General features: G+C 41.7%; 6 protein-coding genes across 15 annotated transcripts in view; 3 read left to right on the top strand and 3 right to left on the bottom strand.

The window, feature by feature from the left end:
* The window catches only part of clic5b (chloride intracellular channel 5b), a 12618-nt gene extending 8522 nt beyond the window's left edge, over nucleotides 1-4096 (bottom strand). The window contains exon 1 of one of the 2 annotated variants that reach the window (XM_026193964.1): nucleotides 3258-4096. In XM_026193964.1, coding sequence (XP_026049749.1) covers nucleotides 3258-3830 — 573 coding nt within the window. In that variant the 5' untranslated portion in view covers nucleotides 3831-4096. Of the gene's footprint in view, nucleotides 1-137; nucleotides 1378-3257 lie in introns of those variants that run through there. The other variant, XM_026193965.1, reaches the window with a different exon arrangement.
* A 1462-nt stretch (nucleotides 4097-5558) lies between these two features.
* On the bottom strand, nucleotides 5559-13382 carry enpp5 (ectonucleotide pyrophosphatase/phosphodiesterase 5). Of its 2 annotated transcripts, none has more exons than XM_026193962.1 (4): nucleotides 13016-13382; nucleotides 10074-10976; nucleotides 9397-9573; nucleotides 5559-7854 (listed from the first exon to the last, which is right to left on the bottom strand). In XM_026193962.1, exons 2-4 carry the CDS (start codon nucleotides 10951-10953, stop codon nucleotides 7436-7438), a joined length of 1476 nt encoding a protein of 491 aa, XP_026049747.1. In that variant the 5' UTR covers nucleotides 10954-10976; nucleotides 13016-13382; the 3' UTR covers nucleotides 5559-7435. The 2 variants fall into 2 exon arrangements, with proteins under 2 accessions (XP_026049747.1, XP_026049748.1); XM_026193963.1 differs by lacking the exon at nucleotides 13016-13382 and adding an exon at nucleotides 12779-12984.
* A 5284-nt stretch (nucleotides 13383-18666) lies between these two features.
* Nucleotides 18667-28266, top strand: hmgn3 (high mobility group nucleosomal binding domain 3). 7 transcript variants are annotated; one of them, XM_026193969.1, is made up of 7 exons: nucleotides 18671-18726; nucleotides 20431-20478; nucleotides 20726-20755; nucleotides 22658-22708; nucleotides 23382-23480; nucleotides 23679-23778; nucleotides 27410-28266. In XM_026193969.1, the coding sequence occupies exons 1-7, from the start codon at nucleotides 18712-18714 to the stop codon at nucleotides 27415-27417; spliced, it is 351 nt and encodes a 116-aa protein (XP_026049754.1). In that variant the 5' UTR covers nucleotides 18671-18711; the 3' UTR covers nucleotides 27418-28266. The 7 variants fall into 7 exon arrangements, with proteins under 7 accessions (XP_026049757.1, XP_026049754.1, XP_026049755.1 ...); XM_026193970.1 differs by lacking the exon at nucleotides 18671-18726 and adding an exon at nucleotides 18733-18888 and having other exon boundaries at nucleotides 23385-23480; XM_026193974.1 differs by lacking the exons at nucleotides 18671-18726; nucleotides 23679-23778 and adding exons at nucleotides 18733-18888; nucleotides 24450-24456.
* Nucleotides 28267-32426: 4160 nt separating this feature from the next.
* On the top strand, nucleotides 32427-75944 carry phip (PHIP subunit of CUL4-Ring ligase complex). The gene is made up of 40 exons (XM_026194205.1): nucleotides 32427-32712; nucleotides 32826-32884; nucleotides 32970-32999; nucleotides 33151-33210; nucleotides 36227-36377; nucleotides 36614-36712; nucleotides 38325-38485; nucleotides 40942-41163; nucleotides 42011-42111; nucleotides 43006-43076; nucleotides 43411-43511; nucleotides 44328-44368; nucleotides 44837-44935; nucleotides 46092-46248; nucleotides 48802-48936; nucleotides 51126-51254; nucleotides 51356-51581; nucleotides 51972-52115; nucleotides 53607-53790; nucleotides 53890-53992; nucleotides 54133-54270; nucleotides 54428-54525; nucleotides 54670-54877; nucleotides 55025-55135; nucleotides 55396-55503; nucleotides 57217-57341; nucleotides 58426-58508; nucleotides 58617-58728; nucleotides 59840-59901; nucleotides 60006-60161; nucleotides 68920-69040; nucleotides 69116-69241; nucleotides 69476-69551; nucleotides 69747-69806; nucleotides 69909-70061; nucleotides 70502-70654; nucleotides 70762-70973; nucleotides 71064-71308; nucleotides 71645-71788; nucleotides 71881-75944. The coding sequence occupies exons 1-40, from the start codon at nucleotides 32673-32675 to the stop codon at nucleotides 72582-72584; spliced, it is 5508 nt and encodes a 1835-aa protein (XP_026049990.1). The 5' UTR covers nucleotides 32427-32672; the 3' UTR covers nucleotides 72585-75944.
* A 947-nt stretch (nucleotides 75945-76891) lies between these two features.
* On the top strand, nucleotides 76892-80858 carry LOC113007018 (uncharacterized). 2 transcript variants are annotated; one of them, XM_026143323.1, is made up of 7 exons: nucleotides 76892-77162; nucleotides 77424-77569; nucleotides 77775-77864; nucleotides 78068-78162; nucleotides 79881-80041; nucleotides 80126-80242; nucleotides 80319-80858. In XM_026143323.1, the coding sequence occupies exons 2-7, from the start codon at nucleotides 77445-77447 to the stop codon at nucleotides 80439-80441; spliced, it is 711 nt and encodes a 236-aa protein (XP_025999108.1). In that variant the 5' UTR covers nucleotides 76892-77162; nucleotides 77424-77444; the 3' UTR covers nucleotides 80442-80858. The 2 variants fall into 2 exon arrangements, with proteins under 2 accessions (XP_025999108.1, XP_025999107.1); XM_026143322.1 differs by having other exon boundaries at nucleotides 76893-77162; nucleotides 77428-77569.
* On the bottom strand, nucleotides 80671-82494 carry irak1bp1 (interleukin-1 receptor-associated kinase 1 binding protein 1). The gene is made up of 4 exons (XM_026143321.1): nucleotides 82127-82494; nucleotides 81430-81511; nucleotides 81216-81346; nucleotides 80671-81129 (listed from the first exon to the last, which is right to left on the bottom strand). Exons 1-4 carry the CDS (start codon nucleotides 82396-82398, stop codon nucleotides 80871-80873), a joined length of 744 nt encoding a protein of 247 aa, XP_025999106.1. The 5' UTR covers nucleotides 82399-82494; the 3' UTR covers nucleotides 80671-80870.
* Nucleotides 82495-137677: the final 55183 nt, after the last annotated feature.

Raw genomic sequence — 137677 nt, 5'->3', positions numbered from 1 at the left:
TAACTCTACCTCCGCTATTGGGTTACGCAACTGCTCCATAACACGCAGCGATGCTCATTTGAGAAATTCAGGCAATACTTGGTCCCTCAAATGTTATCAAAACCTTCACTGCAGCCATAGTTTTGTGTCTATCTTACCTTTACAAAAAGTTCAATATCAGGGTCTCTGTCTTCATCAGACATGATTCCTTTTTCTTTTACTTTTTTTAAACTATGTGTCCTTTTTTATCCTTGGAGCTCTACATCTTCTGGAAAGACAAAAAAAAAAGGAGGAGAAACTTTTATCTTCTCTGAGGTTATCCTCTCTCACACCTAAGGAAGTTCTGTTCCCTTCACCTTCACCACCGTTTGCAGCTGTAAAGGCAGTTTTCTGCTCCGTTTGTGTCTCCTGGGTGAGGCTGAAAGTCGGTCCAGGTGATAGTCACAGCCCTGTGCTCTGATTTAGACACAGATGGAGGGCAGCATTAGATGTCACTGACACAAAGTGGAAAACAGGTGTCAGTCTATAGCAGAGGGGGTGGAGCCCCGTGTCTCTCTTCCCACCACTGCAACCAAACCTGACATCAAAATCGCATCACAGGCAGCACTTACTCCCTTATCTCTCTGCCCCACAGCTGACACATTCTTATTTTTCAATATTTTCCACTATTAAATGTTTTATTGTATTATTTTTTGCCAAACTGATGAAACACTTCCTGAACACCCAAACCATCAATAATATATTCTCCCCATCTGACAACATTGCCAAAAATGGGACACTATTTGCGTCACTTTGAGTTTCTGAGGCTGTCAGTCCATCACTTACCGAGTAGTTGTGCAGCAGCATTTATATTTAATTCATGTTCACATGTGTTTGACTCTGGCAGGTTATATTTGATCACCACCAGCAGACTAGAGAAGATTCCTCTCTAAATTATTGATGCACGGCTGCGGTTTTAAGGCAAAAATTTGCATTTGTTTGCAGAAAGAGGCCACAAAAATAATTTTAAAAAAAGCAGGTACATTTGACACATGGAAACTGAGTAGTGTGTGTGTTTGTGTGTGTGTGTGGCTTATGAGAGATAGATCCGAGAAAGAAAGTTTGATGAAAACAGCAAAGAGGAGACAGATGGCTCAGCTGGAGAGAAACGTTTTAACTGTTTCTATTTATAGAGCAGCTCCCTCTCCTGGCTGGTGTACCAACTTGCAGCACAAACCAATTAAAAGGGAGCTGCAGAGGAAGAAGGTGCTCATTATCAGAGTTCAGGATGGAAAATCTTGAACAGTGTCTGAATGTGTTATTTTAGGTCTTAGTTAGTTTATTTGCAAAGTTACTGAGTGAACAGCACCAAAATGAGGGAGGACTATCCATAATAACGAGCTGAGGATACCAAAAATATGTCACAACTGGATTTATATTCATTTTAAAAAAGAATAATAATAATAAAGTCTAGATGAGAAGATTTTTTCAAATTTCCACCACCAAGACTCTTATCACCTGTAGCTTGTAATTCTTTCAACAAATGGACTTAAACATGGACAAAGGAGGTTAGTGCTGAATCACACTAACGGTTTCCCCTTTTTTCCAGCCTTACATTTAGTGTGCAGTCACAGAAACTGTACAGTTTTTAATCTAACTCGAGTAAAAGTATCGACCAGAATGTCTTCTTTTCTTGTCATGGATTTCTAAATCAGTAATTTAAATCAATAATAATGGGACCATTAGTGGTTTCTAAGATATGGCCTTGGCGTTTCGATCCCTTTGAAACAAAGGGAAGTTCAAATCAGTGACTCGCTGGGCTAATCATTCACCATAAACATCAAACGGCTACAGAGAATTGTCTCTTTCCGGAACTGAGGTGACAGGGAGTGTGTGAACAGCGTATACGCACGAGCCAGAACTGCTGAAGAGTCTTGGACAGTTGCAGTTATGTGAAAAGGTCTTATCGCACAAAAACAGTGACAGAGCCAGTAAAAGTGCATGTTAGCGATACTGTTGATAGCCTAGGGCAGCCCACTTTATCTGACTGTGGAGGTTTCATTTTAAATTTTCCCCTCAGAGACGTGACCTCATAACTCACCTTCCTACTTTTATGATGGAGCTCGTGTTAAGTTTATGGCCATTGTTGATGATTAAACTGTTGGGAAACGCACCCACGGAAAGACACATAAAGGATAGAGGGTGGGGTGTTTTTCTTGAAGGGGCTGAGGATGTTATCACGTCTGTCGTCTCCTACGGTCTTCGGGGGTGAACTATCCTGCATATTTATCATAATTGTGATATAATGTAGTTTTGTACACTGAGTGTGTTAAGTATGTAGACTGCGATGAGCTTTCAGATCCTGCCAATGTCGTTCCAGCTCACCGAGGAAGAAGGAGCAGCTCAGACAAAAACTGTGCACTCTGAACTAGATGCAATTTTTTTTGTAGGGTTCTTGAAATGTGTTTTTTTTTTAAAGACAAAACATTATTATTCTTGAAAAGCTGTCTGGTGTTTTCTATTCTCCTTGTCATAATCACCTTTTTGGTTTTATGGTGGAGTAAACAGGGAAACAGGAAACGTGTGGGCGAGGAAGATTATGACATGTAACACAGCTGGAATCAAACTCATTCACCGTCTCACCCAACAATGCTTCACGCTACAAGGAGACAAGGCAATTTTAAAATAAAATAAAAAAACAAAACAGCCTGTTGCCATTACCCATTTCATGACTTTCACTGACTTGATGCCAGCAGCCTAATCAGCAAAGTGACCCCTGCATTAACTGATAGTACACTCACCAGAGCAGGTATCACCAAAAAGCAACAAAACACACAGACGGATTTGCTCAAGCGTAGAGTTCACCCCTGGTTCCTGTGACCTTAACGCGAACAAGTTAATTATTACAGCAGAGTGATTAAAGTCACACACAAAGATTTGGATACAAAGAAATCACTGCTTATGCACTATTCTTTTAAACATGCATTGTTCTAAATATACACAGCTTAGTAACACTTATATTTAAATATAACTATTTAGACTTAACTAGTAACCACATGGACGTCTAATGAGGTGAATTATCATTTCTATAATTTAATATAATATAATATAATATGCACAGGAGCAAATGATGAGAGTCTCTTCAAAAGGATGCTCTACTTGGCCTCAGAGCCTTCTTTTGTGCAAGGAAGTGAAATTCCACGCGCCTGAAGGCTCATGCTGAACCCTGAGGCTGTGTATTGTTGATGCCTGGATCAACCCTGCAGAGCTCTTTTTATATAGTATAACATATGTCTCACCTTAATGTACAGGGCGATGTTAGGCTGGTTGGGATCAGCTGGCGCAGAGCTGCTTTCATCCAAAGAGACACTTTCCAGAGTTTTAAGCGTGTAGTCGACAGACTCCTGCGGCTCGGGGTCAGTTTTAGGGCGGCTGTAGGCCATCATCATCCCATCCTCGGCGTTATCCTCTTCCTGGATCTTCCTCTGAAACGGCGGGTCGTCGCAAGGATCTCCGGGTGAGGCGGATGAATCTGAGGAGGAGGATGAGCGCCTGGATCCGTTGTGCGCCTCACCGCTCACCTCCTGCACCTGTGCCTCCACTTCCACCGCAGGCTGGGGCTCCACTTTTTCCTTTCTCGCTTTAGCGTCCTCGTCGTCGCTGGATGAAGAAGAGGAGTCGCTGTGTTTGCCCCCTTCCCTGATCTCCATGTAATCCGGGGAGCTGCGGTCTTCCTCCTGAGACGGCCTGTGGACCAGCACCTCGCTGTACAGCTGCTCCCTCGCCTCACCCGAGTTCTCATATTTGGGCTCGACGCGATCGCGTCCTGCGGGCACATCTTCGTGATCTAGTGTTTCGTAGATGTTGTCCATGTCTGGCAGCAGACCTTGAAGTTGAAAGTGGAAGAGTAGTGCTGGAGTGGTCAGTGTTTTCACACCGTGTGCCTGCCTCTGACTCACTGACTGAGCGCACTGAGCAAATTCCAGTGATAACTTATAAAAGACCTTTGATCCTGCAAGTTAACGAGTGGATAGCGTAAAAGCTGAGCACTGTGCCCCTTCACGGATATTCCGGTTTTAAATGTGATGGCTTGCAAGGACAGAGAGCAGCACATAAACACCGAAAACCTTTCAGAACTTTAAATCAGAACACGATGACTTAATCTTCTGGGACCTTTGCAAGGTTGATAAGCTGTAGAGCCTTTGTGCATTTTCTAGACTTGCTTACGTAAAATCTGTGTAAATGCACCTTGCCAGGTTTCCTCCACCCTGCGGCTGACAGTAAGATAGAAAAGAGGGGGATAGTGGGTACTGTAATGATTATAAGATGACAGAGGTGCAAGCTTTGTTTGTGGCCAGTAACTTAGAAACACACATCCACTGGATGGGTACAGAAAAGAGGGCTTAAAATTTCAGACAGTCAAATGTATTTTAATGAGTTTTCCAGTTTTTCTGTATTTATTTCTTGCAGTTTCAGCTCAAACGGTGATGCTGACACGTGTCTTTCATTTACTGCACCAGCATTTCTTTGTCATGTGGAATGACTGAGACATACTGTCGTCTTTTTATTACATTCAGGGATTAAATGTGTAATTAAACCTCTTTATACTGACAGAAAGGGGAGTTCCACCGGTTACCCACTTAGGATTAAAGTGTGCTGTATGTGCCCCTTGATATAAAATGAGTTTGCCATCTATTAGATGTTATCTTCACCCATTGGAAAATACAGGAAGGAAGTTTTGTTAAGGCAAAGAGTCTGTGTTACTTACTGAGGTGAATCTGTGTTATTGATGAACAATAAAACCCAACTTTAAAAGGTTAAAAGATGGTATCACGATACTGCTGAGCTTCCTTTGGTGGATGTTCTTTGCAGGGTGAGAATATTTTTTTAATTCCAAATTATTAAAATTACAAAACCGTCCTCATCACTATTTTTTTCAAAGAAATGGAAAAGGTAGGCATGATTGCATGCACAGTTATACTCCAGTCTGAAAAAGGGGAATCTTATGGTTCAACTAAGTGACTGATTTTTTTTTTTTCCATTTATTTTCCAATCCATTCGCTTCCTCTTATCCTTTTCAGGGTTGCAGGGGGCGCTGGAGCCGATCCCAGCTGTCATAGGGTGAGAGGCGGGGTACACCCTGGACAGGTCGCCAGTCTGTCGCAGGGACAGACAACCATTCACGCTCACATTCACACCTATGGGCAATTTGGATTAATCAATTAACCTATCCCCACAAGCTGCATGTCTTTGGACAGTGGGAGGAAGCCAGAATACCCGGAAGGAACCCACGCAAACACGGGGAGAACATGCAAACTCCACACAGAAAGACCCCGGCCTGATGGTGGAATTGAACTCTTGCTGTGCGGCAACAGTGCTAACCACCGTGCTGCTCTTATTTATTTTTTTGTTCCTTAAATGCATCACACTTTACAATATTTAGCTGCATTTCTGAAGAATGACAGATTACTACAAAATTTTAATTTTTGTGGACTAAGAGAAAAAATGTAAAGATCTGGGCCTCGAACACAAGGGTTAAAAATAATAATAATAATAATAATAATAATAATAATAATAATAATAATAATCAACAAACACAGTTATTTTCACATTAGTCCCTTTATTTCCAGAAGACTCATTATTTGCTTCAATATGGCAAAGATAGTTAATTTGTAAATGATATTAAATATCCACGATTTTAATCCAAGGTAGTAACAAACTGAGATCAGCTTCATCTAATATTCTTTCTTTTCTTAAAAACTTCAAATAAATCGTTTTTGGAATATAGCATGGATACATTTCACTTCTCTGTCAACAAGTTAGGGGAAAATTATCAGACAACACTTTTCCGTCATAAAACAACACAATTCTCAGAAAATTAACAATTTCATATAAATGCTCTCAATTTATGAATTTAAATTTTGTAAAAAGTATATATCACAGTGATGTCTGTCATTTTCGGGCACGGGTAAAGTCAGTGCGTCGAAAAGCAAAAAGGAGAAAATTGAAATTGAACCAATTCTTTCTTAAAAGACGCTGGAAAAAAATGATAGTATTTAATCTGCAGATTATAATTCTAGTCTTCTACCTCTCTCTCCGATTATGCTACTTAAAAAGCTTTTAAGCAAGAGGCACCTATCTTTTTTCGTCATTTCAAACAGCAACTACAAACTAGAAGTGCAAATTATACATGACCTAGAAGCTTCCAGCTACTGCCCCTTCATTCAGTTTCATTTCAATCCTGTAGTGCAAATTATGGGAACAGCTCTCGCAAGTCATGCTCGAAATAGTCTTCTCAACCAAACAGAACCCTTAAAACTCCTAACACAAATACTGACCAATAGCAATTGCACTTCACATTTCACCAACAAATGACCATGGTAATGACAGCAGACATATGAATGGAAGGGCACTACACAATCATCTTACACTGGAAGAAAAAAAAAGCCCTCCTGACACACACAAAAAAAGGACAGACGCACAAACAACTGCACACGTTCGAGAGATGTTCTCGGTTAAGTTCAAAGGCAAATGGTAACTGACTACTGAAGTGATTAGCTCATGGAATGACCTACACGTATGAGCAGTAGCTTGGCACGAAGAGTGAGACTTTAGTGGTTCCAGTTAACATTCAGAAGTAACACTGACCACAGTCAAGTGCTTAAAACGAACAGTTTGGAATACTTTAGATTAATCACAGCATTTGTAGTTCAAAGTAACATCTTATTCAGTGCTCAGACCACAAGAAGAACAGGTGGTGACGGAAAAAAAAAATCTCACCAGATCCCTTTTTCACTTTATGACATACAAATCTGTTTTGCATAGATTTGAAAATGTCAAAGCAAACGGACTGAAGACGACTCTCACTGTCAGGATGAGAAAGGTGTCAGTAGGCTTTCCAAAAAGTTACTCGTTTGACCTTCTGTGCTCATGGCACAGCTTCCCAACAAGCTAATGAGTGTTACATTATAAATTCCAACAAGGTAAGATTGTCTGAAGGTACGCACCATTACAAGATTTTTACACCCCACCTTGGAAAAGAACAGCTTTAGTGGGATTTGAGCATACTGATACCTCGATATCATCCGTGTCACAGGCTTGGCCACCAAAAGCTCACCCTTTTACAATCACAGGCTCAAACTTCACGTATACTTTTGTATCTTTACTCATAAAGTGACAATGAAAATGTTAGACGCTATTAGGTAGAATTCACAATCAAAGCAAAGCCACTAAGAAACCAATTATTCTGAATAAACCCAAACCAGAAGCACGCCCGGGACGTTTCCCTTACACCAGACGTACCCCTACGCACGAGTGGGAGGGTACATTTCCTTGATCTTCAGTGAATAACAAGAACAGCACAACGGCATTTAGTGATGTAAGGGAGGCATTCAGGGGATGCTTCTGGATGTGGGAGTACCTTGGGAGGAGGAATACCTCCTCTTCTTTTACGTCTGCCTCTCTTTCCACTCTCAAGCTACAGGTGCAAATCCTCTTGCAGTAAAGGCTGCGACATCTCCCAGCTCCTGTGTTTTCTCGAGGGCCGCTGTTTGAGTGTCACTAGTATGACGTAGACCACTAGGAAGCCCAGCACCAAAACCACACCGAGGAACGAGCCCACGATGGGGGCGCAGGAGTACCCGGTGCCCGGAGGGGGAACGGGAGGGTGAGGCGGGACCGGCGTGGTCACAGTGGGCTCTATGGACAGGAGGTCCTGAACATTCGAGAGGGAGCCGTTGCTCGGCATAGGGCGGATGGACAGGATGTGGCACATGAGAGGGTAAAGGTCAACGGAGCGCATGGAGGATTTGACGTAATTCTCACGAAAGGCCGGCCCACGAGCCACGAACACAGGCTGCATGCTACGTAAGCTGTTGTTATAGCCATGGTTTCCCACTGGAGATGAAAAAAAAGACAAAAACATTTGCATAAGAAGGTGGAAATCTTTGATGTAAATTATTATTCTGTTGCTAATAGACCTTTTATACATCTATATCTGGTTTTCACATCCCATAAATCAAAGACCGCTCGTTTTGTTTCCAGATTTATGGGACCTGGCGCCGCAGCTCTACCTGATGATTTACTGCCAAAACGACTTGCCTCAGCAGACGGGATAAGGCTAAATCAATCACAGCGCAGCCCAAACAAAAACTGAAAATGAAATCACAAAACACAAAGACCTTACATGAAAGCTTAGACAGGCTAACAGCCGCTCCTCAAATTTATCAGTGCTATTACATCCAGAAGATCTGACGTGATTCTCTCAGCGCGCTGTGAGTAAAAATCAATACACTCTATCAGCGCTGCTGCGACGGCAGCTTCAGAGGGTTTAACGGCCATTCGAGCAGGTCCAGGGTCTGCCATAAATCTTACCTTAAAGATACCCCGCGGAGATTTCCGATCCCCAACGTTGCCTGGTCGACATTTCTTTCCTCTATATTTTTGTTTTGTAAACATGCACAACTACACACACGTGCGCGCGCATGCAAGAACATCAGCAATTCTACCAGTGCTGTAATCCCATTCCACTGATCGATGTCGCAAGGAATGAGCACAGAAGTGCAGCAATCAGCCGGCGGAATGCTGCTAGCAACTAAATATGGATGTATAAAATGTCTCCCGCTGCAGTATCTAATAAAGGCAAATGCCAAATAAATAGAGACAGACATATAATGGAATACCAAGAAACGCAGAGCACATTTTCTTTCAATTGATGTAAACAAAGAAGAATGACTGGGTTTGTGGAGCTGCAGTGTTATTTGTATTGCATTACTCCGCAGCGCTCTGTGATGCACTGAGAAACAGAAGGGGCCACTGCTGCACGGGAAGAGACATGTTTTAGTCATGAATGCATATCGCTCCCTCTCAAAAACTTTGTTATAGCAGGAAAGCATCATAATACACACATGTGTATCTAAGCAGTCTCACATCGCTTTGTCCCTGAAGACTGAAAGTCTGCTAGTTTTCTTTCCAACCGCAGGCTCCACCTGGTCATTTCACTCATTAACAAGCCTTCAAGCAGCGAGGAGGAATTAAGCAGTGACATTAGCTGGTGAAAAGACACTCTGCCTCCATGACACATGGGTCTGAACGCTCTAATCTGAGGAGGTGATGCTCAGTAGGTTTTGTATTAGGAAAAAATGATTGCACTTAGAGTTAATGCAATAAAAGCCTCCAAACCCATCCATACACACACACACACACACACACACACTTTTTAACTCAAACACACTCTTGCTGGTCCTAAGGGAAAGCATATCCAGCTTTCTTTGTTAATTACAGCTGCTCTAAACCAAGCGCTGGTTCAGTGACTGAAATAAACCTTCTGTGAAGCTATTATTAGAGCAGAAAAAAGGCTGCTGCTAAAACAAACTGACAAAACCTGTTTAATGTGCACAGTAACGACTCAGCAGAGCTTTGTGATGTGCGAAAACGTACGCATGAAGGGTCCGGTCCTGTTCTGCATGATGGTCCAGCCTTCTTTGGCCTCTATGACGATGGGCATGATCCTTGTGTTGTGCTGATAATGGTAGTGCTGGGGAATCTCCTCCTTCTTGTACACCACCATGTTCGGGTTTGCATCCACCAGCAGATTATACACCTCGTCGAGTTTCCCTGAAGGACACATAACGAGCGGTAGCAGAAAATCTTTATAGAGGCTGCAAATTCTGATTTATGAACGGCGGCTCATGAGGAACAAAAGTTCAATACTTTAGAGATTAACTGAAAAGCAGCAACTGTATATAAAAGATGGACATACCCTACAGTTACAGACAGGATGAATATAAGATGACTATAGTTTCTAGGTCAGAAAAATTGAGCAAGTGCAGAAATGGCGACTGTAGAAGTCTATGGGGGAAAATGGCTCAGTCACTGGTTTTGGATCAAATTTAATAAAAATTAAGTTTGTGATGTAAACCTTGGTCATCATGGAGGATTGTCTGTGGTATGAACTGTTAACTAAACTGATAATGTTTAGGTCAGTCCTGCACATCCACTTTCCCTTTTTTGGCCAGATAAAGTTCATTTACAGCTGCAGCTTCATATTTAATATACAAGCATGATGGTGGTGAAGAGGAAAGTGAATGAATTTCCAAAAACATTACGGTTTATACCTTCGTTGGGCAGGATTCCCACCACTGGACTCTTATCCACCCAGGTGTACAGGTCTCTGCTCACGTACTCATCCAGTTCTATGATCTTCTCAGGAGAAAGCTGAGCCATCCCATGGTCACTGGTCACTATGAGGTTCACTCTGTCATACAACCCTGCCTCCTTTAGCTTGTTTATAAGGAAGCCGAGCTTCTCATCAATCCACGCGATGACTACGTCCATTAAGGAACTCTGAGGTCCAAGGTTGTGCCCGCTCTCGTCAGGCTCCTCCCAGTACAGAACTCCAAAGTCCACCGCCTCAGCTTCTGGTGCAGAGAACCACTCAATAATCCGTTCCACTCTGGTTTCAAAGGAGACTGAGGCGTTGTAGGGGAGGTACTGAGTAGGGTACATGTTGTGGATTTTGACATCAGACCCGGGCCACATCGCTGCCCCGCTCCGTCCTCCAGCTTTCTGGATGGTCACCCAGATGGGCACAGCCTCCTCCCACCACCGTGAATCATAAACACTGTCCGTCTCCATGGAGAAGGACCGGTTCAGAACAGGGTCGTACATCTCATTAGCCACAATGCCATGCGTCTCGGCATAAAGCCCCGTCACTAAGCTGTAATGATTAGTGAAGGTTTTGGTGATGTAAGCATTCTCCACAAACTCCACTTTCACCCCTGTGTCCATGATGCTGCGGAAGTTAGGCGTTGGAACACGGTCAATGTAGTCCCAACGGAAGCCGTCAAAGGACACGAGCAGCAGCTTGGGCCGCTCCGTTACAAGGTAGTCCCTACTTCCACGGTGGCTTGGGCGATCGAGGGATGCCAGAGGCAGAAGCAGGGCCCAGAGGCAGAGCAGAGGACTGTGGCCTCTTCGCAACAAGTAGCAGAGCATAGTGTGCAGTCTGACGAAACAGCCTACGAAAAAACAACACATTAATGACTACAGCCAGCATTTAACCCCTCTAAGTCTATAACCTGTTATTAATCTATGATTATCTATGGTTTTTACTGAAATCATAGATAAATTATTTAATCCATACAAAGTTAGAAAATCGTATGATAATGCAGACCCAACTTCCAACATTATCTGATCAGCTGCACTTACTGTTTTATTCATCTAGTGCACTTCCTCATCAATATAAAAGTACTGTCTGCTAATCTAGTTTTGGAGGAACTACGTGTGGTTTCAACTAAAGCCTGACAGATTAGATTGGATACTAACCAATCACAGACATATCCATATTCCATTATAGGTTTTCTGATACAAGCCTACACAGACATTTGTTTTTTTACAAGAAGCTGTGAGCTAGTTTGTGAAAATGTTCAAAAACATTGAGGGCATCATTTTACCTTCCTTAATGACTGTATGCATTTTATTTTTTCCTCTCAACTTGTCTATTGGAGACAGTACAGGTGACCATTAAAAACAGTTTAAATGCCCAGTGTTCACACACAGAGGTGCTGCAGCGTCGCTTTTTGTTAACAATTAAGATTTTGCGTTGCTGCAGCTGAAAGAAGGCAAAGATGTAATTTCATATGCAAATGAAACATTAACAAGGGAAAGTTCAAATTGTTCCAGTAATGAAGGGTCACTGCTGTGATGTGAAAATTGTTTGCCTATGCATATTTCTTCTCTAAACAGCATCAAAAACATTAGCTACTGGAGGCTAGACCACCTGATTTATTAACTAATTTCAGCTTTCTAAGCAATAAGCCGCTATTTGCCAACCACGTAGCTGATCTGCTTTATTAGTTTCCTGTTCTGGTTGAATTGAGTCTCATTGTTTGTTTACAGTACAGCAGAGCTCCAGAGAGCTTGTCAGAAGAGTGTTGACTGTCAACAGCCAGTGGCAGCAAGTATTTAATTAGAATATTGTTGTAACGTGACGTAAATCAGCTTTTTATTGGATGATAAATTCAGCTTCACTGTTCCATTTACTTTTTGGTGACAACACAAAGACTGAGAGGTGGATGGGGAAGGTGAGAAGGAGAAAGCGTTGGATGAAGACAGCAGAGAGCAAAATAAAACAGGTTAGAGTGGACATGAAGGCAAGTCAAGAAAAGTTACAAAGCTGAGGTAACTTCTGCTTTGTCCACAATTTCACATTCTAAATAGAACATATTAATTGATATAAATATCAGCATTTAACAGGATTCATGTCAATGAACATGGGTTGAACGGTGACATTAATATTAACTGCAACGCACTCTATGCATGACATTATGATAATTACCCTAACCCTTAAGGGGCTGAGCCCCGTAAAGTTTACGAATGCAAAGGCAACATTTACTGATTACCCAGATTTATATATTAAAATATTAGTAGAGTAAAGTTAGGAAATCAATCACGCAAAAGAAACACACATTTGCACATGTGAGGGCTGTTCTACATAATAACAGATCTCTGGGTTTTGAACTTTTGGCCGAATCAAACAAACAGCTGAAAATGCCTCCTTGGAACTTGCATCACTAATTAATAATAATAAAACTAATGGCTTAATTAAACAAATTATAAAAAATATATGTATACATTACACTAAGCTGGTTATGAAAACAATGCAGAAATTAATTGAGAAAATTGATTTAAATAACAACGTAAATGATAAAATAATAATAAAAACGACATTTAGATATTTCAGTTCATGACAGCAAAGATGTCATTGGAAATGTGGCGAGCTGAGGATATCACAACGGCGACACATCAGAGAGACACTCACATCCAGACGAATTAAAGTGAACCTCCCGACAGTCCGCTACATTATAACAGATCCCGTGTTTTAGCCTTTGTGCTGCATTGCTAACAGCTAAAAAAAACGCGCAGTTCTGATTGCAACAATAACCACGCACAGCAACGAGTGCAATTTACACGAGTGCAGCGGATGGAGCGACAACGAGGCAGACTACATGCACAAACTGAGAAACACGCCAAACCCCGCTGCTGTCAACGGGCTTACCTTGTTATCAGATCCTGCACTGGCTCGATCCCTGCGCTGCACGACGAGATAAACAGCCCGACTAGCTGAGTTATGCCAGGAGGAAGTCCCGCCTATCAGCCTGCTGTGTGTTTTTGCCCCTCTGCTGCTTTTATGTGTTTAGAGGCTATAAACCAAAAGCGGATCATATGCAGACAAAAGGCAGTCTGACCGGTGTTTCCTGCAGACGCATGATTCGCCTCAAATTTCCCAGTGTGCACACAAACTGTGTGTCCCAATGACGTAATGCCGGACCGGTAAGAGTGATGGGTGGGAGGGTGATCCAGCTTTATAAATAGACATCTGGGTGTCAGAGGGGTTAAGTTTGTCTCGTTTTAAGAGCAAAAAAGAGAACGTTTAACTGTGTCACATAAATAATAAAACGCTGCGTTGGAAATAGTTATATTAAAATGTATTGCTGCTTTAAACCCCTCAGCAGTTTCCTTGAATAATATACTAATGCTGAAACGTGAAATAGGGCAGAGATGTTAAACATAAGGCCAGGGAGCCAGACCTGGCTGAACAAAGGATCCAATTCGACCCACTGGAGGGCTTTGCAAAATGTGAAACATGAACAGAGATGAAGCATCTGTGAGCAGCAGTGAGTTTTACTTTCATCTGAGAGTCTGAGATCTGAATCTTCATCGATCTTAGAGCCTCTCTACCTGACAGGCACCCTGGCATGCCATACTGCCATATAACACCTTTTTATTTTATTTTGTTTTATTTTTTATTTACTGCAAATTTTGTATGAATTAATGAAAGTGCTTCATGTTCAGCTTTCATTGCGTTTTCTGTTTTCTTTATGGCTTCATGTGTTACAGTTTAAGCGTAAGGAGTCTGTGTTGCTGTCCTTGGACTTACACTAGAGTCCGTGACACATATCAGATATGAGATCTTAGGTTCATGGTCATCATTTTAAAAAGCAGATAGCTTATTAATTGTGAATTTTTTCAGAATGTGCTTATTAAATTTCCTTGCAGAAGAAGAAAGTGGGAAAAAGAAATATGAAGAGTTTTATTTGCTATTATTACAGAGATTATTAGAAAAAGGTTTCAGTGGATGGAATTGGGCTTGTATGCGGTGCACATATTAAAATGACTTTCAATCCTCTGTAATTCAGTATTCATCTATAATAATCATGCAAAAGATTGTCCACAAGGTGTCAGTCACGTCCTGCCTACATGCGGGTGTATTTGGGCCTGGGTCTGGCTTTCTTCACATTCTCTACAACGAAATATGGCATCTCAATAATGTCACTGCGTGGTGAGAGCGAGACTATTTCTGACTTGCTGACGAGCACTTCCGTGTCTGCAGAGGCAGCCTCGGCTCTTTTACTGATGTGTACTGCTTCAGCGAGTCATTCGATTTCCCTTCTCATTTGGAGTAGTACAATGAATATGGAAACCCAAATTTTAATCAGACACAGACACGGTGTGTTTAATCTGTCAGAGGAGTGTGGGGGATAACGTTAACCCATATTGTATTAATTTGATAAACTGTGCTTTATTTGTATAAAAGGAACACACTGACCTTCTTAACTGACCAAGCATAATTTGATATTTAGCCCTGAGCACAGCCCAAAGAAACTGGAATTTAAGAAAAAGTGGAAGACTTCCTTTTTTTTCTTTTATCATCATGTGGGATGATTAAAAGCTTCATGGGTACATAAAGTTCAGCTTTTGTTGTCTAATGTTCCCAGGGGTGGTATAGTGGGGAAGTTGTTTACACGGCTGCTCACAGCAAGACAGCTCTTGGAAAAGCCGAGGCCTTTCTGTGGGGAGTTTGCATGTTTTCCCTGTGCAGGCGTGGATTCTCCTTCTTTTCTAGTTCTCATTCAAAGTGGGCTGAAGCAGGAGGAAACGCAGGGGACAAATTGCAGGAAAAGAAAGGACAATGGTTCCATATGAGGTTAAATATTTGTGCTGATTTATACTTTAACTTGTCATCCAGCTGTAGATCTTAGATATTTTATCAGCGAGCGCAGACAAAGATGTTACGGTCACAATGACAAACAGTCTTAATATCTAGACCCCTGGAGCCATCACAGGGCTAATGGAGAAACATACAATCTTTTCTGCCCACATTCACACCTATGGCCAGTTTGGACTATGTGAGGAAGCTACAGTACCTGGAGGGAGCCCACGCAGGCACAGGAAGAACACGCAAACTTCACACAGAAAGGCCCCAGCAGGGAACTAAGCCTTTCAAGCCATTCAAGCCTTCTTGCTATGAGAAAACAATGTTAACCACTGTTCCACCCCCATCAAACAAACTAAAGATCAGGCTGAACATGTCCTCTATTATGACTTAATATAGCTTAAAAGGAATGAGCTTGGTTCTGCTTGATTTAAATTTATCAGAGCAATACTAATATCACTTGTGTTTAATGTCTATACCAACTTTTGAGTGTTCATTATGTCACCCAGAGGCGCTGTACTTATGGCAAATGACCCTGTGCTGCCATAAACCATGACCTCGGTTAAACATTTTGCAATAAGTTTATGTTCCCAGTTTCAAGCTTAAAGTCTTATGAAATAAAACAATCATGTTGGTTTTGTACATTATCTCTCCATCATTACAAGAAGGGCTGACAAACTGGGGCTGTTAGGCTTTTATTGCATGTCGCTAACTTATAAACGTGAGCTGTCCTCAGTTTGTCAGTTAGATCAACGCCTCACTCACAATGTCTGTTTTCAAAAAAGGTGGGATGGCGATATCAAAATGCTCAGCTTCAGATTTACAAAGCAAGACTTTCAGACCAACGGGTGACGCCATGTTTTCAATTTCCATCTTTTAGATACAGACTATGAATAAACATTATATTTGTTAAACATGTGAGCATTATTTTATCAGACTATAGGCACTTAGCCTGATTCATTAATAAGTTGTTCATCTCTTTGAACAGCCTTATAGAGATGTTAGCATGCTCTAAAGGCCTAATCTTTCCTTTTAATACAGCCTATCTATCCATTTTGTTCCATTTACCCAATTCAGGGGCACAGGGGTCTGGAGCCTATCACAGCTGTCATAGTGTCAAAGGGAGGATACAACATGGACAGGTCTCTAGGCTGTCTTTGCGAGGAAGCTGGAGTACCTGGAGAAAACATCCATGATATGCATGATTTAGTGTATATAGGGCATTTTCAAAAGTTCGGTGTGGAACATAGATTCATTTTGACCAGCAGAGGTGAAAGAATTCACCAGGAAGTAAGGCGATAAGAAATCAGTGATTCAATGAATAAAAAAGAGAAACAAAGTAACCATGTTTGCCCCACTGACTGGATATTTAAGCAGAAGTGAAACTCATTAAACACGGTAAACTTTAAAACCTAAACTATTTTGTATTGGCTGAAGTCAACCAAACACAAAATTTGCAAAATCTCACTGGCCTGCTGTGAACACAACTCTCTCTCTTTACGTTAACTTACACAGATATGGTTCCATTCTATTAATTTAACCTTTTAGGCAATGTATTTGCTTTGCATCTTTTGTGTTCACATCAGTGGCAGATTATTGGAAACAGTTCAAATGGTGCCCGTACAAGCCTGTGCTTGTACGGGATGATTCAGACAGTTTTCACACTTGTGTCATCTTTCACCCCGTGGCCTTGTGGGTTCAGGTTTTTCCTTGATTTTTTTTAAAACTCTCTGTCTGTATATATAAGCTTGTAGATGCGCCCCATTGTGATTTTCTTTTCTTCCATTGAGCTGACTGTGTCAATCTATGTGGGAACACTGCAGCTCCCATCAAGCTGGTTCTGGGTTAGTTGGCTTCTACAGCGGTTGTGCGTTCATACCTGTGTGGAAATCAGGGGTTTTGTTTGTTGGCTTGTTTAGGGCAGGAAAGCGCTGCCTATTGTAAAACTGGTTTCTCTGTGCGTTTCTCTGTCTGTTGTTATGTTGAACAAGAATGTGCCTTTTGTTGATTTCTGTGCAGTTTTTTTTATGGCTATTGTGTGTCAAAACAGTGCAATATGTGCATTTGTATATTGTAGAATATGCTGAAAACAGTTGCTTTGTAAGTTCTGGATGTTTATTGTTAGTTCAAGTTAAGTTCAAAATTGACTATACCTACTCATGGGAGCACTAAACAGTTAAACACCTGTTTTAAAGCTTTAATAGAAAATTAAACTCCTTGTAGCGGTGTAATTTAGAACATCACGAGATTTAGCTCAGATTTGGAGTAGAAACAGAAAGTTAGCGAAAAGAAATGAATTGACACCTTCTATCCTGAGTATTTGGTTGACTTCTTTGACTGGATGGCTGAACGAAATGTTTTTTCTTCTTTATTTGAGCTGCTTGAAGGTAGCACCTTGGCCTCTTAGAAAATGTGAATGGCATTTTTTTCCAGTACTTGCTGATGTACTAAGAGGATGTGATGCATGCAATCAAAAAGACGTTCATTCCAGGCGATAGGTGTTTGTCATTCTGGTTTATTTTGTCCATAAGAAGAAAGCAGGCAAAAGAACAAAGTGTCATGGCTCCTAGAATAAATAAATATATTATAAGCCACCGCTAGTAAAAAAGTCTAATGACAATTAATAAATAATTTCTACAGAATTTTTAAAATGTTTTTCTCTCTGTTCAAATCATCTGCATGTAGTTGCACAAAATGTGTAGTTTTTATAAAGGCCATTCATCCATCAAGCAAAGGAGATTCTTCCTGTTAAAAAGGGGTTTTTCCTTCCCACTGTCACCAAGGCGCTTGGTCGTCTTATTATGGGGATTTATCTGTATTATTGTAGAGTCTTTATCTTACAATATAAAGCATTTTAAGGAAACTGTCATTGTGATTTGGTGCTATAGAAATGTATAAATATATAAATGAAATTGAAATTCTGAACACAGTTGTATTCTTGATGGTGCCTCCACTGTCAGTAACACTGTTATACCTAAGCACAGATATCTACCTTGGGTTCATTTTGTCCTTCGGGTCATGATGAGTGCGCAATTTGGCTTATCAGGAGGGCAGTTTTGGGTCATCTGAGTTCACTTGGGGCAACCAAGGCTGACCAGATGGAAAGCTGGGATTACAAGTGAATCCTTGCCTGACTACAGGGGTCCTAAAACTTCCCAAGAGGTAATTAAATTCAAAGGTGTGTTATGTTAAAAATTGTACTGTGCACATGAATGACAGATTTGGTTTCGTGATCTACAACTTGATTTAATTCTGACTTTATTTCTAGGATGCAAATACAAATGCAAAAAAAGCACTTGTGCACAATATTCGTAACCCTGTCTGACACGCTGAAATCTAACACAGTACACCCCCCCCCCCCCCCCCCCCCATTGCATCGTTTTACAGACCATCGCGTTCCTGAAGGGAATGTGACAACCTTTTTGCAGAAACGTTGTGTATGATTTCTCTAGTTCTCTGTAGCAGGGAAACCCCTACAAGACACAGTACCTTCCAGCTTTTCTGGATCTCGCCTGTGGCTGACATTGTGCCATTGTGCCCATTTTTTCTGGTCCTTTGTATTTTATTTACAACATTCTCTCGATCCCATCCTACATTACCCAGATTCACCGGGAGGGATCTGCGCACAAAGAGCGCGTAGCCAATCGTTGGGAGACTCTGGTAAATTTCGGCCAATGCCCGCGACCCTCTTATTTACATAGAGACGAGACGATCCAATCGGGAGTCAGCACAGGAGTGGATTTTGACTTCTCTGCCCAATGGCTGCGGACGGTGTAAGTTTTGGGGGAGTGCATATAATCAACATATTATCGAAGGTGCTTAGATATTGATCCCGTATTTCGAGGTAGTTCAAATTCACCTATCTTGGCCCTTTGGCTTTGACCTTTATTTTGCTCGGTGGAGAATTATTGACGCATAAAATGCCGAAGAGAAAGGTGAGTGTCGTCCCTGCGTGCAGCACACTTCACTGTAGTTTTTTCGAGCTCATGCAATCGAGGAAAAATGGGAATAATATTTTGTGGCGACGTCGAGGCAGGTGAGGTGATGCCAAAGTTTGAGGAAACGTCTTTTCGACTGCAGCCTTTCACGCGTAGGCGTTAAACACCCACTTATTAATAACGGATATTTTATATGCGACATTTTGGGGCTTTTTTCATTATAAATCCCCGTGTTCATCCCAATGGCCGTTCTTGTGGTCGTTTTCCCCCCCCTGCCACTTCCCTGTCCACAGTGCGCACCGGTGAATGTTAGAGCCGCTGGATGGATGGACGCGTAAATCCTGTTGGAGACGTGCGCTGTGATCATTCTTCTGGGCGCATTTCACTCATATAGAAGACTTGTAGATTCCTAATAATGCGTGATATATGTAATATTTAATAAACAAATAAAATAAAAGCCCTCCACCTCCCTGTCTAATTTTGGTTCTCCGGGTGGTGATGAATATGGCAGGCGCCACGCAGAATGAACGAGCCCTTAGCCCCATGAAGAGAAAGGAATAAAGGGGGGGAAGGATCAGGGACAATCGCCGCTGTGTGAAAAGAGGCCGTGGCTCTTATCTGAACAGGACTGCACGACAAGCTCCTGTGCATTGTATCAGCGCATACATGGAAATTGGCTTTTCTGTCACCTAAAAAAACGGCTATTGTCCTCGCAGATTCGCCTTTGAGGACAGAGAATGGGGGGCCTCTAGGGGCGGAGGTCGGCCACATGCAAATGATGCAAATAATGTGAATGTCAACCTGCGAGCTAAACCAATATTTTTTTTTCGGGTTTTTTTTTCATGGTGGGAGTGGGCGCACTTCTCTCGTGCGCCGTCCCTGCCTACCTGGAGCCGGGAAATACGGTGTCCATTAGGAGCAACAAATGACGCCCGTGTTGTTAGTTAATAAGCGCCCTCCCCCGAGTGAATCGATGTTTATGGTCCATTATTCTTTTTTTTTTCTTTTTTTTTTTGCACGTAAGCAAGATGCCTCCATTAAAAAAATGGAATTAACCAGAGAGATTGTGGCATCATCATATATCATCATCACATAATGTGATTTGCATCTGTGGAGAATTTTGGTCACGTGTGATGGAAATTGTGCTTTGATTATGTGAAACATTAAACAGTGGTTTTATTTTTTTTTTAAAGACCATTGATTTCTGGGGGAAATTATTTTAATCCTTTTCTTAAGAAGGATTAAATTTAATTGTGATTACATTCTTTTTGTGATTCGGCCAGAATGAGAAAAACCTTCCTCCATCATAAAATCCTCAAATATTATGATGTAAATAATATCTGAGGATTATTTTTTTGTAAGTAATCAAAAACATGCTAATTGTTTCAGCTATTGTTACAGATGTGTTATACCATGAGTAGTAAGTGATATTTCCATTAAGACATCCTGGAATCTGTTTTGGTTCACAGAGATAATTCACTTGTGCTTGAGAAAAATTAAATTTGAACTTTTTTTATATGTTCATTTTATTTCCTGTAGTCCCCAGAGGCTCCTGAGGGCAAGGAGGCCCCCAAAGTCACAAAACAGGTAGACGCTTTGTGAGTGTGTGTGCTGTGTGTGTGTGCGTGGCAGTGTTTCCGCGTGCTGTGTGGAGTGTGTATGAGTGAAAGAATACTCACATGAGGAGTTAATGATTAGGACACGTGTAACAGTCACCAAGTAGATCGTCTCGAGAGCAGTTGGCAAAGGTACAACTGATATCTCTTTCTCTCTCTCTCTGTCACTGTCTCTCCCTCGCTATCTCTCTCTTGTTGATAATTTGTTGCTCCGGTAGCCCACCAGAAGGTCAGAGAGATTGTCAGCGGTAAGTTTCACTCTCCCCTCTCTCTGTCTTCACCTCTGTCACTGTCCACTCTTTCCTCTCAGTGTCAACCCCTCATCCCGCCGGGCTAAAACATGTCACATTACCAAGGCTCTGAGTAAAGTCCTCTCGACCTTTATGGATTTCATCAAGGCAATCGCCAATTAAAAGAGCTCCATAAATGTGCTCCCAGAGGACTGGCTCCTGGCTTGGTATGCATGTCTACTCTCTGTTGTCTTTGCCCATTCTCAGTGTTGTATGTTGCACAACATGTTGATGTTCAGGGCTGCATGACTGCCACCAGTGGTGTTATAAATTCTGTAATCATGTGGATGAAAATAAGTATTTTCCTTGATGACGTTATGCCTAATTTGTATTAAGCTATTGATTGTGAATGGCATTTTAAAACAATGTTATCTGAAATATAGTGTTATTTTTATGTGGTCTAGCAGCCCTGCTGTGCAGTCATTGTGTTTGTGTGTGCGTACTTTGCATGTTAAATCCACCGGTGCTGGGTCTTTTTACCCCGTCTATTTGCATGTGCTATTGAAATCATGGGTATCAAACTGGCGAAGAACAGCCTGAATTCTCTTTAATTCTTTCATTTGAACAAAATCTCTTTTTGGCATATGTAGTCAGTCTCCTCTAATTACATGTGCAACACAATTTGTAGATAGCAGTTGATCGTTAAAGGCCACAATTTAATTCTTTCTGATTCAAGCAACCTGTCAACATCTAGACATACTTTTTGGCTTTGAAAAGTTTCTCAGCACCAAGAAAAAAGAGAAAAAAACCTGAGTTATTAATGCATTCTCTGCCTCTTTCACACTTTACGCAGTCATTTAATAGCTTTTGAGGGGCTGGTTCTTCTCTGTAAGTTTGACACCCTTGATTTAAACATTAGTTTGACATTTTGAGCCTATGTAATTCTTGCTAAGGGTTTCATGGGAAATCTTTATCACTTTCATCTCTCATTTCTGTATGCTAGATATGCTAGCAGTTAGCTTGGCTTAGCTTAGCATAAAGACTGGTAGCCAGTCTTTATGCTACCTAGGCTTGTCCAAAGGTACAAATTAACTACTTGCACCAAAAAAATGTATGGTGTAAGTTCTTTTTTTTTTTTTTTTTTTTTTAAAGGGCATGCGATACCATGTCTGTGTAGCCACAAGGTTGGTTTGTCTACACTACAAGCTGTGCGTGCCTCATTCAAGCTAACGCCAAGTAGACTGAGGTTTAGCTACAGTTAAAGTGCCTCTTATCCTTTTATTTTCAACTCTAAGTCACCCTAGCAAGCAATTTCTTAGCTGTAGGTTTACTTTTTAAATTGTATCTTTAGGCAATTTGTTACTAGCAGGATTGACCCTCTTCAGCACAGTTTGTCTTAATTCAAGCCTTTTTATTTTAGATCACATGTGCTGTGTCAGACATTTCTTGAGCAAAACAGAGATATTGTGAGAATAAATCACATGATTTCATTTCATCACAGCAGCGTTACTGTAGCTTGTGGCTTCAGGGTAACATGGTCCACACGCAGCAGCCTAAAAAAATGGCCAGAATCTTTGCTCCCATCTGATAAAATCATTGCACAGTGGTCTTAGGTCAGCCCACATCTGATATTTAAAACCCATGGGAATATGATGAAAGCCCATGGGTTATGAAATATGGTGCAAGTACTTAATCATTATCAATATTTGGGCTACAGGAAGATCAAGTGCAGACATTTCAGTCAGCAGGCTTTGGGTTAATCTCAGTGAATAACTCTGCACAGCAAAGTAGCTGAAACTGCTTTCAAAGAGTAAAGAGAAAAGATAACTCTAGATAATATAGATAAGAGCAACATGTCTTCATAAACTCTGAACCATGAATTAGTTCTGACAGGATTTATTTATTTATTGTAATTTTCAGAGACCTGCTCCACCCAAGCCTGAGGCCAAGCCCAAGAAAACTGTCGTCAAGGTGAAACAGATTACACACACACAAACACACACTAAATTATTTGTAATAATTTGCAAAAATCTGAGGAAATTGGCTGCCTTTTAGTATTAGTTTATATGACTGTCCAAAGCTGCTGGATTGGAAAAACAAAACACAAACTGAAAGCAGGCTTAACTGTGATGAGTATGTATGCAATAACTCAGGCTATTTTTACTTGAAAACAAAGAAATGGGGGGTAGCTCAAGACTTGTGTACATTACTGTACTGTTACTGAGTTTTTACAGAATCACATCACTCTAGCTTTAGCCTTATTTATATTAACTCCCAGTATATTCTGGAAGATTATATTGGTTACTTCACGGCCTTGCTCTGAGCTGACATCTTAGTACTTGCCTTGAGATCCTTGGGCAGATCCTTTGTGTCCTCCAGGGGCCTGGCTGTAGCCGGAAGGGGATAGAGCATTAACACCCCAAAGCTCTGGAAAGGTCATTTTCTGAACCACTTATTTCCTTTAAGATACAATATAAAATAGAGAAGTCCTTTCCTGGTTTTAGTCAAGTTTGATTTTTTTAACTGTAACCACTGTGTATTGACTCTTTGCTGCCCTTGTGAAGCTTTTGCAATGCTGATTTAGAAAATGTTACTATAATTATCATTATATGCACATTATGTTAATCTCACTTGTTCTGTGCAGAAGGTGGTAGATGATAAGGGGGCAAAGGCAAAGAAAGGTGGCGCTAAGGGGAAGAAGGAAGACGGTCCTGCCCAGAATGGAGACACCAAGGCCAATGAGGTATGAGGAGGGGAAAATAAAAACATGATGTAATTTTTAAATAAAATGTAGGAAAATTATATTCAGTTCTAAAAATAATAATCTTTATTTCCTTATCCTGTCAATTTGTGTACAAACGAACATTAATTACAACAAATACGCCACACGTCTGTTTTTGCTCACATGGATATACCCTCACACATAAACACACACACACAGATCTATGTGTCTCGTCCGTCTGTCAGTGTGTCTTCCATCAGAAGCACGGCTCCCTCCATGATGTCAGTGAGAGGACAGAGTGAGACAGTCAGAGTTAAGGGTATGGTTGAGTGTCTCTAACTGGTCTTTGGTATGTGTGCTTGGACACTAACGTGCTGCTAATAGTCACGTCTGCGTTAACAGGGAAAACATTTACTCGCTGTGCTTTGCAGTGCTGTGTTTATTAGAGTGTTTGGGAAACACAATGAAGAAGTAAGGATGTCCCACTTGCTCTCTGTGTGCAGTGAAGTGGGTCTGACTCAACTTTTTCCATTAGCAGGAAGGTTAGCTGCTGCTCACAGAGCTGCAATGTGAAATGTGCTCTGGTTCATGAACAGCTGACTCCACTATTGACCAGAGGGGTGTAGTGGGAGGTGAGATTAACGGGTTACCGAGCTATGTTTAGCTTTTAGGCAGAGTTTTCTGTGTCACTAGTGACTTTCTTTTTACTCGGCAACATTACCGTGTTTGCTTTTTCTAAACTCATAAGCTTTACGTTCAGATTTTCGGTACACTTCTAAGTACAAATATCTGCTTGACGAATATATTTTGTATGCAACCTGTTGAGCAATATCTTACTAACACCACCATGAAGCTCAGCTTCAGCAGCCCAAACTGGGCGTCACGGTGTCACTGGAGTTTGCATGCATTCAGCTGGTGATGCATAAAATGTATGAATGTTTTTATGCTTGGCTCTAACCTGCTGCTAATTCTTCTTTGTGCTGCAACTAGAACCCAGGTGAGAAAACCGATCAACTGCATTTCCAAAATGATTATAACTAATTAAAACTAATGTAGACGTTAAAAAACATTTTAGTTGACCAAAAAAATTCAAAAATTAAAACTAATGAAAACTAAATTTTGTAAAGTTGGAAAACTAACAAAAAAATATAGAGAAAATATTCTTAAATGTAGTATTTGTTTCTTTAGCAAAAATATTATTACAACTCACCTGATGAGGCTTTGATGAACATGTTTACTGGAAGTCCACAAGACTGTGAGTCAAAACATAAAATAATAATAATAGAAATTTAAGACACTCCAACTTAATTAACAAAAATTAAACTAAAACAAAGCATTAAAAACTCAACTGAAACAAAAAAAAAAAGAATGCACTCTGGAAACTTCAGCTAAATTACAAATCATAATGAAATAAAAATAAAAAGTAATATACAAAATACAAAACTATAACAAATCAGTACATTTGCAGGTTGTTTATTGACAGTTTTAGATGAATACAGTAAATTTGATTTTGATATAAAGTGATTTTCATATCTTCTTCATTAGGTTATGGCACAGACTGAACAGACTGTACCCTGACCTTTGTTTAAAAGTATTCATTTAAAAACATCAGAGCTGTGATGCGCAGTTGTTACGTTTCTAACCAACAACAGCACAGCGAGAGTGCCAGGTATGATTATGTTTCTGCTCTGTGCGCTTGTGATGATCACAGATTCCCAAAATTATCCTTTTTCTCAGCACCACTGTCGTCTTGTTTGGTACAGTGTTGCATTGCACTGTTTTATAATTGGTGCTCAGTCAACTGACTTGTCTGATGTGCCTGGGTTAACAACAAAAGTTCTTAACCACTATTGTGGTACCTGTTGCCTCTGAGGGTGTTAGGTTTGGTCAAACCAACTAACACAAAGAAAACCTGGCTGTGCTGAACTTAGCTCTCAGAGGAGATCGCAACAAAATTATTGCTAAGTCAGGAGAGAATGTAAAAAGTAAGTAAGATAAAATAATTGTGCCGCTGCAAAATTTTAGCTTGAAAAAAACGAGTGATGAGTTGAGCTAACAGCTTGAAGCTCCTCATTGGCAAATGAGGTCATATGTTACCTTGAAACTCATGAACACCGACCTGCCTGACTTTGTAAATTTCTTATTGAAGGTTGACTTCGGTCGAATCGCAGTACTGATAGTTCTGCTTTTATTTACTGGAGGTTTGAGAGGTCCATAAATAGAAATCAGCCACTGCTGGCAGTAAGTGAGTAAATGTGGTGTTTTGTTGGGGAAATGAATTGAGCCATTAAAGAAAGAGCCTGACATTTGGATAAATAGGTTGCTTTTACCTTATGAAAAAAAAAAATATCGCACTTTCTCTGTGTGTCTGTACAGTACAAATGAAGCCAGGCTTAGCTTAGCATAAGCCATTTTTACACATGAACAATGGGAAGAATCAGGCTGGGATATTTCTGACAGTTCTTCTTTCTGACATGTAAACCACAGCAGGAAACAGTCAGCTTCAGATGCATCTACCCTACCAGAAATACTCCATGTGGTTTAAGGTGATGTTCTGCCTGGATAGAGCAGTTTGTGAGTTTGTGTACTCATATGCACCTTTGTTGGGAGATGTCATGAAAAGTTCAAAGCTGCAAAGTGGATGTGTTTAAACCCCTTTAAAGTCTGAATGCCCATAGAAATATCTTGTTGGTGTGTTCAGGTGAATCTTGACAACTTTGGATGGAGCTAGGCAATAGAGAAAATATTTTACATTTTTATTATGTAATTTATTTTTAGTTATTGTTAAAGTAAAGCGTTACGCAATTATTTTATACTTAAAATGTCCGGTGAGGAAACTACTTAGGCACCTTGTTTAAATACTTCAAACTAGGAAGTGTGCCATCAGTGCCAACTTCTCATTGGATACAAAGGATGGAAAATGTAGAAACGCAGCTGTCTGCAAGCATCAATAAAATGTAGTTCAGTATTGTTTTTTCTCTATCGTCAGAAGTATCATAATTATAGATTTTCTTGAAATTTTGAGGAAATATCACCCACCCCTTATCTGTAGTTATTTATTTACTCATTTACACTCTGCTCAACTCTGCCGTTTGTTGTGTTTGTGGGGTTCCAAACATTTGTTGCCAACTTGGCAGTTGCAGAGTGCTAATAGCTGGGCAAACCGTGTTCCTGCCGTCTGTTCTTTACTTTTTAAATTTTCATTTATTGGTTGTCATAAATGTCTATGCTGATAGACTGGTAAAGACCTAAAAAAGACATGCGCTAGACTGAATGTAAAGAATCAAACAAGACTTCTAGGTAAGAGTTTAAAAATATGACATTTATATAGCTTTTATTTTACAGACTTAGCGCAGTCTCACACCCAAGATGTGACCTGATGTTTATCCTTTGTTACACTCAATGTTTACAGACAGTATGACAAAATGCAAGAAGACTAAAATAGAAACTAGTTATTGGCATCCCCAGCAGAAAACGAGGAAACAATACGACAAAAGTGAAATAAATCAGGTGCTAATTTAGCTCAGTGGTTGGGGTGGCTGCCAGGCCAAAGCGGCATCGAAATAGGTTTGCTTTTGACCCGAGCCGCTTTGGTGCATGTCCTACCTGCTTCAGTGAAAACTATCTAATAAAGATGTGAAAAAACACATTAGCTCAACTTTTAAAATATTTATAAGCCTAGAATTTCTACACAGACAAGCATCCCTATAACTCCCTGTAGTTGTTAGCAAAACCATCCAGATAACTCATTTGGAAAGCCTTTTACTCTACAGACAATAAACCAAAACATTAAGTGATCTTTATGCAAAATAAGTTTGGATCTACACTGTTTGAAGGGTTGGTTACCACAACTTACTGGTTGGGTTTTCCCCTCCGTGTACCTCATTGGCCCTCTTACGTCTCCTGGGGTAAATAATGGCTACACCTGCATGTGTGTTTTTCACCTCCAGGTAACTGAAGCAGCAGAAGAGGCGACCGAGGAGAAGGCGTAAAGGCACGGGCGCGTCCATCGACTCGCCCCCTCTGACTCCATGGCAGCAAAGCATCTTTTTTTACTGACGATTTTGTACCATGCTGAATTTTTTTTAGACTTGTGATAGTAGAGATGGACAACCAGCAGCCCCACCTCCCGTATCTTCACACTCCTTCCCCCACCTCCTGTTTTTGCTCCATTCTCCTCCTCCCCCCAGCATTCTGTATTGCTATACTGTATGCCTCTTAGAAGCAGAAAGGCAGAATGAAGTGGTTTTATCAGACAGCTGCAGATGTTCTTTGTTTTGCCCAAGAGGAGCTGTAAACAAGACTTTTTTTAAATCTATAAACCGGCTCTACCTTCATTCGTAGTTATGCTTCTCTATAATACATCACTTACTGGCACTTTGCCTGCAATCGGATGATGGTCACACCATGATGTAACCCCCTTACGGCTAAGGTGAGCATATCAACAGTTTGGTTGCAGAGCCACAAGAAACCAGTTCCACAGTCACCATGGAGAACATCTGCAGCTTTTTAAAAATCTTACTTTTTAGTCACCACCACTGTGTTTCACATAGCTCCTTTTGTATGTGTATACTGGAGTGAATGTGTTTGTGAGTCTCTGTGCTTGACTTTGTTTCCTCCCCCTTTCCTTTCTTTCTTTCTTTCTTTTTCTCTCTCCCCTGAACACCTTGTCCTGCAGCAGAGTGACATAGCAATAATGAGTGGTGCTTCTGTTCTAGACGGCTCTATTGGCTTTGGACCCTCTGGGCTTCTCTGAGTTTCATCCTGTTGGGAGAATATTTTGAAATAAAAGAAAAAGTTGATGTCTCGTGGGACTCTTTTTTTAGTGTCTCTTCACTCGTTGGTAAATAAAAACGTTGTGAAATAGGTTCTGCATTTGGACAGCAATGCCATGTTTTGTTCTTCCCCAGACACTAGTAGGCTGTATTTTAACTGTATGCCTGCACACAGGCTGCTTTCCCTCTCTGTGTTCAGGTTTTACAAGTACTTTTTAACCAACACAAAGCTGCCACTCTGTGTCTGTGTACACTTTTGTGTGCATGTGTGTGAGGTCGCCAGGGGCACGTGGCTGTGTTAAATACAACTGCTGCGTCAGGAAGTGAAAGGTCAGCATTTGCCAGAGTGGTGGGACCAGTGAAAGTGTTGGGTCTCTCCATTGCAGGACAACCTGTCACTCACACTTGTGGGCCTATAGCCTGTTCCTCCCTCTAGCATGTAGAGGTGAAATGATGGCTGTGCAGGTACTGCCACATACTGAGACAAAACTGTACTGAGATGAGCCTCGGTCAACAACATGATGCCTTTTTATCACCATTCAGCTGTTGGATGCTGTAAAACACAAATATTGCTATAATGTGTTTAAGTGGGAAACACCTTTTAACCCAGTGTTACCCCTATAGGTACTTTGGTGTGCTGCAGTGGGACCTCCAGGTTTTTCAAAAGGTTCATTTAACCCTGGAGAACCCATGGGGTCAGATCCGACCCCATTGGTTTACTAGGGAAACCATGGGGTCATATTTGACCCCACGGGTTTTCCAGGGTTAAAAATATACATAAAATTACTTAAGACACAGAAAGGAGTTTGATCAGCGCACTTGCCCACAAAGAATCAATGGGTGCAATGTATCAGAAAGTTCCAACTCTGTGCAAATATGTCCTTCTAGTGTCCTTTTTTGGTCACATTTAATTTACAAGTTCATTTAATACATTGTTAAACAACAATGTATCTATTTTCTTAACCACTTAACCAGTTTAGGGTTGCGCTGCCAACTCCCAAAAAATGATTTTTCACCTTCAGTAAACATGAAACAATCATTTTGAATAAAATGAAACTGAAATATATACAATAAAAGGTTTGATTTATTCAAATGCTTACCTAACCATACCACTTTATTTATAAAGTGCTTTAAAAAACAGCAGGGCTGACCAAAGTGCTCTAAAATAATCGCAAACATAAAAGACAAACACAGGACAGAGAACCCGAAACACTAAAGAGCTGTAGAAGCTGAATGTATACCAATCAAGTAAATCTCTTTTGAGCAGATTTGATTAATTTATCATTTTACATTATATAAAATTATGTGGATAATTTACATGTGATTAAATTAGTTAAAGCATTTTGACCAGAATTTTATTTTCAATGTATCCCAGCTGTCATGGGGCCAAAAGCAGGGCACATCAGCCCAGGAGCTCCTAGATGCAAGGTTATGGTGCAAACCACTCAACCACTCTTAGTGATCTAGTTTTATATTTTGTTATTACTTTTAAATTTTTTATTTACCTTTTTTTTACTCATGTTTCAGGTGGTTTTATTCGTTTCATTGTCAGCTGTAGCATCTTTATTTACTCAAATATGCAGGGAATTTGAAAGTGAGACAATTTCAGAAATTCAGAAAAAGTGTAGCAATGCAAACACAACCCTCTGTGAACGTAGCAGAGTCACAGTATTGTAAACATGACAAGTCTCAACAAAAGTAGTGAAAGATTTGACCACTATAATATTTATTTTCACATTTTTTTTTAAATTATTTTAAATTATTTTCATTGGGGTTAACTAAAATTTTTTATCACACCTACTTTTACTTAACCTTGATCATGACACTTAAAAAAGAGCCATTGTATTAACCCACAGAGCAGACCATTGAATCCAGACTAAAGATATGAGAAAGGTTACGTGGCTGCAAAAGTACTTAGCTGAAACTTCTATTTTCTAACTAGTGAAGACATCAGAGTCCTGATTGTCTGATGATTGTCTCTAGCAGGGAAAGAGTGTTGAAGCCAAGTAATTTTCCACACCTCACAGGATTTTTAAGCTATCTGGCAAAGTTTAGTAAAGGGTGTGGATTTGCAAGGGTGTGGATAAACAAGTATCTCTGTGTGGACTGTTGTCAAGATAACCTCAAACCATTTCAGATCTCTTTTTTAATGTGATTAGTATTTATCAGTGAGCTATTTATAGTAAAAGAAAACCTGTAACTGATTGCATCTTTTCATAACCTTTGACTCCTCTTAGGCCCGTAAAGTGACACATGGTGAGGTTGCCTCCTTGTGGTGGTGTCAGCCCACACAATAAACTTAGTCATAAGAGTTCAGGTCAACCGGTAAAATACAAGTTAATGATTAGGCTGAAAAACCCATAACTGATCATCTAAATATTTTAAGTATTATTTTAACTTTTTTTCTGTGCTTTAAAAAATATATAGAATTTGTTGGTCAAATTACACCCAATCAGTGAAGTCCACGGATGGACAGTTTAATCTGGCCTGATACGATGCGCACATTTGGAAGAGAAGATCGAAAACTCTGTCAGGGGAGGGTCAGAATACTAAAGTGGATTTTTGAAAAGCTCAAATATTGCTTGTTCCTCTCAGAGTAATCGTCCACCCACCTATCTGCCAGAACGCTTTTGACATGGAATAATGGTAGGTGGTGTAGCCACTGGTGATGAGAACACTCTCTGTTGAGTTCCTGTCCATCTGGCAGCCTATAAATGTTGTATTATTTGTGTTTAACGTTGACAAAATGAACCCATAATTGCCTAACGATGCAACATAAATGACAAAGTTGTGGAAAGTGTCGATACAGACCTAATTTGTGTGCGTTACACTTGATTTTATTTGAGTTACACCTTGTTAGTTTTACAAATAGAATGGCATTACTCTGTTTAAAATAGACAAAAAAATTAAGTTGACTCTTAGAAGCACGAAGCCTTATAGCATCTTCCCAGATGCACTGTTGATGTGTTAGATTTGAAATAGTTTATAAAGAAGAAATTAAAATGTAGAGGTGATATGTTTCTGTACTAGTGTTAATCATTTGTGCAGGTAGACTGAATTATATGCAACTGTAAGTGGGTGTGAATATTTCAATTTAGCTCAATTGTACCACATAGGCAACTTCACACATGTAAGCTATAGATATGAGTGAAAAGAGAAAAAAACCAGAAGATATGTGGCAAAATATTTCGAAAAAGAAAACTCCAAACTGTTGTAAAATGATCTGAAACACGTGTGGTGTGTATTTACCTTCACTTTCATTTGTGTCTTACTTGCAGCAGTAAACATTAAATGTGGGAAATAAGATTAGACCAGGAGGGGTTGTTTGTCATTGGTGACGTGGCTTTTAATAAAACTATAATGCACGTCCCTTGCACACATATTATTGTGAGTTTACTTTAAAAAGTAAAAATTAACACCAAAGAGTTGCTGTTCCTTTTTTTTTCATTCACAGCTGTCACCGAGGCATCCTGTCATGCATTTCCTTGATAACCCCCCTTGATGTGTGTGCCTTGTCTCAGTGTCTCAGTTGCCACTAAATTGCTGTAACTCACGGGGTTTCATTCATTAAGCTGCATTCCCCTTCTCCAACCCTTCCCCCATTTTATTGCCTGGTAGTATTTGGAAGAGAAATGGACGACTTCCCCACCAAACGGCTCCCTGAGAGAGTGGGTGTGTTAGCTAGGACATCTTATTACACAATAGCGACAAAGTTACGACAAGCGAGACCAGCAGCAAGAACACGGAGAGCTGATAAGAGAACAGGCTAGCTGTGGTGTTTGATAATAAAAAAATAATAATGATAAACTAAGCTGAAACGTTTGCTCGCCTGTAAATCCCTCTCAAACACGGGAGCCATGTTCTGAACCCGCCAGCTACGAATATACAGAAAATAAATATGGCAAGAATTAGGCTGTGGTAATCCGCAATAGACACTAAATGACAGAGGAATGGACTCTAATGAATAAAAATGTGATAAATGCCGTCTAGTTACAAAATAACAGCCATTCTGCAGCAATGTGTCCTCTCCTTTAGCAGGCTGCCATTTCTACCTCCCCTCGACGGCGGCGCACGTGAGCCACAGCGCCTGTATTCTTCCGCAGAGGGCTTGCGCTTTTTCCTTTGAGGGGGAGGGGGATTAAAACAAACATGCCTCCACGGCAAACCGGTCGTAAGTGAAATTCGCCCCAGCCGGCGCTCAGTACAGCCACAATTTAGCCATTCGGTCTTTGTTAAAGGAAGGCGGTGTTTGGCGGGGTGAAGCCTTCAGCGCGCACTAATTATCGCTCCGCGGAGGTATACTCCCGCAGCCGGGACTTCGTGCGAGCGAAGCTGAATGGAGGCAGCCTCTTCCTGGTGGATAAACAGTGACAGCTACAGGGCAGCCACCTAGACCCACCACACAGGCTCTGGCGCTGCCCTGGCAAACAACACCAAAATGGCTTCAGACAGTACACACATCGCGCAGTTGACTTCTGGTGAGTAAAGGAGATCGGAAACTATGTCACGGTCGTTGTAATATCCCCCCAATTTCCTCGGTGCCCTCTTCTAACGCAGCTCCCGTCCTCTTCTCCCCCTCCAACCATACCAGAACTGTACTTCCTAATAGCCCGATTTCTAGAAGCTGGACCGTGTCAAAAAGCAGCCGAGGTTGGTGTTTTCGCATTTTAGGAGAATTTATAATATGTCGGCAATTGTCACGAGGTGTAATTCTGTATTTTTATGCTATTTTCAGACCCTGATAAGGGAGGTGGAGGAGAAGGAGGTAAGCAGTCAGCAGCACGAGAGAGATGCTTCTCTCTGCACTGTACTTTGTGATGTTGCTTTGACTCTGATTTACCATTTACTGTTTTAAAACATCACCTGTAACGTCTATAAACTGGGTGATCACGGTCCACACTGTTTTTCCACCTCAGCTGCTGCCCAAAAGGCTGGACTGGACGGGGCAGGAACACCCCGGGACGTACGAAAATTTGGTAAGGGTGCTGTATAACTGAGGAAAAAGTTTTTAGAGAGCAAAATAAAAATTGAATTTCCCGCAATTTTTAAATCAGGTGGTGGAGCACAAACTGAAGAAGGACTTTGCAGGGCGAGTCGGCTGCAGGCTTTAGGGGGAGGGAAGCTGCTCTTTTTGGAGCACTTACAAGGGGCTCGGGTCCCAACCTTGTGTGCGCCACGGTGTGCGAGTTTGGTGTCCATGCATGTCCAAAAGGTTGCGAGAGTTGTTGGTGAAAAATGTGTGTGAAATGTTGATACGTCATGAGTGTTGTGGTGTAGGAGCGCCAGGATCCGGAGGAGGGACTCCCTGCGCCACGAGCCTCTAGGAGAGAGAGAGAGATGGAGGCGCTCTTGTCCTGCAAGAACCATAATTTGTGTGCATGGGTTGAAAACACACAGGGGGGCACAAGAGTTAGAAAACAGGACTTTTTTTTTATTCGTGGGGAATATAAAGAGTATAGTCAGTATAGCCGGAGACACGGCTCGCCCCTGTTCTTTGAGGTTGTTGTGGAGTGGTTATTTTTTATTTTTTGGGGAGAGGGTTGTTTTGGTGCGAGCTCGGACGGAAAAGCAGAGGAAGGATCAGTCGGTGTGAAGATGCGAGGTAACGTTCAGCTTGATGTATTATAATCGCGCTATTAATTGGAGCGCTTAATTGTCATGTAAACAAACGGGGCTTTCGCCTGAAAGCGGCGTTTTTACGCATGGGGGCGTGGAGTGAATTCACCATCCTCTTACATATTTGTTTCCGAGTCAGACCTGCTAAAAGCGCGCACTCCCCGTTATCTTTTTTTTCTTTTCCCTTTTTGTGTTATTTTAAAAGTTTTATTTTAATACTGATTTTAAAAAACAGCGACCTGGTTAATCTACGAGATAATGTTTGTGGGGGACGATTTCCGTCTTCACGTCCCAAAGCACACACGGAACTAGATGGCGTAAAGTGCAGCTTGATCGCCATGTAAATGTATAGGTTTAAGAAATTATTGACAGCGTCGTTCTGCCCGCTCGTATGAGTGTGTGTGTGTTTTTTTCTTCTCTCTTCCTGCTTGGCTCGCTGGGCTCTCCGTTCCTCCTCCTCCCGTCCCCAGTCTTTCAGCCTGCCTCCAGTCTATTGTGCATAATTTCCCGTATTAAAAAAATACTGCGGAGGGGTTTTAATTATTAGACCAAGCGGAAGCAGGGAGGTTAGAGGCAGGAGGGCAGGATATCGGCTGGATTTATTTATTTATTTATGATTATTTATTATTTTTTTGTGGGTGTTTGTAGTTAGATGTCTAGGGGGGGGGGGGGGGGGGGGGGGACGCTGTTAAAGAAGGGGGTTGGGCATCACTGAGGACTCAACAATGATATTGTAATAATTAACGATATTAATTGCGGCTAATTAACGAAGGCGGATTCATTAGATGTTCGATTGCTTTCGTGTCGCATTTCAAACTGATCAGGAAGACGAAGCGCAATGAAATACGGCCGTGTTTTTGAGTGGAAGTGGAAGCCTGCATCGTTATCAGCACAAATGTGTTTAGACTCATTTATTAACGGATTAATTGTCAGTAATAATACACTTTAATGAATGCAAATCTATGTCAGAGGCAGTGATGCTTGAGGTGAAAGATGTTTGTAGGACTATGAATGGAAAGCAGGATGTTTATAATAATAATAATAATAATAGCAATACTAATAATGATTACATAGAGGGTAACTTGTAGTGGTGTGGGGCCATGTGCTTTGTGATGGTGCAGCCGTGGCTGGGGGAGTGTTATCCATTACCCTTCAGAAGGAAGGAAAATGGAGCAAATTGTTATTGCACATCACTTAGTTTAGTGTGTGTGTGTCAGTTGTGGGTCTGCGTGTACCTAAGAGGGGCTGATATGTACTTAGAAACACTGATCACGTCTGTGAACCAGCAAGGATGTTGAAAGCAATTAAGGGGTCATTAATTGTGTGTGTGTGTGTCACAGAGACAGATAAAGGAATGGAAAAAGTGTGTGTGTGTGTGTGTGACTGAGTGGAATAATTGTTTAATTTCAGGCTTACGTGTCTGAAACGAAGCCGATGACTGCACGTCTGATTTGAGTGAATACATTTAAACCGATCTGGCTTGCTCCAAGTAAACACACTGCTGCATGCTGCATTATTTTATTCCCCTCCGTGTCTCGCTTACATCCCGGCTGTATCGTGCGTGCCATTCCACTCATTCAGGCGTGCATGTTTCTTTAGAAGTAGGCCACGCAGGAGGGTCCCCATGTGTCAGTGGAATCAGAGAGGCTGTGTGTTTATAACAGCGTAGGTTTCTGTGTGCTTCATCCTTATGTTGCATGCCACACCCCCTCCATCCCACCACACTGTTGTAGTGCGTATGCTGCTGGGAGCCGCACCATTTAGAAGCCTTCATCTTTTTCATTTTAGTGTATAAATACGTGTCCGGTTGTATTTTTATTTCTGCAGTTTATTAAAAAAAGGAGGATCTTATCTGTTAGTTTATCTGTTATCGGTTTAGTGTGATTTCCTCTGACACACTCAGAGAGCAGAGGGGCCTTTACTTGCATCCGCATTTGTGGAAGTGGCCTGGATTTTTCAGTGTTTCTGTTTGCTGGAAATACTTGAATTTGAAATTAAAGTTTCAATTTCCCTTTACTTTGCAGCCACCGTTTGCCTTCTGACATGTTTTCACCCCCTGATGTGTTCGATAGATTTGTAGATTTTTGTGTGTGAAAATTGGCGTAGTAATGTGGAACCCATTTGTACCTCCACTGAGACGTTTTCTTTTTCACACCACTGTCGTCGGGTTCGAGCAGCAGAAATCATCCAGCTGGTGGGGGTTTGATGTCTTGACACAGCAGCTTTTGGCAGGAAAGCTCTTTGAGCACATTTCTCTCAGCTTCCTTTTTATCTTTTTTTAAACTCTACCACCCTCCCCCCACTAGCAGTAGTTGTTTTTTGTGGTCATTTACCAGCCTGAAGACAGATTTAATCTGAGTGTATGCTTGCGTTCAGGTAAAGCTCTACAGGCACATCACGCCAGACCACCTGCTGCAGGTCTGCACCAGAGTTTGTCCGCTGCTGGAGAGGGAGGTCCCTGCCAGTGTGCCTGGACTCACCAGCCTTCTAGGAGCTGGCAGACAGAATCTTCTCCGCACCGCTAAGAGTGAGTTCACGTGCAGTGCATTTGCATACTTAAATATACACACGTGCAAAAACACCCACTCGCTCAATGCCTGTGTCTTCCTGCGTGTAAGTGCTGACTTACCAAGACATGGAGTGAATGTATACATTTGCGTGGTTATGCAAATATGACTGCATACATCCAGATCAACATGCACAACACACACTTAACTATAGCTGTGCATGTGCTTATGCATCTGTGCTGTGTGTAAATTCCAGGTTGCAAACATGTTGTGTGGAAAGGCTCAGCGCTGGCTGCGCTGCACTGTGGACGTCCACCGGAGCCACCTGTTATCTACGGGAGTCCGCCGAATATTGGTAAGGAAAACAGTCATTTTGGTAAAGTGGGCCAAAATGACTGGGCCAACTATTGATTTGCCTAAAGAAGTCTGTATGTTTGCACACAGACTTGTGGACTTGTTGTGCTCCACCTCGCGCTTAATAAACATGGCCATAGTTTCCAAAAATCAGGGGGATGCATCTACAAATAATCCAAAAGCTCCGGCTCCAGACGTGTATAAGAGCGCTGTTTGGACAGTTTTTTTAAACTCCTGGATCTGATGTCAGTGTCAGTGAGAGTGGATGTGCTCAGTACCACCATCTCAGTCCAGGATTATACTTGCTTGTGGAGATGCACATGGACAGCTGTGGACACCATGGATGAGTAGTCCTTCCTGTTCTATTTTTTTCCCCAAGTCCTCTTGGAATCCATCTGAAGCATTCATGCAAATTTTGGCACACTGGTTGCAAAAAACTGCAGGTCACATGGACACTTCTCTACAGAGCATCTCATGAAACGTGAAGGACGAAAGACCCTCTATAAACTAGCAGATGCAGCAACTATACCACCGGCATCAGATACAGCGCAGAGGAGCCTTACTCATCTACATTCAAACCTACTGTGTGTCAGGGACAGCCAATCAGAAGAGGGTTGTGCTGCGGAGGATAAATAAGATAAATGAGGATTATTTTGAATGGTGAATCATACAAAGCCAATCTTAATAAGTCCAAGAGTGAAAAGATGGAGGTCTTTTTTTAAAAATAATTCACTTTAAAATATTTCAGCATTCTTATGCTCTATTGTAAAAACTTGTGTCCTTCAGATTAGCAGAAGAACAGTGTGTAGAGAGCTTGATGGAAACGGTTATGCATCATGAAAGTAGCCGCATCCAAGTCTTACACCGCCAAGCGCAATGCAAAGTGTCGGATGCAGTTGTGTAAAGCACGGCGCCACTGCACTCTAGAGGAACAGAGTCGTGTTCTGTGGACGAGTCCAATGGACGAGTCTGGGTTTGGCGTTTGGGTTTACTTTGTGCCAAGTATAAAGTATAAAGTTTGGCGGAGGCAGGATTATTGTTTTTGAGGGGTTTGAGGGAGCCCCTTAGTTCCAGTGAAAGGAACTCTTAATGCTTCAGGATATCAAAACATTTTGGACAATTTTATGCTCGTAACTTTGGGGGAAAACTTTTGGGATGGCCTCTTTTTGTTCCAACGTGATTGCGCACCATTGTACAAAGCAAGGTCCATAAAGACATGGAAGATCGAGTGTGGTGTGGAAGAGAACTTGACTGGCCTGCACAGAGTCCTGACCTCAACCTAATAAAACACCTTTGGGATGAATCAGAGCAGAGAATCCGAGCCCGGCCTTCTCATCCAACATCAGCGCCTAACCTCACAAAGGTGCTTCTGGAAGAACGCTCAAAAATTCCCATAAACAAACTCCTAAACCTTGTGGAAAGAAGAGCTGAAGCTGTTATGGTACCAAACTGACAGGATATTAAACTCTTTGCATTAAGATTGGAGTGTGCATGGGAAAGCAGACGAGTGGAAACTTTTGTCAATTTAATGTATATTTAGTGACGTTTACATCTGTACATTCTGTACAGTCGTGTCTTTCCGTACTAACGTGCATGTTTTTCTTGACATCCAGTGGAGACGAGCTTCTGCCGTCGACTGAATGGCGCCTACCGTCTCCGTCAGCTGGTGCCCACGGCCGTGTACACACACATGAAGATGCACAAGAGGATCCTGGGACACTTGTCGTCCGTGTACTGCGTGACCTTCGACAGGACGGGGCGACGCATCTTCACCGTAAGTTTTCCCACGCGCGTTTTTGTTCGACGTTGCGTTGACACATTAGCTTGTGAACGAGAGCCTGTTTGAGTCGAATCTCTTGTGGCTGCTGCGCGATTGCGGCGGCTCTGTGTTTGTTTAGAGTCACGTCTCGCATTCTGTGTTAGATTGTTACAAGGTGCCGCTCGCTCACCAAGATGCACAAGCATCTGCGTTTCATGCTGTAACGGTTCTGCTAGGCGGTAATTACTGTTTACCTAACTGTGGTAGGACGCTTTTACTCAGTGACTCACAGCTATAACCTGTTGGGTTATACGTCGGGAAAAACTCAGACAGCTGTGCGATGATAATAATCACGGGTAATGAAGTGAAAGCATTTATCTCAAAAGAAGTAAGCTGACCTTTGCCCCCTGGGTGCCCGTTGTATACATTTGCCGCATGCCTTTTCCACCTAGTTTGAGAGAGGTACAGCTTCTGGTAACGTGTTAAATGGTGAAGGAACAATGAGACAATGTTGATTTAATGTCGCCGTCCTTCTGTTTGGAATCTTGAGTCAAACACTGCCTGCTGTTCTACACCATTTTCAGCTTTCACTTCTTAAATCTCTAAAAATGGCTGGCTGCTGAGAGGAGGAGGAGGAGGAGGAGGGGGTTAGATTGAGTGTCTCTGTGTCTTTTTTCCTGTTATCTCTCTTTCTCTCTCTTTCTCTCCCCCCGTCCTCATGCTATGCTGCCCCTCCTTTGTTCCTTTCTCTTCCTCCCTCCCCCCCACTCTTCATCTTGCTATTTCTCATCATAACTGGAGAAAATGTTTCCTCTGAGGCGCTGGCTAAGTGCCAGAATTAAAATTCATCCTTGCTCTCCCTCACTTTCTCTCCCTTTCCCCCCCCCCCTCTCTCTCTGCTACTTTTCCCCCTCCTTTTATCACGAGATAATTTTTATTTATATATGTTCTTATTTTTAGATCTCTTCAGTCCTTTTGCTCAGGCTCTTATGCTGTTTCAGGCATATTAATTGATTATTTTGTGCGCCCTAAAGATTCGCGGGGATCGTTGTGTTCGGTGAACAAGTGCACGCAAGTTTGGTCCAACAACAGCTTTGCTGTCAGTTATATCGATTTGCATAACATAATTTTAAAAACAGCCAATTCTTGTGGTCACTTGAAAAGACAAATCGAGAGCAGTTGGTTTGTGCTTGTTGTCCTTGTGACTGTGGTTAAAATCTTATCTGTAGTTGTGAGGAAACAGGGAGGATTGCACTTTGCTCTTAAATCTATGGTGGTGCAGACGGCGTGGCAGGTCTCCCAAAATGCTTTGTAGTTATAAAAGGTCAAGGCTTTCGGGGCAACCAACACGTCAGCTGATACTTAACATACAGCACTGTGTTAGTTATTTTATAAAGCGTTATGATTTTTCAAAAGGTTTCAGGTGCATGTTGGAGCACATAAAATGAAACACCGTCATTAACAGTGTTTGACCCTCAGCGTGTCAAAAATTCTTATTTTAAAGCGAAGAAGTTTAATTTTATGAAGCGTTACATCCTGAAATCGCTGGCTTTTTAAAACAAGTGGATTTGTGTTTGTGTGTCTTTCGCGTCTTCATCACGGTTACCTGTTACTTAAATAATTTTGAGCTCTTAACTAAAAAACAGATGGATCTGGCAACGTGTTGAATCACGAGCATTTTAACCGTCAGCGAGTTGGATCGCAGTCAGGCACTCGCCCCAAAGGCGGTTTCACGATTGAAGACTCGATCGTGCACTTTGATTGCAGACTTATGAGTGTTTAAGGAGAATCTGAGCTAACAATTCTTGTAAATGCTTCACTAACAAAGCTTTTTTTTTGGTAACTATTTATAAATATTAATAGAATTATTATTTGCTTCTACTTTGCTACAAAACCGTTACAAAGTAAGAGGAGATGAGTTGGTTCCTGCCTGATCTATTTTCTGTGCCTCCGTTCTAACAGTCGAGTTCTCATGTGTGTAAAACCAACTCTGTGTCATCACATCCAGTCTCAGTCTACTGAGTCAAATGTAATCAGCCTAAGATATTCTCAGACCACAGTAACAGTGTGCGTGTTCATTTGGCAGTGCTCACTGTTGTTTTGCATTGATAACATTAGCCAGGGAATGTGTTTACATGCCAGCTGCGGTCTTTTTCTCTTTACCTGTTAATAATAAGCTGATTACAGTGCATGCAAATGCACCGTCAGTGCCTTGAGATGTTCATTGTAGCTTTTTTGTCAAAAATCAAATTAATCATTGATCTATTTTTACATTTCAAGAGTCTCTTTCCCTCCTCTGTTTGTATTCCACATTTGCCAATTTGCTGAGAGTCCTGCTCTGCAGCGTGCTCAGATAGATTTTGGAAATCTTCTTCAACTTCACATTTTTAATTTGTCTTCCCAGAAGCAGATGCGCTGATCTCAAATGTGAATCTTCACTCACGTGCGGTGGTGTTTTCTTTCTGTCCCAGGGCTCAGATGACTGTCTCGTAAAGATCTGGGGAACAGATGACGGGCGTCTGCTGGCAACCCTGCGCGGCCACGCTGCCGAGATTTCCGACATGGCCGTCAGCTATGAGAACACCATGATTGCCGCCGGCTCCTGTGACAAGACCATTAGAGTGTGGTGCTTACAAACCTGCGCTCCTCTGGCTGTCCTGGAGGGACACGCAGCATCCATCACCTCACTGCAGGTATTGTTTTAAAGCTGTTTTTATTTCATATTCTTTACAGACTGGGAGAAGCCACCACAAACTGCAACTGCATTTTACTGTAGAAAGCTAGGTTTTTACTTAACAGGCAATATATATCTATATAAATGTTTTTGTGTTTACAGCACACAGTTTAACTTGTGTCAAGTTTTATCTGTGCAACTGCTTTCAGTTTACTGGATGCTTTGTTAGTCACCCTTATCTGCTCCTGGCTGGACGCTCTTTTGCCTTTATAACTGCTTTTAATCTTCATGGCAGAGATTCAACAATATGCTGGAAGCATCCCTCACAGATTTTGGTCCATATTGATGTGATACCATCACACAGCTGCTGCAGATTTGTTGCACATGCATTGTATTAAAAATCACATCCTAAAGGTGCTCTGCTGGATTGAGATCTGGTAACTGTGGAGGCTGACTTGAGGGCAGTGAACTCACCGAGATGTTAAAGAAACCACTTTGAGATGATTGGAGCTTTGTGTCATCGTCCTGCTGAAAGCAGCCATCAGAATATGTGTTGACTTCAAATTCTGACCCAGCATCTGGTTGTTACAGCAGAAATTGATGCTCATCAGACCCGGCAATATTCTTCCAGTTTTGGTGAACCCATGAGAATTGTAGCTTCAGTTTGCTGTTCGTAGCTGACAGGAGTGGCACTCATGTAGTCTTTCTGCTGCTGTAGCCTGTCAATGCGATTGGCTGATTCCATATTTGCTTTAAAAAGCAGACAAACAGGTATACTTAATGAAGTGCCCAGTGAGAGCGACTGTGTTTGTGTGTGTCTTTGTCCTCTGTTCATTCCGCTAACCTCTGATTGGTTGTGTTTGCAGTTTTCTCCTCTCTGTAGCGGCTCCAAGCGCTACCTGTCCTCCACTGGAGCTGATGGCACCATCTGCTTCTGGCAGTGGGATGCACGGACACTCAAGTTTGGGTGAGAAAAACACACGGTCTCACCTGCACAAACATTTCTCACACTTTGTGCATCAAGCATTTTGTCAGCACGTCATCGCAGCTCCTTTTCAGACACGGCATACATAACACAGTTGTCCTCATCAATCTGTAAGTGACAGCGTTCTGTCATTCAGATAAAGGTCACTTTTTGAGCTCATGCTCCTCACGGCCTCATTCAGTGAATTGCGCAGCCGCGATGTAGAAAGCCACGGTTTGGATGCGATATTTGGCACGAGATGACACGTAGTTTTCAGTGGAGTAAAAAGACTTATTTTTATTTTTAGAAGTTGATCTGAGCTTCCTGCATCTTCTTCCTTATTGTTACCTGCACTGGCTTGTTCCTGACGCTCATATTACCTCTCTGTGAACCTTGTCCCCATATTGTCTCTGCTACTCGATGCAGAGAGCCTGTGCTTCATTAATGGGTCTCTATATACTGGCTAGAAACCTGTGCACGCCCTTGGAAGTCAGTGCGGTGTAATCTTATTACGTAAATTCGACTGCTTGCAGTTTAGGCATGTGTTGCACTGAAATAATTACTCGGTCGCACACGGTCTTTTTGTTTTTTAAAAAGAGACATGAAGTTGATAAATTTTGACGAATGGAAAGGAGTGCATGTCTGAAAGAGGCTTATTTGTGTAAAAGTTTGATTGTATTGATCTTAAGTACACATGAATTTATAATTGTCTCTGTATTTAATGGCCAACTGGCCAGTTTTAGAAATGTTTAGGTGCAGTATGTAAAGCACGCCAAACTCAGCCAAGACGCCAAAATGTAAAACATTTTCTATTAAAAGCACAAGGTGGTGGTTCTTTGTGTTAAATTGTGTTATAAATGATTTTGTTCTCGTGTGTGTGTTTGTGTGTGCGTCCAGTCAGAGGCCCAGTAAATTCACAGAGCGCTCTCGACCCGGCGTCCAGATGATCTGCTCCTCCTTCAGCGCAGGTGAACGCAGCTCGCTGTGGTTTTTTTATGCATGCTTCCAGAACACTGACAGAGAAACAGAACAAGATGCTCACTCAGACTAACTGGAGAACAGCACACATTGTGCGTCACCACTTGTGTGGCTGCTGCTCCTTATCAGTAAATGTGGAATGACTGTGGTCTGTTTTTTGTGGGTATTTCTATTTTAAGGGTTAGAAATATTACTGGTTTGCAAAAGCACGCACATTTGCAAATAGTTAATGTATACCAATGTCCCCGAGGTAAACCAGTGAATGTGAAACAAATATTACCCTAATCTTTTTTCTTTCTTTCTATTAAAAATATATGCATCCAGGTGGTATGTTCCTCGCCACAGGAAGCACAGACCACATCATCAGGGTATACTACTTTGGCTCAGGCCAACCAGAAAAGATCTCTGAGCTTGAGTCCCATACGGTGAGTCAGCGTACTTATTTATTTATTATTTAGTTACTACAAAAACAGCTTTAATCCAAGCGCACTGTGTTGGCTTATTGAACAAGTTTACGATTTGAGCTAGTTCTCTGAGAATATTACTAAAAATGATCAAATCTGTAGCTGTAGATCTATAGCTATAGTTTTCTTACTGTTTGTGATATAGTTTTATTTTTTTCAGTGAAAGCTCCTCTTGATTTTTCAATTTGATTTATTTTAACAATAAAAGCAAAAAAAACATGCTGGCTTCTGAAGTTTTCAGCCATATATCAACCTCCTCAGGAACATCTGAAGCAGACCTATAATAGTCTTCCTTATTTTCTGTCCTGTATATACTCTTCTAACCACAGATGCTTCAAATAACAAATACGACATGTGCACAAACAGTGCTCATTTTCAGACAGTTTTTTCCACTCTTGCCTGTGTATGATCTCAGCAAGAGTGGATATAGTTATTCCAGACATACTGCTCTGATCATGAGCACCAGCTGCTGTTCAGACCTTCAGTTTGTGAAGAGAGCCAAAGAGGAGGAATTGAGAGGATAAATAAAAAATTGGAATATCTATTTGGAAATGTGAAAAATACAAAGCTGCTCTTATAGTAGTCAATTTTAAAGGTGGATTTGAAATGATTTGTCACAAATATTGTTCTTGTCAATGAAACGTGGAATTGTAATTGAAAATGTCTGAGATGAACGAGTTATTTGACATTTTTTAATTTGCTGAAAATACAGTTTAACCCTAACTAAATAAGAAATAGGCTTGCGCTGACGTTTCTCTCTCATATTTTCCCACTTAGGACAAAGTTGACAGCATCCAGTTTTCACATTGCAGTGACAGGTGAGTTTACGCAGATTGCATTTCTATACGTGTGTGCGTGAGGTACATAGTTATTGCAGTTAATTTTTCTGCACCACTGTTGCGTTGTGAACCTCGCGGTGCTGTGATATAACTTGATGATGTCAGCAGCTTTGCTTAATGTCTAACACACACTCTTTGTGTGTGTCTCTCTCTCACAAACACACATTCAGACACACACTTGTGCTTGTGCGCGACATATTAAACTAGACGGAGTGCAGAAAAACAAGCTCAGCTGTAATTCCCCTGGGTTGCTGTAATCTAAGCAGGGAGGAAGGTGTAGACGGTGTATGCAAAGAGCCAGGGTGGTAGAGGTGGAGATCCGGGGGTACATGTATTTACTGTTGATGTGTGGAGACGGAGGGAACCATTTTACTGCAGGAAGCTGATCTCAAAGTAAGTGTTATATTTTCATTCACATAAATGTGTGCGCGCGCGCTTGTGTTGCAGGTTTGTGAGCGGCAGCAGGGACGGTACAGCTCGGATCTGGCAGCTTCACCCTCAGGGCTGGAAGAGCATTCTGCTGGACATGCAGACCAAATTACCCGGGTATGTGTCTCTGCACTGCCGTCAAGGCCTGGCCTTCCCATTAGTGCTTTTGTGCTTGGAATAAAGACCTTGTGAGCTGGGATCATCCTGGAGGTGATGATGTCAGTTTACATTTTAAAATAATCAATCACCTGCATTGAACGCTACAGTGTGTGATGAATTCTTCTCATGAAAAATGCAGAGTTTTGAAGTGTTTTACACGTGCTTTTATGTATTTAAAGTACAATGACCTACTGCATAATATACAGAAGCTGCATTGTTAAGTTAAAGAAAAATCTCTTTCACACCTGTGGGATAAAGTGTGACATGGTGATTGATTACCTGACTGCTCCTAGACAGAGTATAGATTTATTCCCAGACGGTGCATGAGTAGAGTACACTGACAGACTGTTTATGTCTTTGTTGCCTGAACAAACGCAACAAACCTAATGCAGCAACGAGGTCAACTAAAACAAAACCTAAAAAAAGTCCTAAATGCCCACAACTTGGATAATACAAGAAGTTACTTGAAGTATTTAATAGAGTTAAATCTATAACCATTGCTCCTACAATCGGTCTGTAAAATAAAGAAAGTCTGGGTCAGGGAATTGCAGCAAAAAGTATTGGGATGTTTTGGATGTGTTGATTTTCACATCTTTCTTATGTAAACAGGAACAGCTGGGGTTGTGAATAATTATCTGAAGCTGCAGAAAGATAAGGTCTAACTGTCAGATTGGTCTGGCTCCTCATTAACGGTGTAAAAAGGGACTGAGGAAAATAGAATACATTCCTCAAAAGGAAAGGACAGTGGAGTTTTTTAAACTTAAAACTAATGTAGTTAGAAAAAGATGCGTTTCATTTTTTGTTGCGTCTACTTTTTTTGTTTTGTTTTTACAGTATTTTCATATTTGATACACAGTCATGGCCAAAACATTTGGCAGTAGCACAGAGTTTGTTTTTCATGCAGTATGCTGCTCAGTTTTTATTTAGATGATTTCTTCCATGTTTCTGTGATATGGTGAAGATGAACCTTTATTGGAAATGAATAAAAATTTGAATTTTGGAGTGATGCTGCTGCTAATACCTTTGGCAACGACTCTGTGTCTGATTTTTATGTGTAAACTAAACTAGAAAGACCTCAGTTAGTCCTGAACGGCATCACTGCTCTCCCCCTCAGGAAGTACAACCCTCCGCCGCTGGAAGACAAGGTGACCAAGCTGAAGGTTACCATGGTGGCATGGGATCGCCATGACAGCACAGTGATAACGGCGGCCAACAATCTGACGTTGAAAGTGTGGAACTCCATCACTGGAAATCTGGTCCATGTCCTGATGGTATGTGGTGACTTGACACTCGGACACAAACAAAGATGTGTATCATAATATCGTAGTTCAGTGTTGTGTGTTATTCTGTAACAGCTCAGATCACTGTTGACTGGACCACAACACACTGCCAGTTCACACTGTATACACATGCATGGCCCTCAGAGGTTAAACCCTCTTATTCACTTATCCACATGTTGATGTTATTACAAATTTTCACTTTTTCGGATGCTGTGAGTTAAAAAGCCCTGCAGACTTACAGCCTATTAGCACATGAGTAGGGATGGGTATCGTTTAGGTTTTATCCGATACCGGTGCCAAACCGGTACTTTTGAAACGGTGCCGGTGCTTAAACGGTGCTCAAAGAATGTAGAACACACACATTGTCCAAAAACCTCTCATGTTCAGCTGTTTTTTTGTAAAAAGATAACAATGTTAGCCTTTTCTGCAGCTATAGGGCATATATGGCATCACTCTTAGCTGGAAGCAGTGCTTAAACAATGGAAAAAACACAAACTTTGTCCAAAAACCTCTCATGTTTAGCTGTTTCCCACTTTTTCTTTGGTCATTTTAGCCTTTTTGGCCAGGGTGAAGGGAGTATCTGCCATCAAACAAGAAGACAGTCGCATGTAGCTATGATGATGTTTGCTAGTTCACCTTACATGCATTAATGTGGTTAGCCTACTCAACGTAAATTACACACGAACAACATTAAGCTCCTCACGCAGAGAAGAACGGCTGCTGCTGCATCATCATCCTCATCATTTCTGCTACACTGGCAGGGCTAGGGGCCAGGACTCTCCTCTTCTGGTTCTTGGGGGATGCTGCTAACTCCGGGTCCGATAATAGGCACCACACGCGCAGTAGATGTGCTCGGTGTGAGCTCTTGCAGCAAGCTATCAAATACGGTGCATTTCTCGGCTTTTAAAGAAACGCTATGCGTCGCCAGGTGTTTCATCAGATTCGAGGTGTTACCTCCTTTGCACAGTACCACCTTAAAGCACTTGTTGCAGGCTGCTGAGTTTGCATCTTTTGCTGTGAAGTACAGCCAGACTTTTGACCGCTTCGCCTTGGGCATTTTTAATCTGTAGCTCTGCTCTAAAAGAACGTACGTACCTGGGCCCGCTTGCAAAGGTAAAATGATTGGCTAGAATCCAAAGTGTATGACATCTCAGGAAAAAAAAGCACCGAAATGTGCGCTGCTTTTCGGTCTGGTTACTACCGTTTATGTCACCGGATACCGGTACCCATCCCTACACATGAGTGATATGGCTCAGCAGCTGCTGTGTAGGCTGTTTCCGGAATAAGTCATCCATGTTGTGTTGTGAATTTTTGATTTGCTGATGGAAAATGCTGTACGTTAGAACTAAATAATAAAATTACATACGATATAAATAAAAGCCAAATAAAAGAAAAAAGTAAAATAATTAATTAGTTAGTTAATAACTAATTTAATTCCAAGAGAAACTAAGTCTCACTACGGTCAAAAGCCAAAGAATAAAAATGGGTTTTAAGACGTGTTTTAAAAGTGGACAGTGAAGGGGCCTCTCTAACGTGCAAGGGCAAGTTATTCCATAATTTAGGAGCAATGATAGAAAAAGCCCCGCCCCCTCTGAGCTTCCTCTTGGATCTCGGTACTTTCAGGAGCAGCTGATCAGCTGACCTAAGAGACGGACAGGGTGTGTAGGGACTTAGAAACTCAGAGAGGTAAGGCGGGGCTAGATTGTGATTGTTTAAAAACAAACATAAGAATATTAAGATGAACTCTAAAGGACATAGTGAGAGCAGCGACTGACTGACCCACGTAAAGTGAGTTAGAGTAGTCCAGACGGGAAGGAATAAAAGCATGGATCACTGTTTCCAAATGCTGCCTAGAAAGAAAAGATTTCACTCTTGCCAGTCGCCTTAAATGATAACAGCTGGACAAAGGTCAGTAATAACAGATGTAAAATAAACTTCCAGGCATCCCAAATCAACAGAGGAGGACTCACAGGGACCACTAGCACCAAACACCAACACCTCTGTTTTCTTTTCATTAAAATTTAAAATGTTTAAAGCCAACCAAGCTTTAATGTCACCCAGACATGTGGTTTTATGGAGATGCCATCCTTCTGCTTTAAGTTATTGTCTTCCTGTCAGTTAACAAACTAAACATTGTACTCAAGTAACTCTTCTGTATTACGGTGTTGCTGTTAGGGTCATCTTAGGCTGCTGCTGTTTCACTACTTAGCTCTTGGCCTTGTTTTCATCATTTTTACTTTATCTTTTGATCAGAAATCTAGTTGCTAACACGCTGTCAGAGTCTCCTTGGTGACGCAGTGATAAAACTGGAACATTTGATAGCTGCCTGAAAACAGTGTATATAAAAAGCAAACAAAAAACAGATGAATATGAATTTTTTACTTGTTAACTTAAAAAGCATGTGGGTTTGCACACTGACAGTGAGAGGATTGCAAAATATGCTCAGCTGTGTGTGGGCTTAAGCATAAAAAGTCAGGTTTGGCTGTTGCTTCTCTTTTCTTATTTCTTAATCTAATCCTAGATGTTCGTGTTGTTGGTCGACAGGGTCACGAGGATGAAGTGTTTGTTCTGGAGCCACATCCCTTTGATCCGAGAATCCTTTTCTCAGCGGGGCATGATGGGAATTGTATTGTGTGGGATCTAGCCAGAGGAGTGAAGATCCGCTCCTATTTCAACATGGTGAGCGTCTCGTCCACAGAACGTCTCCTCGCCCGCGTGTCATCGCCTTTCACTCGCTTCTGTTTCATTCACAAGTGTCCAGATCTCGATCCTCTCCCTGCACTTTTTTTAACTGTATTTTCTCTGTTTATCTGCATAGATATGTGGTTTTATCAGGTATATTTCTGCTTCTCTTACACACATTCTTTTCCCATTCCCCTCCTCGTCTCACCCTTTATTTCACTTTCACCCGCTGTTGACCTTCTCCCAACTCTATACTTTCACTTTCTCGCTCTGCTTTCTTTACTGTTCTCACTTCCCTTCGTGCCTTCGTGGCTCTCTCATCAAAATGAATCACATATGCCACTCCACAAATTTATCCAGTGCTTTAATTATTGTAGTATTTCCTGCTTCCTGCTTCTATGGTAACCAAGGACGGCATTAACCACATTCCCAGAACATGTGACTCACATAGTGAGCTGGTCCTTTGGCCAAATCTTGGTGTTGGTCATAGACAGTGAATAGTGTTGCTTAACAACACAAAGTCTTTGTGCATGTGAAAAGGCCCAAGTTTCAGGCTGAAACCTGCTGTGAGACTTCTCCTGAAAAGCGTCCTCTTGTCAGGGTTTTTCCTAGCTTTGAATGGGTCTTTTGGTTGGAGGAACAACAATAGGGACGATAGATACATGGAAAGTAAAGTAGTAAGTCAAAAATGCCCAGCAGTAACATAAAAAACAATGCCTTGAAAAATAATTTTACTACAGCAGTGTAAGGAGGAAGCAGTTTTTTCATTGGGTCCGATCAAACTTTGAAAACATCCCTGTGGACAGAAAAAAACACAAAAGAGGGTTGAAGAGTAAAGGTGACTGTAGAGTAAGATTAGCACAAGCAGAAAGGACACACAGGCAGGGAACTGCATAATCCTTAATTATCTTACACCGGGCCTTAGTGCACCCCCTCACTTCATCCTCTGCCTGCAACAAGCCCTGTTAACTCCCTCCTCCCTCTGCTTTTAAGATGCCTTGCTCTTAATTGGCTGCCCCTCTTAAGCAGAAAATGTGAACAGCAGGTGGGTGTGGCTTACTGTCAGAGCCGAGTGCCTGAGATGACCCTATTAGAGAGATCAGCTCTCATTGACTTTACACAGTGATGTAAATAACGTAGCTTTTAAAGCTGTCTGAACCCTGAAGATCGGTCCAGCCTCTGGAGAGTATGTTCATTTTTAAACTCGCTGCCTGCATATCACTGCATCACTGCGGGCTGGGATGGAGGTGATCAGATCGGGCACTGCTGAGGTGTTGTTGAATCCCAGGTTGCTGTTATAGGGGCCTTCACACAGTAATAACATTGTGATAACATGGTCAGCGAATCATCTGGTAGTCGTTTGGGCGCTGTGGGGTAGGGAGAGCTCCCTCTACATAAAGCTTGTGAGTGGGTGGAAGCATGAAATGGTCTAAAATCTCCTGGTACACACCTGTGGTGACTTTGGACTCGATAAAACAAATTTCACTGACCACTACCAGCACCAACAGAGGACACAGCCCACTCATAGCCCACAGAAACAAGGTCCCCTCTAAACCGCACGGCTTCAAAGTTGCTGTTGAGGCCCATACCTGCTGCACAGACTCTCTGAACGATGTCACTAATGCATGACGGCAGAGGATGTTTACAGGATGCCCTGGTTTCACTTTTAAGCTTGAATTCTTTTGAATCGGTATTTCTATTGTAGCAAAATTATGGTGCTAATTTCCAACAACTCTGTCATCCAGCTGGGCAAAAACACATGCAAGGTGTATAAAACTGAGTAGTCTATGTGCTGTTTGAGTTTGGCACTTTTGCATGAATGAGAAGTGTGAGAAGCTATAAAGGCATATTTCCATCTTGTAGTTGAATGGAGCCTTTGTGAGAATGAAGGAAAACCCGCAGATCAAACCAAAAGCAGCAGCTGGCTGACGGTCAGAGCAGTCAGGGGTTTCTTGCTGATTTCCTGTTGAAGAAGTTTTGCTTTCTGCAGGTGTCCTGTCGGTTTGCATAAACAGGCTACTGTTGTGCTACAAACTGTTTGATGTTTGTTCTTTGTGTGCATATTTCTTTCTGGACAATTCTGCTGGCTTGCTGACAAGACATTAATAGTGGGTCGTGCCCATGCAGTTCAAATAGCTACAGTGCAGTTTTAAGATTTCCCCTCCACTCTGTCTCACCCTTGATAGATTGAGGGCCAAGGGCACGGAGCGCTGTTCGACTGCAAATGCAGTCCAGATGGGCAGCACTTTGCAGCCACCGATTCCCACGGTCACCTGCTCATCTTTGGCTTCGGCTCCAGCAGCAAGTACGACAAGGTAAACTGACCTGCAATATTTATGCACATACACGACAACTCATCGCATGTTATTAGTAATAACAACAGCGCCGCACCCTCTCAACCTCAAAACTGTTTCAGATAGCAGATCAGATGTTCTTCCATACCGACTACCGGCCACTGATCCGGGATGCCAATAACTACGTGCTGGACGAACAAACTCAGCAAGCTCCACACCTAATGCCCCCTCCCTTCCTGGTGGATGTGGATGGGAATCCACATCCACCAAGATACCAGCGGCTGGTGCCCGGAAGGGAGGACTGCAGGGATGAGCAGCTGATTCCTCAGATGGGGGTCACTTCCTCAGGTATTCAGGCTGAAATAAGACCTCTTTCTTTGGAGTTCTGCTTATGCGCTTTAGATATTTGCCTGGAGGTGATGCTGTCTTCTGTCTTATCAGAGACCATCTGTCTGTGCTGTCATAGCCTTACAATAATCTTATCTGTCTTTAAATGAGCTCAATGTGAGGCTTTTATTGAAACTACAGTAGCAATGGCAATTAAGATTAGAGTTCATAAGGCTGTTGGCTGGGATATAAACAGAAGCAATCAGCAGTTAATGAAATGTGTTAGTAAGGCACAGCAGAGATAGTTAAGTTATTAGGCAGCAGTTGTATTCGTCATGGCTGTAACAATGGTTGGATTTAAGCTCATTTTTTAAAATTCTCTCTCTCTCACTTTTGCGCTATTCCTGGCAGGCCTGAATCAAGTGGTGAGTGAACAGGCGGTGGATGGTCCCAGTCCTCTGGACACCATGATTCAGAGGCTGCAGCAGGAACAGGACCAAAGACTGGGAACCAATGACATCTCTGCTGCTGCCTCAAACACCAGGTCCAGCAGAGGTAGGAGTCATGACATTAAAGCGATGCTGACTGTTTATTCTGATTCATTCCCCACCCAAATTTCTTTTGTTCTCATTTTCCTGGATTCCAGTCATTATTCACATCTATCCATAGCAGCACTAATATGTTGGAGCATCATCTTACACTTGAAGCAGACGTGTTTGCTGTGATTGATTAATTCGTAGAATTAATAGCACATGTATTACAGCCACTATTTATGTTTTCTCAGACCTTTAGGTTGACAACGTGATTCGTGGATCGTGAAGAGAGTTTTTTTTATTACTATTCAATGAAATAATGCATAATTTGCAACAACTGCAATTATGTAAATAAGTGTCTCAGTGGAATTTTAAACAGGAAATGTAATAAACCCCCCCCCCCTGATTCAAAGAGTTAGTGAATGCAGGGAACCTGTTTTCACAGAGCACACTGAGAGTAGGTAATGTGTGTTTGTGGGATATGATTTTTTATTTGGTCAATTAATTCTCAGAGTGATGAGTACAGAAGATCAGAACTATTTGTGTCCTCAGCTCTGGTGCTCCGTGGTAGCACATGAAAATAGAGTGTGAGCCAACTGCATTATGAAAGAACACTTTTTTTCCCTTTATAGATTCCATCAGTCGGTGGCTTAATAACTGATATCTGCATGTAAAGATGAAGACATCTGTAGACAAAGCTTGTCCCAGCTTCCATTTGTGGTGTTGGTTTTATTGACCAGTGACATCAGACATCATGGGTACATGCTGGTAAACGGCCAGTGTGGAGACAAAAAAAATGTTCAGTCTCAAAACCATCAGCTGAAGACAATTAAGCTTTTTACTAGCTGCATTAAATTTATTTGCATTCTTAAGCAGTGACTGGTCGTCTCCGCCTGTATATCTACTGGCTGCACCTGAGCCCCTGTGTTATGTCCCCAGAGTCAGCAGATTAGCTGATGGGCTCCTAAAATACTTAATAATCGACTCTCTACTATTTGAAGTCACGTTTTAAAAAAGTATTTTTTAAACTCCTATTTCTTACCTATGCAAACCAATTGTGTTTGAGTCCTTGGTGATTAGTCGATTAATCACGGGAGATAAAATAAATGGAAAATTGTTCTTTTTTTAAAAAATAATTTCAATAAGAAAAACATGAACTTGAGCTTTAAACTTCTGGTTTTGGAAGAAAACTGCAGATAATTCTGTGGGTTTTATGTAATCAATGAGTTTCATTTATTTTTTAAAATTCAGAATCTCAGATTTAATTATTATTATTGATAATTCAAATAATTTCTAGTTACAGATTTTTCCAATTTATTTCTCATTACTTTCTCATTTTATATCAAAGTTTTCTACTGTGATGCACTGAAGTGTCCCATATGTCACACCTTAACAGAAGGTCTACTGGAAATAATTCTGAGATTTTGCTAGTGGGCTCATCATTTATTTAGTGCTGTGCAACAGTTCCCCAACAGTTTAAGTGAAACCCTATCTCTCCTCCCCCACCCCTCAGGATCTGTGGGATCTCCCACTGAGGTGCACTCCCCGCCCAACGTGGGTCTACGGCGCAGCGGGCAGATCGAGGGGGTCCGCCAGATGCACAGCAACGCCCCTCGCAGCCAAATGGCCACAGAGGGAGATCTGGTAGCCTGGAGCCGCAGGGTGCTGGTCCCTGAGCTCGAAGAAGCCTCTGTCAGGTAACTCCTGAAACAGATATGTACACAAACACGTTCTCACATTCTCTGGGGCACAGGATCTCCTAAATATGACGAACCTCGTGATCTGTGTGTGTGCAGGAGACAAGTGAACTGGCGTGAAGCTAAAGGAGAGGAAGAGATCAATATTTATCAGTCAGAAAGGAGAAGACGTACTCTCCACTCTCTCCCCAAGGAGAGCAGGGTGAGTTCATGAGCATAGCTGTTCGACTAGATTATGGCTGTTTTATTATGATTTTTTCTTTTAATTTTTTAATTTCTTAACCAGAAATGTCTCAAACGCAGGACTTTGGTTACACTCAGCTCCGTTCTTTGCTTTTCCAGGTTCATCCGACATCAGAGTGTGTGGTAGACGAAGCGAGGAGGAGCCAAGGTAACCATGGCTATCAAACCCGCGCTGCTATGGAGGAGACAAGTCGGCAGAGTGCTGAGGCTGCAGATGAGGATGATAGCACCTCAGAGGTACATATTCATACTGCATTGTTACGAATTTAGTGAATAGTTTTAAGTTTTGATGTTCTGAGGATTTTACATTTTATTATAATGATTTTTGTCTTTCTTTGTCTTTTTTTTGTCCATTTGCTTTTGTGTCCTAATTTAATTTTGTATGTGTTTTCAGGGAGAGGTGGAGGTACGGCAAATAAACGGGCACTCCTCAGAGGAGGAGAAGGATGAAGAGGAGAAGGAGCCCTGGCCAGATGAGCATAGTAGTTCGAGGTAAGAAACACCGAGCGCATCTCCAATTTATCACGTCACTCATCTCCCGACGATGCGTTCGCACACTAAATGCAAATCAGAACGCGGCACGAGCAGACGCCGCACATCTGTGTGTTTAATCTCGGCCCCGTGATGTATTTGCAGCGATTACTCCAGCGATTATTCGGACTGGACAGCCGATGCCGGGATCAACCTTGAACCGCCCAAGAAGAGCGTTAAAGTGAAGAAGAAAAGCAGCGGCTCAGAGGAGGACGGGGAGAAGAAGAGGGAGGGGAAGAAGGAAAGGAAGAAAGACAAAGCAGATAAAGATGGCGCATTACCAAAGAAGAAGAAGCCAAAGGAGAAGAGGAAGGTTTGTTATCAGTAATGAACTGCATTTTCCTTCTCCGAAGTTATTTGAAGCTGACGAATGAACTAACTTAATTCAGTCAGGTCTTTTGCTTCACGCCGGATTATAAGCAGTGTACGTGTCATATTTATTCTGCTGTGCGTCTTGCAGAGGACGCAGTTTCAGGAGCAAGGGCTAACTCTGGAGGAATGGCTTCCCTCTGCCTGGATCACAGACACGGTCCCCCGGAGATGTCCTTACATACCCCAGATGGGCGACGAGGTACACGCCGACCGCATCTTCACCACATGTCTGCTCACACCAAAACACAGGGTCATGTTTTACATGGCAACAAGGACTAAAGTCTGCATCACAAGTCGGAGACCTCATGTGGCATTAACGGTCATTACACCCATGAAAACAAAAGGGCACATCTTGAGCAGTTATGCCATGTCGTTGTAATTACATTGCAAACGCGCACCAAAGGAATTTACAAGTGCAGTTAAAGCCGTTAATTCTTTTGCATATGTGTGTGTGTGCAGGTGTACTACTTCAGACAGGGCCATGAAGCTTACGTGGAGATGGCCAAACAGAAAAAAATTTACAGCATCAATCCTAAGAAGCAGCCGTGGCACAAGATGGAGCTCCGGGTAAGAAACAGTTTGACAGTAAAATCCGAACCAAAGCAGCGTTTCTCTGAAAAGCGCTGCCTCTCTCCTAAATATGCAGTGAACCGCAGTTGTATCCTGGCTTCACTGACATTTTGAAGGTGTCATATTTTCAGTGACATTTCTCTTTTAAGAATGTAGACATCCAAAGGTAAAAAGGCGAGCCCATGAGAAATTTTTAAAAAAGACGCTGTGGGCTTGCTGAGCTTTGGTCCGTGTGGGACATGGTCGTGTATGGAGGGGTTCACCCTGCTACCCCCTCCCACTGGGATGTGGATATTTGTTGGTGCGCGTGGCTGGATGTTCTGGCGTGGTCGTTGACCCACTTCCTTGGTGGTCCGCGATCTGCCGGGTGGTTCTTTGGCGCATGGAGCCCTGATCTCGGCTCACGCTAGTATAACTGGCCTCTAGTGGAGTCGGCTGCCTGCTGCCTCTGGTCATCTGGGACTCGCGCCCCTTGGCTTTGGGCGCCCCATCTAGGCCCTCCCTTCTTGTCCTGCAGGGATGGGGATTACCCAGTTTTCCCGGATCCATCTCTGTCTGCCTGAGCTCTTGAGGGCCATCATTGCAGCTTTCCACCCTCATTTTCAAGTACATTTGGTGACAAAAACACACAAACACACTCACACTTGACACTCTCTCTCTTTCTCTCTCACACTCTCACACACACACCACTAGAAGAGTGTTGATTTGTTACCCGTGTCATACTGTATACCCCATTGAATGTAATAACTGGAATAACATGAATAGAAATGAAGAAATAAACAGTTAAACCCTGAACAAGAAGATCCTATAGAGACTTTATAGAGCTGATCTTGGAAAAGCAAAATGTGTTTGGCACGACAGTCGCTCAGCTCCTATTTGTGATTGCAAAAGCTGCCAGACGGGACACGATTAAAACAAAATAAGGCAAATAAAAAAAAAATTAAAATGACACTGTCCTCCTAGGAATACATAGCAGGACCCAGGGATTCACGCACATGTTAGTGTAATCATTAACTGCTGTTTTGTTGCAATGCAAAATTCGACAGGATTTTTGCTGCAAACCTTTCACCGGTGTGGCTTCTTTATCTCCGCCACACGTCTGGTTTCACACTCCTAGTTTAATCTTATTTTTTCTTTCCTAAAAACGTCTCTCTACCGAAAGACAAATGTCTACCGAGCATAAAAAAAAGGTTATGAAACTGCATATGGAGCTGTCTACGGAAGAATGAAAAAAAGCCACCAACTTCAGACACTTTAACACTTGAGAGCAACAGTTTATAGGATTGCATTTTATATTTGGTATACATTTCATTTTTTTTCTGTCCTTCTGCGTGAGGAAGCTGAAATAGCAATTCCTGTGCAGACAGCAGAACATAATGCATTGCGGGCACAGTGTGCTTCCTTGTGAATGTGCTGCTTGTAGTGTATGAAATGCAGCGTTTTCTTCTACGACGTCTTTTTATTTTCTCTTAGTATTTTGTACAGCCAGACTTCTATCTTTAAGTTTCACTTTTTCTCAGCTGGAAACAAACCTGCACCCTACACACAAACAAAAAAAAACACCAAACCCTTGACTTGGGGCTTTCCTGTAGGAAAGAACAAGAAATAACTGAAAGAGGAATCATTAATCGAGACTTTCAGGATGGTTTGCTTAATTTTTTTGTCTTGAGAACTCAAACATGCTCGTTATGTCTTTTTTGTGGCATTTAGGAGCAGGAGTTGATGAAGATAGTTGGCATCAAGTATGAGGTGGGTTTGCCCACGCTGTGCTGCCTGAAGTTGGCGTTTCTGGACCCAGACACTGGAAAATTAACCGGGGGATCTTTCTCTATGAAGTAAGTGTCTCTCTCTGCCTCCACATAAGAGTACAGGGTTTTTCCTGACTCATATCTGGCCTCTGACTGCAAGTCAGAATGCAACTCTGTTATCTTACTTAGTTACCCTAACAATAGGGTTTGGTACCTTTCACGTTTGAAACAATGCTGGTACCAGAGCCGGTGTTTGGGGAATTTGGGACTGTTTCCCAGTTATACCTTTTTCCAGTACAGCTTTTTGTAAAATAATACATAAAACATTTTTATCCAGCTACCTAATTATCTGAAGAAGATGTAGGGTCCCGACCATCATCCGTGGGTTCAGTGGCTCATATGTTGGCAACAGACCTCTGGTGTATTTGGCTTTCAAGATGTCAAACACTCCACAGCTTTTAGATGTATTCTTGAGTCTGACAAGGTGCTTCCCCAGATTAGATGTGTTGTCACGGCCAGCTTTGTGTCGCCTGCTTTGCGATTTGAAAAGCGTAGCCCCACCCAAGGCTGCTTTTTGCACACCGCTGCTGCCATTGGCCTGTGTGATTGTTGACACATAACTGAATTAACGGCACATGGTCTCACTCGCTCTTCATCTTCCTTTCGTCCAGATGTGTTCTAATACCCGAATTTGGCACCAGCTGATTGCATGCAAATCAGTACTCGGCAGTACTAATTTGGTTGATACTTTTAAGAAGTAGAAAAGTTCATTTCTGAGTTGAGAAACAAAAATGTGTGTGCTGTTTTATAAATACTGATAGTTTTTCTTTGGCTCTGGCTAAAATCATCTGTGGAATAACTGCTGTTGTAAAAGAGTTTAAACAGACTGCAATACATGCCAAACATTTATCAGCTTTTAAGATGAGCCGACGTCATTACTCTTTCTAAAACACTACGGGACTCTTGTCTTATATCATGTTATATGGTCTCTCTTCAACTTTGCAACATGGCAGTTATAAAACTCACATTTCAGCAAGGTTTCATATCTTTACACAAGACAAGAGGTTATTGATAAAAACACTGACTGCAGTAATATTTCCTGACAGCAGATAGCATATACTTTATGCATACAGAAGTGAACCGCTACTACAAATCTCTTGACTACTTGCAGGTACCACGACATGCCTGATGTAATCGACTTCTTGGTGTTGCGGCAGCAGTTTGACAACGCCAGAAAAAGGCAGTGGCGCATAGGTCAGTTTTACCTTTGCAGTGCGACTTCACTCAAATATAAATGATATCGTATATGACATTCATTTTCTTTTTTGCAGAGTTCTCTGTAGTAATGTGATGTCTCCATAGGTGACAGGTTTCGGTCAGTGATCGATGATGCCTGGTGGTTTGGAACCATTGAGAGCCAGGAGCCCTACCAGTCCCAGTATCCTGACAGCTTGTTCCAGTGCTACAATGTCTGGTATGACCACAGCTTGGATTTGCTCTATTCTCAGCAGGGTTGCACTTCTTTTTGGCATGACAGCAAATCCGTTGCATTCGCATTAGGTAGGACCGTCTTGCATCGGCAAGACTGCAAGACGGTCTATATAAGAACAAAAATGTGCACAGGCAGAGATGCATACAGAAACAAAGAAATTAGATCAAAGGGATGACGCAAACAAGACCAACATGAATCACATTCAGAAGAACTCGCTGGTGATGGTGAGGAAAAGGAAGTAAAGAGGAGCAAAGTGTCACATTGACTGTCATCAGATTCAAAGGTGATGATGACAGTCACTACATACTTGACATGTTTTTCCTCTGAATGCCAGAAATATCTCTGAGACGCTGAAACAGTAGGTTAGAAAGCCAAAGTATAGATGATGTAATCACCACCAGACAGTTTCTACTAGACTCCACTACAGTCATGTACAACAATGGCATACGATAACGTAGACGAGGCATACTTGATAGAGCTAGTGCCACCTCTTAGTGACACCATGAAACTTCCCCCAAAAATGGCACGCTATGAGTCAGAGAAATTTCAACCAGGATTTTTTTTTTTTGGTCTTCTTTGTTTTCTTTGATGTTGGCTGTTGCAAAAGTGTGAAACCCTCCAATCAGTTCCCACTTTGTCTACTGTCCAGTTGGTCTCCTGGTACAAAAAGATAATAGTGAATACTATTATTTAACGATTTCAGGTTCTTACATCCTGAAACACCAACAGAATATTTGTCATTAAAATATTCCCATTAACACTTAACAGGAATTTACTTGCTTGGACAAACTCGGACAGATAGCTGCTTGTGATTATGCTGCATCTCCCTCACTATTGCACGAAACACCTCGTGGCTTGGAAAAAATACCTTTTGCATTGCTGTGACTTTACAGTTTGAACCACTGATACATATATTGTATGTTTACTGAGCGCTTCATTATTTGAAACCTTGTTAAAGAATGAAGCGGTATGCTCAATACTACATGCCGACTTTGTAAAATACAAAAGAACTAACAAAATACTAAGATTACAATGTGATGATGATGATGATGATGATGATGATGATTATAATCCAACCCTGTTTCCCATCCAGCTGGGATAATGGAGACACAGAGAAGATGAGTCCTTGGGATATGGAACCCATCCCCGATGATGGTAGGAATCTGAAATGCGGTGCTCATCTGAAAAACAACAAAGAACTCATTCCTTCAGTTTTAACAGCTTACAGTTGTGACAGTTTTGTCCTTATGTCTTTGCAGCCACGTTTCCGGATGAGCTGGGCCAGAGTGTTCCGCTCATCGAGGAGGAGCAGAAGGAGCTGCTGTACGTTCCCCTGGACGGTGAATGGGGCTGCCGCACACGCGCCGAGGAGTGCGAACGCATCATCAAAGCCATCGACCTGCTCTGCACGCTCGGTATGATGTCACGAAGCGCCCGTTAACATTAGCCACGTAAGCGGTGATATGAAGTTCCGCCGTGAGGGCGCATTTCTTGTAAGGTAGCAGCTGGATGACTCTTCCCAGTGTGAGTCACCACTCTTAGCCCATGAGTCAGATGAACCAGCCAGGGGCCAGGATCATATGGTCGAAGGAGTAAGCTGCTAACACAGTGAACTAAATGTTAAGGTGCTTTCATGAATTCCCGTTAAGTGATGTAATGACACATTAGGAACAGACTGAAGGCCTGCTAGTGGAAGAAAGATGGTGTGATGGCTCCCTCTAGTGACAGTTTGGGGATTAGACACAGATTCACACACAAGCTCTCACTGCACAGCACGCTTGGCCTCAGATTTACTTAGCAGGGCAAATTGGTGTGATGCTGAAGCTGCAAGTATGTGGGAGTGGCAGGTTATATGGCTAATTTATGAACACACAGTCAGCCAGCTATATTGATTATAACATATCTATATAAGTCTGTATTCATGTCTTCCTTAACCCCTTAAGACCGACCATAGAACCAAGTGCGCCAGAGCTTATATTATATTTTTACATGCTGTGGAGACATTTTTGGGAGCATTTCAAGTTGATATACATCAATACAACCATTATAGCCCAGATTTTAATAATATGTCTGCATTAAGTGCATAGTAATTACATAAATTGCAAAAACGTGCAATAAACTACAAAAAAATTTAAAATTGTTTTTGTTTTTTTAACATATATTTCTAGTTAGAGAAATTTAAGAAGCTTATCCCTCAAAACTGTAAATACAAAAAAGTTGCACAAAATAGTTTCCCACCACAGGAAATTTATTTTAAGTGTCTTCATAGTTTTATTTTTGAAATACACCAATTTTTATATACTGCAGGAAAAAACGAAAATAAATCTTACAATGCAAATTTGCAAAAAAAACAGCATGTGCATCAAAATAAACTATTTCCAGCAGTGCAATATGAGTCCTAAGCATCCCAGAAACGACACAGAAAGTCATAAAGTCAAAGATAACTTTTAAAAACACCAGTATTGGCTCATAAGGCCCTGATGGTAAGCCCGCTCCGACCGGCTTTAAAGAGTTAATCGGTGTGCAAATTTAAACGAAACTTTGCACGAACATCGTTTCACAAACAACGATTATTAACATCTATATGTTTAAAAAAAATCTAAGTCTGTCCCAATTCTTTTGATTTTCATTCATATTACATTTATTGAAATGCAATGTTACATTCTCCATTTGTGTTTGTGTCACGTGTCACATTCAATATACGTATGTACGTATGTAAGACTTGGTACTTTTAAATAATGACCAATGCAATCTACCAAAAGCAGCGCAAATTTGCATGTCAACTGGTTTTGATATGAGGGCAATGGACTGTGTTAGAAACGAGCGGGCTCCGAGGGGTCTTGGAAGTCGAGGGAGTCGTTCTCAGAGTAAATCAAAGAGCTTGGGTTGTGTTCAGGATTCATCCAGAGCAGGGCTGCTTTATAAAGAATGATTCCACCATATAAACCTGTGCAGTCAAATCATTAACATGGGGATCAGCAGGGATCAGGTTCCAATCATGTTAATGAACTTGCTGCAGCTGCACCACATCTATAAATGGTCACGTTGCTCTTTTTTGCTGTAAGAATACACACATTACTACTCACTACTACACACATACTAACACTAAACATCGTTGTACTACTAGACATTTCAAAGTTTTCTATAACTGATCCTATTGTAGAGCGATAAAAAAAGTAAAATGCATAAAAATAACGTATCGTGTTGCAGAGCTCCATGTGCGCGCTGAGTAAAATGAGCAAAGATGCAGGTGCTCTCGTGCTCTCTGCAGTTTTCCTTATGAACCGATCTCTGTGTAGAAATGTACCTAAAAACTAGGGGTGCAACGATACACAAAATTCACGGTTCGGTTCGATACTTTGGTGTCACGGTTCGATATTTTTTCGATACAAAAAAATGTTCATGCCTTTTTAATTTGTCATTTATTAAAATTAGTTTTTAAATTTAATGTTGCTGAAACAAAAGTAATTAAAAAAATAAATATATCTCAGGGTTCTCAAAATTTCAAAATCCCTGGTAGCCCTTCGGGCAGGGACTCTTCAGTTTTTGGTAGCCCAAAATAAATGTAAGTAGCCCGAATAAAAAAGAGCAATTTTTTGATTGATGTTTTGTTTCCTGTTTTGTTTCCTTTACAATATTATACATTAAAGTATAATATTGTAAAGGAAACAAAACATTAATCAAAAAATTGTTGAAAAACAAATTTACAACATTGTATAAAAATTACAATCATCAACTCAAATACTTGGTTCTATTTGAACAGAAATTTCTATGAACTTGTAAGAACTGTGTAGGACATGAATCAGTCTGTGTCAGATCCTGAATTTGAAATTTCCACTGAAGTCACGGGTAAGAGACAAGTGGAACCAAGATCGAGGCCATTTGCTTTTTGAAGTTTGCAAAGACTGCTAAATTTTGCCAGTGGTAGTTCACTCTTTGCAACATAGTACGCTGTTCTAAACAGATTTTTCAGGTTTATTTTTAGTATGTTATTTGCAATTGGTGTTTGTTCTGGGAAAGATATTGCAGACTGAGCAATAATGCATTTCTTGCATTTCTCATGGGTTCTAATGGGGGCCTTTCTTAAAATGACTGGTCCCAGTAACAAAGACGCTTGTCGACTCAGAAATCGAGAGAAAACCAACAACACACCCGGCAGAACATTATGTTATTTACACGGGTGCACATAAGTGGTCGCATGTGCGCATTCGCTGTCAAAATAAAAGACGCGCACCAGATAAGAAGTTGCAACGCGCGTTTGCGTCCATATAAAAAGCACTGTTTTTGTCCGCTAGAGTGGGATTTTCACGGCACATTCTGCACCACATCTCTGTGCGTTCATCATTTGTTTGAAGCCAGCTCACCTCCTGCAACCACTTTTCCGAGAATACGCGCTTCTTTTGTGGTTCGGACTCCTTCTGACATTTCTTTGGAGGTAGAGGAACACCAAAGTAATTGCTTAAAGGAGCTTCTTCGACATCTTTAAGAGTTTTAAACAAATGTCTGTCCTCCTCCAGAAAATCTTATGTACGCAAACACGCGTTGCAACTTCATATCTTGTGCGCGTTTTTTTTTTTTTTTCACAGCGAATGCCCACCTGCGGACCACTTATGTGCAGCCCTGGTTATTTAGCTCGTCATATTGCAGCCACAGAAATTCTTTTGTCCATGAAACCATAAAGCTGCACTTTCTTTTTGCCTTATAGTCTGATTTGTCATAACTTCTTCACCCTGACCTGTCTTATTTGGCTCAGCAGAACTAAAATACACTGAACAAAAATATAAATGCAACACCTTTGTTACTGCTCCCATTCCCCATGGGATGGACGTAGAGACCTAAAATTCATTCCAGATACACAATATAACCATCCCTCCCAAACAGTGGTCACAAATCAGTCCAAATGTGTGGTAGTGGGCACATCTGCTATATTGAGATAATCCATCCCACCTCACAGGTGTGCCACATCAGGATGCTGATCTGACATCATGAGTAGTGCACAGGTGTACCTCAGACTGCCCACAACAAAAGGCCACCCTGGAATGTGCAGTTTTTTGCGCTATTGGGGGTCTGGGGACCCAGAACCGGTCAGTATCTGGTGTGACCACCATTTGCCTCATGCAGTGCAACACATCGTCGCATGGAGTCTATCAGATTGTCAATTGTGGCCTGTGGAATGTTGGTCCACTCCACTTCAATGGCTGTGCGAGGTTGTTGGATATTCGTGGGAACTGGTACACGCTGTCGTATACGCCGGTCAAGCACATCCCGAACATGCTCAATGGGTGACATGTCCGGTGAGTATGCTGGCCATGCAAGAACTGGGACATTCTCAGCTGCCATCTGCCCTGAACAATGTGAACCATGATTCATCCGTGAAGCGCACACCTCTCCAATGTGCCAGACGCCATCGAATGTGAGCATTTGCCCACACAAGTCTGTTACGGCGACGAGCTGGAGTCAGGTCAAGACCCCGATGAGGACGACGGGCATGCAGTTGAGCATCCCTGAGACGGTTTCTGACAGTTTGTGCAGAAATTGTTTGGTTGTGCAAACCAATTGTTCCAGCAGCTGTCTGGGTGGCTGGTCTCAGACGATCTTGGAGGTGAACCTGCTGGATGTGGAGGTCCTGGGCTGGTGTGGTTACACGAGGTCTGCGGTTGTGAGGCCGGTTGGATGTGCTGCCATATTCTCGGAAACGCCTGTGGAGACGGCTTATGGTTGAGAAATGAACATTCAATGCACGGGCGACAGATCTGGTTGACATTCCTGCTGTCAGCATGCCAATTGCACGCTCCCTCATTGCTTGTGGCATCTGTGGCATTTTGCTGTGAGACAAAACTGCACATTCCAGGGTGGCCTTTTGTTGTGGGCAGTCTGAGGTACACCTGTGCACTACTCATGATGTCAGATCAGCATCCTGATGTGGCACACCTGTGAGGTGGGATGGATTATTTCAATATAGCAGATGTGCCCACTACCACACATTTGGACTGATTTGTGACCACTGTTTGGGAGGGATGGTTATATTGTGTATCTGGAATGAATTTTAGGTCTCTACGTCCATCCCATGGGGAATGGGAGCAAAAACAAAAGTGTTGCGTTTATATTTTTGTTCAGTGTATATCCTGCTGCTTTTACACACACACACACACACACACACACACACACAACGGTCAGCGATTCTCTGCGCGATCAACCTCTCATATGTTTAAGCTTGCTGCGGGAGATTTCACTCGTCATGTTTGCGTAGTAAGCTAACGATTGATAAGACGATGTCAGAGGAATTGGTGCGCAAATTATCATCACTCACCAATCAGTACTGTCGCTCTCTATACACAGTTCGCGCGATTGCAAAGTGAAAGCAAAAAACAAGCGCAAATTCAAACGCGATTTCAATATGTCACATATTGACAGTGGCTCACCGATGCCAATGACCTAATTACCCAGCTACATTTCCGATAGAATGCAAAAGCATTGACATATATTTTTCCTTCCTACAATAGCCCGACAATAGCTCGCGAGCCCCGGGGCGTCGGGCTAGCGATTTTGCGAGCCCTGTGTTACAGGCATGGCCCTTTAAGGATGAAGCCTGATGGGAAATGTATTCGGGATGTGTGTAGCGGGACTGCCTGGTGTGTGTGAAGAGAGAGAGCGGAGAAGGGGAAAAAGTAACGGTTAGCTACAGAAGAGACGAAAAGAAAATAAATAAAAGGAATATAATAACTCCCTCGACAGCCAGAGTTGTGTCGGCGATGCTCGCTGTGAGTAAACTGTTTCAGCCCACTGTACGCGGTGTTCGTGCCTTAGAGAAGAAATAAAGTTCGGTAAAGCAGTTTCCTACGCCTCCTTCGATCTTTTTGCTAGCGGAGTTGACCTGTATAGTAAGCTGTTTCCGGCTACGAGTCAGTTACGGAACCTTCAAGTAACTGCCAGAGGTTTCCTTACTACGGTTCGGGGCCGCGGATCTGGCGCGGTAACACCTGTATCTGATTGAGGAATCACTCATCTTTGGAAAAGAGAGTTTATTACAGAGAAATTGCTCTTTCCAAAATAAAAGCTATACTATACGCTTCTTCTGGGCTATATTCTCGGCAGCATATTGTAGCGGGTCAGGGCTGTTCGGGGTTCTGTTTGTACAGTTATGTTTTGTTTATGTTGCCATAGTGACGGGTGACGCCTTCTCCCTGCGACGGTGTGTCCTTCCGGGGTCAGAGGGCGCTCTGTGTGTTGTTGTTGCTGTGCGGTTGCCGCGCTGAGCAGTTAGCTAGCGGCAGTGTTCTTCTGCAGATGTCAATAAACGGCTGTGCTCCCTGGCTAGCTCACGGGAAGCAAGACCAAACGATACCTCCGTCTCCTCCTTGTCTGAGCTCGCCACATTGGTGTCAGAAGTGGGATGATGGTGGCACCCCATGTTCTGACCCAAGTGACCGTGACCGGCCGGTGCGCCAAAAGAAGGCACCTGGACATTTGCATGACTTTGTGTGGGGTAATGGGGTCGTCGGGGACGACTGACCCCTTAGGTGGGGGCTATGTAGCGGGTCAGGGCTGTTCGGGGTTCTGTTTGTACAGTTATGTTTTGTTCATGTTGCCATAGTGACGGGTGACGCCCTCTCGCTGCGACGGTGTGTCCTTCCGGGGTCAGAGGGCGCCCTGTGTGGTGTTGTTGTTGTTGTTGCTGTGCTGTTGCCGCGCTGAGCAGTTAGCTAGCGGCAGTGTTCTTCTGCAGATGTCAATAAACGGCTGTGCTCCCTGGCTAGCTCATGGGAAGCAAGACCAAACGACACCTCCGTCTCCTCCTTGTCTGAGCTCGCCACATTGGTGTCAGAAGTGGGATGATGGTGGCACCCCATGTTCTGACCCGAGTAACTTTTCCCCCGCTGGTCGTGATCGGCCGGCGCGCCAAAAGAAGGCACCTGGACATTTGCAGGACTTTGTGTGGGGTAATGGGGTCGTCGGGGACGACTGACCCCTTAGGTGGGGGCTATGTAGCGGGTCAGGGCTGTTCGGGGTTCTGTTTGTACAGTTATGTTTTGTTTATGTTGCCATAGTGACGGGTGCCGCCTTCTCGCTGCGACGGCGTGTCCTTCCGGGGTCAGAGGGCGCTCTGTGTGTTGTTGTTGCTGTGCGGTTGCCGCGCTGAGCAGTTGGCTAGCGGCAGTGTTCTTCTGCAGATGTCAATAAACGGCTGTGCTCCCTGGCTAGCTCATGGGAAGCAAGACCAAACGACGTCTCCTCCTTGTCTGAGCTCGCCACAATATTAAACATATCAGGTCCCCATAAGGAGAATCATGTGCTAACGGCTGTCTAAATGACTCGGGTAAAGTTTGTAGCATGCATGCTTGTTGTTTTTGTCTGCTTCCACTTGTCTTTGCACCAGGATGATGTCGGCGTAAATGTGCAGTCATATTCGTTGTGTTCCCACTAGTGCTGTCAGCGTTAATCTCGTTGAAATGACGTTAACGCCACAACACGGCAAATCTCCGTTAACGAGCTACCCCTGCGTGGGGCTAGATGGCCAACACGTTAACGAGCTAACTGCGCTAACACACTAGTTCCCACCCATGTAATTGAGCATTGCGTGGCACATCCAACATACTGTTTTACTTTAGTCCATGACGCGCTTACCGTCAGGGTCATACATCACATGAAAACCAAAATAATTCCAAACGCCAGATCTGAATGAGGGTGGGGGAGGTTCAATTTGCCATGTTGCAAAGGAGAGTTTAACTTCTGTCTCGCTAGCTTGCCCTGCGCTCTTCCTTCTGATGATGCTGTCTGTGTTGAACGCTCAGTGGATCTGCGCTCGACAGTGCAGCCTAGGCGGAGTAGTCGAACGCAGATTCACTGAGCGCTCAACACAGACAGCATCGTCAGAAGGAAAGTTGATAAAATAAATTACAAATGTTGTATTGTTCGATACATATGCGTACCGAACCGAAAGCACTGTATCGAACGGTTCAATATCGATACGAGTATCGTTGCACCCCTACTAAAAACCTGAAACACTGCACATCACTCTAGTCACTGTAAAAACTAACTGTGCTGACTGTGATATGTCCAAGGTTTGTCTGTTGTATTTTGCCTTTGCTCCTAGCTACAATGCTCCACACTAAGTTATCCTAAGTTCTGCTCTGTTTCATCAAAAATACCAGTATCAGCATTCAGTGTTAGGATTCAGTGAAGAGCTTTGGCACTGCCCTCGGAGCTTTGAGCCGTCACACCCAAACCTATTATGTGTTTGTGCTGATAACCTCTTCCCCAGGCATTCCAAGTAAATCAGCACTCAGACTGCAAACTATCATAGACACATAAAAAATTAAAATTCCAACTCTGATTTTGTGTTCTGAGTGAAAACAATTTTTCAAATATATGAACAATAAAGTTAGAAGCAAAAAGAACCAAGTCCACACCTTTCAGTCACAAAACTGACACTCTGCCTATTTAGCAAATCCTTAAAGTTTCCTATTTTTAAGGTAAAGGAAGGGTTTTGTCCTAAATCTAGCCCATGGTTCACTATCAGGAATGTTTTCCAGTTATGCTAAAGCCCCATTCAGTGACAAAGTTAAACAGAGATATGAGGATGAGATGAAAGGGTGCAGGAAGCAAAGATGCCAAAAGAGAGAGATTTTGTTCCCTAACAGTGTTAAATGGAGCTATCACGTGGTATTTATATGTAATAAATGATAAAAGGTTCCGGGTATGATATGTGGGTCTGGAGCCAGCCATCTTCAAAGTGCATTTGAGGGACAGAAACATCCTCCATGATGGTCCGATAGGTGAAAGGAAATGAAGAGAAATAAGTAATCATAATGAAGAGCAGACTGTTTTTTGCAGAACAAGATTTTTATCAAATATTTTTCTCCATTGGAAACATCTAAATTAAGACAGGGATGTTCAGAATAGCTGCAGAAAGAAAAACAGGATAAAAGTGTTTGCATTGCTGTTGCAGGGCTTCTTTTGTTGGAAAGGAATCAAAATCAATTTCAGCAAATGGATTAAAGAAACACATGCACACCATCCTGCCATAGAAAATAAATCAGTTCGTGTTTTTCTGTTATGTTTAAACTGATTTAATTCCTCATAATACCAAATGTGGATCCCATTGGCTCATGTGCACCACTAATATAACTCATGTGTATTTCTCTTATCACGTACTTGCTTCAACAAACACAGATGTTGCAGCACCGTTTGCCTTCCCAGTGGACCTGCAGGCGTACCCCACGTACTGCACAGTAGTGGCCTACGTCACTGACCTCAGCACTATACGCCAAAGGCTGGTGAACCGCTTCTACAGGTGCGTCCTCTCGGGTTATCACATACAGAGCGCGTGTGAAAGAGACCGACCGTAACAGCTGCGTTTTCCTTTCAGGCGGCTCTCCTCTCTGATGTGGGAGGTTCGCTACATAGAACACAACGCCCAGACGTTCAACGAGCCGGGGTCATTCATCGTCACCACCGCCAAGTTTGTCTCTGACCTCATGCTGCAGTTCATTAAGTGAGCACATTTAATGTCGAGCGTTACTAAATCACAGTTACGTGATGTGAAAATAATCATCCGAAATGTCCTCCTTACTCATCAATGAATGTTTCATTCCCCACATGTAGCTTTCCCAACAGCTGCAACAGTCGACTTTTTGGGTTTAATAATTTGACATGAATAATTTTTAGATCATTGACCCTGTCCTATCACAGAGGAATAACTCCTGATTCCTCCTCATTTCTTCCACAGGGACCAAAGTCTGACAGACATCATGCCCCTCTATAAAACTATGAAGAAGGCGACCTTCTCTGACTCTGAAGACGAGGTGTGTGTGACTGTCCGTATGCATGCTTACACTGCATTCATTCACACGATGATCCGGGCACGTTAAGCGTAAAGCTTTGAAAATAGACACTAATCTCGCTTTTTTTCCTTCTTTTTTGAATTATTGAGCTAAAAAATATAATTAATTAAGCTGACAGAGAAACATGTTAGATTATTTTTCTTTTATCCTATTTAGGATGACGAGGAAGAGGACGAAGATACTAATACTCCTGGAACATCCACACGGAACCACAAGGTAACATATGTAACAGATTCACACGAGTGGATACAGTGTCAGTGTCGATGCAGGTTCGGTATCAGAAATGGCCGTTTACTGTTTTTTTACTAATTCCCACAGGCCCGTCGACCCATGCAGCGCCAGCTGCGAGCTCGACCTCATTCGTACGACCCTCACGCGTGGAAGGGACGCTGCAAAGAGCTGCTGGATCTCATCTTTCAATGTGAAGACTCTGAGCCCTTCAGAGAACCCGTAGACCTACAAGAGTACCCGGTAACTATGCAACAAACCTCTCGCTTTTTGTGTTATGTGCGGTGCAGACCTGCGAGCTCAGAATCAAACTCAACTCTCTGGAGCTGATCTGAATTTTTAGCTCCTTGTAAATTTCCATCACAATCACATTGATTTGTGTTTTCAGGGGGCACAAGTGGCTCCAGTTCAATTATGATGAGTGCTGTTTGAGGCAAAGGCCTCTTCATTCATGATGTGAACAGACTCACAGCTTCAGTGGCCTTGAGTTCTCTTCAAAAGAAGAAGGGTGCAGTTCTTTCACTTCTGGTTTTTTTTCCTTTTCAGCTCATTGACAGTAAAAACTTCAAACCTCTCTATTCTCTCACTTCTTTCCCATTTCTCTCTCTCTCTCCTTTCTGTCATCTTTTGAAAACAATTCAATGAAAGATGAAAAATCCCAACTGTCCCTCTGCTTCTTCAAGGACTACCTGCAAATAGTCGAATCACCGATGGACTTTGGCACTGTTCTCAACACGCTGACGGAAGGAAAGTACCAGTCTCCCATCGAGCTCTGCAAGGATGTCAGGCTCATTTTTAGTAATTCCAAAGCTTACACGCCCAGTAAGAAGTCTCGGGTGAGGGTCACAAACACACACATTTACAGCTCATTATGCCTATAATATAGATTTTATGGGTCCATAAAATTAAATCCTCAAATTATTATTTTTTTTAACTTCTTCAGATTTATAGTATGAGCCTAAGGCTTTCTGCCCTGTTTGAGGAGCATATCAGCCCCATCCTGGCTGACTACAAAGCCATCCACGGCCTGACTGATAAACTGACCAAACAAGGCACCGACAGACAGACACGACACACTACAGACAGACAGACACGGCACGTAATGAAGAGGAGGAGGAGGAGAAGCGAATCTCCTGCAAGCAGCACCGCGTCCAGGTAGATGAAATTTAACTTTCTCTGCAGCTTTAAATATATATATTTTTTAACCTGATGTCACACTCGGTTACTTTTTGATTTCATTTCTAGCCCAGAGAGGAAGAGACGCGTATCGTCCAGAGTGAACGCAAAGAAGGAGCCTTCGCCTGTCCCTTCACGACCCTCCTCTCTGAGGCAGAGCATCCCCGTCAAGCAGCAGCCGCCTCAGATGGTCAACGGCAAAGCAGAAATGCCAGCTCCAGGACGCACGCGTAGCGCTGCGCGCCATACTACACACTCACTACCCTCCTCATCCTCATCACATAACGTCACGAACAGCACGCCGAGCACAACAGGTATCATCACAGACGTGTTCAATAAATACGATAACGCTCCAGGAAGTCACTGCAGCAGGCAAAGGAGTAGTCGGCCACAGCATGTTGCTGTTACATTTTGGTTTTTATACACACACAACACAAGTTTGTGAGTCGCTGACAGTCACCTTTTGTTACCTTTGGACAAAGCTAGGCTAACTATACGCTGCCTGTTTTTCAGCCTTTATGCTAAGCTATGCTAACCAAAGTGATGTTGATTTTCTTATCTGATGCTGGACAAGAAAGCACACTACATCTCCTCGCCTGCTGCCTAGCCTGGCTGTTTATTTCCTTCTTCTATCTCCTTCTCATTAACAGAGTCGACTCGCTCGTTGCGGGCTCATAACTCTGTGCCAGCTTCGTCATCACCAGCTCCTGAGAAGGTGACACCTTCCCAACCCACAGAGAGTAGCAGCGGAAGCACTCGACGGAAACTCAGGACACCTGTTCGACACACACCAGGTAAGAGATCACGTCACAATCATGTGACCGTGTAAAGCAAAGGTTTACGATCAGGACGTAAACATTTACGTTTCTGTTCTTTTCCATCTCAGGCTCTCCTGGCAGCACTTCATCTCATAGCACAGTCCACCTGAATGGCCACGGTAGTCATGTGACCCTAGGTGTGGGAAGAAGGGGGAGGAAGTCGAGAACAGAGCCGCCAGTGAGTCCACCAGAGGTCTCAACCCCGGCCAGCCCTTCAAGACCGCGAGGTCGCCCACCTGGCAAGAAGAGAGGCAGGAAGAGCAAGCAGGAGGCGGAGGACACAAGACAGAGCGGCAGCCGCAGGAGCTTCACCCCTGACGACGAGGTCGACCCGTCTACAGGCGACGAAGGCGGCATGTCTTCTGCACAGGAAGTGTTGTCGGACTCTGGCATGGCGTCGACGCCGAGACGGCGTGGCCGGCCCCGAGTGGTGAGAATCGAGGAACCTGCTCCTCCTCCTGAGTCACCGGAGCCCTCGCCACTGAGGAGGAGCAGCAGAAGGGCCAACGAAGAGGGCACGCCTCCGCTCCAGACCCAACGACCCAGCCGGAAAGAACCTCCTAAGGAGGAGGAGGAGGCAGGCGACGAGGCAGGAGGGTCCATGCGCACACGTAACCAAGGTCGACGGTCAGCCTGGTACATGGAGGAGGACTCCGAGGAGGAGCAAAGGCAGCTGCTGTTTGAGGACTCATCAATAACCTTTGGCACCTCCTCAAAAGGGCGTGTCCGCAAACTGACAGAGAAAGCCAAAGCCAACCTGATTGGCTGGTAACGGAGGAGCCACGCAGGCTGGGACATGTTCGCTCGTGCGTTGGAGGACTGGGAGGGCGGAGTGGAGGAAGTCACGCTTAGCGGTGTATGCATTTGTGTGCGTATGTGTGCGTACATCCATGGAGTCGCTGGTTCAGCTGCTGCTATTTGAAGCTGAGGAGAGCAAAGAGTTACCAGCCCACTCCTTGTCGCTGCCCCTCCCCTTCCACCTTCCTCTCTTGCCCAGTAAGCACATCTGTACGACATCCGATGGCATGTTCGCGTGTTCCAGCTCCTCCTACATTATTGATCCATGTTGGATCCCGCAGGAGCGCGAATCACAGAGCCTCATGTCGACGGTGTTGTGACTCCTCTCTTGTGAACCACTCTGTCTCCTTCTGACCTTGTACACAGTTTGGTGTCAGATTGGGTAAAGTTGTTGGTAGTTGGAGACTTTTAGTACTTGAAAAAAAAATCACGAGGAGGCCAGATGTATCTTATCTAACTTTTACTATTTTTGAGGACTTTTCAAGCGTCTCCGCCGGACAGATGGAAGATGCCCACGGAGCTGAACGCGGTAATGGACGACGGGACCGCTGGCCTAACAACGTCCTTTTCCCGCTTCCCCCTCTCTCCCTCCCTTCCTCATTGTTCCCAGTCTTTTTTTATACAACCTGCTCTCTGCTTTTTCTAAGATTTGTACGTGATCACTGCTCTCTGTTTTGGAAGTCTTACACGTTGGCTGACCTATCTGTCTGCGCTAAAATACCAAATGGTGTACCTTTTCGGAGGTACTGTAGATCTGTAGGTTTTGTTTACTATTGATGTGTGTGGGTGTTTTTTCTTTTCCTTTCTTTTCTCTTTGCATGTTATTAGAAAGAGGAAGCAACTTTTTTTTCCTTTTCCTGATGCTGTTTTTACTGTGGCGAGGAGGAGAAAAAGGATGCATGGGTGAAAAGGGTCATTTATGTCTCTCTAGTTCATGTTTCAAAGCGTCCTCAACATTAGCAATACCTTGTGCCTTTATGTCTTTTGTATGGGTGCGTGCGTGCATGTAGGTGTATGCGTGCTTGGCTTCTGCCCTGCAAAGTACATGTGCCTGTTTGTGTACGAACTTAGTTGTGACTATGCGGGTAATTGAAGGAATGTGTGTATGTTTTTTCGTTTGTTTGTTTTTTTAATAACACAACTGAGCGTGTCATTTCAGCGTGCAAACAGTGGCATACAGTTTGATCGTTGTGAAAACCTCTCAAAGAAATGTATTTATAGCAGCTGAAAAGAAATTTACTGTTGTTGTAAGCATACCATTACTCATGTCGATATATTATCCTATAACCAACCTATTGTCAGTTTATACCTAAGGTACAGAGGGGTGGAGCTTCGGGTGACTAGCTTTGAGATGCACTTACCAGAGACCGGTTATCAATGCAGTCTTAGGGAGTAACCATGTGTATTTTAAAATCTTTAAACATATAAAGTTTTAAAGTGTCGATATGTTTCCACGGTGACTCCAAACTTGTACGCACACACATAGACACACGCAAATCTGTCTCGCATGTTCTAGCACTTTCTCACGCCTGCTGCAAACAGGAAGGAGACGGATCAAACTGGGATCGGACTGAATTTGAACTGAAAGCAAACCGGAGAAAGAGACAAGTCTTACCTTCATCTTTCTGATTGTGTGCCTTTGCTACTCTGGCATATTGAATCCTTGGTTTCTCCTCTTTGGGGCCTTTATTTTTTTAGTGTTTGTTATCGTTTCGGATCTCCCGGTCCCGCTCGTCACTGGGTTCAGAGAAACTGGACTTCGGGGAGCGGACTAGACCTGACAGGCTCGTGAGGAAAATAATGAAAAGACCGAAACATTAACATTTTGACAGGGGACAAACATATTATGTCACTCTTTGTACACACAGTTGAGAGTTTATAAAGATGGGTTTTGGTTTTTTTGTGGGGTTTTTCTGTTTTGTTTGGGGTTTTTTCCCCACAGCACGGAGTGAGTGAATGCCAGAATCCATGAGTTTCCACTCGTGTTGCAGGACTGACTGGACGGAACTGGATGGTAGCATCAATATACACCTGGTTCTTTTCATAGGTCTCGTCACATATTACTAAACGTATATCTCATCTGTTCATCTTTATTGTCAATGTCTTTTTGTTGTTGTTATGGATTTGTCAATGCCAAATTCTGTCTTTGGGCACTGAAGTTGTAGAACATGGCTTTTGAATGTGTTTTATTTTCTAAAGAGATTTTATTGTCTCCATGGTGAGTGTGTTGAGCTGTTTTACATATGACGCGTTGGCTGTTTTCTGTTTGTGTCCCTGCCATAAAGGACGATATACCAGTGGCCGCATATGTGAAGATGGGTTTTTTATCCTCTGCCACACCTGTTTCAGATGTTCTGGTGGTTCATAATTGCTTTGTTTATGCTGTGTTTGTGAAGAGTTTCATTCAAAAATTGCCTAAAAACACTGACACTATCCTCCACAAATGACATGAAAATGAATTTTATTCTTGGGGTTTCAAGGTTATATTTGCCTATGATAATATTTATGTTGTGGAGAAACTTTATTGTAATAATTCATGGCTTTAATAAAAAAAAAACCACTCTAAAAACTCTTCAGAAACACAAAGATTTAAAGATTTTTTTATCATGTGATGAAAGCAGAGATGGGCTTGCTTTGACCCAGGATTTTCAAATTTGAGGTATGACTTTATTTTTAAAGGGGACCTTTTACTCCGACGTCCATGTCCATGTATTCTGTTGTAATGGACTCCATTACAATAGTTCTGCCTAATTCACAGTTCAGAATTATCCTTTTTACCCTCTACTGGACCTTGGTGTAGTTCTAGTTGATCCAGTGTCTTAAACAAGCTCTCCCTCTGCTGTTATGCCAGCTTTCCTTTTATTGTGTGGCTCCCGCAAACAAACAATCTGTGGGCGGAGCTTCTGTGCTCAAATGACCGTATAAGGAGGTGTCGGCTTTCGCTGACATCATACAGAGCCAAGAAATGAAAAAAACGTTTGGAAACAAAGTGTTTAGACGAACCCTGAGCTTCTGGCTCAGATGGGCCACCATAACATATCCTGATGTCATTAATTGAATCGGCACCATTATAACAATATATAAATATATCAGAAAATAAGAAGTTTAATAGATCCCCTTTAATGTGTTTACATGAGCCAGCTGAAAAATAAACAGTCCTCCAGAACTACATGGGACTGTGAGATATCGGTTACACGGCCATATTAAATTAGGAACTACTGGTGTGCTACATAGCCATTTAATCCCCATGCAATAAGGTGATGGGTAAGGATACTGTATATTTTTTCCATCTATTTTTTTTTCTTCACTGAAATACAGTCAAAGTGGGAATGCAGTGGGTATCAGATGTGGTTATTTCTGCTGTGACACCCTATTCATCAGATCATCACACTACCTGTACTCATCACGGGTCAAAGTAGATGCGCTGATATAGCGTAGCTGGTCATATTACCTTAACCGTGGCAGATCAATGTGTGCAACCTAATCATTTTAAAGGGGCCTTAAAAAGAACTCACTGGTGTATAAGCAAGACTTTGGGTGTTAAGCCATTCAAACAGACATCACACACATCTGTATCCAGCTCTTTATACGGTGGAGGTATATATGCCGTTAGGTTTTCAGATTCTAATGTAAGGTGGTGGTGTTACTGGTTCAGAGCAGCACCTCTGCCTTGATGCTACATTTCAGAGCTCATGTAAACATTCACACTGGCCTGTGTTAATGTGTGGCAGAGCTGTGCTGTTTTGGCATCACAGTCTTTGGTTAATGGTCACTGTGTGTGTGTGTGTGTGTGTGTGTGTGTGTGTGTGTGTGTGTGTGTGTGTGTGTGTGTGTGTGAGAGAGAGAGAGAGAGAGAGAGAGAAGGGACTTCATGTTAGCCACCAGGAAGAATTTTGGGTATGTTTTCAGAAGAGGAGGAGAAGGGGTCTTTTTCATGTGAATTGATGAGGTCGTCTTTGTTAGTTTGGATACTTTTTTTTTTTTAAAATATAAATATATATATAAAGGAATTAATGCAAAAAAAATAAGCATAAGGCTAGAATGTATGTGTAGGGGAGTACTGCTGTCCTGTTAGTTCATACCAATATTTTAAGTGAATAAAAAGTTGTGTTTCCATATTCACTTTTAATGCTTGTTGCTTCTTTGTTGTATAAAGATAAAATAATAATAATGATAATGAAAAAACACTGACGCTCGAGCTGCAGGTGGGAAATGAGGTGCAGAAGAATGAACAACACTCCCACCTAGCGTTGGAAACGGTAAGTGCACAAAAATCACTTCCCACACCTCCGGCTCTTCCTGACGTGGCGAGCCGCTAAAGGTCCTTGGGTACTCCGTGGGCTGCGGCTATTGGTTAGAATACCTGTTTGGCAATTTTTCCAAAAATGTAAATACACAGGTGGCTGGAGGCGACATGGGCCGGAGTGTGGTTTATGTAAATAAAACAGAAGTGAAACCGCGCCGCTGTGTTCTGGTTTCCACGCGCAGCAGACTCACTCAAACGCAATGTTCGACACGCAATCAGAGGGAAGACTTTAGAGCTTAACAAGAGGTAAGTGTCACAATGAGAATTAGTAAAGAGCTTTCGCGGTTACCTGGTTTGACCTACCTGCGGGGTCACGTGTCCTTTAAAGTTTTACCTGCCACAACTTTATATAAATCTAACAGCCGCCATAAACATATGTTTGAGCTGATAGTTGCCTACGCTCAACAAACTTAAACCTCATATATATATGTTAACTAAAATAAATATAGAACTATCGCCTAGGTTAATTTTGGCGCTCACTTTCGTGCATGTACTTTTGGTTTCCGGGCAGGTGCCAGCTGTGCGGTCATGCCTGTGCTCAGGGCCTCTGCGGTGCTGCAGATCGCGCTGCTGCTCTCCGCCGTGCCCGCGCAGTACTTCATCTCCAGGTGGAGCGGCTCCTCGGCGGCGCAGCGCTACCATGCGACCACGCGGTGAGATCAGTGCGCCAAAAACCAGCTTTTATTTACCGCATCGAAGTTTGCAAAAAAGGGAAAAACGCCTTAAGTTGGCTGGATGTGAATGACCCAGGATAACCTTTTATGTGAACTATTAGATAAAGTGGGCCTTACCAGACTAAGGACTGTTGTGGCCGTTTTCTTTCTGTTTTACTAATAAAAAGAACATTTTTGGTTTCAGATTGCTTCGAATATGGAGAGAATGGAGAAAATCATACATGAATGTCACTGCATGGTCAGACTGGACAAGCCAGCAGATGTCCAAAGCCATGTGAGTGTTTGAGATGAATGGCATTCAAATGAGGACTGAATTTAACCTGAATCATCGCTCGCTCACTCGGGATCTGAGGCTACAGTTATTTGCATAATCTTGTTTCATATTCAAATCCCACACACCTCAAAAGTGATTTCTGGTGTTTTTATGAAAACACATGAGTTGTATTTAGAGACTGGTGATGTGTTTGTTTCCTGAAGGTCTCTGGTTGGATTGGGACAGGAAGATCAAGTGGGACAAGGGCCACCTCCCGTGGAGACCATGCTTTTTGACAATGACCTGGGATTCTTTGGAGGTTTGTGTCTATAGCTCTGCTATACTGAAGCATTTTTAACCAGCCACATGTGATACAGTCTGTCCATATCCTCATTCTCATAGGTTAATGTGAAATTTCACCTTCCCCATCGAGTGCAATTAATTACCAAAAACTAATGGATGTTTAATTCTAATTTTACATGTCCTCCTGAACTATTGCACTTTGAAAAGCACTACATTTATAGTAATGTGCAAAAGTCTTGAACCATCCCTGATATCTTTATATTTTGCAAGGAAAATAGGAAATAGATGCAGTGAAACACACATGGAAATACAGTATATGAGGACAAGAGTTTGTATGATCCTAAAAAGCTTGAAAATCAATATTTTATTCTTCAACACACAGCCTGAACTCTTTTAGCCAAGCTTTCTTGTTATTTCTTTAAGTAGTCTTCAGGAATAGTTCTCCAGGCTACTTGAAGGACATTCAAAGCTCTTCTTTGGATGTTGGCTGCCCTTTTGTTCTATTCTCTGTCAAGATGATCCCACAGTAATGTTGAGGTTCAGGCTCTGGGGAGGCCGATCCATGACTGATGGTGTTCCACGGTTTTTCTATCCCGGTGTGCTTTTACTGCATTGGCTGTGTGTTTGGGGTCATTCTGATGAATTAAAGCTGTTGCCAGTCACACATTTTCCAGATGCTACTCTATGGTGGATCAAAATATAATGATGATGATGGTACATTGCTCTGTTTGTAAGTCCATTAGTAAGACAAGATCCCCAACATCACTGTATGAAATGCAGCCCCAAACCATGGCATTCGATGGATCAGCTGAAGATGCAGCTCTCAGGCCCAGTGTCAGGTTTTTGCAGCATTTTCCTCCGTTTCTTGACTTTGGATTGCTGTAGGTATTTTTTTAAGGCCTGTCGTTTCTTTTGCCCTAAGAATCACTCCACACCATGTTGGGATATAACAGGTTTTTAGCTAAGCACTTTGGCAATCACCTTATTAGTATTTGTTTTTCTGACAACTTTTACTTCCAAAAATCCGTACTTTTTATTCCTTACATTTGGTTCAACAGTATCGTTTATAGCATTTATGCTCAGGATTTAAAGTCGGAGTGTGCTTGTATCCGTATGTTGTGTTTGCGGTACTTCAGCATCTAGACAGCTCTACAGATGGGAGGAAGCATGAATGCGAGTGATGTTTTTTTTTAAGTGGCAGGCAATTTCAAATTCAACGTTTCTATCAGCTCGACAAACATCAGCAAACACACAAAGTGTTTGTGTGCAGTTTGTCTCACGATGTGTTGCTATCTATGGGTCCAGCTTCTGTATTTGCAAGGAGAGAAAAAAAGAATGAAGTGTAGCAGAGAATTTGCATTTAAGACTATGATGCTTAGATTCATTCACTGAATTCCAACTTTATACCAACTGTCTAATGCAAAGATACTATAAACAGTGTAGGGAATGTATATCGGTCAGGATAGCTGTGAAACATCTGCTGACATCTTGATGAATTCACTTGTGTAAATCCACAAAGAGCAGCAGTTTAGCTGATCACAGCCTGTGCACTCAGAAAACCTACCGAGGTCATATTAGAAATTATCATGGGATTTTAGTTTTATTGCCTGGCAAGAGCAGAGCTTTCTAGAAAGACACAGAAGGAAATCTGATCGTGGTTTTTCATTAAAAACAGATCTTATTCATGCATGTCATGTCAGTTCTGTAATCTCTTCTCTGTCTTTGTCACATCAGCATCCAAGACGGCGCGCAGCCCTCGTCCCCCGTATGTGTTTCTGCGGGTCGGAGAGGTGGTGTTGGAGACAAAAGGCCACATGGTTGGAGTAGTGGTGAGCTGGGACCCAGAACTGCGAGCTCCTCCAGAATGGGTTGACAGAATGTACTCCGGCTCTGATGTCAGTAGCCTCCTTCACTTCCTCTGATCATTTATTGGTAATATATCATTTAAGTGTTAGTAACGGAAGCGTGTGTTCATATAGGACACAAGAGCAGAAAAGACACCTCATTACAAGGTGATCTTTGGAGGACCTGGACCCTCCTCTGTCATAGTTGCATACTTGCCCCAGACACAGCTGGAGCGCATCACAGGGATGAGGGTAAGTCCTGAAAATCACAGCGCATACAATCATATATATTAAAATAGGTCTTGGGCTTACTGTTGAATGTTTCCAGCCGGACATTCCCACCCTGGAGAACTACTTCACGCACTTTAATGGGAAACGCTTTGTTATGCAGCCCTGGCTCAGAGAGCTCTTCCCCGAAGACGAGGAGGATGATGAGGGCGAGGACTTTTGACTCTGGAGTATGAAAGCCTTAGCCAACAGACAGTTTCATCCTTTGGCTTCTGTGGTTTTCTTCAGCCTGGTTCTTCTTTTTGTTTGTCTACTGGAGTCCAACGAGTGGACACAAAATGCCGTCTTTAAGAGTCATCGACCCGCTCAAGTAAAAATAGGAGTTAAGAGTGACCATCGAACCCTTTCTTTAACGGAGCTGAAGATAAATGATCAAAGATGAAGAAATGTAATTACGCTTCTGAATTACTACATTTATTTCTCTGAAGTTTACAAATACAAAATAATTTAAAGTGTCTACCAAATATGTAAAAAAACAACGTTGACAGACTGAGATTCTTTAAATTGCTTTTAAAGTCAAAATAAAATTATTTTTTTATTTCAAGAAAGTGTTGGCTGAATTAAAACTACTTTTTTTTAAGCATTATATCTCTCATCTCATTTTCCTGCTCGTGTCTCTGAGGCTGAAGGAGACGGACACCTGCGAGGAAGCAGTGACTGCAGGTAAGCTGGGAAAGTGAGAAGGGGCTGCAGACCCCTGCCCCCCACCACCGTTGTCCTCGTTGTTCCTCCACTCTTTGGTTTCGTCCTCTCTAACCAGCAAAGGGGGTCCCAGACTTTGTCCCAGGAGCTGACTGACTTTGCTGGCCTTCAGCTGAGCATTCTCGACTGCAGACACACACGCACGCAGCCTGCAGCACACACGGGCTAGTTACGGTCACACCATTTAATGAAAATAATAAAGAGGTACGATTGTGTTGTTTTGTTTTTTTCATACCTCATTTGACTCAGGCATTCAGCACTGTGGTAGAACTCTGGTGTCCCCACAAAAACGCTCTTGTCTAGCTTTTCCAGCAGGATGCTACATATTCGCTCCATCTTCTCAAAGTCTGAGAAAGTCACTATGACCTATAAGATATATTACAGCACGGTCACATGCTGCTCAACACGTCTGTGCTGCACGTTCATCGGTGTTTGTCCAAATACTCGACCTCTGCATCCATCCGATACATGTCTGCGTCTCGGTGGAGAAACCTCCTTACTGAAGTGTCTTCTTCTCTGATGTCATGTTGTCTAAGCAGAATGGATTAAAAATAAACACATGGTCACAAAAATTACTGTGTACTTTGAAAAATTAGCTACTGTCCCTTAAAAGAAAGATAAACAAAACAAAACGGTATCAACTTAAAACACTGCTTTACTGGACACCAATTGCTTTGCAAGCATATTTAATGTGCCACTTCTGCAAATTTGAAGTAATTGTGCAGTTTACGTTTTTACAAGCACTGAAATCCAAGTTAGTTTGCCAAAATCACTGACTTCAAATATACAAGGATGGAGGGTAGCAGGGGTTTAGTCTGTGATGGCCACCCTCAGGTTCCGCCCCTGCATGCAGCTGTAACAGCAGTAGGACCAATAAATACACAAATAAGTACGGTTATTTCTCATCCTCTTAAGGGGTTATTTTAAAATTCGAAATGAAACTCTTCTAGTTGTATTCTCGTTTGTAAATATACCAGTAATAAACTTTTCATCGCTTCTTCCATTGCTGGTAATCCTAAATGAGTTGGCTGTATCTGCGGACGCACTTCTCTCGCTGCTGCCTCTTTAACCGGTAATAGCATAATGCTAACAGTAGCTAGCTAACTTTACAGTTTGCTCCTGCTTCGCTCCAACTTCTTTTCTCACCTGAGAGCCTGTAAAATGTATCCAAGTCGCCGTGAAACGCTGTGGGTTGCTTCGCTGACGGACTCCTTGCTGTTGCCCACGCTGACCCGCACCGATGCTCGGTCCGCCTGGCAGCGAACCTCCGCTGTCCCTGTCACCTGGACCTCCCGTAGACACTTACCGGGACTCTGCCGACTAACCGCTCTTACTTCCAGCCCCTGCTCTTTTTCGTTACCGGAGAGCTCCCGCCCGGCCGGTACTATCGCCGCGAAGACGCGACTCTGACTTTCCATGATGGAGGGTTAAGCACAAACGACAGCCGTTGTGCTTCCCGCAATAGCCGCAATGGTCTTTGGGATTTGTAGGCTACCTGTTCTAGTGCGGCGAGAGCTTAATCCAGCCCATTTGTACATGGAGAGAAGGTAGTTGTCAACGGATTAAAAAGAATGTAAGATGATGTCAAATGCACATGTCAGGGAAATAAAAGGCTTCCCTACCAGGGGCAGATGTAGTTATTAAGCCACCTAATTTAGTTATTAGGTGGCTTAAACTACACAGGTTAAAGGTAAGTATAGTTACCTGCATTGCATTCGATCATTTGCACTTTTATAATAATAATAATAATAATAATAATAATAATAATAATAATAATAATAATAATAATAATAATAAATTATTATTATTATTGTTTTTGTTGTTGTTAGCCCTTCAAAGAGCTGTTTGAGGCTGAAGAGTTGGATTTTGTTTTAAACTTAGTATTAGCTTCAGGTGTTTGGCATCTAGGTGGGATTGTTAAACCTATAAATAAAAGGCTTGAGAATGCATTGATGTCGACAATGGATAAAAATCAACAATCAAGCTCCGTATGTATAAGGCAGCAGTAATTTACAGTGGTAACGGAAATTTTTGGCCAAACTCAACACTACAATTACACCTACATTTCAGAATCAGAATCAGAATCAGAATGGGTTTATTGCCAGATGTTGAGGTTTACAACATTAGGAATTTGCTGCGGTGCTTCAGTGCAAACAATAAGAATTAAAGTGCTATGTAGAAAGAAAGATATGTGCATGAGATATACATATACATGAGATATATACATGGGAATAAGAATTAAGAGTGCTACGTAGAAAGATACACTCCATATGTAGATGGCCAGGCCATGGTAAGAAACACTATCTCCTTTAATAACAATAAAGTGCTAATTTATTTAAACCTGCAATGATATGCTTTCAGTTCTTGTTAACACACTTTTGTTTGTTCTTCTAATTAAGCTAGCGGATAAATCAGGCCTCTTGATATATCTGCAGGAAAAAAAAAAAACTGCAAACCATAAATAGCTCAGTTTTGCTTTGTGGCACAGTCTTATTTTTATTTTTAAATAAAAACATTTGAATTGCACTGCTCTAATATTATTGTGTTTACACCTTGGTTTAGCACTGCTAGCTGATAAGACAAAAAGTTAGCCAATTAGCTTGTTTGAAAAGAGCACTGCTATTAGTGAAACAAATGCTCTCCAATTCTGGATACAACATCTTAAGTAATTTAAGGCTTTTTAAAAAATATTAATTTAATCAATTTCAATGTCTTAATACTTAATTTTTTTTTTAACTTTAATTCTAAGCTACTAGCTGCCATTGGTCAAAGCACAAAAAAACTTTACAAAAACTGCAGCGGGTAGGCTGACAGTCATTTTCCTCACAAAATTCATGTTCTTATGTGTGTTTTAGCTATTTGTAACAGTTTTGAAAAGCAAAATTAAATAATTAGTCAATAAAATATTAACCAACTAAGGTAAATGTGCAAATGTTAAATAGATTGGGATAAAATAAAATAGCCTTTTATTGATCTTGTACATATATAACAAAACTGTGCATGCTCCACACCAGATGTGCCAGACAAGAGGAGTATATACAACAAGATGAATTTAAACAAATTAGAGGGCATGCGAAGTTTTCCTTTAGGTGTATCATAGCCTAATAAAGTACAGTTTATTACTTGACAGCCTATTTTACATGATATCTGCTATGCCGCTTCCACATTTTTGTTTTTTTAACTGAAGGTATCAGTAATGGAAATGTTCTGTTCTGTTTGGTCAGCAGGGGCCAGCAGAGTACCGATAATCAGACAGAAAAAAATGCATCAAATGGTCATGCTTTTTTAACGCACTATACACGGTTTTCCGATCTAAAAAAAAAAAAAAATTTTGTTTTAACCCTTGTGTGGTGTTCGTATTTTTGTTACTCAGCCAGTGTTCATGGGTCTGGTGGACCCGCTAGAGTTTTGGCTTTCCAAATTAACACTATCAAACAATTTTATGTTAAATTACTCAACAGATGTTTACTTCATCCCAATTACAAGACATATGAACAGCAAACATGGTTAATTTTTTCCCTTTACCTTTGTTAGATCACATTTATGAATTAATGTGCTTCTCGTTTTTCTTTTATATAAAATGTTATAAATAAATCAGTTATAATCAAGTGGAGTGAGTGGAAAGACACAGCACATTTACACGTGAAAAAATAATTAATTGTTTAATTTTTCTTTTGAAAAAAACTGAACACGGGTCTCACAGACCCGAACACCATACAAGGGTTAAAGAAATAGCATCCTAGTTTTTTTTTTTTTTTTTTTTTTTTGCTGATGTAAAACTATCATTTCAAACTGAATTGCTTCTATTAGATGAATGAAGAGGCCAATAAAAAGAGTAAAAAAAGTATTAATAATTGTTTTCTGGCAGTATTAAATAAGGAACTGGATATGTACAACACTTATTTTTCTCGTATTTATTTATATTTTTTCAAAGGAGTATTTCATGATATGTGAAAGGACTTTTTAATAAACCAAATAAAAGTATAAATATGAAAAGAAAATTAGTCATTAAAAAATTCACTGTTGATCTAGTTTATCTGTAATTAATTATGTGTCTTCGTTTTCCTCAGAATAGCATGCATTAGGTAAATAATAGGAATCACTCCTCTGCTAAAAGAGAACCTGTTGTACGTCAGTGTGTGGTATTTAAATCTGTCACTGAACTTCATAGGCCCGGTGCTAAGTATATATACTGCATGTGCATATCTTTTTGTATGTCCAGGACATTTGGGAGCAGTAGAGATTTGATCCAATACTGGATGCTGGTTTCTTTATACAACCATGTTTGTTTGGCTTCCCCGGAGTATTAAACTGTGAAATGAGCTTTATAATCACAACCTAAAAATACAAGGCCATATTTGTTGATATTGTCTCCAGTTTCACCGGTCCCCCAGTATGCTCTCTGAAACCCTACATCTTTTGCGAAGCTCCAGCCAAGAAAGATGCAACACCATATAATAGCCTATTTTCAGAGAAGAGGGAAAAGGAGAAGATTCTTACTGCTAAATCTCCATGGAAGTCTGGAGCATTTTCTTTCAGTGGCCTGCAGACTATCAGGCTGTTTTCGCCTAGCGCCCAGTTATCTGTTGCTCTAATCGCCTAAAAAATGCACGCTTTCCCGTCTCCCTTTCACCTCTCCGCCTCCCAGATGAGAAAGATGGCTCCCTCAAAGTGAATTTAAATGCTTAGAGCAGCAGAGCTGGGTGCTGTGATGTTGTGGGAAATGAAAATGGTGGTAAATTATTTGTTAAGTTGGCAATCACCATAAGGTTACCAACCACTTACATAAACAGCAGTCCGTTTTACTATTTAAAACATTAATTCTTCTTTCCCCACAATGTTTATACAACTACCATCAGTTTAAGACTTGATGATGCCTGCCATGAAGTTAAGTTGTAAAAGGTTTATGTAAATACAGAGCTGGGTAAACTCAATTGGGAAGGTTTTGTCCTCTACTGTGCCCTTTTTTGCTGGGTGAAAAAGGGGCTGGGGTCCTTGGATGGAGACTGTGGCCACTTTGGGTAAAGGATTTGACTGTAATAGTGTCTGAATCTGTTGATGTGTGCCTCCTTTTCTCTTGCTCTCTCTTAGATGAAGTAATAAAGTTAGCTGTGCTGGAGTCCCTCCATGTCTCTCCATAGACCACAATCAAGGCCCGTGCAGTTTTATTGCAGTTTTATTTTCATATTGTCCAAGAAATCTCCAGACTCCCTTCTGTGCCCGTTGCCATAAATCATATATTTTGACTGTATTTCTTCCACTCTGCGTTTTTTATTTATGGGTGAAGGCGATAAAACATCCAGCTTGCACTCTGTGTGTCCACAGCTGTCATCTGTCTAGAACTTTATTGTGAAAGTGGGGAGAAAAAAAAAGTAAAGTTTCACTTTTTATTTCCCTGCACAAATCTCTCTCCCTGTTAAAAACAGATGCTGATAGAATGAGAAAACACAATAAATGGAGATTTTTCAATGTTTACGTTTCCAGACTCTTCCGATGAACACTTTTATTGGTTATAAAAGCAGCAGTATTCAGCTCTGTTTAACAATAGGTTCAGGTGGTGATCATTGTTTTGTCAGCAGGAGGTACTCTGTACCCGCAGGCCCAACTGTTAAAATGAGATGGACTTGTTTCAATGTTTCACTGTCATTATAACTGGGATTGAAACATTTCTAAATCATCATCATCTCTACGTTGTTGTGCGACAGGAAGGGCAGAGAGAAAAACAAGCGGCAAAAAGGATGGTGAAGTCTTAGCTACACGTGCTTGTCCAAGAGTGTGAGTAAGTAAACATTTCCATGTGGAACATTTTCATTCTCAGAAAACAAAGTGGTCTCATGTAATATGATATTTTTAGTACGATGCTATAAGACTTACATACGACCACGAAGATCTAGAAGATGAATTTGTTTCTCTAGTACTCATCTAACAATGTAAAATGCAAACGAGTTGCTTTTATGGAACTATTTAGTACTGACAATATTCTATAAATCCTTCAGTCAAACCTGAAAAGCAGTAGGTGGTTCTTTACCTTTCCAAACATCTGCATAAGGCCTCAGTCACACAGGCCGAGAGATCAAGGAAGAAACTACTGGCAACTGTAGAAGTCAACTAAGAGGTTTTTAGTGCAGCACCGTTCAGCTCTTTGTGACTGGTTTTATGCTACTGACTGCCAGGAATCTCCAGCAGCTGCTCGCCAAGCGGATGTGGAGTACGCACTTTTCCCTAGCGACCAGTGGTTGCCAGGGGGTCACTGACTTGTCTCTAGGCTTGTGTGAATTGGACTTGAGCAGCTGATTTCACAGACATCCAGCAACTCCTGCAACCACTTGCCCACCAGTTGTGGAATATACATTTTCCCCCAGTGGTTGCCAGATGTTCACTGACCGATCTCTAGGCCTATGTGTTGCAGTATTTGCAGTATCTAATAATAAAAGCAAATATTAGATAATGTTAGATAGGCCTATTCTCAGCAGATATTTTTGACCCGGCAGAGGTGTTAGAAAACAAATTCATAGCCTTTACACTTGCAAAGCCTCGGCTAATATTATTTAAACACCTGGCCTTTTCCTGCTGGGATAAGTCAAGATCGTGGTATTTTAAGAGTTAATAGAATTAGGAACGTGATTAAAATTTTTTTTCCCGATTAGCTCTGGAGGGATGCCCATAGGTCCTGAGAGCTGAGCAAGGAGTCAGGTTCACTGCCGAGTTCTCTGCATGTCAGTATATTATCAGAGGTATTTTCTCATGCTGTCACTCAGCCCCACAGCGTCCATCTCTGTAAACAGCTCATAGTCAAATAAACAGTTCTGTTCACAAGCCTTCCCCACTCTCATCGCCGAGCGAGCCTTCAGTAGAGATTTGGAGACGCGATAGCAGGGAAAGCACACGTGTAATTTATTGTTTAATGCTGATAACGCAATCTGCATGCTTACCCACTGGGAAGACTGAGTTAGTTAAAATTCATATTTTGTAGTGACATCCAGTTTTTCTCTGACAAATCGACATATAAAACAATTAGCAGAGGTGGCATTGCTGTCGTTATTGTTTGCTAACGTAGACGGTTTTCCCACAATGGTTTAAACTGCTCATGTTTTAATGAGCAGTATTTCTCTTAACATTTACATTTCCTGCTTATTTCCATTTGTGGTCTGTCTTTTTTTGGCTCACTGATGAGAGGTTTCCATGTTAGGCCCATGTAGGCTTTCTCTCTCACACACACACACACACACACACACACACACACACACACACACACACACACACTGAACCTGTTGTAAAGACCTCATAAAGACTCAACATCTGTTTATTGCAATGCATACCAGGAGATTGTGCAGCACAAACACCCACCCTGATAAATACCCACTGACTTACACACACACACACACACACACACACACACACACACACACACACACACACACACACACACACACACACACACACACACACACACACACCGGTTGGCGATTTAATTACTGCATGCAGGCACAGGTACAGGTGCCGCACAGAGCAGGGGCCCTAATGATGATAATGATGTGCGTAAATGAGGATTTTAAGATACCTGATATACCAGTATGAAGCTACAATATGTGTCCATCAGCAGGTGAACAGCTGTGCGATTATTTAACATGTTGTGCTTCATTAGTTGGGTAATTAACAGCTGCTTTGTTAACATTGACCAAACCATAGCATTTGTGCCTGGATGTTATTACGGTGTTGTGGATCTAAATCTTACGGCAGGTTTTTAGCTCGCTGTCTTAGTTCATACATTGCTTGCATTTTATGTGAATTTATTTATTGTTACCATTTCTCCCTTTTTCTCTGCATTTTGTCTTCTGCTGCAGATCTGTGTGTTTTTAAGGCCTAGTTGGGTTTCAGGGCTCCATTAAAAGTTCAAAGGCAGCGTTTACTACTGTAACTGGAGCTAGTCTGCACTGAGGCTTTTCGCTAATGAGTACACAGCATACACACAAATGGACACATAGCAGCAACACATGTTCCCCTCATGCAGGCTGCAGCGATATTGGCTATTGTATAGTCCGTCATTATTAGAGTAATTATGTCTGTTAGGGTTCCAAAAGATCTATCTGACTTAACAGCCCTTTCAGCACTATGATCCCCTGTTCCTCCCCTCTCTTCCACACTATAGATCAGGCTCGTTTTTTTTGTTTTTTTTTTACAGATAAAAGTGGAAAGCCTGATCTCAGAATTCTTGCTAAATGATGCACTCAAATAACCAGAGCTCTGCTCCTCGGGAGCTTTTTTCTAATTATCAACTTTTTGTTTCTAAAGCTCAGTGAATGTGTCATTAATGTTTGCGTTCAAACAGGGTATTGACTCATACGCTTCTACTGAGAAAAATGAATCCAAAGAAAAAAGTTACGATCAGTGAAATCATCTTAGGTCATGTGCTCTGAGGAGATGGTTTTTAGCCTTTGTCCGCTCAAACTTTGCACCCTGTGACTTTTCTTGTTAGGTTCTTTTATACCTTTAAATTTTTGCTTCCTCGGTTACGACTTTGTTTTATGTTTTGATGGCACTCAGTTCTTGCGGTGATGTTTCTTTACATGATGCACTGTATGCTCGAGATCTGGCACGATATACAAACCTGCCCGATTTAATCATCAGGCTTGTGTAGTTTGGATTTAAAGGGAACACGCTCCCACAGTGCATAAACCAGTGAAATCGTTAATAGTTTTACTGCGCCACTTTCCGCAAACATTTTATAACAAATTAGAATTTAATAATGTTTGTTGAGCCTTTGGAGGTTTGCGGTTTTGACCTTCCTCTCTGCTGTGTCCTCGGATGTCTGACATTCCTGAGTAAACACTAAAACAAACAAGTCAAACAGCAAAGCCTGGGATCAGACGGACAGCACTGACATATTTCTTAAATGCCGATGTGTTTCTACGTGTGTTGGGACAAATCAGTTAGGGTTATTTAATTTCATGCTTCATTTTTAATTTTTATTGAGCTTGGGGTTAACTCTTACAAAAGAAAATAGGTTTCTTATTATTTTTAGTAGGTTTGGGAGTTTTTAGTAGATATGATTGTCATTTAAAAAAAAAAATTTGCTCTTGTAACTTCAGATTTTTAGTATTTTTGAATTGATCCTTGCAACAACAACAAAAAGCGGCATTAGTAATGTTAGATTTTTCAGAGGACAACGATTACAACATATTTGTCCAGTGACTTAACCAGAACCCTAACTATTGATTTACAGTTTGTAGAACATGCGTTTAAGATTGCGTTCACAGTAAGTTTGTGAATTCGATGGGTCTAGGCGAGTGTGTTTGGTAAAGGAGTCGAAGCCTGCAGACTAACGTGACAGAGTAATGGGGCGGTGGGGTTTGGAAACTCAAAACGACAAACGTTTATTATTACCCCGTTTGTAGCGGACTTGCCTTCAGGGGAGACTCTGCAGCAGTGACCCTTGGCCCCAGCTTCTCCGCTCCCGCAACGCCTCCCCCCCCCCTTCGTTCTCCCGTCTCGCATTTGCGGCCCAAAACGTTGAAAGAGAATAAAAGAATACAGCGGAACAATATCTGAGGTCATCGGCGCTGAGGCCGCCATTCCTGGAACAGTGGAGGTTTCTGAGGCAATATTCTTTTATTCTTTTATTATGGCAGAGAATGAGAGACGAGTGAAAAACATACTTCACAGCTTTTCTCATCCAAGAACAGATCCAGAGCGATAAAAGTGGACGCTCTTCCAGAGTTTTACAGCTTACCACTCTCTCCTTGACTTTCTTCTTTATCCCCCCCCCCCCCAACACACACACACTTTTTTCCTTTCCCTCTATCCTCTATCGTTCCTCCTGACTCTTGGGAACGACAGGAATCTGCTACCCGTTGGCACTGCGAATAATAAACACCCCTCCACACTGCCTTCCTGAACCTTGGGACAGGAAACCCCACGCATACGCACCTGCGTGGACTGCCATGACAACAAGCACCATCTGTCCCTGTACCAGTGTCAGAAAGAACCTGTTCTAAGGGGAGAAACACGCACACACACACACACACACACACACACACACACACACACACACACACACACACACACACACACACACACACACACACACACACACAGACGAAAAGTGGACCTGGGTCAGGGGTTAAAAAACCCCCTTTCCTGTCCAGACAGAAGTGGCCTCCTCTCAAGCCCACTCGGCTTCTTTCTTCCATGTTTTCTCCTTCTACCCTTTCGTTCATTCTTTCTTTCTCTGAATGTCTTGAGTCATTTTCTTTTCATTTTAAATGCGATTGATGATGTGTTTGTGACGGCTGCCTCGCCTTAGCTGCCTCAGCAGCTCATCCCACTGATTATTAAGCAACCGCTTTTTCTTACAGGTGCTCTTTACTGCAGACCAAAGACTGATTTAATAATAAGCAATGTAAGGTAATCTCTCAAGAGTTACCATGCTTTTTTTCCCACACTACTCTCAAGAGCTTTATTAAAAGGGCATGATCTTATGTTACGCAGATTCGAAAAGGCTCTGGCGAAAGCTTCTTATTAGCCGCTATTGAAACCAGCTCCTCAAAAATAATTTTGGGCTGTGTATTAAATCAGCATTTACATTAAAAAAACACAACTCTTTAAGTCTTTTTGAGGTCTTTTCACAGCAGACGGAGATGAATATATCTAGATACGGTTTCATGCATTTGAACTGCTTAAGGCATACGTAATTCACCCTCTGCTGTTTAAGCAGCTTCAGAAGTGGACACATCCCTCGGCAAACCGAGACTAACCGAGCACGCCTTAGTGTGTTTTTCAAGTATCCAGAATATATTTGTCTACTATTTTGCCTGTGTCTGCTTCGGAGCGAGCCTCTGTGGTGCAGGGCTGGTCTGGTAATAGCCTGTGTGCTGTGCTGAGATTAATGTGAAGACTTATTGATGTAATGATGGAGCCATGAAAGAGCACTCTGGGCCGTGGTTTGGGCCCAACACATGAGCCTAATGGACTCGGTGTGTATGTTTGTGTGTGTGCGTTTCATCTGTGTGTGTGTGTGTGTGTGTGTGTGTGTGGTTTGGACAGAAACAGATGAAATTAATTGGGAGGTTGAGCATTCATAAGAAGCAATCTGAGAAATAGTAAAGTCTATATTTCGGTGTGATTGCGCAGCTCATAGAGAGTACCTGATTTTAGGGTGCCTTAGATGTTTGTGTGTATTTCAAGCTGTTTGACCTTCCTGTTTCTCGTTGCACATACATGCTTCTGTGCGCCTCTGTGTCATTTCTGCATGTATGCGCTTTGCAGCGTGGTTCTCAGCAGAGTAGCCCCTGCTGACACTGTAGGTCAGCATGGTTGGAGGCAACGTAGAGGGAGGCTGAGTAAATACGACCAATATTAAAGAGGTACCTTCACAGAGTTGTGCTCTGTGGTGTGTGTATATGTGTGTGCATCTGTGCACATTTTCCGGTGAGGCGCAGCAGGTGCTGACAGGACCCCCTTCATCTCTCCACTCCCCCCGTAAACCCCGTCTCTTTTTTTTTGTGTATTATATGTGTTTGTATGCCAGCAGGCTCGATCTGCTCAGTGTGGGTCTGATGTGATGAAGTGATTGACAGGCGAACAGTCACAGGGGTGATTGTGAGCAGTTGTGGGAAGAGAAGGACCTTACAGCCTCACAGCTTTCCGCCCTGAGGGGAAGCGAGAGAGGCAGCGATACGGAGAGAGAAAGGGAAGAGACAGTCTAAACAGATTAATCCGGCACACAGAGATGGAGACTCCATGACTAAATGAGCATGAAACGGTTGCAAAACAAATGATGTGCTGCATGGTTGGCTCTCACAGGAACCTGTTGGATGGCTGAACAGAAACAGGCAAGATAAAAACTGAACTCACTACTGGTAAAAGGCAGTCTTGGTTCTTCCTAATCACCCTGCCCGTTTCCCTGATCTCATGGGTGGGAAACCCTGGGGACCACAGAGGTTTATGGGAAATGGCTCATGCTCAGCGAGTGATGTAATATATATAGGAGACAGACCAAATTCTCTCTGGCTGATACAGTGAAGGGAGGACAAATACAAGTTGCAGGATCTAAAAAACACTCCTTAATTAAACTGGACTGTCTTTCAGGTCCTTTTCCCCCTTAAGTGTCACTGTTAGGTCACGCTCAAAGAGCAACCGCCATATTTCAAAAACATGTCACAGAAGAGTAAAATAATTTGGCTTGATTCATTCGGCTGAGTAAGTTGGATTTCATGTCATCTGTTTTCTGTTTCTTCCACTTACCCCGGGCTCTGCAGCTTCTCCTTCATTCTCACTGTGAATGAAAATCAGCTAAAATAAATTATTCTGTAATTTAAATCTGTTTTGCATGACTGCCACACGACCTCTTTGTGTGCCGCAGACACTTCCAAGGTGGCAGAAGTAAACCAGGCGTGGGCTCACAGGCCTTGGAGGATGCATTCATGCAGGTAAGTGAGTAAAATAGGTTTTTCCCATTTTGCTGTGTTTATGTATGTGTATAGCAGAGACAACCACAGCGTCCCTGCCAGCACGGCACAGGCGAGAGCAGGCCTGCAGCCATCTGGGTTTAGTGGTGTCTTTAAATGCAGAGGTGTAAATCTACTGCCCATGTGCTGGAGGGGACGTCCGTTACTCTCTGGCCCACAGACCCACTCGCAGATCAATAAAGTTAACTCAAAACATTCACACTCTGCCATCTGAAATCAACCATTTAATGAGTTGCTGTTCCTGTAAAAGTGGAAGAGGCCCCTTCAGATTTATTAGAATAGAGAAAGAGTAGAATTCCAGAGAGGAGGAGGAAGAAAGACGAAGAAGAGGAAAGAGGAGGAAGAAAGCAGGCAGGACTTCAGGGTTTTTGTTTAGAGCCTTTTCTAAACATTTAAGAGCCACAGAGTGTATATCTATGGAGCATGCAAATAAACAACAAAAATGGCTTCCTAATCGACCTTTTATGAGGGTGCATAGCTAAGTAGAGGTGATTGGATGCTTTTTACAGGATCATGGAAAGTTTCCAGACTATAAAGCAATGTCAGTAATGTAATTTCACTTAAAACAGCAATCCAAATGTGGGTCTGCTTTCAGAAAGAAAAAATTGCCAGCAGCAAAATGGCTCTTCAGCACGTTTCAGCAAATGACCATAAACGTCTCGCAAACAAAACCAAATGCAGAGTAAAAGAGCGAAGCATGACTTCCCTCTGTTTCCGCAGGCCTCCAGAATAACTCATACTACTGATGATGTGTGAAAGAAGTTCTGGCAAACTGTTAATACATTTACAAAGACCTTGAGACATGGTCCTTCCTGCTCGTATCAGTTGAATAAGAGGGAAGAATGGAAGATACTCCTGATGAACTTTCTATTACGTTTGAGGGATTCATTTCAAGTTGGTGTTATTGAGCCGAACTTTATGGACGAGATAAGAGAGTTTGAAACATACCGAGGGAGCTTCAGCTTCTGCTGCTTGAGTTAATCCATAAACAATCTTTACAGAGTTTGAATTTTTGGCTACCTTTTACCAAAAGCTCTGCCCCCGGGTTTTCCAATACCCCCGCTATATCCGTACCCTGGACGTGCCCCATAAACGCATGCAAACACTGGTGTCCACCTGAAAATCATCTGTTGATTGGTTTATGCTGATGGAGTGCATATAAGCGTTCCATTTACTCTCTGCTTTCCCCAATCTCTCACCCTCGACTGCTAGCCAGCCATCCCCTCGGGGCCACACAGGAAGAAGAAGAAGGACAAATGAAATTGTCCTTTTTACGTCGGTGTCTTACTTTGGGGGCTTACATTACCACATCACGAGGTAAATCCCTTTAGCAGCTGGCAGACAGAGCCAAGTTTCATGAGATTGTGTTACCTGCACTCTGCTTTATGGTGGCTGCAAAGAAAATCCTACATGTTAACAAGTGCACATGGAAAGAATTAGACTGCCGACTCCATGCTGGGTGCCGGGTCTCATCAGGTGTGACAATATGGGGCTAAATCTGAAATGCTTGAGGACGCACGGAGCGACAAGTGCTGACAATTAAGACGCAGGTCAAGAAGCCGTGCTGTTTCGGGGCAGCGTGTGACGCACAGAGCCGTTTACCTGTATGTGAAGACAAGTCGAGTTTGCTGTGAAAGATTATTTGGAGAGTCTGCAACACACTCTGAGCAGGAAGGGTAGTTAAACATGTGTGAGGCACAAGCATGTTTGTATTGGTAATGGCTTGTTTGTGCGAGTGTGTGTGAGCCTGTATGTTTATGCTGCTAATGGGGGTTTAATTTGATAAGCGGTTGGCGGATTTGTGAGGGCTCAGCTGGGAAGGAGGGAATTGGGCTTTGTATATTTTGGGTAAACATGAAGAAATTCGCTCCAGGTTTCCTCTTTTTCCCTTACTGCCAGTGTATATTTCCTATTAGTCTGCTAAGACAAAGATGTTACTGTGTATCTAAAAGCTTTTTTTTCCCCTTTAAAAAAATGTTTCAAAATTTTGGGGGAATTCCCGAGTTCACTGTCTTTCTAAGAGAGCACAAAATGAAAAGATCAATGCGACTCCACTCTGTTAATGCTGTTAGCTTAGGATAACGACTGAAACCACAGGAAAACTGTTTCCCTGGCTTCATCTACTCTTCGGTCATGCATCCACAAAGATTTTGGAATTTTACTAATCAGCTGTGCATCTTGTTTTTCGCTTTTATAAACAAAAACATGTGTAAGTTTCTGTTAATTGGTTTGGTGCAACATTTTAACAATGGTTGGAGTGGTTTATTAGTAAGTCTTTAGGTTAATTAGTGATCCCAGATTGGCTGAAGGTGTGGATGTGACCATGAATCGTTTATAAGTCTCTTTCATGGCTCTTCCCCATCTCTTGCTCATTTTCAGCTGGGACGGTGCCTTTGTACAATTCATCCACCTACTTTGGGAAACTGAATGATGGGTTTAAAATAAAATGAAAGGGAAAAACACAGTTTATTTGTAGAAAGAAGCCAGTGTCATGGTAAAGCAGAGGATTTTTCTTTCCATCTAGATGTCTAAGTAGCAGCTAAAACAATCCATTCACATTCCTGGGAATCAAAGCAGCTAGTATCCCAGAGACATGACTAAGATGGCTTTTGGCATATTTTCTGTGATGTGCTGTCTTTCTGTTTGTACATAACACTAGTGAGAAGAGTTTCACCGTCAACTTGTCACATATTTCAATTGTTGAGGAACACTTGATGTCAGGCTAAAGAACCTTGGGTACTCTTTAGCACCATTTTTCAGTGATGCATGGTTAAGTTGCTCTTAAGCCTAGTATCAATCAAAAAAAGGCACAATGGTTCCTCCTCTCCTTTTGTTGCTTTGTTTTAACTGGGTGGTAGGATAGGTGGAACTTATTGAGTAAAATTTGTTACCTGCATTCACTTCTCCTGCTTCTGTGGACAGAGCTTCTTCTGACTCGCTGCATCCAGAACTTGTTCCTCCAGTGACCTGCTATAAGACATGTGTCCCCATTGGCCATAATTTAGGCTCTAAGCAACATTAGAAACACAACTTTCATAATATAGCAATGCGCTTTTTAGGAAGATTGTACTTCTCATCCAAGCTAGTAAGCGAAAGAAAATAATAGACTCTTTGTTTGTGTTTCGAGTTGCTGTACTGTCAAAAAGAAACACCAGGAATGACCGAAACAGTCTTTAAACTGTGAAGTATAGTTGCATATCACTGCTGTAAACAGGGTATATCACTGTTAACCCCCAAATATTTGCAAAGCTATTTCATACACCATAAGCAGTCTTATGTATCTCTAATTGATTACACGCTGCCAAAGTTTAATGGATTCATATTTAAATCTGGTAACAGGGAAATATCAAAATTACCGAGCAGTGTTTAGCAAATTTGTGGACTTACTATCACACACTATAGTATAATCTGCTTTTAAAATGACAACAAAGAGCAAAGCGTTCTCTTAAACCTTAACTGTTACCTTAATTGTGTTTAATTAAAAGCTAGAAAGGGTGCTCTGAAAAGGGTGTAGCCGTGTGTGCATGGGCTGCTGTTGGGTTTTAGTATGGTAGACATATGGAGTTGGGGGAGGCAGTGGAGGAGCTGTAATGTAGTCACAACAGTGGGTTCAGAGCCAAAGGAAGCAGGGGTCTCTCTTTCCTAAACAGGATGAGAGCATGAGACCACACGCATGGCACACTGTACACTGTATATGTATCTCCATATAGATCAAACAGCCCCGTTGCTTTGCTAATATCTTTGATTTTTGTAGCTACCCTATTATTTTTGTAGCTCCTAAAATTTACTTTAATTCCTTCTCTTTCACTCAGTTCCTCCCAGTACAAAGCTACTTCCCTGAAGCTCTATGAATGGCTTCACTGTTTTTTTTCTCTTATCTTTTTATTCCCCTTCCTCCTCCTCCTCCTCCTCCTGACCAGGATGGGCTTTATCTTCATAGATTGGTGTCTTTACTCACTCTCCTGCCCACATAGCAAAAACACCCAGAGAGTGCACATTTAGTACTTTTCTCCATCATGCCAATGTCCTTCTTCCACATAAGATAAAACACTCTCACTATCTCGCCGTTTCTCGCCGTTTCTCGCCTTCTCTCTCGTTCTCTCTTTGCTCCATTTGTTCCACTGTGTCCTCCAGCTCAGACTTGCCCAGTGGGGCCTTGCGTCTGCCATTTGGCAGAGGAAGAAGTCATGTTAAGGAGCAAGTGAAACAAAGGTCAAATGAATCATGTAAGCTCATGAAATGTTCCATGACAGTAAAGTTGCTGATGTGGTGTATTGGTCAAAGATATGCAGTTTAATCCCGCAGCTGCAGTATGTTGAGAGTTTATGTGGTAATGGCTTAATGAGGAGAACCTCGGTTGAAATGTCATTAACAGAGAAACAAGGAAACTGTTTTTTCCCCCTTTTGTTTGCATAATGATCCCACAGTCATGTCTAATGCAACAGTCCTGTTGTGTGATTTTTGCTTCATGGTTATCTTGGCACAGCAACAGTAGAGCGGCTCTGTCTTTCTGGTATGTGTGCCAGTGTGTGTTGAGGTGTTATTCCAGGTGCTTTGTCAAAGAGGGTGTGTGTAAATCAGCAGGAGACCGGGGAAAGGAGGGTTACCATCCTTCATCACCATGCATGGTGTGTGCATATGTGTAATAGTGAAAGAGAAGGTGAGATAGCGAGAGCCTGAGAGAGAGATAAAGAGAGAACGTCAGCTCAGGAAGTGAGGGCGGATTTTCCGAGATCCACAGACACAGAGAGATGCTTTGATAATATTATATGAAGAAACAGAAACAGGAGCTAGACCAGCTACCCTCACAATACCACGACCACAGTGAGCAAGAGGAAGTCTTTTGTGCGTTTATGTGCATGCATGCGTTTGTGCCTTTCAGCATCTCGTATTTACAAGAAACTACCTGGTACCAGACCCACCTGGCCTTTTTGACGGCCACGTCTGGCCCATGTACCTGAAACATAAGAACATTCAGCCATCCTTCTCCCAGGACAGGCTGGCTGTAGTATGACGATAATGAAATTGTGATTAAAACGTTTTGTTGAACCAATCAAAAAACTGAAAAAAGGATGTAATATGGGGCGTCATCCATTTGCACTGTGATCAGTTTCTTCAGCATTGGGCTGAACATGAGTTGAGACTTTAGCCCTGTGCACAGCAGCCACATCATAGTGGTCCGGTTCGAGCTGAGACTGAGGGCTGGACTCAAACACTGGCCACAGATTAAAAGTTCAACATGTTTATTGTGGAAACTGAAGGAAAACAGGTTGATGAAGCTGTTTTGGAGTGTTTGGGAATGCGGCACAGGGAGACTGCTTTCTCTCTGTCTCAGAGTCTTCTGAGACTGGAAGCACCTGCACATAGAAGGAGGTGAGTCCAATTACTAACACTGATCCAAACGACAAGGCAAAAACACACAGCAACAAGAGCCTAACCACACTACCACAGTTAATATAACAACCTCTTGATTTTCTCAGGGATTTTTTAAGGGTAGCAGACAGGAAATGATCAGTTGCACAGAGGTAAGATAATTGCTGACAGCTTTGAGTAGCATAAGTCAACTCAGGCCATAAGGATTCAGAAAACGTCAGTATTCGACATCCTGGGACTGAGAGCTTGTTGTTCTTGTCTGTATCTGCCTGAAGAATTCAGTATGTTACACTCTGTGCACAGTTAGATTTTTGAAACACATTCTCACACCTTACTTGTTAGATATCGACCCTTTGTTAGGACCCATCACACTCATATTTATATGTATATGCAGTCACTAACTTCAAAGAATATCATCCAAATATTAAAACAATCCTTACATTTAAAATAGTTTTTCTTGTCCAATTACTTTTGAGCCTCTGGAAATGGAGAACAAAAAAAAACAACAAAAAACCTTTTGCAGTAATTTGAATTAAAGTTAAAAGTCTGCACTTAAACATTGATTGTTTGATTTAAGATCCCTTGTGGTCGCTTATGGACCACACTGGATGTTTTCCTTTATGTCACAGTGCAGTGTGCTGTAGGTGTTTTGTTGCTGTCCAGTTCAACAGTCCCGTGCATTTCTCCTTTGACCCCTAACCTGCCGTTAAGCTAAGTGACACCATTTGCTACTTGTCCTTTAGCTTCTGGTGACCTTCAAGGACCTCAGTCACCACCACACATGGAGGCTATCTGATCTCTTATGCATGTTGAGCCTTGTACATCACAGCAACACAGGTACAGTAAAGCAAAGTTTTAAAACATCCTCTCTGTTAACTCCGACATCTGCAGAGCCCCCTTACAAAAGGTGCTATACGGTTTAGTCCAACAATTCAAACTGTGAGGTGCTATACATATGCTGTAGCTCGAGAGATCAGACGCAGCTCACCTCAGCAATGTACACTTTAAGTCTTTGAACCAAAACGCACAAAAACACACACACAGGCAGCAGGCAGTAGATTTGCAGAGGATATAGAGTGCTGTATCTCGGTGTGACTCCAGGAAACCTGGCACTCACTTCCACCTTCAGATGAAAGGAGTTCAGGGAGCTAGAGTTCCACTCCCCACAGTGTGTTAGTGTGTGTGTCTTTGAGTGAGCGTGTGGGAGTATAGCACCGCTTTGGAGCCCCTATCTCCTGTCTTTGCGGTTCCAGTATAAGCACATTACAAATTCACACATGCCCCTACCAACACCCCCATACTTCAAACCTCTATCGCTCCACATCTGATACAATCACAACATGGCTACAAAGAGGCTGCCAGACAGGGGGTACCGGTGTCTGTGTGTGGACGTTTTTGTGCGATTCTCCAGCTCTATTCATCAGGCAGGATGCAGATTTTTGGCACTTACTGTAAAATGGTGAGAATTTCCCTTAACCTCAAAGCCTCTTTGCACATACGCACATCGGTGGCCTTCCTTCATCTTTCTGTTTTAGGTTATTTTAAACACTGAAACCCTAAACCCTCAAACAGGTGAATGGGGCTTTTGATTAATGCTGTCTTCTTCTTCTCTGGGCCTCAGCACGTGTGGCTTTAAAGAAAGGATACTAAATGAGAAACATTCAAACAGAGGTCGTGTAGAAAAAATAATTAAACCCTGAGACACTAAATGTTTAGTTGGAAGCTGTGCGTCATTTCACCGTCAATTCATGCTTTAAAGAGCCTACGTGTCTGCCTTTAAAATGATTTCCTTTACTATTTTTGACTAAAAATCTCCTGTTATATAGATGTTCATTCCTCTGTAGTCGCTAAAAGGAAGACTTCACAGCAAGACCTCAGAAGACTCCTTAGTGGCTGAAACTGGTTATTTTTATAGATGTGACCAACTTAAGACCATTATTAAATTGGAGGGATGAAAGCCTGCATGGTTGTAACTTGAAAATGTATCCTTTGCTTTCAAAGGCCTAAAAGAAAAGTTACCACAAGAAGGTTTTGAAGAAAATAGAAAAAGAGTCACTAAATCAGTTTGCATTTGAATAGTGTAAAGTTGTCCATCATGTCCAGTCTGTTTGTGAGACTTACTCAGATTGATTGCAACCTGTTGGCGATCTGTTTGCCTCCATAAATTGGACAGCAAGTACTTGTAAACCATCGCCTGTCTGTCTGACAGTGATTGAAGTCATTCAGAGTTGGACTGTGGTTGTTTAGAGACACATTGCCTCCCACCAGGAAACCTGTGCAATTTCCTAGTGACTGAACTAGTCTCCAACAGCTGGGATAGGCTCCAGCACCCCCTGCGACCCTGAAAAGGATAAGCGGAAGTGAATGGATGGATGGATGGATGAACTAGTCTCCTAGTGGGCATTGCCTGCTCAACCTGTACTTGCAATTGGTTGCCAAATGCAAAAAACAAAATTTAGTACAATCAACAGGTAACCACCATTTGTTTTCCTCTAATTTTCCAAACGGTTTTTACTCATCTAGTGTGACTGAGCCTTTACTGAAGTAGGGAAAAAAGATGTTCTTGTTGATCCCACTTTGAGTCAGGCGCATCAGGGGCGCTAGTATAAATAGTAGCGGTCATCTGAACATCCCCGAATCCGCGTACCTGTTGTCGTCTCCTTTCGATCACCTGACTTCCCCCGGTGTTGCAGGTAGGAGCTGCGTGCGCGTCGCTGCTGTCTCAGCCTGACTTGGTGGTGCGTGTGTTGAGTGGTGTTTCTCATGTTACAGATATCGCCTTTTTGAAGCCTCCATTGTGGCTGGTAGGTGTTTATTTGGCGCATGTGTATACTATGTTGCTCGGTGGTAAACTAATGCTATTCATAGGTTGTAGCTGCCGGAGCCTCCTACGAGCCACCTCGTTAGTAAATTGAGTGCCGCCGTTGATCGGTGTGTAATTTTGATTTGTAACAATCCCTGCTTGATGTTGTTTTTCTTTTAGTAAATATGTATGGTATGACACCTTGCAGGAAGTGTGGGCATCTTTTCCTGACAGAGGTGCTGCTGCTTTGCCTTTCTCCTTTAGTTTGAGTTTGCAAGGTTTCTTTTTCCCTTCTGCTGCCAGCCTCGAGTGGACGTCTGTGTGGACAGTGGCTACATACATGACAGCCACGGGAGCCGGCTGGCGTACATGTGACTGACTTAATTATTAGATTGGAGTAGTGGGGCGGGGGACAATTTGGAATAACACAGTGACTCGGCTATTCCAGATTTAAGGTTTAATTTAGTTTGTATGCCTGGCTCTCTGTTGTTTTGATTCGTAATTTGGTTTCTGTCACACCACTGGTAGGAGGCCCTTTTTCTAGCTGCAGATCACCAGTGTGTTTCTGCAGTTGGGCTGACCCCAGTGTGTGCATATTAGTTTTTTATGAACACGTTATAACTTTCTTTGTTTCTTTTACTCAGATGCAGAGGGCCTGACGTGGAGGAGACTGAGGTGCTTTGGTGGTGGGATCCTTTGAGTATGACACACCTGTGTTTTTCAGTTGTATTAGTGTGTGTATGATAGTGTGCTGCACTTGTGTATTGGTGAGTTTTCCTTTTTTTAATTGTTCTGTGTGTGGCATCCAGAGATGGGCAGTAATGCATTACTTGTAACACATTACTGTAATCTGATTACTTTTTTTCAAGTAACGAGTAAAGTAAGGGATTATTATTGCAAAAACGGTAATTAGATTACCGTTACTTTCCCGTAGGAACGCTGCGTTGCTGCGTTACTAAAACCGTGATTTTTTTTTTTTGCGAGAATGTCTCACGACAGTGACGTAAGCGAGTGCGACGTTCGTGACAACAGCTGTGGGCAGATCAACAGTGGATCATATATCGAGTGCGGGAGAGAGTTTGAGCATGCAGCGTTTAAAGCGTGGAAGTACTGACCTTACTTTGAGTTTGATTCCATAAAAAGTGACAAAAACATTAGCATCCGTTGTGCGTGGGAAGAAAACCTCTTTTTACAGCAAAAAAACCCCCTGAACAAGCACCGAGTGAGCTATGACGTAATGGGAAACTCACAGAGAAACTCGCGGATTCTTCTACTGACCGCTGCGGCACACCTGCACCAGGGTAAACCTCCGCCTGCCCCACTCCTGCTTTACAGGTGAAAATAGAGCAACAGGACCGCTGAGTCTTTGACTTTATTTATTTTCTGCTGTGTTTTACTTGAATCTATTTGAAAGACTGAGTGTAAACACAAAAAATATTTTATTTTATGTGCTGGAATGTGCAGAAAATAGGTTTAAATGTTAAACTAATTTCTTCAAGTCAGAGAATGTTGCATATAATGTAATCTTTGCTTGATGCATAAAGTTAAAATATTAAAACTGATAAAACAAGTTTAAAAAAGGGACTTTTCCATTTGATTACATTTTGTATGATGGATTATGCAGAAAGTAGAATTGGGCTGAAAGATCTATCGTTTTATCACCTACTCAGGTTGTAAATCGTGTTTTTAAAAAGTAACTAAGTAATTAATTTTTTTTAGAAAATAAGTAATCAGTAAAGTAACGGGATTACTTTTTTGGGGAAGTAATTAGTTACTGATTACTTTTTTCAAGTAACTTGACCAACGCTGGTGGCATCCCTGCCCCCCCACACTGGTAAGCCTCCGCTCTGAATTTTTAGAATACTTGTATATTGATATCGCTGCTTGTGCTTTTACATTGAAAATATATTATCAACTATTTAAAACAATCTGTTTTTAATCATTGAACCGCGTCTCGAGTATAACGGATCTGAGTGTCTTCCTGGTAATTGGCATTATTTCGATCCAGTATTCTCTGGGTGAAATTCCCAGGGTGGTGTTGTGTGTTAAATTATGAAGAGTATTTATTCCATCCCCAGACTTTGTTTTTCAGTCTGTGTTTTAAAAGTTGATTACAGCTATTTAACTAAGCATACAGCTTTTGAGTTTGCTTTACCTTAAATATAAATAACCCATCGCCTTTGGATGCCAGTCATACTATTGGACATAAACTGTGCACATACCCAGGGAGGCCCGACCGACACAGTTCATATTAACACAAAAACATGTGTGTGTGTGTGTGTGTGTGTGTGTGTGTTAGTTACACACCCATCTTTTCACACCCACCTACAGGTCCACAAACTCACCCACTCTCACCTATAAGCTGTGTCTGTGATTGTGTGAGATTGACACACAGTAAAGTTTTACAGGTGTGCTGAAGCGAATAATTTGCCTGTTAGCTGTGACTAATGAAATCTCCACTGCTGTGCCCTCAACTGCTGCAGGGGCAGAGGCTACTTTCCTGTTTGGATAGGCAGTGCTTTAAAGCAGAGCAGAGGGGTGTGTGTGTGTGTGTGTGTGTGTGTGTGTGTGTGTGTGTGTGTGTGTGTGTGTGTGTGTGTGTGTGTGTGTGTGACAGAAGTATGTGTGCGTGAACTCAGCCAAACACAGGATGAAAGGAGGGAAAATGGACAAAATTCAATTTACTGAGGTGCAGGTGGACATTCTCACTCTGGGGTTTCTATACGGAAAATTACAGTGAAGGAACTTAGTGGCTATGTTCAGAACAGAGAAGGTAACGAGCACAGTTCTCGATGCATGCTCAATCATTCAGGTAAGTAAATTCCCAAAGGTTGATTCTGTTCATCTGGACGTAGCATTTTGTGGGAGAAACGTTTCATCACTCATCCAAGTGACTTCTTCAGTCTCAGCTGACTGCAGGTTTCCCCAATCTTATAAACAGTACATTTGCATAATGACTGAAACCAGCCCACTGAAGGAACAATGGGCTGGGAGGTCAGTTCTTTGATCATTAATATGCAAATATGAAACATCTCCCCCACTGAAAATGCTACATCCAGATGAACAGAACCAACTTTTGGGCATGATCCTGCACTGCTTCAATAATGGGGAGGCCAATCCATGACTGGTGGTGTTCCAGTGTGTAGTTTCCTGCATTGGCTGTTGTTTAGTATCGTTGTCATGCATCAAACGCTTTGCAGATGGTATTGCAAATGCAGCCCCAAACCATGATATAGACTCCATCATGATTTACAAATGGCTGTAGACACTCACTGTTGTGTTTATATGTACTGATGACGATTTCAACCAAAAATGTCACATTTGGATTCATCACTCCATAAAGACCTGTTCCAGTTCTTGTGTAATTTGGCATATCCCAGGCTTTTCTCCCTCTTCCTTAAGAATAACTTGTTGACAGCCACCCTTCCACAGAGACGTTTCTTATGAAACTTCAGTTTACAGTAGACGGGTCAACTCTGGTCAGGTATAAGGACTGCACGCAAAATGACAGTGTCCAAGAAAAACCTGGAGGGCTATTACTCAAGACCAAAGAAAATCTTTCCCCTTGATGTAAAAATTACGAGTTCATTGTTGCAACCGACAGCTTTTAAATTCAAATTATTAGTTCATTATTAGTCAAATTAATTGGTTTTGAAATCTAATTGTTTTAGAAACCACCAGCAAAGAACAACAGTGCTGATTGCTGGTGGATTCTTCGCATGTTTCCACTGTTTCATCATTACACTCATGTCACTTAAACAGAGTGAGTGGTCAACAAGTGTGCATTTACTCATCTGCCCCCTCGCCTCCCCCCTCCCTCCCAGGAGAGCTGATGAGGGCCTGCATACGGCTCACCCCTGACCCTCACACCACATCAGGGCCTGGAATGCCCGTACACACACACACACACACACACACACACACACACACAGCTCTTTTTCTTGGCCTTCAGCTAACTGCTGACAGAGCTCGTTGCTGCAGTTATGTGATCTGATAATGGAAGCTGATTGATGATTGGCTGAAGAAGGAGTAGTCAGCAGAATGTCAGTGGAACCTGTGACCTCTGACCTGCGACCCAGGACAGTACCGTTGTGTGCCACAGCACGACTATGTTGTATTGCATCGGCTTACCTTAGTTTGAGGCAATAAATAATTCTAACCACTGTATTTAGGTGTAACTTGGGTGCTTTTGTTGACCGATTCAGGTCCTGAAAGAGCCTTCTGATATAAACCCTGTGCAGTGTAGCTAATGTGACAAAAACATATCACATAAAGAAGATTGTTTTCTCGGTCGGTATGTGTGAGATGATGCTGCAGCGTGGGGGGCCACGCAGCTCTCTAGGTGGTGTGCGGTGTTAAAGGCCACTGTGCAAGTGAATGTAATGAGCTGGCAATATGTTGCCTCCGAGGTGCTTTATTTCACGCGTGTGTGTCCTTCACCATCTGATGTTACTTCTGCTTTAGTCATCACCGCTGTCACCTCTGTGTCGCTCTGTTGCGTGCCGAACAGACTTCTAGTGAAGCCCTGGCACCTTAAAAAAAGATTGTCTCAGTGCGTATATTTTCATATATTGCTGCCAACACATTATAACGCGTTATGATCTTCTTCTGGTGAGCTTTGCATTCTCACGAATAAAACCTTTACCCTCTTTCTTCTTGGATGGCGTGCTTGGCGGCTGAACTAGCTGCTGAGGCCTGCTGACATCCACTAATCTGTTGAAAACCTTCTGTTGCCACGAACCTGCGTTTGCAGTAGTTCTCTCAACAGTTTTCCTTCTAAAACTGAAAGTAAACACAGCTCTTTTCTGTTTAATAAATATTGCAAGAGAATAGTGTGTGTGACCTACAGATGAAGGAATGGAGAGCGCGGCCGAAGAACAAAGGAGGAAACCAAAGAGAGGCTGCAGTGATGATGATGGGGCTTTACGATGTAAAAGTTCTGATGGGAATTTCAGCTGCCGGACTTAAGGAACAAAGCAGATGTATGTGTGTGCGCCTGTCTGTGGTGTGTGTATGTATGAGAAAGAGTGAGACTTGGAGAGAGAGAACATTTATGTCCCTTTTTTGCCATTCTCTCTCTGAGGAACAGTAATTGTGATCCATGCTCTGTTAAAATCTGCAGCCCGCTGGGACTTGCATTAAGTCATCACACACACACACACACACCAATGAAGACATCACACACGTACAAGTCCTGTCACTTTACCTGCCCTTGCACCCTTTCTGTTCTCCTCCTCCACATCTGGATCGCTTCTTGTCTGGTCTCTCCAGGGAAAAGCCGGGTAGCGCCGAGAACGGCCTCAGGAGGGAGCTCTTTCTTATGTTAAACAGATGGGACGTGAAGCAGCTGCACATGCTTGACCTTATTTATGTGTAACATGTAGCCTAGAGTGAGAGGACCGAGGATGTTATGAGATTCGTAAAAACAAATCTTTGATGTATCCTGTGGCGCACTGATACAGGTTTCTTCAGACGTGATTATTTGTCTGATACTTTTTAGGTTAAACAAACTATTCAAAACCTGTTGGAGAACGAATCCATCACTGAGAATATTGGACTAGAACTGCCAAGGCACTGTACATACGCCTACTCTGTCCTTTAAGAATCGCTACACTGGACCAGGGTCATTTCTGTTCTTTTATAATGTCCGTATTTACCTTTGTGATGCTGTTAAAAGCTGTGCAGAGTATCTTGGGTGCACATGTCTGCATTCGAGTCCCAAAAATGTCCCGCTACGTTTATAAAGATTTCTCCCATTTTAGCCTAATTTTGTACTTAAGTAAAGTGGTGTGGCGATCCGTGGACTTAATGACTGCTAAATGTGGTTTTTATGTTGAAGTTTTTAAAAGCACAGTAAAAAGCCAAGCTATTTAAGAGCAATCTCGATTCTGTCTGTTAATTAAATTCAACAGCGACTCGACTTCCTTTGAAGAAAGGCCGTTAAAATGTTTGGGATATTTTTCTCTGCATTTGCTCTCAAAAATAACCAAACCCCGAGACCACAGTCAACATAAAGTTTCAGCCTTGAGAAACATGAAAACTTTTTGAAGGGACGTAGAAGGAAACAATCACGATCAATCCGAAGCCCAACGGGGTAAAAGCGCGCACACACATGCACTCATTACTTGGCAGGGTTCTGAGGCCTGTGCCAGGAGTTGCATTTCATGTTTTATGTTCATGTATACAGGGTAACCATGAGGAGAGAAAATAAACCAAATGCTATTTTGATTGTCAGCACATTTCATCATGTCCCAGCAAGTGAGGAAACGATTAACAGACTCAACATATTATGGATTTTAAGAGGGCAGGAGAATGACTTAATAGTTATTGTTTCATGTGGTTCAGCCAATGTGATGATTTCCACTTTGTAGTTGTGTCAACTTCGAATCTGTTTATTTTGTGGACTTTGTTTCCCAAGAATTGCACAAAATGTCTGCATGCATTCCTCGGCATGCATCAGCACCTTGAACACAGTTGAATACATTCTTCTGTGTCAGTAATGGGAAAGGAGTCGGCCAGCATTTTGACAAATATACTTATTCCTGTTTTTTCTTAACGTTGGACAAGAAGATTGATATCCCGCTAAACTCTGTGCAATAAATACGTCGTGCCGGAGTTCAGATATGGTCAGCGTTAAGATTAAACCGCCTACAGTTCTAACTGAAGTAAAAATCAGCCTTCCATCAGGGTTGCAGAGTTTGATTTTGGCTTTCTGTTCTGTAGACGATGGGCGGTGGGGCCGAACATGGCGACTGAGACAAGAAGACTGTGACGCTGGGTACAGTGCCCAACAATCTGCCTGTTGTTTGTCAAGAAATAGTTTCAGCATGCAACTCCACCTAAAACCACAAATGGAAGTGTTTCCATTTCTCTTTCTGTATCTGTTAAACAAGCTGATATAACGTGCTAATTAGAGAGCGTTTGAAAAGCTTTGATTCCATATTGGATTTTTATGCTATTTCTGCCTGGTTTAAGCTTTTATGCTAAACTAGGACTCCCACTCTGTGCTAAATGAGTCTTCTCATGTGATTTTTGGTTTTAAAAAAAAAAAAAGTAAAGCAAGTCCATTTTTAATGTTGAACTGCTTGTAGATTGCAGTTAATAACTCGTTTTGTAAGTAAGGGCAGGAAAAGGCTTAGGTAAGTGGCCCAGAAACATCAGAAACCCTCGTATGTTTTAAATTTGACCAATATGGGATCATCTTCTTAAAAAAACCTGCAGACCACCATCATCATAGCTGCTAGGGATGCACCATCCCGCTTGTGCCCTTGGGATTTAGCTGGAGCTCTCTTGGAGTGTCAAAACTTCCTGATTTGATAGAAAAATGTGTGTTTTTTTTATATTGGTATACACCACAGTTTTAGTTTTATGCTAAATGTTGTCCCTTACCAAATTACAAAAGAACTTTACTTTGACAGTCCTCTGTGCAAGTGTAGATGGGTAATATCTACACTTGCACGGTCGTTTTTGTTTTCTGTTGCTGAACCCATGTGGCAAACTAAAGTGCATGTTCTGTCTAAAAAATGACCCAGAGTGAGTCTATGACCAAATAACTCACAAAAATCATCTGTTTATCTAATATTTCTAAGAACAAAAGTGGAACATTTAGATGCAGCTGCTTCAGCAATAACCTGTTTTAAGCTTTAGGTGGGCTGTACTGTATTTCCTTTGAAACTTGAGAATATTTTTCAGATGTGCGTCTTGGAGAAAGTGAAAAATGCTTTGAGAATAAAGCCTTGAGGAAATGCTGTCATATTTGTGGTGATTTCGTTTGATATGATTATTATTATTAACAATAATAATAATAGTAACGCTAACAATGGTTGTAGGTTTCTAGGGACAAGTACAGTCTTGGCTAAACTTTCATGGTGTTGGTTTTTTTTCCCAACCCAACCGTCTGTTCTGGAGGTGCTTTTAATACTTAAAGACAGGTCTGTATAGGCCTGTGAGGGACTTGTGGTTTGTGTGTGTGTGTGTGTGTGAGAGGAAACGAGAGAAAGTGTGTGGCATTTTTGATCACCTTCATAATAACAAAACCAGCACCAGCTTAGGCGGGAGGAAAATTGAATTTTCACCTTCAGTTTTATGGCGTTCAGTGTGCCATGATTCCAGTCAAAGTGCTATGAAGATGCCTGTGTATCTTCATAGCACTTTGACTAAAATGCAGACGCACACAATGACACACAGCCAGCACATGTAGCTGTTTGTATTTTATAGTCATGCGAGAACACTTAAGCCTTGCCTGGTTTAAAAGTTCAAATCTCTTAACAGACTCTAATGGAAAAAATGTGACAGACTTCTGTACGTAATAGTGCGTACTGATGTAGATACAACAAACAACATATAAAATATCAACATTTTCGTATTCTTTCTTAACTTAAAAAAATATTTAATGCTTAAAAAACTTAACATATCCAACTTAACGGGTAGGCAACATCATTTATGCATCACTGTTCAAAACGACTACAAAAGCAACCAGTGAACAAACATTTTTAGCTTTGGCTCCATTTTAGAAAACCTAACCCATGACAAAGAGACTCAATTACTGGTGTTTTCAGACCAGACCAGGTGAATTGTATAAAGTATCATAAGTGGTTAAATAAAAAAAAAATAAAAATAAAAAATAAAAAAAGCCTTTGTGGAATATTTGATAAATGGTAAATATTTGATAAATTTGATAAATGGTAAATGGCCTGTATTTGTATAGCGCTTTACTAGTCCCTAAGGACCTCAAAGCGCTTTACATATCCAGTCATCCACCCATTCACACACACACTGGTGATGGCAGCTACATTGTAGCCACAGCCACCCTGGGGCGCACTGACAGAGGCGAGGCTGCCGGAAACTAGCGCCACCGGGCCCTCTGACCACCACCAGTAGGCAACGGGTGAAGTGTCTTGCCCAAGGACACAACGACCGAGACTGTCCAAGCCGGGGCTCGAACCGGCAACCTTCCGATTACAAGGCGAACTCCCAACTCTTGAGCCACGATCGATTTGATAGGTAACCGTGACTGGAAGATTAAATCTATCAGCTGGATATGACACGCTAAAGAACTGCAAAGTGTTCAAAACTACTAAATTGCACTGTTGAAGAAATATAACAATAAATAAAATCAAAAAGTAAACAAATTTTAAAAAAGGTATAAAACTGGTAAATTTGGAAATACACAAAGTTTTCCTTCCAAAATTATACTTTTACTTCAGAAAGGAGTAAAAGTATCAAAGTGCTGATGTAGAGAACCAGACTGTAACATTTAACATTAGATTTGATTTGCAGATTTTACTTATCTGGCCTACAAGATAAGTAAAGATACGTTTAAATATGAAGGCATTCACATTTCTCATTTAAAATCAGTCAGCCTTTTTCTGTGGTCTCTGACTCTGTGCTGTGTGTCTTGACTAACCAGTCCTCGTCAGCTGCTGTCTTTGTACCAGCAAACAGGACGTAATTAGCGGACTTTGCTGGCTTTGGTAGAAAAAAAAAAGACAAAGTGACATTAATTTCTTAAACACAGATTTTATTTTTATCAGTTCCATGAACACCAGCCGTACCCTACCCAGGCTGTGACGTGGCCTTCAAAGGTATTTAATGATAACACTCAGTTATCTAGCTACTTAACAGTCCTGCCTGTTGAAAATATGCTTCTGCTGTCTTTCAACTGACTGACACTCTTGACCTTCGCATCACTGGGGTTTGAAAACACTTTTACTCCCACAGGTGCATTTCCAATCTGCCTGGTACATATTTCTGTACCAGAGGAAGCAGCTTTACTCACTTGCCTTTTCCTGTCTGCAGATATAAAACTGTGGAAATTCTTCTGTAATTCATCCTTCAGGCTTCCCCCGTCAACCTGCAACCTTGTTTACTGCAAAGCTGCAGCACCACGATGAATGTGGGGTCCAGGATGATACTGATGACATGAAATGATGATGATAATGCTGATAGCTGTTGGTGAACTGTGACTGTTGATAGCTTGTTTAGGGTTAGGCTATGATATCAGCGCAGACAGAGTGAAGCATTTTAAGAATTCTGATGATAAAACCAGTCACGCGTTCACCCACACACACATTTGTAGGCACCTCAAATTTGCTGAAGACACACAGACAAATGGCAACACCCCACCTACCTCCCACAGTCTCATGTGGTCCTGGCCTTTTGGAGCTAATTTCTTGGATTTTCAGAGCAAGGGATGTGCATATCGGTATTTTACATTTCTTCCTTTGTCTTTTTTTCTTTTCTTTATGTTCTTGCAATACTGCTTTGGACATAAAAAGTGCAAGATAACAAAAAGGAATGAAGCCAGTGATAGAGATTTAGTGCAGTGCTGTCAGTTTTTTATCTGCTTTTGAACTGAAATGACACAGATAGACAAAGGTAGAGGACAGACGAACAGGAAGGTTATATACTAGCATGGAAAAGTTTATGTGATTCATAACACTTGTCCATTTTTGCTCCTGCAATTCTTTTGACTGAAACTGTAACAAAATCCTTTCAATTTATAATTTATGTCAACAGAAGTAGCTTATTAAAGAGTTTGACCCCGCATCAGAAGTTCTGCACTCTAAAACGCTTGGATGCAACTTCAACCTATGACTATTTTCCTGGCCTTAACCCCACAATCTGTTTGCAATGGGGCAGTGAAAATTGAGCCACTAAAACAGTTGGAAATAGACTTATTGAATGCTGTCAATGACAGTGGTTACTTAAGCTATGGCTCAGCACCCGAAATAAGTCACAGGCCCTCTTTGCTGGTAGGTCTCCATGTGACGATTGCAGCCAAGGTCTCATTTAATTCCTGAGCAGAAACCTTGAAATGAAGTATTTATATCATCTGAATGTCATTAAATGCAGCCAGTAAGTAGTAGTGGTAGGATATTTAAGTATGACTGAAAGGAATGTCACATCATGAGAGGCTTTATAACCCTGGACATGCAGAAGAGACGAGTGAGCTTAATGTAATGTTAATGATGTCTTTAGCTTTTTTTCTTCTCTTTAAAAGGGCTGTAAGGAGATTATCAATATTCAGGAGTACCAAATAAATATAGTGATGTTATGTGATTGATCAGAGATGCAATAGATTATTTATGTATCTTTTTTGGTCTCAGGCTTAAAAACATAAGGCCTATAAAAGCAGAGCTGACAGTTACTGCAGTAGCATCAGAGATAACCAGATTTCTCGCAGCATGTAAAGCACGCTGACCTACTGAGTGTTAACTGGACAAAGTTGTATTTTCTTTGCCAGACAACCTGCTGGTTTACAGGTTGGTTTGATCGACTGAACCAAAGCTGTGATGACTGCAACTTTCTGGGACTGTCAGGGGTTCAGAACACTGCGTGAACATAAGAGCATCAACATTACTGGCTGAAAACAGCTGATTTTGAGATTAGCAGATGGGTGGCTCTCACTGGTTTTTCATGCAATGATCCTCCAACAGAAAAACAACAACAAAAAAAGCCTTCTTATTATTCTGGTTCAAAGTTTCTCATCCCATTCCCACAAACATAAAAATACACAAAAGGTGTTCTTTGCTGATAGGGCCTTGACTCACCATCTGTGGTAGAGCTGAATACATAACGTCCCTTTATTAATGAACTACAAAGTAGCTGCACACTTGTCAGCCAGGAGGTTCACTTTTTGTTTGGCTGAGTTTTAGTTTTTATATGTTGATCAGTGTGAGTTTTCCTTTCACTGTCTGTTTACATTTGTCACTAAAAACTACTCGATGAACTTTAATAAAAGATGACAGTTTGGCTTAAAGACTGCCCTTCACAACATTAATCCTGCAGGTTGAAAAATGACGCCTACCCAGTACGATCCTTTACAAGTGTGATGAGGTGGGAGTGACAGATCTGTCTCCCTTCTGCTCTGATCCAGTGCTTCATGGCAAAGGACTTCTCGTGTGTCTCTGTGAGATACCAAAATGGCAGCATTTGATGTCCCGGGAATAAAATGTCCCGTTTGTTTATCACAGCTCTGAAAAACTGAGGTACTCTAGTGAGTAGCTCTAGTGTAGTGTAATTGGTTCATTTTCAAGAGTTGTGAAGAAGATTTGGCTCCTTTGTGATTCTTAGTTGTTTTGGGTTTTTTGTATATTTGTTACACTTATTTGTTACACTGTTTCAGATCACCAATCTAAAGAAACGGCTGAGGAACAAAGTAACCAACTGTTAGCGTGGAAAGGGTTACAAAGTCATTTCTAAGGCTTTGGGACTCCAGTGAACCACAGTGAGAGCCATTATTCACAAATGGAAAATACTTGGAACAGTGGTGAACCTTTACATGAGTGTCTGGCCTACCAAGATTACTCCTAGAGCGCATTAATGACTCACCCAGGAGGTCTCAAAAGAACCCCGAACAAGTTCTAAAGAATTGCAGGCCTCGCGTGCCTCAATATGAAAGAGACTGGGCAAAATGGGAGAATTCAAAAGGTGGAAGTAAATGCTGAACACAGAAAGACCAACAAAGGTTGTCTAACATTTGTAAAAAAACATGTTGACGGTCTCCAAGACTTTTGGGAAACTATTCTGTGGACTAAAGAGACAAAACTTCACCTTGTTGGAAGCTTTGAGTCTCATTACATGTCGCATAAAACTAAGAGAGCATTTCATTGAAAGAACATCACGCTAAAAGTCAAATATGACTTGTGATGGTTCAGGATCTGGATGACTTGCTGTAATTCGTGGAACCAGGAATTCTGCTCTCTAGAAAATCACAAGGTGATGGCTTGAAGCTTGAGCACACATAGTGTATGCAGCAGTACAATGATCCAAAACACACCATCAAGTCCAACTCTGAATGCTCACAAAAAGGTTTTGGAGCGACCTAATCAAAGTCCACACTTAAATCCAACTGTGATGCTTTGGTATGAATTTAAACAAGCTGGTCATTCTGGAAAACTGTCCAGTGTGGCTGAATTAAAACAATTCTGCAAAGAAGAGTGGGCCAAAATTCCTGCACAGCAATATGAGAGACTCGTTGCCACGTGGGCCCAGATTTTAAACCCTGTGGGGAGTTAAGAGGGTCGTTGACCCACTATTGATCATTTGCCTCATCACATGAGCCAAGGTGTGAGAAATGGTGTGGGTCATCACCAGTGTTGGGCAAGTTACTTTGAAAAAGTAATTAATTATAGCTACTACTTCAAAAAAGTTACTGAGTTAGTAACTGTGTTACTAGATTCTAAAAGTAATTAATTACTTGAAACTATTGCGTTACTTTAAAAAAAAAAAGAAGAAAAAAAACAATTGTTTAACCCTCTGGGGTCCAGGGTATAATTGGCCATTTTTCACTAGTTTTGATGTTTCCTCCACATTTCACCTTTAAAACGATTTACTTTGCCTTGTTTGGTATCATCCTTTTCAGCACAACCTCACGTGTCTGAATTTACAGTCAGGTTTTCATTTTGACAGACTGTATTAACATAATTGATCTAAAATCAGACAGAAAACATAAAACATTTCAAACAATCAGCTGTTCTTCAATAAAATGCTGCACAAATTATTTGTGCTACTCCAAATATTTCTGTCCACTATAAAGAAGAACATCACAGCCTGATACCTGCAGGTCTGACAGCAGCAGGTGTATCACTCCTGTTTCTACCTGGAGACAGCAGTCGCCTCATTGTTCTGACACACAACACAAAACTATCCACAACACTACACACTAACTACACAAGACAACACATTAACTACACGCCGTTAGTAACGTTACTTGTAACGCTGTTATTCCCATCACTGGTCATCATCAGTAGAGTTTAAGGGTGAAACTATTGTGAGATCTTGCCTCACCCTGTCATGTGACTGACAGCGGACATAGATGGCTTCTTTCACTCCTCTTTCAAACCGTCTGTCTTCTCTCTGTGAACATTGGCATCCTCGAAAGAGCGACCTTTATCCTTTAGATGCAGATGAACAGCTGATTCTTGTCCCATCGAGGACCTGCTGTCATCCATTATGTATCTCTTATTGGTCTTAGCTGATTTTCGTTCCAAGCTCCCTAGATATCAATGACTTGAATGACTGAGGACCTAAATAGAAAATATTAAAAAAACTAAGAAATCAGGAAGGGAGCCAAATACTTCCTCACTGTGCAGTAGTACTATTTTAAGTAGAAACGTTCTTTGAGATAAATTACATACATAATCAGTGAAAACCAAGAAAAATAGTGATTCTTTCGTGGGATGGAAAAACAGCACAGACTTTGTGTTTTTTATGATTCCACAAAAATGTTCAAAAATACTTGGCCATCATAAAAACCAAAAAACATTTACAGTAAAAATGGAGTTGACATTACTTTCATCAACCAGTGTAATCCACTCAATACTTCAGTCTTGTTTTCCATAAACATCTGAGGTACAGTGATCTTCGTCCAGGCCTGCAAGAGGTTTACCAACTTCTGGCCTCAACACTAAAAGAATATGAATCGGAGAGTTTCTGTTTCTAGATTTTTGCCATACAGAGAAAATTAGAAGGCACCGAGCATATTGTATTTGGTAAAATCGTAAAATATGTGGTGCTCCTTATTTTGCTGAGTTTAGACAAAAAATCTTAGGAAAAAGTTCACAACATCACATTTTCCCGTGTATGTGAAGAAACTGTGATAAAAAGTAATAGCATTTAAAAAGTTTAAAAAGTTGTAAAGTACAGGACACAAACAAGCAGTAAATAACATTTATATGCTTACGATCACGGCTTAATGATTACATCAAAAAGAACCAGTTATTAAAGGACACTCTCTGTGTCTTTGCCCCAAAGTGAACACACCCACCGTTTCGCTTCAGCTTTCAAGTAGTTGGAGTTCATGTAAAGTATCTGTTCCCTGTAGATGTAATTAACACATAGACACATTTAATCGCGCACTCACAGGGCCACGCCATGTACAAGGCATGTCTCCTCCTGGTGCTGCTGAGAATAACCAGATTATTTTATCTGCAGATACTGGCTCATGGAGCGACCTCCCCACTTCTCTGTCTCCATCTGTCTGTCTCACTCTTCCTATCTTTCTCCGTTCCCCTCTCGCTTCCAATAAAAAATATTACAAGACGTCATAAAGTTAGTGAAACCTGTGCACACGTGTTGAGAGTGTGTTGTTGTACAGGCGTGCCTTTATTCCTATTAATGGACAAATGGTATGTAAAAGTGATCTTGCGCTGTCATTGTCCGAGGTCTCTCTAATGCTGCCTGTCAAACTTTTTACGGGCGATCTTTTTGGATGACGTGAAGCTCACAGGGTAAAGGCTGAGGGGTCTTTGCTTGGATGGGCTGTATTTGATGAAAAGCAAGAAACTGTAGGTAGAAACTGCAGTAATGTAGTGTGACACAAAACCTGAGATGGAGCACAGACGGTCGCACCAGTGATAGTGTGAAACAATGCTAATGGCTGTGTAGTGCAGGCAGTGGTGCTTCTGAGAGTTGTAGACGCAAAGAATCGAGCACAATTCTGAAAATGTGACGCCGATGCATCAGAAATATGACTCAAAACTGCTAAAGTCTAAGCACAGCTCCACTGATACCGCAGATCAAATCAACGCCTGTAAGATAACTCTCAGTATTGTTTTGGTGGAAGGAGGAGAGTGTTGAGAAGACAGAACATGGTTTTTGGTGCCATGTTTCTTTTTACAAGACTTCTGTGGAGTTTTAACAAAGCGGTTAAATCTTTTCAGTTTGGGTTTAGAGTTTCTGGAAATGTGTTTAAACATGTGGGGAGAAAATGTAAAAAGAAAAATGCATTTCAGCGTTATTGACTGCATATGAAAGATACACTTAGCCTTGGGATACTTTATATGTGTTTTTTCTAATGACCAGCAGGGGGAAACGCGTCTGACTGAAAAAGAAGTCAGACTGTATCTAGTCTTTAAGTGATGCCGTGATGAATCCTGCTTCTGGGCCCAAACTACTCTGCGTTTAATAAAGGCTTTTGTGTATTTAACATGTTTTAATTCTTTGTATCTTGTTCTATTTAATCTCAACAAGCCCCTAAAAACAGTCAGTGATCAGTGTCGGCCTCTCTCGGTTTTTATTACCGCTAATCCTTTTAAAGCTCAGTTTTTAAACCCTTACGATGTAACTAAAGCCCAGCCCATGCAGCAGTGTATGAATGACTAACCTTGTATTGTAGATGGATTATCTCAGTTGTTCTCCTGACTGAAGTTTGGTCCGTTTACAGCATCCTGCCATGCGATTGCATTTGTCTCTAACCATCGGGAACCCTCACGTTAACTTTTATCGAGTGGAAAAAGTTAGCGTTCATCCTCCAGCTTAACTGTGTTTATGTTATGCTAACATAGTTGTGTAGCTAGCGATCACGCAGCACATCATTATATACCAGCTAGCCCAACTTCAGTAACCCTGTCTTCATTTATATTGGAAGTGATAGCAGAGCTGTACGTGTTAATTTGTTTCAGAATCTCTCATTCAGAACATGGTAATTTATATTTAGATGGAAACTAGCGAGCTAACCCGCTAACTTCTAACTTTAAATTTAATAAATCCTGTTTTCATGGATGCCTGGATGTTAAACTTAATTGTTACACCTGGTAGAGCAACGCTGATCATTTTATTACAGATTCAAGAATTTAGACAGTTTTTAACTCTCAGTGATGCCGCGGTGATCGCGTGACTTAGGGACCTGCAGCGGAGTTTGGGCCCAGGCACGGCTAATGACGTCAGACTTAAAGGCTGGATAGAAGTCTGGCACAAAGCAACCCCTCATCACAGTTGTACGGTGGCCCCTAGAGACAAAGCACGTACAAACTCCAAAACACTTACAAAATCCAAAACACGTGCAAAATCCAAAACACATGCAAGCTCCAAAACACTTACAAAATAAAAAACACATGCAAAAGACAAAACACGTACAAAATACAAAAAACACGCAAAATCCAAAACACGTACAAAATACAAAACACGTGCAAACTCCAAAACACTTACAAAATCCAAAACACGTGCAAACTCCAAAGCACTTACAAAATCCAAAACACGTGCAAACTCCAAAACACGTACAAAATACAAAACACATGCAAACTCCAAAGCACTTACAAAATAAAAAACACATGCAAAAGACAAAACACATGCAAAATCCAAAACACGTGCAAACTCCAAAGCACTTACAAAATCCAAAACACGTGCAAACTCCAAAACACGTACAAAATACAAAACACATGCAAACTCCAAAACACGTACAAAATACAAAACACATACAAAATACAAAACACGTACAAAATACAAAACACGTACAAAATACAAAACACGTGCAAAATACAAAACACGTACAAAATACAAAACGCATGCAAAATCCAAAACACATGCAAACTCCAAAACACGTGCAAACTCCAAAACACATGCAAAATACAAAACACGTACAAAATCCAAAACACGTGCAAAATACAAAACACGTGCAAAATACAAAACACGTGCAAAATCCAAAACACGTGCAAAATACAAAACACGTGCAAAATACAAAACACGTGCAAACCCCAAAACACGCGCAAACTCCAAAACACATGCAAAATCCAAAACACAACGGAAGTGCTCCAGGACGCTAGGGGCAGTGTTGAGCTTTTGTTACCTAGTAACTACATAAGCCAGGAAGTACCAATGACCGGATTTGGGGTCTGCAGCCTTAAAGGCCGCATTTTAAGGCCGATTATGTCACAGCGACACGACAAAGACTGTCCCAATTCAAAGGCTGCTCGAAATGCGGCCCTCAAATGCGTCCTTAATTTCCCTGAATTTTAAGGATGGGTCTGTGTAGCCTTCATGGCCCAACATATCCCAGACTTCATAGCGCGGCGGTGGTTTGGATAATTTTGCCGAAAAAAAACGGCGGAAGCGGAGCGGACGAAGAGTAAACTTCCAGAAGTAAGTACTGAATATTATGTCACTTATTTATGCGCAAATGTTTTTATAATGAAGAACATTAAAACATTACTGTTGGCAACATGTCGGGAAAGTTATGTGACATTAGTGACGTTTGTACTAACTTGGTTTTAATGCCTTCACTTCAAAATATTCGCCGTTCAATAGCTGACTTTAATCTTACAGAGAATGTGATGATTTTATGCGTAATTAAAGTCAGTCATGTCAGTCAGCTGACGGTTCACTCCTTAAGCTGAAAGAAAGATGCTTTAATCACCGGAGTCACACATGTGTCCACTGTACCATCTGGGAACTCTTCTTGTTTACACTCGTAATGACACAAACACTAAATCCTCCTTCTCTGGTGCTGTTTTGTAGCAGTGTGTACACCTGAGACTGTCACCTGTCTGTCTGTCCTGCACTCTCTCTGTTTCTTTCTCTCTGATTGTGTAATAAAAGTATGAACATGTATTTATAAGTTAAACTTATGTTTGAATCCTGCAGCTTATCACACATTTGATTTCTATGTGTGACACCTGCAAGTGTCCAGAGTGAGGACAGACTGAGGGACCCACTGCATTACATCATCTGTGAGGCTTTGCACCCCTGATGAGCCACCAGGACAATCTCAGCAGTATGTGAGGAAGAGGAGGAGGAAGAGCCAGCAGCAGCTGACAGATGGAGAGAATAGACAGACTGTTCCCTGTTTGTGAAGGACTGCTAGAAAAGTTTAAAATAACTAATTGTCTGTCCTGAATCAGTCTTATTAGGTAATGTTCAAATAATTTTATCATTCCAGTGTTTCCAGTGTGGGAGAAAGTACTCAGGGCCTTCAAGTTACACACTATGAAAGGCAGCAACAAGTTTAATGTTCAGAAACCTAAAGTATGTATCAGCAGCAGAATGGAACTAAAAATAAATGTTTGTTTCAGTTCTATGAAGCTTTGAGTATTTTGGATCAGTAGCACTGCTGTGTTTGTTGCATCATATTGCTGTAATTGTTTATATGCTTTATATATTCTGAGGTAAGTTGATCTATAGTGTTACATCATATTCTATAAGGATGTTATGTGTTTGTATACTTTCTGCCCAGTTTGACCCATTTAGCAGAAGTCAGCCTGTTTAAGGCTCTGATATATATTCTGTATGACTTAAAGCAGTTATGACATGGTCTGATTTTCTCACCCAATAAAGGAATATTTAATACATCAGTCTACTCTTCATTTTATCAGAAACATATATATACTATTATATATTGTACATATATTTATTAGTTTCAGATGTAGCCATTCTTGTATTTTGCTTGTTTACATTATTGTATTTTGCACAACTCTGTTGCTTGTGAAGCTCGCACACAAGAATTTCACTCACATGTGCTGTACCAATGTACCTGCACATGTGATGTGACAATAAAAGTGATTTGATTTGAAACAGCTCACAGCTTGTACATTTTCTTTTTACACATGTATGTAAGCATTTGAGCCAAATTTAGTAATGCCAACATACTGAAGGAACAACATTTGTCTCTTATATATGATACACCTATATATGCACTGTCAATATACATTTTGAACCAGCTGCAGATGTCAGAGTAACAACTGACTGACCCCCACATAAAGTGCGTTACAGTAGTCCACAGGGGAAGAAATAAAAGCATGGATCACGGTTTCAAAGTGCTGCCTAGAAAGAAACGATTTCACTCTTGCCAGTCGCCTTAAATGATAAAAATGGACTGGTCCAACTTAAAACCAAGGGCAGTAACAATAGGTTTAAAATAAACCTCCAGGGGTTCCAAATGAAAAGAAGAGGACTCACAGGGGCCACTGGGTCCAAACACCAACAAATCTGTTTTCTTTTCATTCAAATTTAAAAAGTTTAGAGCCAACCAAGCTTTAATGTCATCTAGGCATGTCAAGAGAGGTTTTATTCAGATGCCATCCTTCGGCTTCAGTGGCAAATAAATTTGGCAGTCATTCCTATATACTTGTCTTTGAGTGAAGATTTAAGGTGGTAAGACATGTAAATAACTGCAACTTGAATCTGTACTGAAGCTCAGTATTTGACAAAGAGTTCATGTTCACTGCTGTAATACCTAATAATGACTAATATAATAACCATAATATTGGCCATATTATATTTACATTACCAAAGTGATATGACTTTAGTCTCATGAACAACATTAGCTAATTGTTATTTACTAGCTAATCTTAAATGACTGTTCAGTACAGAAATGAAGCCCAAAAATCATGTTTTACTGTCCTGTGGTCTCAGCCTCAGATACTTATCAAATCACACAAAGCTCTTGTAGAAACAAACAAACAAATGAAAAAAAATATGTTCTCCTTCATTTCTGTCAAAAAAAGTTGTATGACACGTTTCCAGCTGTTAGTATCATAGTTGCTAGGCAACCTGGGAAGCGCAACGGAGACTAGAGCCCATGTGTTTGCAACAAACTTGCCGTTTATTTTACAAATCGAGCTCAACACTGCCCCTAGCGTCCTGGAGCACTTCCGTTGTGATTTGGAGTTTGCATGTGTTTTGAATTTTGTACGTGTTTTGGATTTTGCACGTGTTTTGGATTTTGTACGTGTTTTGGAGTTTGCACGTGTTTTGGATTTTGCACGTGTTTTGGAGTTTGCACGTGTTTTGAATTTTGTACGTGTTTTGGATTTTGCACGTGTTTTGGATTTTGTACGTGTTTTGGATTTTGCATGTGTTTTGGATTTTGTACGTGTTTTGAATTTTGTACGTGTTTTGGAGTTTGCACGTGTTTTGGAGTTTGCGCGTGTTTTGGATTTTGCACGTGTTTTGGATTTTGCACGTGTTTTGGATTTTGTACGTGTTTTGGATTTTGTATGTGTTTTGGAGCTTGTACATGTCTTGGATTTTGTACGTGTTTTGGATTTTGCATGTGTTTTGGAGTTTGCATGTGTTTTGGATTTTGTATGTGTTGAGGAGTTTGTGCATGCTCTTTGGAATTTGTAAGTGTTTTGGAGTTTATACATGCTTTGTCTCTAGGGGCCACCGTACAGTTGATCTATGAGGCCAGTAAACACTTTCCTGATGAGCTGATCAAAATGCTCAAGTCAAGGTTTCTTAGACGGGACTTCACTAACCAACACTCAGTATCACGGCGGCCACATCCATCTTTCATACATTGAATAGCATGCTAACATGCTCAAAGTCAAGGTTGATTGTCATCAGAAATTATGTTTACCATCTTAATTTTTCATACTAACATTTCCCAACACAAAACACAAGCAACAGCTGAGGGTGAATGAGATATTATTTTCATGCCTCTGATATGGTGACCTCTCTTTCTCACCCCAGCTAACATCTATCATAGTCTGATGTTGTCTCTCCGACAGTTTTCTGTGTGCATAATCTTTTCCCCTCTCTGAAGAGACGAGACCTTTTTGTATATAGCGAAGATAAGGGTGAGGACAGGGGAAACGCATACATCCCTACCGAGGCTTACTCAAATACACATAGACATGCACTGGAAGATGGGAGGTGCTAGTTTCACATTAATGAAGATGCCCGCTGTCATATTTATGATGGCTGGAGTCACCAAGCCCCATCATTCTGCTGCTATGAGACAAGTAGTGAAAGAAATGCTGACGGTGAGATTAGGGAGCAGAAGAGGGATGACGGGAGGATGAGGAGAAGATGAAGGCAAAGAGAGACCTCTGTGATAAAGAAGTTATTAATGGTTTCTCCTTTTTCTCTTTCTGTTTTTCTCTTTCCTCTCCCTCTCACACACAAACGCACACCCAGCCAACTGGCCTTTCCTCTGTGTGTTTTCTTAAGACACTGATACTCCCCACTTCAAAGGATAGAAATGAACTTTTGCCATGTAAATACAGGCAGCTTGTATTCCCACACATGCACACACAGACGCGCGCGCACAGACACACAAAGTCACGCTTGGTTTTGTTTCTCTGCCGCATCCTGCCCTTCTGTCTCAGCCTCAGTGGAGCAGAGGAACTGATTCTAACATAACCCCATCATACTTATCATATCCACGCACACACAGACGCACACTGCAAAGAAGTCCCAACACACACGAGCACGCACACTAACTTACATAAAGACACTTTTTCTGTCGTAGCCATAGCCAAGGCCAAGAAAACAGCTTAAGAAATCACTCCGGCTCCTTTGGATTCTGGTGGAGACGGCTCGACAGGAACATCCAGCACACAACCGCCGCTGCCTGGAAGGAAGGAAAAAAGCTACTGCATATGGATGATAGCGAAAGTGCTCCACAGGATCTGTTTAGTGGCCTCATACATATAACATCACAGCTGAAAACTTGAATTGATATCAGAATTTGCGGCCTTGGTCCAGCGCTTTGTGCCTGTTTGATCTTTCAGTAAAACTGCAACGCCTGCTCCAGTATTTTGAAATATTTCAATAAACACATTTTGCAGAGAAAATCTGTTGCCAGGCAGTTTTTATAACATTATAGTGCAATCAGTGGCACTTATTGTTGAATCATTTTTTCTACCTATACTTGTGGGTAGTGTGAGGTGGGCACGTGTTGCACAAACTGCTTTAGTGACTCTATAAAAGCACTAAATGTTTACGTGTGTACGCGTAGGTTAAATATGCGACTGCAGCAGGGGTGTCTGTTTGTCACGCGACACTTACGCATGTAGTAAGTGACAAATGATGCTCTCGATGGCTATCGGGCCAGATCCTGAGCACAGAGACTGTGACAGAGACACATGACAGAGACCCTGTTTGTCTTTTCTCACCCACTACAGCACTTAAGAGTCCCGATAAGAGTGTGCAAGCCTACCGTTTAGCAACACGAGATATAGCAAGCACTTATTTAACACTTGGACTGACTGAGGTGGGTGAGATGGGCTTTTTGGGCCGTGACAGTGGCCAGCACATTACCGCAAGCTATTTGTGTCTGTATCTGGAAATAAGTTGAGATGCACTGTTAGACCCACTCCTGACAAGAAATACCCAAAGCAGGGAAAATAAACACCCTGAGAGCGCAAACCTCCACCGGCTCACTCTCTGGGGAGTATTTACTTTAAAGTCAGACGTTTGTATGTAGTTGAAAAAAGCACATAATTCAGGTCTTTGTCATTTGCTCTGTTGAAATCCATTTGAATACACTTGACATAATTTTGAATACAGTTATTTTATATTATCTTTTTTGATTCATTTCATTAAAAGTTGACTTTGTTTTCCAAATAGATTATTCTTCTTCAGTAACATTTATTTAAATTATTATGTTAGAAGCTGTTACTGTAATCTATATAAGTCATAATAATATTACTTTTCCTATATGCCTCTATGTTGTCAATACACACAATGGGAGTAAGAAACATATTTTAAAATAGCTCTATATGGCATTTTTATCACTTTGACCTCCAGATAACTTCAGAGGTCAAACGTGACATGATATTTTAAATGTTTATACGGTTATACGGTTATTTTTTTAATCAGTTTTTGACCAATAAATCATTAAGGTGACCTTGAAGTCCTTGATGGTTGTTTTTCCAGATTGTTAACATGAGCCCACTCTACACCCCTACAAAGTTTTATCAGAATTCATTCATTCAAAAAAAAAAAAATTAAGCTATTGTGTTGATTGTGTATTATTTAGTGGTGGAAGAAGATTTAGATCCTCAAATTAATTACAAGATATACTAAACAACTAAAAATCTTTATTTTACCTAAATGCTGATGATTGTAATTTTTGATTGTTCAGTTTTTAGTAGGTTTCTGTAACATTTACAGTTTACATTTACAAGTGGCAACTTTACAAAGCCTGGTCTGGCCAATCAAAAGGCCCAAACCTGATCTAATTGAAACAATATTAAGAAAAGCAAACAAAATAAATAAATAAATAAATAAATTAGGACAATTTTGATAACCTTAGATGGAAAAATACAAAAATGACTTACCAATTAATGTTCTGGCATGCAGCTAATTGTTGTTCATATTGTCGGAGCAATTCATATCTTGTTTAGCCAAAGCCTGCACTCAGAAACATATAAACACTAAACTCTTATATTTGTGCTCGGTGCTTTTTATTTCCTACCAGTGGTGTTACTGATGTTGTGGGGACTATACTTGAGATGCATTTTCATTTTGATACTTTGTAATTTCTAAAATTTAAAAGAAGCCGTTTCAGTTACAGTTGTACAAAATGTGGTCAGCTGAGCTGTACTTCTGACTGTGACACCAAAAATCCTCCACAGCCCAGCGCTGTTCAGGTACACTGTGGGTCACACAGATGATGTTCCCCTCTCTGCAGGTCGTCTGACTCACGAATGCATTTCATAGTTTTTTTCATCATGTCATGATAGTAATGCCCACCTGGAGGGTAAAATAAAAACTTCTTCCTCTTTGTTAGTTTTACCATATTTGTTCAGTTAAAATGGTAAATGGTCTGTATTTGTATAGAGCTTTTCTAGTCCCTAAGGACCCCAAAGCGCTTTACACAACCAGTGATCCACACACACATTCACACACTGGTGATGGCAGCTACATGTAGCCACAGCCACCCTGGGGCGCACTGACAGAGGCGAGGCTGCCGGACACTGGCGCCACCGGGCCCTCTGACCACCACCATTAGGCAACGGGTGAAGTGTCTTGCCCAAGGACACAACGACCGAGACTGTCCAAGCCGGGGCTCGAACCAGCAACCTTCCGATTACAAGGCGAACTCTTGAGCCACAATCGCAGGATGGTTGTTCAGCTGAACAAGTTGGCTGTGTGACAGATTTGCTTGCTTTTTATGTTTGCTATCAGGCTGCTGTCTGTTTTATTGATGATCAAATTAATCTACTTTTAATTTGATTGATTTGTATGAACACAGCGTAAAAGTCAATGTGGCTGAGCTTCCAGCAAATCTCTCTCAAAGTGGCAACTTGTGACTAAACAGATCAACGAGTTCCTCCTTCTTCCTCGGGTTGTCATTGGTGGGTCATTTAAAGTTTAGGAATATTTTACCATAAACTATCTTTAGTCTAGTTTGTTTACATGTCACTTCTGTTTTCAGGCTAATGTTGCTAACATAGCTTCTATGATGTAATCGTAAAAACTGACAGTTTTCCATCAATCAAACTGATATCAAATCAGTGTATTGACCCTTTCACATTAAAATACATATATATCACTGTCTAAAATTTTACATCCTTTTATCATCACATTGTCTACAAGAGAACCGAAATACTGCAATAAGTTAGTGTATGTGGACCCAAAATGTGCACTTTGCTCACATATATATTTTATTCTGTGGGGTGTGTTCTAACAGTGTTTGGCCTTCAGGTCGCCGCGTAAGTCACATGACAGAAAACTGTGAATAACCTGATCCCTCACTGGCTTTCTGCCATTAGTTGTGTCAGCACGAGTCTTCTCATCGCACCAGTGCTGGGTATTAAAACCTTTTTTGTGCTTTGCTAATTTTAGAAGGGATGCAATTAAAATGATGATACCGCTTAAAAATCTACAGTGAACATGGACAATGCATGTTGCTGGCAGTCACCACATATGTTTTTGACATTCATAGTAAAACAGAAAGAAAGCAACATACTGGTAAACTATAATTAACTTTATTACTTTAAAGATTAAGATTATAAAACAATCATGAATTAAAATGTTATGAGTGCGTTTATGGGATGAAAAGAAAAGAAAAATCATACTGAACTCCATCAACAACAGCCGCTACACAAGTGGAAAGGTCACTGCGGTCCATGTTTTGAACCCAGTGGGAAATTATTGGCACGTTTCCGCTGTACCTTTCTGTGTATGTGTTTGAGCTCCCATGCATGGACCATGTACTGCTCTGGGTGTTATCTGATGAACAGCTGATGGTGCTTAGAGCAGAGTTTCCCCCCATGAGAGCTTTTCCTGCACACTGTAAATCTCACTAATAAGGCTCGGGCGCCGGGCGAGCCCCCCTCCATTTTAACTTTGGGTGATAAATAACGGCGGCCTCACCGAACAGACAGCAGCCGGACAGAGCCAGCTACAGTGAGCAATCCCCAAAGTTGGGGCTAATAGCTGTGGATATCAAGGACTCAGGATAGACTTTGTGATATCACAGAGAGGAAAGCCACGAAGAAGATAAACGAGTGTATCCGTCTCCCTGATTGTGTGCAATTAAAAGGTCAGCAACAGGATAAATGTTGGAAAAAGTAGAGCGGCTGCTTGTCTGCCTCCGCCAAAGATTTGCGTTGTGTTGTAATGAAAATCTGGTTCTTCTCTGTGTTTCTAAGGTAACAACTGATTGCACATGGAGACAGCCGTCTGACACGATGTCCTCACCCCCACAAGCTCATTAATTACATTCATAAACACACACACACACACGGACACACACTTATCACTTATCTCCTCTGTGTATGAAGGTTGAAGTTATTCACACAGTTTTTGCAGGACTGGGGAGGAGAGACGGGCGATAGGGAGGTGCAGGGGAAGAGATAGAAGGAGAGAAGTTAGGGAAGGGAGGGAGCGGTGAGAAGAGGAGGAGGAGTGGAGTTTGTGAGAGGGAACTGTTGAGTTGCTGTTATAAATGACTCAGGGTTTAGAGGAAGTGGCAGCGACCATTATAACCTATGATCCCAGCTTGCTGAATCCACTGATATCTATCAGTTTGATCATTAATACAATCATCAATTAAGCTAAGACACATTTAACACACGACTGAGGCACATTTATACAGGTTTGCTAACTGGTTAGCCCTGCATGGAACATTGAAATTGCATGCGTGACGTGGCTGTGGGGGGTACAGATTTAGGTCGGGTGATGATTAGGTCTGTACTCACACAGGGAGTTGCATAGAGGAAGGGGAGATCATGGTCCATCTCCAGTTTCCTGGTCTACTCAGTAAACACGCAGAGCTGCCGTGCCTCATAAAGAAAGCAGTGAAGGAAAAGTTTTATTAAATTACGTATGATTCCTGTGTTTTTGTTATCATGCACCATAAAGCTGAGGGTAAATGTTGAAAACGCTGCATGTTTCAAATGGACGATGTGAACAGAGCGCCGAACGCAACCGAACCTTGCTCGTATTATTTGAAAACTGAAACACGTCAGTCTGGGAATCATCTGAGGAAACGCTGTGTTTGTTGTGAAAGATCATCTTTTTTCTTGCAGTAGGTTTTTTAAGCACTAATGGGGACTTGCTTTGATGAGTCAGTCAAATCTAATCTCACTTCCTGTGAACGGCATCAGCAAATCGTTCGTTTAAACCTAATTTCACCTCATGCAAGTGTCCGCATCACTTTCACTAAAATACAGTTTAGTGCTCGGACTTGAGTTCTCTTTAAAGTCTGTGAAAAGAAAGATTTCAAAACTTTTAAAGGACGAATAACGGCCCTTCTTTTGCTTCCTTACACGCAAAAACACACACACACACATAATGATGTATGTGTGAATAATAAGGTGTTAATTCTGGAGGTGTTGCCAGCATGCTGTCACCCTCACAACACACTCACGTAGAGCCCTTGTTAGTCCCCTCCACTCATTTCCTCTCTTTCCCCCCTTGAAGTCTTTAAAATATGTAAGTGATTTGGCCTTTCCTGCCCCACACTCTGATGGTTTTATACAAAGCTGTCGCAGCCTGGCCGTTAGCTTTCTCACACACAACGTTCCCTGACTCTGTGATTTTTGCTGCTGCACAGTGTTGTGTTGCCTGTGTTAGTGTAATTATATCAATAATCCCGACTGTATGGTGTCACCTCTACGCCTCACTGGCTGCTGCTGAAACACACCCATGGCATCTGCCCCAACTTGCGATTACCTGTAGCGGTTTCTTGGGTTTTTTTTTTTGCCCTAATGTGCTTTGTGGTTACGGGGTGTTAATTTCCTTTTGTGTCAATGTGCATTTCCTGCTCTTTCAGATACAGATGTGTAGGATTTGGGGTTTTCTCCTTTCAACACCTTCTTTCTCTCGCTGATGTCAACAGATAACAATTCTCCCTGGCTTCCCCCCCTTTCTTTCATCCTCCTCCTCCCTTCGTTCCCAGTCTTTGCGATATGTCCATGTTTACGTTCAGATAACTTTATTTTGACTCCTTATATGCTCTTGTGCCAGTGGTGCTGGAGTGTGTGTGTAGGGGAAGTTGCTGACAGACATAAACAACAGGGCAACAGAAGCACAAAGAGGGCTGATCCGGGGGGTAAGAGGTACTTGAAGATTTGAGTGTGTGTGTGTGTGCGTGGTTGTTTATAGTGGTAATAGGCTGCTCAGTCTAGACCCCTTTTGATCCTTCCACGGCATCTTGGTTAGCACCTCTGTATGGTAGGAACTCTCTGAACTTGATAATGAGACACCTCAGAGCTTCGGTCAGAGTGGGTTTTTTAGCCGGAGCTGTTGCACAGACACAAATAGAAATGGGCACACATGCTTGTATTTCAGGCATCTTGTTTATGTCTATGATCATCTTTTAGAAGTTTGTTTTCAGGGAAAATTGTTTTACAGGAAACGCTTATAGCAACATCTATGCTGCCCCCACATCATCTGCTACATGTGTGCGCCTTTTCTGGGTGGGTGCGGATGCGCTCCACATCAATGCACATTTATGTACAGACTTGGCAAGGAAACCTTCGCATTTTATTAGTTTCTGTCTTTGCATCTGTTAGATGTTTGCCGTGTTATATTTAGCATTTACATCCCCGTGTCTGAAATTACCCCCGCCATGTTTGGAGCTAATTCTGGGAAATATATGCTAAAATAAGGTCCACATAAAACACATTCTCTGGTTTCCGTTCGCCTGGCTGTCTCTGATCAGTCTGTTGTAACCTGCTAATCAAAAGCAGCGTGGCAGAGTGCTGGTCACAGCCCCACTATGTTTAGTGTTTACAAGGCTTAAACACGGCCCCATTTAGACTCATATAGGCAGAGAAACAACAGATGCAAGCGCACATACACACACGCGGATGTACATGCTTTTTTGGAGGCATGCTATATGTATCCATCCATGCAGCCCGCAGCCAACACACACTCTGTTGTTCTAATTGGATTTGAGGTGAGACGGTACATGTACAGAGACGACAACGTGAGGAGGTTGATGCAGACATTTTGCGTCCAGCTACTAATTTTATATTTTTGACCGTGTAACTCAAAAACCATCACTCTCTGCAGATCTGGATAACGTGCGCCGATGCAATCAAAAGAGCATAACTGGATTTGTTCCTCTCCACACTTTTCATTCTAAGAAACAGTAAAAAAAATAAATAAAGGTTCAAAAATAAGTGAAGAAACAGAAATCTAGGGTTTTATAGCAGCAATCTGAACTTGCTCATTGGTAACATTTATATTAATCACAAATCCAATTTTTAGAAGAGATATTTTTAGTTTTGATCTTTTTTTTAACTCTGTAATTTTTTTTATGTTTTATAAAAGTTCAATATTACTGAGCTAAATGAGCAGACTGTTCTACTTATGCATGTAGGAATCTTTGAGCACAAATACAAGCTTGCGGCATATTAGTCTGAAAAAATGAGAGGCCTGGTGCCTGCGCCGTTGTTTTTACCGGCTGAAAAAAGTTACCTTAGACTTGTTAGCCTCAAACTTTCACAAATGTCTGCACGCTCTCCCGTGCTCTCTTCCGTTGGCCCCCGTGTCGTTACAGGGCATGGCGCCTATAGCAGTCAAGAGAGTCATAGCTGTGCTCCTAAATTAAATCTGAGTCTCAAAGGGGAGAACCGTCCTGGCCACATGCGCACACACCATTGCCTTGTGGTGTCTGTGTGTGCCTCTCCTATTTATGTTGGTGAAAGTCCTCTGGATTTATCTGTTAGCGCTCAGAGGCCAGTGTGTGTGGGATCCAAACACGGTGGAATTATGGGTGATGAAGTCAAAGGTCAAGGCTCGCGGCTCAATGCAGTGTGTGTTGCATGTAAGTGTCTATGTGTATTGGAGCCGTGATGAAACTCGTCAGGGAGGGCGCTCTGCACGGATCATCAGCCGCCTGATGGAAGGTGTTCATGAGGAATTTAGATTAGCACTGAGAGAAAGCAAATGAGAGGAAGAGGGAGACTGCTGGGTGGTGTTGGTGGTGTTGGGGGGTTACCCTTTTTCTGAAGCAGATCAGATCATCTAAAGTTTTAACTACAGTTAAGTTAGCTCCCTTTATATTAGGTTTACATCTCAATTATGCTTTTCCATGACTTTTGCATTTATTCTTTACATGTAAGCCGCAGGGTTTAATTGCACCGGGTCACTAAAAATAAAACTAAAGGAAAAAATCTGGAAATCTTTATCTTCTTCCAAAACGTAGATATTAGCTCTCAGCCATATCACTGTGTAGCCACATGTCCATATCTCAGAGGACTGGCATGGCATGTGTTTACATTGTACAGTCAGCTATAAACCTTACATGACATTAACTCAGTTCAGCAGCCCTTCTCTTGGCATATTTATTATTTTAAAGCCCCAATGATGTTGTCATACTAGACCATCACAATTCAACACACAAACGCTGAAAAGTAAGAAAAGGTGAACTGTTAGGGTTCATTAAAAGTCCAACAAGAATCCACACACAGAGGTATTTTTGTTAGATGTTAAACATATATTGATGACAAGTGAATCCATGTATGAAAAGATGGAGGGAGAGTGAGAGAGACCATATTTCTTTGGGTGAACAGATTTTATGGCATATTGCCGGAACCATCATAACCTCTGCCCACACTCTGTTTTATTTCAATTACTCACACAAGGTTTTGTATTTGTGCATATAGGTGAGTGTGTGTGTGTGTGTGTGTGTGTGTGTGTGTGTGTGTGTGTGTGTGTGTGTGTGTGTGTGTGTGTGTGTGTGTGTGTGTGGACTCGGATGGAGTGTGAATGCTGTTTATTTGGTCGTGGGTCTAAACCGGATGGAGAGGTGTGGGAAACAGCAGCAGTGGGAGATGATATCATGAATATGCACGCGCATACACACTCACTGAGTACGTATACGCTTGTCTGATTGTCTGTATGGTTCTTATTGCAAGAAGGGCTCATGCTACATTGGTATCCGAACGCCGTATCCTTCCCAGCAGCATGTCCTGCAGCGTCTTGGTCGTGGGAATGAAGAGCACTAACATGAGGCGGTGACAGGAGACTCAGTAAGTCATTCCTGATGGGAGCTTTTTATTGACCTGATTCTTCATTTCCTTTGCTTTATTTTTTTGCCCTCTCTTATTGGCTTTTATTGGCCAGTAGAAAAAAAACATAAATGGATTCATTGCACACATAAAGTACATTATAATTTGAAAAGTTATGTACATTTCACAGATTTGTGTACATAACTTCAGAAAACAGCTGTAAAATACTGTATTACCAAACCAAAAACTGTGTTTTATACGGGTTAAAGCTCTGAACTTTTAGTTAACATTAAATCCAAACCTACATTTCCTTATTTCGGCCAAGCTGTAAATATAAATTTCCCAAGCCACTGCCATGATTCTTATACACAAAGATCCCAGTCTGACTGTTTCTCGCCTCACTTGCAGTCGGTCACAGCAGATGGCTTCACCTCCCTGAGCCTGGTTCTGCTGAAGGCTTCTTCTTGTTAAAAGGCAGTTTTTCCTTCCCACTGTTGCTACATGGAGGTTTTTTCTGTATCTGACAACCTTTCAATATAAAAACACCTGGAGGTGAGTGTTGTTTAAATAGTGCTATATAAATAAACTGTTGAACCAGAGGATTAGCCTTCCATTAGCATTGTATCAGGAGGCTTCTTCCTGTTAAAAGGGAGTTCTTCCTTCCCACTGTCTCCAAAGTGCTTGCTCACAGGGGGTCATATGATTCTCTGTATGTACTATTGTAGGGTTTGCCTTACAATCTAAAACACTTTGAGGCAACTGTTGTTGTGATCTGGGTTGATTTGAATGGAATGAAAGCAGGTTTGGGGCACCTGTGCGTCGACTAAACTTTATATAGTGTTTATGATGATAGCAAATATTTTAATTCTGGCAATTTTTTAGTGTCACAATGTAATTTAAAAAAAAAGGTGTTAACCTGACCTGAGAGTAACCTCTGCTTCCCAGATATTACCCGCACACATACTCATGACACACAGAACCACAACTGTAAACAAACAATATGCACAAACACAGGCAGCGTACGTGTCTAAACAAAACAGCCAGAAACCAACAGTGACCACCACACAGCAACAGGTTACAGATGAAACAGATGGAGCTTCTTCTCTCAGCCAGTTTCATCTACTCTCCTGCCTCCGTAAAGATGCCACCTCGGATAGTCTCGCCTCGCTGCAGGTGTAAGTGTAAGCTTGGGTGTGAGTGAAGAGAATCCAGAGACGCGGAGAGTTAAAGAGATGAAGGCAGAGAAAGAGAGACAGATGAGCGAGCAGATTAGGCTCGTCCTTGGCGCCTGTCTGTGGTTCTAGTGAACTGATGTGTCACCCGGATCCTGAGGGTGTTGACAGCAGAGCCGGGAAAAAAAGGTTGTTGATGCTACTTGGAGTCATTTTGCTCTTTTTAAGATCTGGGCTGATTGTCTATGTTTTGTCCTCATGCGAGTGGATTCAGGAAGGAAACAAAAGCACTCTAGTCTTCACGTATTTAAGTAGGATTTCAAACTTTGGATGTGGGTGGCGGACGCTGCTTATAGAGTTAAAAATGATTGAAAATATTAGTCTTTCTTTCTGATTGGGGAAAAAAACAAAACTACAAGTCTATCTTCTTACTTCCAAGCCTCTCGCCTCGTCATGCCTGTGTGCAAATGTGAACAGGAATTCACAAGTGTGAGGGGTGTACATATATTTGTGTCTGCTCGAGAGTGCGTGTGTGTGTGCATTCCTAGGTGACGCACACATGGTTTTCACATATCTGTTTTACAGCATTTTGCTGTGTAACCCTGACCACTGTCTAACCATCTGTCCTGCTCTCTGGATGCCTGTAATAACCAGTTACCCCTCTCTGTCCTTGCTGCCCTCCCCCCAATCTGGGACACTCTCCTGTCATCACACTCCATCCCCACCTCAAAGAAAGTCAATGAAAAGCAACAATTTTAATATGTTTTAATGTGATTTTCTCTTTTGATAAAGTGTGAAACGCTATGGCGTTTTAGCACAGGCGTCACAGACGTCATAGAAGTGGCAGTTTGATACCAGACACTTGCTCACACATTTAATATGCACAGTTTCTCATTCACAGGTGCGCAAAGTGAAGCATTCACAGGTGGTTTATTTCATTTCCTTCACACCTTCACACCTGCGTGGCTGATATTGGCCTCAATAGATGGGTTATGCTAACACGCATACAATTGACACACATGTGCTTTCTATAGGGAAATAGAAACAAAGGAATGCATTCACAACCACTCAGTTATCAAAATGATACAGCTGGGAAAAGTTGCGGCTGTGGGGAGGTACCCATAAGTCTCTGTGAAAAGATAAAAGGGCACACACACACACACACACACACACACACACACACACACACACACACACACACACACGTACAGTGAAGCTGACATACAATGGACAAAGGTAGTTCCTGTGTATTGTATCTGCCCTTGTAAAAGCAGTTTCCAATCAAGCACAATATCTTTCAAATGTGTATCTACATCTATATATCTATATATATATCTATATATATATAGATATATATATATGTGTGTGTGTGTGTGTGTGTGTGTGTGTGTGTGTGTGTGTGCTGGAAGAGAAAGTAGGAACTCAAAGCTGTGGCTTCTTTTTTCTGCCTTAGTACTGCAACGCGAAGGGAAGCTAGCAACACAATATTTCCTCTTTGATAAAGTACCCATGTTAAAGGCTTACACTGTTTACATGGACTCATATTTCACCTTACTTTGTGTTTCCTTCTCTCCCATCACAGTGGAACTGACACACAGAGAGTAGACAGGCTAGGCGACGATAGCATTTCTCAATTTGAAAACAACCCATTTTTGTAAAGCTTGATTTATAATATTGTGTTCAGTCTACACAGTAGCTACAGCTCAGCTCTATGCTCCATGTCTACATCATGCATCTTCCCAGAAATGGTACTATTGTAATAATATCTGTGGGCACAATGTAGAACTTGCACCATATAAACACAATAGTCCAATGAGGCTGTTAGCAAGCTGGTGAGGAGTGAGGCAGGAGGAGTTAGTTGCATATTTCATAATTTATAGAACTATCTGTAACTAATGTAGCCAAATTGTAGAGCTACATAAATGTATGAAGGAATTAAAGGAATGATCTATGTGAGAGACTTTTGATGAAAGGTAAAAGATTTTTGTTCTGCTAACCTGTTAGCTTATCAATATGCTAATAAGAAAAGTGGAAGAAGAGGGATGAATCTGTCAGCTTCCATCTGAAATACAGAAATTTTTTTGTCGTGTTCAAAAACCTCAACAAATGCAATGCTGTCTCAGTTTTGTTGGGCATCGACACTTTTAAGGCTACCACCGTCTTTTGTTGAATACAGTTGATTACGGTTATAATCTGTTAAAGTTAGTGGAAAAGATGCTTTCTCACACGAGTGTCTGTGCCTGTTCTGAAAATGCTTCACACCAAAAACCCAGAAGTACTTTAGAGGCTGAATAAATCTTAAATACGTACACGTGCATTTGCTGATATTTAAATGCTAAGGAGGTGCAAACAGAACAGCGTGCATGCCAAATGAATTTGCACGAGCTAAAAAATATCTAATACCATCTAACAAAATGCCAGCCTATCAGCTTCTAACAATGACAAGCTTGGAGATATGCTGTGGTAACCTAAATAGTGCGCCCCTGGCTGTGCAACTGTTTTGTAGCTTGGTGTCAAATTGCATCGTGTAAGCCTAACCCAAGATACTTTACATACTGTACTTTATGTGTGTGTGTGTGTGTGTGAAGTGAGAACAACTAACAAGGACATTTACCAAATAATGAGGACATCGGAAAGGTGTTAGCAGGTTCTTTCAGTTGAAAGACAACATTTAAATTGTGTGCCAGTAAACACCGACTGCCAAATGTTATGGCTTCAAAAGCTGGTTGTTTGAGCGGCCTCATTCTGTGATGTCTCATTGTTTTAAATGAGAATAACTACTGTGTGTTTTTTTTCTCCACAAATGTATAGATTCATGCTTCTCTGAGGCCATCCTCTTTTCCTTCTTACTGCCAGCTCCGCATTCAATATCCTGCATCTAATATATCCGCTATGCCAGAGCATCTATGCTTTTTTAAATGCATAGTCTCTATTTATTCACAGAATTATTAAAGAAAAATATTAAACAAATGTTCCAGCTTCTAATCTAGATGAATCCACCTATTTGTGCGAAAAAATAATAAATATCCTACATATTTGTAGATATATAATAAAAAGTGATCAGTAATCTTTTTTTCTTAACCTGTGTAAGTGTGCATGTGCACGTGTGTTATGTTAACAGGCTCATTTCCGCAGATTTCGCCCATGAATGTTTTTGTCGGTTTTAAACTGGAAATCCAACCTCTGCTTCCTTTCTGCAAACCCCACAGTCAAAATATACTTGTTTAGGTTTCAGAGGGATTACACAGGGGCTAGCTAAGGCTATAGAGTGTTAGTAGATGGCTCGAGGAGGCTGGGGCGTCTGGAAAACTTTGTGTAAGCGGTAAGCAAGGCAGATCTTAGGTTGAAAGTGAGGTTGTTTTGGCTGTGGGGATTTATTTTGCAGGTTTGGGACTGTTTAGCGCAGAAAATATTCAAGAAGATGAATGAAAATTGTCCCTCACAGAACCTAAACCAGATGGAAAAAAGAAGAAGGAAAGGATGCGTTTAGCAGCGGCAGGGTGTTGTCGAATGGAGAGTAGTGTACACTTCCAGGGATCATCAGAGACTAATCCCTCTCTAGGGTCGTCTGCTGGGGTCATGCCTAAAAAGGGAGAGGTCACAGCAACATCCGGCTCAATGCATTAATGAGGGGTTTATACTGTAGACCAGTGGGTGTGGGTATCTTTTCAGTGTTTTTCAATGGTTCTCTTTAATTACCAGCCTTGGCACCATGACTGGTTTGGTTTCCACTCAATCATGCAGTCATGGAACTTTGCAGGCATATGAGTTTGAAGCCTGGAGTAGTCCTGCCCATGAGCAAAGGGTAGGGTTTTGAGTAAAGGCTGGTAAAGGAACAATGAGCCCCCGACTTGCATCCACGTCCCACGTTGTCTTTAACTTGTAACTCCTCGTATGAAGCCCTGTATCTGGTGTGAAGTAAAGGTGGGTGTGGTCACAGGTCAAGTGTTCACACTGTAGTGCACAAA

This window comes from Astatotilapia calliptera, chromosome 15 (assembly GCF_900246225.1).
Source record: "Astatotilapia calliptera chromosome 15, fAstCal1.2, whole genome shotgun sequence".
NCBI lineage: Eukaryota > Metazoa > Chordata > Actinopteri > Cichliformes > Cichlidae > Astatotilapia > Astatotilapia calliptera.
Note: the sequence above shows the minus strand (reverse complement) of the source record. Positions and strands in the feature narration are given on the sequence as shown.

Coding starts and splice junctions, on each gene's coding strand:
- LOC113007018 (XM_026143323.1), top strand. CDS start 77,445: ATGCCTGTGCTCAGGGCCTCTGCGGTGCTGCAGATCGCGCTGCTGCTC. Junction 77,570..77,774: donor CGCTACCATGCGACCACGCG/GTGAGATCAGTG, acceptor TTTTGGTTTCAG/ATTGCTTCGAATATGGAGAG. Junction 80,243..80,318: donor AGCGCATCACAGGGATGAGG/GTAAGTCCTGAA, acceptor GAATGTTTCCAG/CCGGACATTCCCACCCTGGA.
- hmgn3 (XM_026193969.1), top strand. Junction 22,709..23,381: donor CCAAGAAAACTGTCGTCAAG/GTGAAACAGATT, acceptor TGTTCTGTGCAG/AAGGTGGTAGATGATAAGGG. Junction 23,481..23,678: donor GAGACACCAAGGCCAATGAG/GTATGAGGAGGG, acceptor ACACACACACAG/ATCTATGTGTCTCGTCCGTC.
- enpp5 (XM_026193962.1), bottom strand. CDS start 10,953: ATGCTCTGCTACTTGTTGCGAAGAGGCCACAGTCCTCTGCTCTGCCTC. Junction 9,574..10,073: donor GGGAATCCTGCCCAACGAAG/GTATAAACCGTA, acceptor TGTGTCCTTCAG/GGAAACTCGACGAGGTGTAT. Junction 7,855..9,396: donor CAGGACCGGACCCTTCATGC/GTACGTTTTCGC, acceptor TTTCATCTCCAG/TGGGAAACCATGGCTATAAC.
- irak1bp1 (XM_026143321.1), bottom strand. CDS start 82,398: ATGGAAAGTCAGAGTCGCGTCTTCGCGGCGATAGTACCGGCCGGGCGG. Junction 81,347..81,429: donor TGTATCGGATGGATGCAGAG/GTCGAGTATTTG, acceptor TATATCTTATAG/GTCATAGTGACTTTCTCAGA. Junction 81,130..81,215: donor GAATGCCTGAGTCAAATGAG/GTATGAAAAAAA, acceptor TGTGTGCTGCAG/GCTGCGTGCGTGTGTGTCTG.
- phip (XM_026194205.1), top strand. CDS start 32,673: ATGGCTTCAGACAGTACACACATCGCGCAGTTGACTTCTG. Junction 36,713..38,324: donor CGGGAGTCCGCCGAATATTG/GTAAGGAAAACA, acceptor CTTGACATCCAG/TGGAGACGAGCTTCTGCCGT. Junction 43,077..43,410: donor CTGCTCCTCCTTCAGCGCAG/GTGAACGCAGCT, acceptor ATATGCATCCAG/GTGGTATGTTCCTCGCCACA.